The sequence below is a fragment of the Sorex araneus genome, chromosome 3, assembly GCF_027595985.1.
Source record: "Sorex araneus isolate mSorAra2 chromosome 3, mSorAra2.pri, whole genome shotgun sequence".
NCBI classification, from domain to species: domain Eukaryota; kingdom Metazoa; phylum Chordata; class Mammalia; order Eulipotyphla; family Soricidae; genus Sorex; species Sorex araneus.
Window position 1 is genome coordinate 122,048,695 of NC_073304.1, and position 141,324 is coordinate 122,190,018.

Genomic DNA, 141,324 nt, shown 5'->3' on the forward strand with positions numbered 1-141,324 from the left:
AACATGGAGCAGAAGCCCACTAAGCTCATGAGTGAAGACAATAACCCAGAGGGACCAGTTGGCATTCAGTAAGTTCTCAGGCTATAACTTCGGCGGCAGGGAGTCTCTTGCCCACACGCCTGGCTGTCTTCCCCGGGGCCCCTCGGAGGGCATGGGCTCCAGCTTCCCTCCCCACCCCAAGCAGAGCTCCCGGTGGCCAAAGACCACCGGAACCTAGCCACAGCCATGTTCAAGTCCCCTCTCCACACGTTCGGACAAGCCTCATGCATGAAGGTATCGGCAGAGGAACCCAGGTGTGTGTAATCCCATCAACGGCCAACATCCAGAGACTTAAAAGCAAGCTCCCAGAAGTGTGTGGCCACAATATCTTATAACCCTTTGGGAGAAACTAGCAAGCTACTGAGAGTTTCCTGCCCACATGGGACAGCCTTGCAAGCTTCCCATGGTGTATTCATATGCTAAAGCCAGTAACAAGCTGGATCTCATTCCCCTGACCCTGAAAGAGCCTCCAATGCGGCGTCTTTGGGAAGGCCCAGTGGAGAGAGGCTTCTAAAATCTCAGGGATAGGACGAATGGAGAGGTTACAGAGCCCCCTCGAGAAATCAATGATCAACGGGATTTCGTGATTCGTGATGACTTCGGCCACACCATTACAAGATATATGTTGTAATAAGCAATATAAAGTCAATTCATTAGTGCCTAATTTGGGGGTTTGAAACTAGGGACACTGGTGGAGGGAAGGGTAGACTGGTGGGACTAGTGTGGTGGTATCGAATATGTGAGGCAACTGTACCGTGGACAACTTTGTAAATCGGGATGCTAAAGTAAAGTGAAAACATTTTTTAAAGAAACACCTGCCTCCTCCCTGCCATGATCTCCACACAGCATCCAGGGCCTGTAGGGCGACTGCAACCACCTTGAGACGCTTCCTGCTGTGAGCCCCTGTCAGCGTCTCCAAACTCAAGCACTCGGCTGCCATCTTGGCCCCCCTGGAAGACACTTGAGGTGAGGAGCTGCATGCTTTGGTGACAGAGGGAAGTGAGTTTGCCAGGGCCACCCTTCGGCGAAAGGACAAATTCCCTTGTGACACCCCCCCTACACACACACACACACACACACACACACACACACACACACACACACACACACACTGTCCCTTGTCAGAAAACACCAGCGAACACCCAATTGGGCCACAGAGGGACCTGGAGAGCCTCCTCAGAGCCCCCCCCACCAATGTGCAAGGGCCGCCCCTCCCCCCACAGAAGCTGGCTTCAGGGGAAAGCTGTTGCCTGCAAGAGGAAGTGACCTTTAAAGAAGGAAAGAAAAGTGGATGCCAGCGAGGGGAAGTGATCTTTGAGGGAGGAATGAAGGGTCGTGGGAGCCCCGGCTGCATCTGCGGAGGAGCAAAGGGGAAGTGGCAGGTTGTGGGTCAGGCCTCCCAGAGACAGAGAAACGCCGCTTCCCCCCACGTCCCCAGCACCCACCCTGGGCTGGGTAGAGCGAGGGGGCCGGGGGGGAGGACGGGGGCAGAAGCAACAAACCTGGAAGAAAAACCTTGAATTCGCAAAAGAAACGTCCCCGCTCACCGCCACCCCCATAGGGCAACTTCCCATTGTAGCGGGAAGTGTCTGCAGGACTTGTGACTCTCGCCCGGGAAGGCCAGGAGAGACCCTCAGGAGACAGAGGGGGCTTTAGGTGGGGCCGGAGTGGGACCCCCTTACACAGGCTCCTCCTGTGTTCCCGGGCGGCACCGCCCGACCAGAGCTTCGGAGCTGCAGCTCCCTTGTTGCTCCGGGGGAGACGCAATGCCAGGTTTCTCGGACAAACGAGTGTTTCAGCATCTGGAAACCAGCCCCATGGGGAAGGGTCAAGTCCACATTTCACAGCTGAGGGAGCCGAGGCACCTGCAGACTCCTGAGGGCACGTGGTTGGACCAGGGATCGCACTGCCTGCACCTTGTCACACCCTTCCTTCCTTCCTTCCTTCCTTCCTTCCTTCCTTCCTTCCTTCCTTCCTTCCTTCCTTCCTTCCTTCCTTCCTTCCTTCCTTCCTTCCTTCCTTCCTTCTCCTTCCTTCCTTCCTTCCTTCCTTCCTTCCTTCCTTCCTTCCTTCCTTCCTTCCTTCTTTTTTCTTCCCTTCCGTGCTTCTTGTTTTCTCTTTCTCTTTCTTTCTCTTTCTTCCTCTTTCCTTTCTTTCTCATTTCAAACAAAAATATTTTGGTTTTGTGTCACACCCAGTACTGCTCAGGGCTTCCTCCTGGCTCTGGGCTCAGGAATCTCTCCTGGTGGTGCTCAGGGAACCCTCTGTGGTGCCAAGGATGGAACTAATTGACCGTGTAAACTGACCGACGCCTTAACCCCTGGACTATCTCTCTGGCCCTTGGTCACACTTTTTCTTGAGAGAAGTGCAGCAGCAATGAGTCTGGGGGGAAGGGGACTTCCCGGAGAGGGACTGTTTCAAGCTGCTAAGGTCCTATGTGGGCAGCCGTCTCCCACACTGCTCCTCTCATGCTTGCTACAGAAGAAAGAAAGAAAGAAAGAAAGAAAGAAAGAAAGAAAGAAAGAAAGAAAGAAAGAAAGAAAGAAAGAAAGAAAGAAAGAAAGAAAGAGAGAGAGAGAGAGAGAGAGAGAAAGAAAGAAAGAAAGAAAGAAAGAAAGAAAGAAAGAAAGAAAGAAAGAAAGAAAGAAAGAAAGAAAGAAAGAAAGAAAGAAAGAAAGAAAGAAAGAAAGAAAGAAAGAAAGAAAGAAAGACGCATTTTTCCCAACTTCCTTTTCACCTAGGAGTACCATGTGACACAGATCTGACTTGTGAGATGGAGGTAGACAGCTGAAGCTTGTGAAGCATTCGTCCACCATGGCAAAGCCTCTCCTTGGCCCTAATCCCTTCCCCATCCTCCTACATGGAACAGAGATGCAATGCCTGAGGTCTGGCAGCCATCTTGCACCCACAAAGCATAAGGAAGAGGACAGAGAGACACAGACTTAAGATGGCAAAGACTCTGGCAGGTGAGCCCAGGGGCCAGCAGCGTCTGAGAACCTTCTTGGTCCTGCGGGTCAGACTGGCCCCTCTGCCCCACAGAACACTAGGTGAACCCCAGGTGAGGGCTTCTGGTGGAGAGTTTTCCGAAAGGCGGGAAGGAGAGGGGACCCCAGGATGGACTGCGCCCAAGTCCACGCTCCCTCTGCAGAATCACCGTCTTCCTGGTGCTCCCTGTCTGCCTTACTGGCTCTCAACAAACCACAGCACAGCACCAGGGCCAGAGCTTGGGAAGACTCCTACACCAACGCCCCTCCGCCACGTGGTCACCAGCCATCACTCTGGCCCATGAGGGTCAAGGGAAAACTGGAGCTGGCCCTGAGTTCATGTTCCAGGAACATCCCAGGGTCCGAAGTATCGAGTTAAATGGACATCCAGGCTCACCCATGGCACAGCTCACAACTAGTTGCCAGACGCACCCATGTTTATTTTACGATTGAACAAATATTCTCAGGGGGCTGCCGAGTTCCAGGCCCTCAGAGGTGACCCAAACAGCCCACGTCCACGGCCTGGAGAGCTAGGACAGCAGGGAGGGCACTATCTGGCCTTGTGCACGGTTGACTCCGACTTAACCTTGGCGTTCCATATGGTCCTCCAAGTACCCCCCGGGAGTGATTCCTGAATGCAGAGCCAGGCATAAGCCCCGAGCACTGCCAGGGGAGGACCTAACAACAACAAACCAAACATCCCAAACCCCTGCCATGCGGAAGAGGGAGACAATAAGCAAGTGAGTGCGCAGATCCCCCCAGCCACCCCCTCCTGACCTTTACGGAGTGCTTCACTGCTTACGTTACCTTTCTCAGGCACTGTAGAGTTCACAGCACCCAGTCAGGTCACTTGATACTTTGCATGATCTCGGCCAGGCCCCTCAGGGTCACATTACTGTTACCAGGCACTCTGCAGTTTCCATGAACTTTCCAAGACCCTTCACAGTTCACTTCGCCGAACTTCATTTCCTCAAAGCCCCTGCAGAATCGGGATGATTTTTTTGTTTTTATTTTACAGAACAAGCATGGATGCCAATCAGGAGCGGAGAAGAGGGTGGCCCGACATCACGGTCATGCTGGGGCAGCGCTAAGGGCCAGTGTGGCTGTAGGCGCCCAAAGGACCCTTCCGTCCACTGGAGCCATCAAATCAGGTCAGGGGAGCTGTTGCTTGGAGCGTCACGGAAACAGCCGTGAGCTACAACGTCCTCTACCCCCAAACAGAGTCAGGCTGGGACACGGTATTGTCAGCGCCACAGCGGCCCCCTTGTCAAGCTGTTGGCGCCTGATGGTTCTTTAATTATTCATCCCTGCTGAACACGCAGGCTTGGGGCTTCAGCCATGCTTTTTGGAGCTCACCCATGGGGGGGAGCCTGGGTAATGAGTCCAGACCTGTCAAGAAGTTTGGAATCTGCCTACCCACAAAATGTTCCCTGGCCCTCCCACACCAGCCCCGTCAGGCGCTGCAGGATGACAACCAGCCAGGAGGCCTCCGAGGCACCAGGCACGGGCGGGGGCTGCACTTCCAATGGCTAAAACCTCTTGGCCCTGTTTCCACTGGGTCCGGCCCAGGCCTTGCAGACTCTGAGGTCAGCAGAGACTTTGGCAAGTGGTAGGGGTCATCAGGGGTGAGGGTTGGCGGAGTCCTGTCTTCAGGACAATGGTGACTCAGAGAGGACACCCAACGGGGAAAAGATCTCTCTGTTCACGGTGTGCAGGGCCGAAGAGGGCAGGCATTAATCATCGCGCTGTGGTCCCTAGCTGTGCGTCCTTAGAGAAGTCACATGTCCTTTCTGATCACACACCGTGAATACACAATGGAGTTTTACTCATCCCCTACTGGAATTTGGAGCTCCTGATGGGCACCAGGCACTGGGGATTCGGCAGTGAAAATAAGAGACACGTCCCTGATCTCCTTGTGGGGCTTTGGTGACAATTGGGGTTAATAGAGCAAAAGTACTGTGCCCCGCAGACAGTGACTCCACACAAGGCTTCTCAATCCCCCTGGTTACTAGGAGAGAAGCTGGACTCAGGGCTGGAGAGACGGGCGAAGGGCTGGGCATGCTCTGCACACAGGAGACTGAGGTTCGATCCCTGGCCCTGCACGGTGCCCTGAGCAATGCCTGGTGTGGCCCCAGAACGAGATAAGACAAAACAGAAAAAGAGAATTTAGGTCTTATCTCCAACAGTGATTTTCTACCAACCACCCTGGATGATAATTTTCACTACAGCAGAAAAGAAGCTTCCCAGGCCAGACCCCTCCCTGCCACATACATGCGTGCACGCATACACACACCAATACACACACATACTCACCTTCCATGCTCACAAGCACACACAAATACAAACACAAGCACACACACTGATACACATGTTCACACCATATATGCACACATATACACATGCAGGCACATGCACACACTAGTACACATGTGCACACACTACAAGCACACATACAACATAAATATAGACAGACACACCCTACATATTCATATGAGACACACACTCATATTCACACATACATGCACATATAATACACACGCACACATAAATATATGCACATATACAAACATGAATATAGACATATACACACCCTCCATGCACCATGCACACAGAAACACATACATATGCTAATCCATACAAATACCCTACATGCATTCATATGTGCACACACATGTACACAAAGCCATGATACATACATACCTATACCCACTTCCCTCACATGTACACACAAACACATGCACACACACACACACACACACACACTAATTCACACATTTATCCGTGCACACATACAGCGTGCACCAACCATTTTAAGGGAATGCAATTCTTCTCTCAGAGTTGCCTGTGGCGTCTATTTCTCCTGACCGGCATGGCTTTTGTCTCATTCATTCTCTCCGGTCCTACCCTGTCCAACCCATCCTGACCTCATCAGGCATCTGGCAGGGACCCACAGGCGTCTTCTTCACCCGCTCGCTCCCTCCCTCATTCATTTCCCCAGCAAACATTTATTAAGTCTTATATACAGTCTTCGAGCCCCATGGTGACAGAGACAAATAAAGGCCCTACCTCCCTGACTGATCTGCAAGGAAAGACTGACGACGGTCAGGCCAGGAGCACATCCACCTTGGCTGAGGCGCGAGGGGCCTGGCAGAGGGGGCTGTGAGGAGGGACCGGCACCTCCATGACAGGGTGTTGTGGAAGCAGAGACCCCAGCTGGGGTGTGGAAACGAGGCTTGTGAACTCCGGAGGAAGGAGCACTCCAAGCAGAGGGAACAGAGGGTGTGAAGGGAGGGAGGGAGGGAGAAGCCTGGCAAGGAAAAGGGGGTCCTTGGGGCGGCCTGCCCGGGGTCTCTCCCTCCACCAGGGGACCAGGCAGGAGCAGAGAGATGGACTCCGGGGAAGGCAGATAAGTAGCCCCGTAGACCCCCAGAATAGAGCCCTCTGGGGCTACTCCAGGTTCCAAGGCCTCTCCAGGAACAGGAGAACAGGAAGCAGAGAGAAAGGGATATTGCAAGGACACAGGGGCAGGGTGGCGGGGCGGGACCCACGTGTCGGATCTTCTAACTCCAGACAGTGTTGTCTCAGCAAACCTCCTGCCCTGGGTATCAGATTAAGGGAGCCAGGGAGATGGTTAGGGTCACGCAGAGCCCGGCCAGAGAAAGAGAAGTGCAGAGGCTCCCTCCAGCCCCGGCTGCTCTATCCTTGTGCAGAGAACCACAGGCGCCGTGAGCAACGCAGCCCCCATCCCGGCTCTGCATCTGGGAACCATGGTTACGGCGGCTGCTTGATTGGCAGAGGGTCCGCAACGCCTTCCAGCCGCCCCCCTGGTTCCTAGAGGTTGTGTCAGCCACAGAAGCAAAGGCCAGGAGACATACTGAGGGTCCCCGGTCCCCCCAGGGAGGCCCCAACTTCACCTTCCCCTCCCGAGTCATCCATCCGGGCACCTCGCACCACCGCGAAATCCTTTTTTCGAGCTTTGAATTAAAAATAAATTTGCAAGCACATAACCAGATGTTACATGGGGAAAAGATAAATAACTCAGCCTGTCAAGGAACTGCCTCATCTCAGTCAACCCTCTCTCTTTCACAAGGTTTTAATTTTTAATTTCACAGCGGTAACTATAGCAACCTGCAAAAATAATATATTCCAAAGCAAAACAACTTTCTTGGCTCGGGCTTGGCGTCTCCATGTTCCCTCCTTCCCTCCTCTCTACCAACTTCATGCAGGTCCTCACATCCAGGGAAGGGACGTTCTCTGCTCCACACTCCCTCATTCATCAAGGAATTCATTCATTCAAGAATGTCCAAGCTCCTCTGGGGACCCAAGCCCACACCACCCTCATGTTCAGGGTGCAAGTGCCTGGTTGTGGGTCCAGAATGGGGAGATGTGCCCTGTGAGCCTGATGGATTTGGGGCTCACAGCTCCGAGTAAATCTCAGCGGGAGTTTGGCCAGCATGGGGTGGCCAGGTTCACGGGCAGCCTCAGTCATCGCAGGGACAGTGTTTGGGACACGGGGACAGTGTCACGCAGTGGGGTGACCGGTGCAGCTGAGGATCGAGTCTGCCTGGGAGCCCATGGTCTGGAGAGTGGGAGACATTTGCACATGAGCAGAATTACAATAAGGTACGCTACTTGGAGAAAAGGCAGGAATCATGCACCCAGAGTGTCTGGGGCGGAGGGGGGAGGAGGTATTGATACCCAGGGCAGAGGGTCTCCATATCTAAAGAGGGGTCTAGGAAAGCTTGAGACAGAGAGAGAGATTTCTGAGATGGGTTTTGCTGGTCAATGAGAAGTTTTCTAAGCACAGAGGAAGAGAGATGAGAGACAGAATAGGACACAAGTGTGGGGGCGTGGAGGGGGCCAATTGCAAGATGCTGGAGCAGCAGGCAGGTACGAACAGGGTCAGGGACACTGGGCAGAGAGAGGACTTCTGCCTGGAGGAAGGGGACGTGGAGACATAGGAGGGGTGGGGAGCTTTTAAAAAGGCAACTCCAGGCAGAGAGATAGTACAGCAGCTCGAGCACATGCCTTGCACATAGCCAACATGGGCTCAATACCCTGCACCCCATGTGGGCCCCCAAGTCCCACCAGGGGTGATCCCTGAGCACGGAGCCAGGAGTAAGCCCTGAGCACCGCCAGAGGCGGCCCAAAAGCGAGAAGTCACCTCTGGGGACGGTAGTGGGGAGAGTGGAGGTGGCGTCTCTGGCGGTGGATGTGGTTACAGAGCAGGGGGGCCGGAGGGAGGAATCTCCATGGGGCTGACCTTGACCCAGGGGAGCAGCCTCAGGGGGCAGGACTCCTGGAGCTGACGGGGCAGTGGAGACGGGGGAAGGAGGGAAGGAGCCAGCCAAGGTCCTGTAGCCAGTCCCCGGGGACAAGCCCTGCTGCGGAGTTGGGGGGCTCCAGACCATGCTTCCCCGCTGGAGAAGGAGGGCGCCAGAGCACTTCATGTCGACTCTTCTAGCTGCCCCTGGGAGCTGGCAGCTGCCTGGCACTGCCAACCCAGCCGACTTTGAAGCCAGCCAGCAGGTCAGCAGCCAGTTGGCCATGTGTGGGCAGCTGGACATAGGGCCCGTGTGTCCTGAACTTGGGAAGAAAAATCCCAGGGCCTGGGGTGGGGCCGCCCAGTCCTATTCCACCACGTGGTAAACAGGGTTTCTAGAAGACACTGCCGGCTGGAGGGAGGGACGAACAGACACCTTTGGGCTTGAGACAGGGCTCAGGGCCACCAGCCCCAAGAAGGGGTAGACCCAAGGCCATCCCAGGCTGGGCAGTAGGCACTGACCCACTTCTGCAATCAGGGCCTGTCCCTGGGACAAGGTGGTGAGGCTGGGGTAGAGATCTGGCCCACGGAGAGCCCTTTCGGTGGGGGGGTTACCCCAGACACATCAGCGTGGAGCGAGGCCAGGAAAGGTGCCACGTGAGGACCCAGAGGATGTGCCCAGGCAGAGGTGTGACACCCATGGGTGCCCTTGGGCAAGGGGCAGGGACATTGATCCTGGCCTCAGTTTCCCCATCTGCCTCGAGCATAGACATGCCCATTCACATAGGTTTGTTGGAGGACGAGACTGGATGGTGCCCGGGGAGGCCTGGACGTGTCCTGCTGAGCAGGACCTTAGTCGGAGGGGATCCTCGGCAGAGAGGCTCGAGGGAGAAGCAGTTGTCAGACACCCTCCCCCACTGCCTCCAGCCTCGAGGACAGGCGGAAATGCTTTATATAGGCTCCCGGAGCAAGAGGGGTAGGAAATCATGCACAAAGCAGGATGCTAATTTTGTTTAAACACTCACGCTCACACGGGCCCGAGGGATGGAGCGCAACAAGGAACAGGAGTTAGCGGGGAGATGGTGGTGCTGAAGGTGGTTTCCATGTGACAATCCTTTGTTGGGGCTTCCTCCCCCCTTGCATCCCCCCACCCTCGTCCCGTCCCCCCTCTGGCTTTTAAATTTTCACAGCAGATTGTAGTATTTAAATAGTCGTTTTTCCAAAAGAAAGGAAAACAAACATGCTTTTTTTCACAGACTGGGATGGGGGGCCCTTCCAACCCCCACTGCACAGCTCCTCTGTTTCCCAGGGAAGCAGGAGACCCTCCCTTGAGGGGACAGTGCCTGGTCTCCTGCAAACCCCCCACCACCACCACTGCCACCAACTCATGGCCTCTGCAGTGCATGGGGTTGGGGTGGGGTCAGTCTCCACCACAGCCATAGTCTCCGGTGCCCGCCCGGTGCTGAGCAGAGGGCCGGGCCCTAGTCCTGGGTCTGCACCCAGGGAAGCTGTGCTGTGCTCCCCTGGCCCGGCAGGAGGTGCCTGGCTGACTGGGATGTCAGGAAGAGCCACCTCCAGGCCCCAGTCACCGTCAGGTCAGGGCGATAGTACAGGGGGTTTGCTCTGCATGCCACTGACTCCGGTTCAATCCCCAGCACCCCATATGGTGCGCCACCCTCCTGCCTCCTGGGACCCCGCCAGCAGTGAGCCCTGAGCACCCCCGCCATGACCACAAACACTAACAAACCCCCCAAAAGATTGTCTCTAAGCTAACCATTTGCCTTTTCATCCGCCTCCTGGGGCCATCTCTGAGCTTACATGGGTGGAAAGATTATACGGACTATATAAAATCACAATGATCCACACATGACTTCCAGAAATTTCTTTAAAGGGAGACAGGGGAAATCTCCCAAGTGATGCTCAGGAGACCTTGGGTCTCCTCTCGGTGACTCTCTGCCATACTCTGGACAGGTGCGATACAAGGGCCTGGGGGTTTTGTGGTGTTGTTGGAGACCTGCAGGGGTTCTGGACCACCTAGCCGGGCTGGGGCATCATGTGGTAGAGGCATCAAACTGGGCCTGAGCCTTACTCCTGGGTTAGGATGTCTCCATCCCCCAACTTTTCCTTTTCTTTTTGTTTGGGGGCCATATCTAATAGTGCACAGGGTTAAATCCTGGCTCTGTGCTCAGGAATCACTATTGATGGATTTAGGGGACCGTATAGATTGCCCGGGATAGAATCAGGGTAATCTATATGCGAGACAAGCACCCCACATGGTTTACTATCTCTCCAGCCCTAGACATTTATTTGTAATAAAGTCATCAGTCATCGGGCTTGCTCGAATTTCCCATCCCTTTTGGCAACTAGGATTATGTGACAGGCTCGATGTTCTTAGAAAGTTCTAGTAAGATCCTCTGTTGTGGCCCTGATGGCATTATCATCCTGATCCTCTCGAGGAAAGCCCTTGTGCCACGTAGGCGTCTGTCAATAGCGATCACTCAAACCAGGGTGAACATGGGCTCCAGGCAGCATCAAAGTGACTTTCTGAGATTGATTTATGGAGCTGAGCGTGGATCTGTGACATGCAGCAGACACAGGCCCTGGTGGTGTGAGCTGATCCTGGGGCTCTGAGCCTGGGCGTCCCCGGCAGAGGCTCTTCCCTGGCTCCGGCGGCCAAGAGCCTGCCTGGAGGAGGGACCCACACAGACACGTGGCATTGCTGAGTCCGCCACCCAGCCCTTCTTAAGTCTGTCTGCCCAGCCCAGCACCCAGAGCCCCTGTTTCCCTAAGGGACCTGGAGTGGAACCCAAAAAGCATCCTAAGTAGTGAACCCTACATTGGTTGGCCCAAATTGGACTTCCCGATTCACACTTCCTTCCGAAGCAGCGTCATATTTTGGGACATTCTCTCTCTCCCCCATTGAAAAAGCCTAGAGGAATTCTCTTTATTTCTTCTTCTCCTTTTCTTTCTTCCAAATATTTTTTTTTGTAATTTAGGCACCATGATTTACAAATGAGTCCATAATAGGGTTCCAGACACATAATCCGCCACCAGTGTCTGCTTCCCTCCACCCTTGTCCCCAGACTCCTTCCCGCCCCTGCCCCAGCTAACCTCCTCGACAGGCACATTTCTGAGTTTAATTCCTGTGGGTTTGGGTCCCCTTAGAGTATTGAGCGCGCTGTGGGAGGGAAGGGGAAGGAAGAGGTCAGGGGCTCGGGACGGGACCGGGGGCGTCTGGAGGGGGGCTGTCTGCATCTATCGAAAGCATAGCACCTGCAGTTTGAGCTTCAGACCCCACTCCCTCCTTCACTGCTGTGTCAGCTCTGAGATCCCCTCCGAGCTCAAGTGGATTGGGAAGCTGGATTGCATAAACGACCACATGGTCCTCCAAGCCCTCACTCCCTCCTCCTTCCCTGAGGGATGCAGAAGGTCCAGAAAACCAGACTCCAGAGATGACAGAGTCGCGGGGTGGGGAGATCTGGGGTCATTGGAGGAACGTGAGGTGTTGGCCCACAACGGGCTCTGCCAAGGGTGAGGAATAAAATGATTGAATTGAGCCACTGGGAGTGAGGAGGGGGGACAGGCGGCTGTTTGTTACAGTGGTTCTCTGACCTGATTAGTACCATTGGCTGGCAGGGCAGCACTTTGGCCAGCACCCAGGGCTCCGTTATCCGGCGGGAGTCTCAGGATGTCTCATTTAAGCGCGGATCTTTAGAGAGCTCTGTCCTGTGCTTGCAGAGGGCCCCCGCCTTCTCCTCTTTCTCCGGCTCTGCCCGTGATCCCCGGTCATCCCATCCAACCTTCTCTCCCTGCACCCCACGCGCCACGTGTGGCTCTGGCCTCTTCCTGCATGCTGGGCCCCTGTTCCCTAGATTGGTGCCAGACGACACGTACTAAAGTGCTCAATCAATATTGATTGAAGGGCTCGGCCAAGGGGGTACGCCACAAAATGGTCATGGGCGTAAGTGATGCTGCAAAGAGTCTGGTGGGTCTGACGACAAAGAGCTCAGTCAGGAGACAGGAAGGGGAGAGGAGGATGTTAGCCCTGACTTCTCCTACCCTACACTGCTTCCCAAAGCAGGTTCTCTCTGCACCCTGCCTGGCCCCACATCATGCGTGAAGTGAACCTGGCTAAGTGGGGGCATGAGAAGGGCCCCTCGGAGAAGGGCCCCCGCTCCTCGGTGCTTGGGCCACGGTAGGGGTGAAGTGACACAGAGAAAACCACCTCCCAAAGGTTTCTGCTTCTGCCTGCAAGTGTGTGCAGCAGACGCCTCACCCTGGGCTGGGCGTGGGGGCGGGTGTGAGATGCTGCTTTGCTTCTGGGGCAGCATCTCCCCAGGAAGCTGCGATCTCACCAGGAAACGTTAACTCCTTATGCGCCGCCCTGCTGCTGCAGACAGGCTGCCAGGACCGTGGGCCAAGACGCTAGGGAGAATATCTGAGATGTGCCCTGGGCTGGGCTGGTAGGGGTGAGGGACCTGGGAGGGGGGCGGGGAGGAGGGGGCGGGAGGTCAGTGCCTGAGACCTGGAGCCAGCAGGCCGGGGTCACTCTGCCTCTTTAGTCCTTAGGCGACTTTGGACTGTGGAGCTTATCGGAGCTCAGTGTCCTCATCCACCAAACGCGGGGGCTAGAGCAATGTTACATTGGATAGAGTGCCTGCCTGCCGTGTGACTGATCTGGGTTCAATCCCTGACACCTCATAGGGTCCCCCTGAGGACCACCAGCAGTAGTCCCTGAGCCAGGAGTAAGCCCTGAGCACCATCAGGTATGGCTCCAAGACAAAAACAAGAGGAAGGATGCTGAGGAGAGCAGGAGGGCGGCTGGGAGACTGGAGTGAATGAAGACATCCAAATGTGCCACCTCTGGGCTGGGCAGGCCGAGATGTCCGAGATGACCTAGCCTCTGCTGTCCTTGCGACACAGCCCAATAGAAGGCTCACCACCCTGTGGGCGCCTCCCCCATTCTTCACGGTACCCGCAGGGTATCAGGGAGGCCACCTGCCATGAGGAAGGGTGTTTATTTGTTATTTTTGGGGGGCTTCCCAATGTTGTTCAGGCCATCTGGGGACCCCCTGAGAGTCCTGACCAACTGGGCCCACAGTTCAATGCAAGCGCCAGAACTCAGGGTGCTGCTCGAGCCCCATGGAGCTGGGAATCACCCAGGACACCCAGCCATGCTCTGGGGGGACCTTGAGGTGCCGGGAATAGTGCCTGGACCAGACTGTGTTAGACACGCACCCTAACCTCTGCATCCCTCCCGGTCTCAACAAAGAGGGTTCATTGCAGCTGGAGTGATAGTGCAATGGATAGACAGCTGGCCTGGTGCATGGCCAACCCGGGTTCAATCCCCAGCATCTCAGATGGTCCCCGGAGCCCACCTGCGTACAGAGCCTGGAGTCAGCCCTGAGCACTGCCAGGTGTGGCTCCTCCCTCCCAAAATCCAAGCAAAATAACACACTTGTGTCATAGAAGAGTTTTATGAGAGGGACAGGAGCAAAAGTACAGTGGGTGAAGAGCTTCCCTTGCACGGAGCTAACCCGGTTCGATCTCTGGCATCCCATATGATCCCCTGAGCCCATCAGGAACGATTCCTGAACACTGCCAGGTGTGGCCCTCACCACAAAAGGGGTTATTCATAGTCTGTGACCATGGACGTACGGGGGCTCTGCTTCTGAGGAGCCCAGACCTGGGTCTGAGCTGGCCTGTTGGAATCCACAAAGTGGGGAATGAGGGCGGGTCCAGCCGGGCTTCCCAGAAGAAGGGGCATGGACACAAGAAGAAGAGAAAATAAGACACAAGGTGTCAAAACTGAAACGGAGCGGGAGGAGGCGTCAGAGAGGCCAGCTCAGGGGCGGGTAAGGCCAGTGTGAGGCTAGGGGGGGCAGTGAGGGGGACCCGAGGGTTGTGCCCCTCTCGTCTCTGTCCCGGCTGTTCAGAAAACAAAAGTGAGGTCATGCCCTCCTTGCTCCGCTGGCTCCCCGCGGCACACGCAGGAAAACCAAAGCCCCGGCCTGGGGTCCTGGGAAGCCCTTCCCTGCTGCCCCCGTGCCCGCTGCCTGCTGCCCGCTGCCCTGCCAGTTTCCCTGGGCTGCCCGGCTCCAGCTCCCCTCTCCTCCTCGGCCTCCTGCCCACGACGCTGACCTCTGGGTGGGAGAGGAAGGTGGCCGCTGACCTTGCCACACTCCGTTTTCCAGAGGCCGTTTCCGGGCGTGTTTTTTCCAAGCACCCTGCCCTCACGGCCTCCTTCCGGACTCCGCAAAGCGGGTGATGAGGGCAGGGTGCCCAGCCTCTGTACAGCTTCCCGCCATCCCAACCCCTGGGCTGGACTGTTTGGTGTCTGGCCGCCCCTGGCTTCCTGTCACCTCCACCCACACTGGGGTCTTGTCGGGGGCGGGGGCGCGGGTCCACACTGTTCTCCGCAGAGCCTCGTGCTGTGGCAGGTGGGCCGTGGGCCCTCGGAGAGAGGACTCCCGGGAAGCTTTATGCATTGCAGCCCCTCCGCCCCCGCCACATGTCATGGCTCTCGGCCAGTCCCGTTTTCCCCTTTCGCAGATGAGGAAGAAGGCAGGGACTTCCCAAGGTCGCCCAGCAAGAGAAGGAACGTGGTGGGGACCCAGGGCCCGCACTCCCTCGCTGCCCGGCTGCTGGCGTGTGTGGCAGCTGGCATTCATCGTCCAGTCTGAGGCTGGGCACGGAGCAGGACTGGCTGTGTGAGTGAAGCAACCAGAGAGATCCTGGAACTTCCCAGGGCTGAGAGAGTCCCGTGGCTGACGGCTGGGCTTCTGGGTGCTTCCCAACAGCCAACAGGCCACTTCCGCGGCACATGCTGCCCCCTTCCCAGCCGCCCAGTAGGTCACTGACCCCACAGCAACCTCACTCACAGACCCATTGATGCCTCATGTGCAGGGGAGGAAACCGAGGGGCCAGCTCCAGAGGTCTGGCGGGGGAGGGAAAACAGAAGCGTCATCAGCCTGTGCCCAGTCCACCACCACTGGCCCAGACTCCACCCTGGGGCGTCAGGGTCCACCCTGAGTTTGGGGGGGCTGTCCCCTGGAGCGGACGTCTGACTCTGCCCCACTTTTCTGCTCTCTCCGTGATGGCGTTTGGCTCAGAGGCAGCTCTGCCTGGAGCCTAGAGTTCCCTGTGTTTTCCAGTCCTCAGTTTTCTCCTCCAGGAAACGGGGCAATATGTCCTAACTCTCAGGGCAGCTGTGAGGGGCTGCATTTGGGTGGTGGTCCTGGCCATGGTAGCTGTTTCCTTAGCTCCGCAGGCCTCTCCCCAGAGTCTCGGCCGTACTCTGCTCCTCTTCGGGGAGGCCTGTCTGTCTCACTTTGAGAAGCTTCTCTTAGCCTCTTTCCCACTTTCTCTGGGTCCTAAGCCCTCGCCCGGGGTTGACAAGCTGCAGAAACATGATGCAAGTCCCCACGTCTCAAATCAGATGCTCCAGACCTTCAGGCTCTGGAAAATTCTCTCAGGGGCAAGGGGCTCACTAAAGGCAGAACTCCTGACTCTATTCTAATTCTGATAGGATCAAGGCAGGGCCAAGGAATCTCATTTTTATTTATTTGAGGGGATAGAGGTTGGGGCCACACCCCCAGCGGTGCTCAGGGATTACTCTTGGCTCAGTGCTCAGGGACCACTCCTGGCGGGGTTGGGGGACCATATGGGATCCCAGGGATGGAATTCTGGCTGACAGCCTGCAAGGCAAGTGTGCCTCACTCTGTACTATCATCGCTCCGGTTGGGGAATTTTGCATTTTCACCAGCACCCACCACCCAGAGGAGAAAGGCCGGTTCAGGAGAAACTCCTACACCTTCTACACATGCCCTCAGTGTCCCTACCCAGAAAATGGGAGGAAGCAGAATGTCCAGAGTCAGGTCCGAAGGGAAGGATTCTCTGCTGCTCTGCTGGGGCTCTCTGTCTCTTCTCTTTCTCCCCCCCCCCCACCCCCTGCCCTTGCCTCAGCTTTTGCACCATCTCTTTCGTCTCTGTCTTCCTCATCTGCCGCTTCTGGCATTTTCTTGTTTCTCTCTCTTCTCCCCACTGCCCTCAACCTGGAAGTGAACCCCAGAGCCGAGATGGAAGAATTGTAAAAGGGGAACTCTCTGTCAGGGCTGCAGGCCCCAAGATCATCGCCTGGTCTGACCTACACCCGGCTGTCCCCCAAGACACCCCCCTCCCCGCAGCCTCCAGCGCCGCAGAGCAAAGCCCGGAGAAGATGGGGGGATCCATTGTGCGGGAATGGTCCTGCTGCCATGGAAACCGGCGCTGAAGCAACACTCAGGATGATCCATTCCAGGGAGCCGCCTGGCCCTGGGGGAGGGGGAGAGGCCAAACTGGGTGCCTTGGACTCTGCCCTCCCATTACCAGCCCTTGGGATGCTGGGCAAGTCACTTAACCTCTCGGAGCCCTCGCTCCCTCCCGGCCCGGGAGCTGCAGCCCCCATTAGCAGTGGGCAGAGTCGGCCGCCAATGACTGAGCACCGCGCGGAGGCTTTCGAGCCTGAAGACACGCCAAATTGCCATTTGCTTTCATTAAGCAAGCCCGAAATATTCTAGTGCCAGCTTGCTGCGCGACCCCGTGCCACCTGAGGGCAACCAAACCATTTCCATGATAGAATTCCTACTCGGAGAGGCATGGGTCTTTTCTGACTCAGACAGAGAGAGAGAGAGAGAGAGAGAGAGAGAGAGAGAGAGAGAGGAGGAGGAGGACGAAGTGTGTGCAAGTGTGTCCAAGTGTGTGAGTGAATATAAGTGTCTGCATGTGTCCGAATGTGTGTGAATGTATGTGTGAGTGAGGGCTTGTATGTGAGTGATTGTATGTATGTAAGTGTGTGTATAAGTCTGTGTGTGTCTGAGTGTGTGCAGGTGAGTGTATGTATATGTGCGTATGTGTATTTACGTGTATGAGTGTATGTGTTTGCATGTATGTGTGTTTGTGTATGTATGAGTGTGTGCTTTTTGTGTTTACGTAGTACATTTGTGTGTGTGTGTATGTTTGTGTGAGAGTTTGTGGAGGAGTATATTTGAGTGAATGCGTGTTTGCGTGTGTTTCTGTATAAATGAGCGTTGAGAGTGTGAGTGTCTGTGTGAGTGTGTGTGTGCTCACACTGGCTGAGCTAAGCTTCGCAGACCCCTCCTGACCTGACTTGGGAAATACTGGGTCTGTGGTTATTCTGAAAAAAGGGAAGGAGAAGTGGAAAAGTGGCTGAGGTTGGCTGATGACACCAGCTGCAATGCCCAAAGTCAGGTGACTTCTGCCCCCCGACCTCCCCAGAACCCTGAGGCCCGCCCCCCCAGACCTGACTTTCCTCTCCTCTGGCCCCCCCAGGGCCCCCAGGTTTCCAGACTCATCAGCCCAGCCAGAGCTTCAAGGCCCCCAGCACCGTCCTACAAGGTTCTCAAGGACGTGTGCCTTGGCTGCGGGGCTGGCTCACGGCCTGGAGCACAGGCTGTGTACAGACGGGCAAGCCGTGGGGTCCATTCCCAGCACCAGGGGCGACCGCCTCGCACTGTTGGGTGTGGCTACACACGAAAGCAGAGCTGAAGACAGGGCACAGGGGCTTAGGCATTTGCCTTGCCTGTGGCTTACATGGGCTCGATCCCTGCTCCCACCTGTGGCACCCCCAGCATGGCCAGGAATGACCCCTGGGGTGGCCTCCAAACCAGAGCCCCAGCCAACCAAGGTGCCCGCCCTCCTGCTCCGTGTTCCTGCCCCTGACTCTGGGCTCTATGAGGGGGTGGGAGCCGCACGGGGCTGGTGCCTTCCCTTCCCCCTCGCACACAGACACACGCTGCACTCTGACACTCCCAGACACACGTCCCCGTACCCTGGCCACTGCCCGAGAGGGCCCTGCGAGCGGCTCTTTCCTGGCACACGGGCTCTCGCCAACGAGGTCTCTCTTCCTAGCACCTGCTCTCACATGTGCCCCTACACGCCCGGGGGGCCCCGGTGCCCCCTCACAACTCAATCCCCTTGTCCAGTGACGCCACTGGTGCCCGGCCCCATGTACATGCGGTGGTGGTACTGGTGTTCGAACCCAGGCCTCAGGACCCTGAGTCCAGCTGCTCCCGAGCGCCAACGTGCATTCAAGCCGCCAGCCGGGCATCTGCTTGTTTGTTTTCCCCGCAAACATTTATTACACCCCAGGCAGGCCGCTCAGTGCTGGGGACCCAGCCATGAACAAGGCCAGCCGAGAATGAGCGCGCAGCCCAGAGAGGCAGACAGATGCTAAACAAGTAATTACAAGCCTGATGGATGCCACGGAGGAAAAGCAGAGCGAGCCCGGGGAGGGGGCGGAGGGGGGCTGCCTTTCCTCATGTGTATCCTGGAGTTTGCAGCAGCCTCTGCCCAGTGGGGGTCCTCAGGCCACTGCCAAACCTCCCAGGGAAAACCTGTCCAACCCCCTGGGCCGGCTGGCAGCTGAGAATGAACAGAGGACCAGGGTTCGAGGCCTTGCAGGGGATAAGTAGTGTGTGTGTGTGTGTGTGTGTGTGTGTGTGTGTGTGTTGTTGGTCACATCCTCACATCCAGTGGTGCTCAGGGCTGACTCCTTGTTCTACACTCAGGACTCACTCCTGGTGGTGCTCAGGGGACCGAATGGGGTGCAGGGGCTTGACCCCGGGTCAGCCACATTCAAGGCCAATGCCCTACCACTGTATAGTTGCTCCAGCCCATGGGGTAGGTATTTTCTAATTACATACCATGTCCTGAGCGCCTGGCCTCTTCCAGTGAGACAAGTAACCCCAGTCCAATGGACCAGCCAGGAAGCACAGAGCAGGGGTCACAGTCAGGGGAGGGACTCCAGCCACCATCCCCTTGCACCTCCCTCAAGAGATCCCGGAGAAGACCCAGCCTGTGAGTGCCACCTGCAGCCCCGATGACTACGGAGAGCCAAGCAGGGAAGGGGCACCAGAGAGCCCAGGTGGAGGGGCCAGAACTTTTCAGGAGAGTCTTCACGACGGGGTGAGGGAAGGCTCTGGCATCAGAAGTGACTCTGATTGGGGCCAGAGCTATAGTATGGCAGGGAGGGTGTCCTCCCTGCACACGGCCAGCCCCGGTTCCATTCCCAGCACCCCATATGGTCCCCTGAGCACCACCGGGAGTCACTCCTGAGTTCAGAGCCAGGAGTAAGACCTGAGCAATGCCAAGCATGGCCCCCAAACCAAAACACTAAATAAAAATAAACTAAAAATAAAAAGAAGTGGCTTAGAAGCCACATCTCTTCCTTTCCCGCTGTGTGGCCCCGGGGAAGCGTCCTGATCTCTTTGTGCAGGGGTGATGGGCGAACTCCCTTGTCGCCTGCCTGCTCTCGCTGCATCCTCCGTCCAGCCCCACTGACCTTCAAGCCCTTGGCCGGCAGGCGGGCTCCTCCCCACGCAGCCGGCCGCTTGGTCGTGCCCTTTCCTCTGCTCACACGCGCTTCCTCCAACCACGGGTCTCTCTCACTCCCCCTCACAGGACACCCTCCCACTCACCACCCTGGCAGAAATACACTCTCCGCTGGATGCCCCCCCATCACCCAAGCCCGCACACAGCACTGCCCTCGCTTCCCCCTGCACCAGCTCCAGCGTTTGCTGCCCCCTCCCCGTACAGGAGGGAACAGGCTGCAAGAAGGCAGACTTGGTTTGCCCAGGCCGAGGCATGAGACAAGGGCCGCCAGGAGCTCCAAAGCACAGTGACCCTGCAGACCCTGCCAGCCGGGGGAGGAGGGCTACCTCGGGAGGGGCTGTTCCAGGCCTTCCTCCACCCTTAGGCTGGCACAGTGACCCTGCAGACCCTGCCAGCCGGGGGAGGAGGGCTACCTCGGGAGGGGCTGTTCCAGGCCTTCCTCCACCCTTAGGCTGGCAGAGCACCTGCAGACCTGCTCGGGCCTCCCCGCACAGCCTCTGTGCCCGCAGTGAAACCCTCCGAACCCCTCCCTAGGGGCCCTGGAAGCGGTGGGTGGTGAGAAACCAGGCCTGGGCTTGGCAGCGTCTGGGCAGCGGCTCTGTGCCGAGGGGCAAGGCCCTGCCAGCCTCGCTCCCCCAAACAGCCACTGAGGCCCTCAGAGACCTCCCAGAGGAGGGGGGGGGTCGCGTTCACAGGGACAGCCACTCTCCACGGGGGCTGGCGAGTTTGGCTGCTTTCTGCCCCGTTGGGCCAGGGTGGTCCCACCCCCATGGGAGATGCAGCGAACTTCCGGCCCTTCTGCCGGGAACTTGCATCCTGGGCCTCCGGCGGAGGGCAGGCGGGGACAGATCCCGGGGGCTGTCCGTCCTCTTGGCATTTGTATGCAGGTGCAGGCCTCGATCATGAGCTGGAATCCATCACTGGAAAATAAAACACTCAGGCAGAGCAGGCCTCCGAAGACAAATGGCCGAGGGCGAAGGTAACAGCCGTCCTGGCTGGCAAAGTGTTCTCCATGTGTCCCTTCTGGGCCGTCGGGCTCGGAACGGGGGCTTGGCTGCCCCTCAGACGATGGATTCTTCCCTCCTCAGAAGGGACAGGGGGTTGGATGGGGCGCACAGAGGGGAAACTGGCTTACTCCTGGCTGGGTGCTCAGCTGGGGCTCAGGGACACCCTATGGAGTGCCTGGGATCAAGCCAAGATCAGCTGCATACAAGGCAAAAATCTTACTCCTGTCCTGTTTCCCTGGCCTGGGACTGGCCCTTTGGAAGAGCTGCTTGGGGGGACGCGGAGGGAGGCTCAGAAGCTGTTTGGGAGCGTTACTGGGTACTAGGGCCTCTAGTGTGACAAGCCCATTTCACCCCCAAAAGTGCCCCACAGAGGAGGAAACACCAAGGAGACCCCGTATTACAGAGAACAGCACTGAAGGGACAGGAGCTTAAGGTCTTGCACAAGGTTGAACAGCCGGAGTGGGGCAGAGACAAGACCATGAAGCCAGGGCCTTGAGCAAGGGCTTCCAGACCCCATCTTATTGCTAACTTGAAGACAAGACCCTAAACCCCGATTGTCTTACTCATCTGTGGTATACAGGCACTGAAGCACTGTAGCACTGTCGTCCCGTTGTCCATTGATTTGCACCAGTCACGTCTCCATTGTGAGACTTGTTACTGTTTTTGGCATATCCAATATGCCACAGGTAGTTTGCCAGGCTCTGCCCTGTGGGTGAGGTACTCTCGGTAGCTTGTTGGGCTCTCCGAGAGGGGTGGAGGAATCGAACCCAGGTCAGCCACGTGCAAGGTGAACGCCCTACCCACTGTGCTATTGCTCCAGCCCATACAGGCACTCCAAAGGAATAAACAATATTGAACGGTGAAAGACCCTCGGCCTTGGATCCCTAAACTCAGATTACTCGGGCACATGGGTGGTGGTGGGGTGAGTTACTTTGTGAGTGAACACCATACATGTGATAATCTTGTCACCTAACACCACTGCGAAAGAAATTATCAATATTCTTAGAAGACAAAGTCCTGGGACCAGAGACATAGGACAGTGGGGAGGTTCTTACTTTGCATAAGAGTCAACCTGGGTTTGATCTCCAGCACCCATTTTTGGTCCGCTGAGCACCACCAGGAGTGATCCCTAAGTGTAGGAATCCAGAAGTAATCCCTGAGTATGGTCACATGTGGCCCCAAAATAAAAACAAACAAACAAATAAACAAAAGACCAGGTCCTTCCCCCACCTGCCCTCACTTCCTCCCATTTGTCCCAAAGGGGAGGGACCATTAAGCAGGGGTCATGATCTTCTTGGGACAATCACCAAGAGAGGACAAGTATGGCCTAGGGGAGCTCAGATAGCAACTCCTAGGCCAGAAGAGGAAGCTTACTGGAAAAGTCTCCGTGAGGGTCTGGAGTGCTGGGCTTTGATGGATGAGTAGGAGTTGGCAGAGCTGATATAATAAGAATAATGCTCAAGTGACAGTCACATGGGGGACGGGGAGCCTTTGTGACACAGATAGCTCGGGATCCCTGGCCAAGGAGATGTCCTGCACCCTGAGAGCTTCACACCAAGAAGCTGGAAGCAGGCTAGTGGTCCTCTTTCCTGGGCCAGAGGCTCATGGAAGCTGCTGGGGCCCAGGAAGGCCTCAGAGCACGGAGCAGAAGGCCCATGGGCTAGACCCAGAGCTGACATGGGCAGCAAAAGGTATTTGCATCCCACCCTGGATGAAGCCTCCTGTTATTCCGTCGATGTGTGGCTGCCGCAGAGGAGCTGTGGAAACCCACAAAAATTGAGAGGCCTGAGCTGGCTCACCAGCCACCAGTCCGGGGGCTCCTGGGGGTTCCGCCGCCTGCTAGGAGCTTAGCGAGTGGCATGTTGATGGAGAGAAGTGAGTCAAGCTGAGCTTATTGGAGACTCTCACCCTCAAGGTATGATGCCGCACTGGGGACGAAAGCTGACCCCACCACCTCACTAGCCACCTCAGGAAGAGGAAACAGCTGGCCCTGAAGTCCCCCCCACCCCCGCCCCAGTAGACCTGACCCGCAAGTTCAAGACCAGGAAGGAGGCCAGGGAGGCTGAAGCTGAGCAAGCAGGAAAAGAGGATCCTATTCCCAGAGAGAGAGGGGAGAGGGCAGTAGAGGAAGAAGGGGCAGGTCGGAGAGAGCGCATAGAATATGCGCTTCAGTGCCATGGCAACCATGAGATCCAAAGGCAGGGGACGGGGCTAGTTCAAGGGTTGGAGCACATGCTCTGCATGTAGGACGCCTGGGTTCCACTGCGGGCACCACACGGTCCCCAGATACTCCTGGGAGTAGTCGCCGAGCACCTCTGTGTATGTCCAGAACCAGAGAGAGAAAGGATAAGAGAGAGAGGAGGGGGGAGGGAGGGAGGGAGGGAAGGAAGGAGGGATGGAGGAAAAGAGAAAGAAAGAGAGAAAGAGGGAAAAAATAAAAAGGGAGAGAAAGGAAGAGAAAAAGGAAAAGGGGAAAGAAAGAAAGAGAGAGAGAGAAAGAAAGAAAGGAAGAAAGAAAGAAAGAAAGAAAGAAAGAAAGAAAGAAAGAAAGAAAGAAAGAAAGAAAGAAAGAAAGAAAGAAAGAAAGAAAGAAAGAAAGAAAGAAAGAAAGAAAGATTCCATCCCCAGCACCACACGGGGTAAAGGACCCATGACCATTAAGCTGGGGTAGCCCCTATGCACCACTGGGTATGGCCATAAGCCCCCCCAAGACAAATAAAAACTCAAGTGAAAGCAGGGGAGGGCACGATGTAGTTTGAGCCATTCAAAGACTCCTGGTTGCTGTCAGGGTGGATGGTCGGTCCCAGGGTACGGCCGCAGGAGCGATGGGAGGGGCTGGTACAGAGTGGACAGTCCGGCAGGGTAACGGGGCGTGAGGCCGGAGAGGTAGTACAGTGGAGAGTCACTCTCCGTGCACACCGCTGTCCAGTCTGAATCTCTGGCACTCCACAGGGTCCCTGAGCATCACCACGATGGTCACTTCTGAGGACAGAGCTGGGAATGGCCCCTGAGCACTGTTGGCAGGTGCCCTGGCAGGGACTTCCTCGAGGTCAGTGGCACTGCATGACCCAGACACCACATCTCCTGGACTCCGGGGATGTGCAAAGTGCCCCCACCCCAGGGAGAGCCCCAGCAGCCCCTCCTGTGTCGCAGGCCGGGAAACCTGCTCCCAAGGCTCCTTCCCACCCCTGCTCTGGCCGGCCGGCCAGCTTCCCAGCTCGGCACCTGCTTTTCCCTCTTCTAGAACCTTCCCAGGACTGCCCACTGTGGCTGCCACATGTCACTTGGCCCCGCCCCAGCCCGGGCAGCAGCGGCCCCCGCAGAGGTCAGCCAGGGAAGCAGGCGGCCTCCGCCCTGGCCCGAGGCTTTCCCAGGACTGGGCAGCGTCCCTGATGGCCCCAGCGGGCCCGTCATTGCCTTTCCCTCCTCTTCCCCCGAAGTCCTTTGGAGAGGCTCACGGTCCCTCTGCCAGGAGAGGCCGCCAGGGCTGCCAGCAGCCACTCCATGGCGCCACCGCCCCCACGGCCACTGGCCCTCGCTCCTGGGGGGTCAAGTCGCACAGGATAAACCCACCTTTCCTGCTGGGACGCGGCCCGGGCGGGTGGAATCCCCCTTCTTCCTTCTTGCCCGGCTCGGATGTGAGTCAGAGAGGATCCCGTGGACTTGTTCTCCTCTGCCCCCGCCCGCCAGGGTGTGAGCCAGCTGTGCCCTGCTCACAGGAGGGAAGGGGGGAGCCCGCGGGAGCCGGGCGGACCTGCCCTCCAGGGCCCGGCCCAGGGGTCCGGCGGCGCGGAGTCGGGGACGCGGCTGAACCTGAGCGAAGCCTCCCGCTGGTCCTGTGCGCTGGCCCCAGACTCAGATTCGGGACCTTCGACTTAACCCTGCCACGGTCCCTGCTGCTCTCAGGGCCAAGTTCAAACGAGAGGCAATCAGGGCCGTAAGTGTCTGCCAGAGAAGGCCAGCCGCCTGGTTATGAAATATTAAATAGCGAGAACCTGGGAACGTGTACTTGCAAACGAGGCTTTGAAGCAGATGTTGCCAACAGCTTGGGACCGACGGGGGATTTCAAGTCACCACGCTGGGCTGTGACAAGCGCCCCGCGTTGACTGGGCACCTGCTGAGCACCGGGCGCTGAGCTGAACGTGGCAGGTAGCAAGATGAAGCAGAAATGGGCCTAGCTCCTGGGGCTGGATTCTGGCGAAACACAGAGGGTGGGGCGTCTCGGAGAAACACCTGCCCGGGGTTGGGGCGCGAGGGCGTCTGAGAGTGGACGAGCTGAAGGACATGTCCACTCAGGGAGCCCTTCCACAAACAGGTCTGGGGAACCTACTATGTGCTTCACACTGTTATAGACTCCGAAGCTAAAGGATGAAAGAGTCCAGCTCTCCTCGGAGCTCTTAGAACGGGGAGGGAGGGCTGGAGCGACAGTACAGCAGGGAGGGCGTTTGCCTTGCATGCGCCTGAGCCTGGTTCAATCTCCCGTACCTGGTGCTCCCTGAGCACTGCCAGGAGTGATCCCTGAGCACAGCACCAGGAGTGATCCCTGAGCACAGCGCCAAGAGTAAGCCCTGAGCACCGCCAGGAGTGATCCCTGAGCACAGTGCCAAGAGTAAACCCTGAGCACTGCCAGGAGTGATCCCTGAGCACAGCACCAGGAGTGATCTCTGAACACAGCACCAAGAGTAAGCCCTGAGCACCACCAGGAGTGATCCCTGAGCACAGCGCCAAGAGTAAGCCCTGAGCACCACCAGGAGTGATCCCTGAGTGCCACCTGGAGTGATCCCTGAGCACAGTGCCAAGAGTAAGCCCTGAGCACCGCCAGGAGTGACCCCTGAGCACAGCGCCAAGAGTAAGCCCTGAGCACCGCCAGGAGTGATCCCTGAGCACAGTGCCAAGAGTAAACCCTGAGCACTGCCAGGAGTGATCCCTGAGCACAGCACCAGGAGTGATCCCTGAGCACAGCGCCAAGAGTAAGCCCTGAGCACCACCTGGTGTGCCCTCCTCCCTAAAACCCTAAAAAACTAAACAAAATCCCAAAACAAATAGGAGTTCCCCCCCCCCACCCACGCAGAGAGCCCTCACAATGCTCTGGGGGCACGAAGAAGTACGATGCACTGAAGGTGAGTAGAGGTCACTGTGGCTGGAGGCGCGTGGGAGGGAGGGAGGGATGGAACAGCTGCCAGCTGGGGACGTTTCGGAGAGACCCGGAGGAGATTAAGGGCCGTGCGTGTCCTCGTTCCTGAACAGCCCGCGGCTCACGGGAGCCCTGGGACGAGACAGAGTCTGGTCCTGTGTTTTTATTTTTTGCCCGGCTGTTTTTTCTTTTTTTGGGGGGGGAGTGGGGTGGGGTGGGGTGTTGTTTGATTTGGGTCTTATGGCCACACCAGACAGTGCTCAGGGCTGACCCCTGGCTCTGTACTCAGGGATCACTCCTGGCGGTGCTCAGGGACCTTGGGGGGTTCCGGGGATAGAATCCGGGTCAGTCATGTGCAAGGCAAGCGCCCTATCTGCTGTACCATGTGCCCTGTGGTAGCTCCTCTCCTGTTATGGGGCCCCACCCAGAGGTGCTCAGGGGTCGCTTCCAGTGACGCTTGGGACCAGGTGGTGCTGGGAGTGGCCTCCAGAAAGACACCCTGGCACCGGGCCCAGTGAGCTCCGGTGGCCTCAGGGCCCAGTCCTCTAGTACCCATTCTGGAATATGTGATGAGGGAATCCCACAGCCCCACGCCCACAGGGGGCATCCTAAGGGCTAAGGCTCCCGGGTTAGCCCCCTAGCCTAGCCAATTGGGGGGGCTGAGTGTCCCACACATGCAGGAACTCCCAGGAGCCCCAACCCTTGGGTCTGCCACACCTGCAACCTCCTGAACGTGGCTGAAGCTGGCTGGGCACACAGGCCCCTTTCTCTGGGATCCACAAACAGTGGCTGAGGGTGGGAGCCCTCAGGCCCCTCAGGAGAGCCGTCACAGGCCAGGGAAGGCCAGGCTCAAGCCCCCTCAGGAGGGCTGAGTATGGGGCTGGAGCCATAGCACAGCAAATAAGGCGCTTGCCTTGCGCGAGGCTGACCCGGATTTGATCCCCGGCGTCCCAGATGGTCCCCCGAGCACCATCAGGAGTGATCCCCGGGTGCAGAGTCAGGAGTAAGCCCTGAGCATCGCCGGATGTGACCCAAAACAAAACAAAAACAATAGAAGGGCTGAGCAAGGATCCTGGGTCCTTCTCTCTCTCCTGCCCAGTTAGGAAATGAAGCTGCCAGCGTCCAGGTCATTTCCGGCTGTGATTCTAGCCACAGCGAGGTGAGAGGACAGAAGCGGAGAGCCGGCCCAGGGCACCGCCATCCCACGGGGATCAGCCAGCGTCCCGGAATAGGATTCCGAGAGTCTAGAGTTGCACGGGGCGGAGATTCTAGACTCCTACAGATCGACATTTCTAAGATTCTAGAATCCAACCACTTAGGGAGGGAACACCCAGCTGTCAAAGCCTCTTAATAACGCGAGCGCCTCCGGGGGAGCCCCACACCCCAACTCCGAAGCCAGGCAGAATCGTTCCCCCTCCGCGCCCTCCCCCCTCACATGCCGCCTTAAAATTGTCTTCTCACTCCTCGGTGTCTGCTCACCCGCGCAGCCCCTGCCGCCATCCCTCTTTCGAGCCTGGCAGCCACACATTTGCCATCTGCATCGAACCCAGTGATTAGCACAGCCCGAGCCGGAGAGGGGGTGCGGAACCCTCAGCGCCTTCAGTCAACCAGGCTGCAGGGAGTCACCCTGGGCTCCCTGAAGGTGTGAGCTGGGGAGGAAGCACGCACACACGCACACACACACACACACACACACACGCACACGCACACGCGCACACACACACGCACACACACGCACACACACGCACACACATGCACACACACGCACACACACGCACACACACGCACACACATGCGCACACACACGCACACGCGCACACGCGCACACGCACACACGCACACACGCGCGCACACACACATGCACACACACTGACACACACAGGCACAGAGAGAGCCACACACACACACACCACAGGGACTCTCAGACAGAATCCTGCACCCTGAGCCACAGTCATAGTCACACACAAACCAGACGGGGCCAGACACCCCAGCACCAGGAAGAGCGACGCTCCTAACACAGAGAGGGAAGAGACACGGAGGAAGGCGGGCACAGCACGCAGGAGCCATCACAGGGCCACACGCATGGACCTAGAGACTTGCCCCCGCCAATAATAACAACAACACACACATGCACACATACACACACACACACACATACACACACACACCTGTGAGCCAGAGCACCAAAGTCCCAGAGAAGCAGACACAGGTGGAAGGGACCAACCTGCCCCAGGGACGCAGCACTGAGTGATGCCCTCACCAGGAAACGGGTGAGAAGTCTTCTGCACGCCGTCCCCCTGCCCCAGCTCGCTGCACCTCTCCCCTGCATCCTCTCCCCCACCTTGGGACATGACAGCAGGCTCACTCTGCACTCAGCCAGGGCAGGACCCACAGGGGTGGGTATGGTGGAGTCGGGGAGGGGAGTGATTAGGCTGTGGGAACTCAGAAGCCACTGGCACATGGGAAGTGATGCTCTGGGAAACTGATCCAGAGTGTCCCAGCGCCACACAAAACCCAAGGCCCAGCAGGTAGTGAGCTCCCCGTTGCTAGAGGCACTCTAGAGATGTTTGTGTGTGAGATGAAGGCAAGAACACAGGGAAAACAGAAGGCTTGAAAGAAGACGTTTCAGCAAGAGTGTCCTACTGGTTCCACTGGGCTTCAGGAGGCTTTTTTTCTTTATCGTATTCCTTATCATCGGGCAGGAGCAATGGCACAGCAGGTAGGACGTTTGCCTTGCATGTGGCTGACCCAAGTTCAATTCCTCCGCTCTTCTCTGAGAGCCCGGCAAGCTACTGAGAGTATCCTGCCTGCACGGCAGAGCCTGGCAAGCTCCCGGTGGCGTATTCGTTATGCCAAAAACAGTAACAACAAGTCTCACAGTGGAGATGTTACTGGTGCCCGCTTGAGCAAATCCATGAACAAACTGGATGACAGAGCAGTGCAGTGCTATTCCCTACATATTTTGGAAATAAGAAAGAGCCCAGGGGTTAAGGCAGAGGTTTTGTATGTAGGAACTAGGTTCAGTCCCCGATGTGGCTCTGACCACTGCCCCCCACAGCCCTGAGTCTCTGATCCTGAGTGCACCCAGGGGCCCAAGCAGCACCTGGAGCCCCAGCCTTGAACCCAGCTGGGAGGCCTGAAACTGCCCCAGGCCCTAGCCCAGGGGGCCTCCTGGGCAGTGCTTGGGAGTCCCCCTAAAGCAACATGGCAGGGCCAGCGATGTGACTCTCTGGAACAGCTGCTTGGCTTGCATGAAGCTCTGGGTCCAGTCCCTAGGACCACAAATCAACAATCAAAACCAACACAAAAACGCAGAAAGGATATTCCCAAGGAGTCCGTTTATCTGTTGATTTCTCTGTGTATACTTTGGGGATGAGTGCGTAGCACACTTCAGATAACACAGCGGGGAAAGTTTGGAATACGGAGATACAGACACAGCGGAGAAAGTTTGGAATATGGAGAATCACATACACGGGAGACTCCTGAAAGGACAGAAGGGAGGGGAGACGGGGGACGGGGGACAGGATGTGACCGTCTTCGAGAGCTTCTGCGTGCCAGGCCTGTAAGCGTGAATCAGTGCCTCAGATCTTCCAGATAGTTCTGTAACTGCGCAGCCATGTGGCTCTTCCATCTCACAGCTAAACAACCGAAACACAGGGGGATGGAGTCTCCCACCCAAAGATGTGGCACCTGGAGCCGCCAGGCTGGAATCTGGACCCAAGCAGGCTGCCTCCGAGGCCCAGGTCTGGCACCCCCATGACACAGGGAAAAAGTGAGGCTGGCGTGGGGTAGAGAAAGACTCATGGGCACTGTGGCCAAGCAAGGAAGGGAGGAGGGGCATTCTGTGTTCAGACAGACAGGTGGGAATTTTTTTTGGAGGGGGAGGGGGGCTAGGTCATACCTGGTGATGCTCAGGGGTTACACCTGAATCTTCACTCAGGAATTACTCCTGGTGGTACTCGGGGGACCTTTGGGATGCCGGGGATAGAATCTGGTCCACCCTGTGCAAGGCAATCCCCTACCCACTGTACTATTGTTCTAGTCCCAGGTGGTAATTTTTGTTTGTTTGGGGCCACACCTGGTAGTGCTCACGGATCACTCCTAGGGGGTTTTGGAGACCATATGGGGTGCCAGGGATTAAACTCAGGTCAGCCAGGTGCTAGTCAAGCACCCTGCTTGCTGTACTATCACTCTGGCTTCAACAGGTGATAATATTAAGGGCATTGCCCCAAAGATCTTGGACATTTTGGTGGCATAGAGTTGAGGTAACTGTGTACATCGAAACCATAAGAGTTGGGCCTGAGAGATACAGGTAGGGCATTTGCCTTGCATGCGGCTAACCTGGGATCCATCCCCAGCATCCCATATGGTCCCCTGGTCCCCACAAGAAGTGACCCCTGAGTGTAGAGCCAGGAACAAGCCTTGAGCAAAGATGGGTTTGACCCAAATACTAAAAACAAAAAAAAAACCTCTTAAAAATCTACACAAGTATAGACATGGGACCCAAACTGTGATGAGTAAAATTAAAAAAGCAAAGAGTTTGCTAAGGACGGGGGAGGGAGGGAACCCTGAAAGGTCATTGGTGGAGGAACGTTGGCACTGGTGTTGGGTTTGGAACTGGAACATTGTATGCCTGGAACACTGTTATTAAATTACATTCATTATAAATCACAGTACTTATTTAAAATTAAAAGACGACAATAACAAAGAACAACAAAGTAATTTTTTAAGGTAAATTTAAAAGGATTCTTTAAAGTGTGCCTGTGTCTTTAACTGCTACTAGAGATTGTAATTCTTGTTAAATATGAGGATTTTTCAATCTTGCATTCCTGTGCCATCCTACCCCCTGCCCAACTCCCCAATTGTACAAAAATACCTGACCCACAATACATTTCTTTCCCTTCCTGGAAGAGGACCTGATGTTCCAGCATGTTCTCAAAGGAGTAAAGTGTAAAAAAAAAAATGAAAAGTTACATTCAGAAAAATAAATAAAAACCTCATGGCCAGATTGGGAGGGAAGAGTCGCAAACTTTATCAGAGCATCCAGTGAACCCTGAAGAATCAAGCCAAGGGGACTCAGTGTGAGAAGACCACCTCGACATCACGCACCTTCACCTCCCGGGCAGGCAGTACACTGCCTGAAGCCTCAGTTGGCTCATCTGTACAAATGGGTTGATGTGGGTAGAATAGCTGCATACTGGCGAGATGGGCCTCCCTAAAGACAGCAGAGCCACGAGGTTCCCAGGCCACAGAGCTCTGGAATACAGCTCTGGGGCGGGGGGGGGGGGGGCTTAGCCCCCCCCTCACCGAGTTCCTTGTGGCAGCAAAGCCGGGTGTGTGTGTGGTTGCTGGCAGAGACAGGTGTGGCCGCCCGCAGCCCCCGGCCCCCACGGCCTTGCTGTGAGCTGGAAGCAGGGAAAGTGGTCTGCGAAGCTTCCCTTTCCCTGAAGCCAGTTCCTGCCCGGGCGCAGACGCTTCCTCTGGGAGCAGGAATGAGGCCCCGGCGGAGGCTCCTGCCTCCCTGCCAGGGAAGGAAATGTGAGTTCAACGGCCGAGGACGTGCGTCTGCTCCTCGAGGAAGCCCAGGCGGGGGCCAGGGGCTGGGATGGTGCTCGCACCCTGGGTCAGCCGCCTTTGCTGCTCTCTGCCCAGCTCCTGCGCTTGGCCTGCGAGGGGCCGCCCTCCTCCAAGCCCCTGCTCTGGCGCTGGACAGGAGGCAGAGCTCAAGGAGCACTGGGGAGGCAGGCAGAGCCGCGGAGAAACAGACCTAGAATGACTGCACTCGTTCGTGGGAAAGAAAGAAAGGAAGGAAGGAAGGAAGGAAGGAAGGAAGGAAGGAAGGAAGGAAGGAAGGAAGGAAGGAAGGAAGGAAGGAAGGAAGGAAGGAAAAAAGAAAAGTACGAGACTAACACCCAAGGCCGGTAGAAACAAGGGTCAGGAGAAGGGTCAGGAGGATCAGCTCAGTTGGAAGCCTGCCTCCAGGGCAGGGGAGAGGGCAGCTGGGCTAGAGAAGGGGCCATGGTAACAATGAGGGTGACAGGGACAGCTCTGGGTGGGAGATGTGTGCTGGAAGTGGGTGAAGGACCAGACATGATGGCCTCACGGTGTCAGTATTGCAAACCATAATGCCCAAAAGGGGTGGGGGGGAGAGGGAGAGAGAGAGGGAGAGAGAGAGAGAAGGTGGGAAGGAGGAGGGAGGGAGGGAAGGAGTAAAGAGAGAGACAGAGAGAGAGACAGAGAGAGACAGAGAGAGAGAAGAAAAGCGTCTGCCCGGGGCAGGCTTGGGGTGGGGTTGGGGGATGGCAGGAGGGATGGGGGGATAGTGGTGGAGGGATGGGTGTTGGAACACCGTATGACTGAAACCTGAGCACAAAGCTTTGTGGCTGTATCTGACAGTGATTCAATAAAAATAAAGAAATAAACGCACAACAACCAAATTGAAAGGAAGAAGAAGCTGCTGCTGGAATCGAGTGTAGGGGCAGAGCACAGTCCTTCCCTGTTCGAGGCCCTGGGTTCAATCCCCACCGAGACCCTACTGTCATCAACACAGGGGGTGGGTCAGGTGCCCCCCAGCACCACCGGGGGTCGGCCCCCAGCCCCCATCTCCCATTAATAAATGCAGAGAGGATGAGAAGTGACCAAGCCCCCTTGGACCGAGCGGTTGGTGCAGCAGACTGGGGACTCACTCTGCCCCCTTGGCATGGTTCGACTCGGGCCTCCCCATTTGTACAGATGAGCCAACTGAGGCTCCAGGCGTCGCCCGGCCTGCCTGAGAAATATGACCAGTGAGCAGCAAGGTGAGACCTGCAAATAATCATACTGTTTCAGCCTAAAGCGAGAGAGCCATAGGTAGAGAGCAGGGAGCCAGGCACCTATGTGGAAAGGGAGCACCAGTCATGGGTGGCAGTAAGTGCAAAGGTCCTGAGGTGGACATTAGGGTGCACAAGCACAAGGAATCTGAGGATGAGTGTCCATGGAGGGAGTGAGCCTGGAGGGGAGATGGGAGGTCGGGTTAGTGTTGGGGGCAGCGGGCGGGGTCTGGTAGGCCTCAGGACCTCACTCGGAGCAGACAGAAGGATGGAGACAAGTCAAGTGAAGAAATAGGAAAAGTTTATTGGGGTGCGTTCCTGAGCAGACCCCAGAGACCCCCGGTGAGCCCTGGGAGAGACTAGGGCAAGGTACAGACCAGCGCGGGTGGCAGGCTGGGTGAGCAGGGAGCGTAGTCCGGGGTACCAGGCTGGGGACGGGCCCTTGGGCAATCAGCCCTGGCTTCCGTGCCGGAGAGGGAGGGTGATCTTTGATTCCGGGAATGTCATTATTTCATCAGCCAGCCGCCAACTGGTTCCAAGTAAACCTTACAGGATCATGATTTATGGGCCACATTGAAAAGTTGGGGTTTCACCAAGGTACAGGGAGGAGAAGGAAAGAGAGTGAAGGGAGAGGAAGAGGGGGTAGATAGATGAGGAGCAATGTGGACAGGGGCTGAGGAAATTCAGGGACCTCAGTGGTGTTAAAGAATGATGGAGCTGGGGCTGGAGCAATAGCACAGCAGGTAGGGCGTTTGCCTTGCACCCGGATTCAATTCCCAGCATCCCATATGGTCCCCTGATCACCGCCAGGGGTAATTCCTGAGTGCAGAGCCAGGTGTGACCCAAAAAGAAAAAAAAAAGCATGATGGAGATAAATATCCAAACCACAGAGTCACCAAGATTGAAATCATGAGACCCAAACTTTAATAATCAAGTTTAAAAGGTGGCTGTCAAACTGGTTGAACTCTACAAGAAGAAAACATCCAACCCCATCAAAAAATGGGGCGAAGAAATGAACAGAAACTTTACCAAGGAAGAAATACGAATGGCCAAAAGGCACATGAAAAAGTGCTCTGCATCACTAATCATCAGAGAGATGCAGATCAAAACAACTTTGAGATACCACCTCACACCACAGAGACTAGCACACATCCAAAAGAACAAAAGCAACCGCTGTTGGAGAGGATGTGGGGAGAAAGGGACCCTTCTTCACTGCTGGTGGGAATGCCGACTGGTTCAGCCCTTCTGGAAAACAATTTGGACGACTCTCAAAAAATTAGATATTGAATTCCCATTTGACCCAGCAATACCACTGCTGGGAATATATCCCAGAGAGGCAAAAAAGTACAATCGAAACAACATCTGCACATGTATGTTCATCGCAGCACTGTTTACAATAGCCAGAATCTGGAAAAAACCCGAATGCCCCAGAACGGATGACTGGTTGAGGAAACTTTGGTACATCTATACAATGGAATACTATGCAGCTGTTAGAAAAAAGGAGGTCAAGAATTTTGTAGTCAAGTGGATGGGCATGAAAAGTTTCATGCTGAGTGAAATGAGTCAGAAAGAGAGAGACAGACATAGAAAGATTGCACTCATCTATGGTATATAGAATAACAGAGTGGGAGACTAACACTCAAGAACTGTAGAAATAAGTACCAGGAGGTTGACTCCATGGCTTCGAGGCTGGCCTCACGTTCCGGGGAAAGGTCAACTCAGAGAAGCGATCACCAACTACATTGTAGTCGAAGGCCATGTGGGGGAAGGGAGTTGCGGGCTGAATGAGGGCTAGAGACTGAGCACAGCGGCCACTCAACACCTTTATTGCAAACCACAACAGCTAATTAGAGAGAGAAAACAGAAGGGAATGCCTTGCCACAGTGGCAGGGTGGGGTGGGGGGGAGATGGGATTGGGGAGGGTGGGAGGGACACTGGGTTTACGGGTGGTGGAGAATGGGCACTGGTGAAGGGATGGGTTCCAAACTTTGTATGAGGGAAGTATAAGCACAAAAGTGTATAAATCTGTAACTGTACCCTCACGGTGATTCTCTAATTAAAAATAAATAAATTTTAAAAAGAAAAAAAAATAAAAGGTGGCTGTCAAGAGGGCAGGTGGGGGCTGGGGTGGGAGTCAGGGGTGGGGGTAGGAGAGGGGTCCTGGGACACGGGTGTGGGGAAGTTGACACGGCTGGTGGTACAGGTGATGGAACACTCGATCTATGAACCATGAATAACTTTGTAATTCATGATGCTTCAATAAAACAAAATTGGGGATTAAGAAAAAGACAAGTTGGGGTTTCATTCCATGAGTTGAAAGGGAAAGTCGTCCATGGAGGCCTTGACGAGAGAGGGACATGAGTGACGAAGTGGTGGCCCAGTGAGGAGGCGTGGAGGAGAGAGGGCAGGGTAGGAGCCCAGGCTACGAGGTGGTCAAGAGTGGGCTGAATCTCGGGGCTGGAGCGATAGCACAGTGGGTAGGGCATTTGCCTTGCCTGCGGCCAACCCGGGTTCAATTCCCAGCATCCCATAGGGTCCCCTGAGCACCGCCAGGGGTAATTCCTGAGTGCAGAGCCAGGAGGAACCCCTGTGCATCGCCGGGTGTGACCCAAAAAGGAAAATAAAAGTGTAGTTTTGGGGGGCTGGAGCGATAGCACAGAGGGTAGGGCGTTTGCCTTGCACGCGGCCGATCCAGGTTTGATTCCCAGCATCCCATATGGTCCCCTGAGCACCGTCAGGAGTAATTCCTGAGTGCAGAGCCAGGAGTGACCCCTGTGCAATGCCGGGTGTGACCCAAAAAGCAAAAAAAAAAAAGAGTGGGCTGAATCTTTAGTGTAAGGTTTGCTCAGGACCAAATGGTGACCAGCTGATGAGACAGTGACATTCCCAGCATCAAAGATCCCCCTGCCCCCTCTGGCACCAGCGCTGAAGATAGGAGCCTGGCAGCGCCCAGGCCACATCCCCGGGCCTACCACCAGGAGGACCATTCCCACTGGGCTGCGTTACCTTCCCCCCAAGGCAACTTAAAATCCCGACTAGCCTTTCCCAGTGCGTGACTCTACCCTAGCCTCACCAGGGTCAGTAGCTTCTGCCGGGAGCGCGCCCCAATGAACTTCCTGTTTCTTCCCTTTCCCTGCCTCTGTCCCTCTGTCTGCACCAGTGAGGTCTCAGGCCTGTCACCTAGAAGGCCCCGTGCAGGGGACAGACTAACAGGGCGTGAGAGGGGAAGGAAAGACAGGAGGGAGGGGCGAGACCTGGCATCAGCTAGAGCCCAGGAAGGCAGACAGGACAGAGGCAGGAGCCCACAGTGGTTCTCAGCCACACCAGGCCCATCCTGCCTCTCCTGCTCGCTCTCCCTTCCCCTCCCAGCGACTGACATTTTTATTCCATCAATCCTGCCCTCGGGGGCCAGAGCCTTAATACAAATGGGTAGGGCACTTTGCCTTGAGCCCCTGACCTGGTTTGATCCCATATGGTACCCCCTCCCCACCCCCACCCCTCCAGGAGTGATTCCCGCGTGCAAAGAAGCCCTGAGCACCACCAGGTGTGGCCCCAAACAAACAAACCAAAAATCCTGCCCTCAACTTATTTTAAGACGAAGAAACTGAGTCTGAGACGCTCCCACATCTCCCACCCTCTCCCCAGACGACCTGTGAGGGGTCCCAACTGCAGCTGAACAGGCCTTCCTCTCAGTCCCGTGCTGCCCGCCCCCCCCGCCCCCGCCAAGGCAAAAGGAATCTTCTGCTCACTGTGCATTTCATCCCTCTGACCTGCGCAGACCCCCAGGGTCCCCCAGGCTGTGAAATCATCCCGCCAGACTCTGAGAGGAGAGACACACAGGGGGCATTGGCGGGGGGGGGGGGCTGACTCATAAGAGAAGTCTGAAGGTGTAGAACTGGGCACGGCGGCCAGGGAAGCAATGAGTATACAAGCCGGGCAGTCTGGTAGGAGCCCCTGAGGGTCTCATGCCTGCGTTTCCTCCTCTAGGGGTGGTGGGGGATAAGAACTTCATTCACGGGTGCGAGAATCCTGCCCATTGGGCGCTGCGGAGGATTGGCCTGGGCAGAGTCAGCACTTGGCTTCCGGGTCGCCCGGTGCAGGCTGAGGCAATGGGTGCTCTCACCCAGTCTTGACAGCAGCCCTTGCATCACCAGCCCGCTGGGCCCCCGCCCAGAGGTGGGGGTGGGGGAGGCGGGGAGGGGAGGCTCCACACAGCTGGGCTCCGTGCAGCCAGATCCCGGGAGCCTGAGAACAGTGTTTAGGGCCTGACAGCCGCGGTCCCACCCCTGACGCACTCGGCAAGCCGCCTGCCTGCCTGCTTGCGAGTCACTTAGTCACTGACTTCCCCAGGAAAGCACTAATTACAGCACAGCTCCCTCAGGCCCTGGCTCTGGGCTCTGTCACAGTCCCTCAGCTTGGGGCACTGGCTGGAGTCTCTGACCGACCCCCAGCCCCCGCCTCCGCTGGGGGGAGGAGGACAGAAGACGGAAAACAAGAGACATAAACAGACCGACCAACAGGAGAGCCGGGCTGGGCCCACAGACACTCTGGCCCATCTCTTCGGAGCTTTTCAAAGTGTGGTCACCAGGCCAGCAGCACCAGCAACACCCAGCTGGGGCTTGGTCAAAAATGCACTTGCCCAGGCGGGAGAGCTAGAACAGGAGGTAAGGTGCTTGCCTTGCGCGTGGCGGTCATGAGCCCCACTTCGGGACCCGGCTCCCCTGCACTGGGTATGGTCCCCTCGGCTCCCGGCCAGGAATGATGCCCGAGCATGGAGCCAGGAGTAAGCCTGAAACATCACCCCCGAGCCCTGTGGCCCCCAAACAAACAAAACGCCCATTCTTGGGCAGGGGAGACTAGCTTGAAGGGCTGGACCTTTGGCATCTTGTGTGGGAACCCTGGGGTTCGATCCCCTGGTCCCCGCGCTTTGGGATATTGTCCCAAACAACCCCCTGCTGAAAAAAAAAAAAAAGTCTCACTTATCCACTGACCCAGCCACGCAGGGGTGCGGCTGGCCCTGTGTGATTTACTCCCCCAGTGAAGGGATGCTGACCCCCAGATAGAGACCCAGGACTGGGGTTCCCGTGCAGAGCGTGGAAGAAGAGAGGGGTCGTGAGGGGGCACGAGCTCAGAGGGGGAGACGCCTTCAAACCCAGGCTCTGCAGATCTCTGCCCCCGGGGCCGCAGGCTGGGCCCCAGCTCTGCACACTCATCTCTTCACATGCGCTGCTGACCGGAGAGGGCCTGGGAGAAAGCAATGGACAGAGCTACATCTTGGCTTCCATGAAGCCCGACCAGGAGCCTCTCGGGGACAGTGCTCCCTGCCCGGATCTAGGCACAAAGGGGCCAGTAACCTGCCCCATGCGAGGCCGGGGCCTGCGTCCCAGGATGTGACTCCAGAGCCAGGCCCTGGGCCATCAGGTGGGCGGGCGGCCGGGGAGGGCAAAGGAGGACAAAAGCGGCATCAAAAGGGACCACATGGAGGGCGTGCCACAGGCCACGGGGACGGAGCGAGTGTGCGGGGGCTGAGCGCTGGAGGCCGGGGCCTGAGAGCAGAGGCTGTGGGAGCTTTTCTCGGTAGGAGGAAGGATCTAGGCCCCTCCACCTCCCAGAAACCCTGCAAACGGCAAGAACGAGCCTCCAACGTGCAGTAAACGAACGGCAGTGGCCATCGTGTGCTGGAGGACAGAGTTCAGATCCTGCCCAGTGCCCGGCAGGTCCTCCAGGCCTCTGAGTGTCTGATTCTGCCTGTTACATGCTGGCGGAGGGCACGACCCTACGGAGAGGAGTGCCACAGAGCAGGACCCGGGAGGACAGGCCCTCCTCGGCCCCCAGCCACTCCCCCTCCAGCCAGGGTTGGGGGGGACGGGCCTTTTCCCAGGTCCCGGCTGCCTGGGAGTCCTCGCTGGTTTTATTTTTGTTGTTCTGGCTCCACAGCTGAGGCCTCTAACTCCAAAGGGCTCCTCTTGCCCAGAAAAATAGGTCGTTGGCAGCTCCAGCCTCCTGACTGCCCCACACAAAGGCCGCCTGGCGGGCCTGCCTGCCTGCCGCCCGCCAGCCTGGGGTTACCGGGAAGAGCGGAGCCTGTACAGGGCGGCTGCCAGCTGAGCTGGGCCCCCACAGGGTCCCACAGACCCCCCGTAGATCCTCTCTGCCTCTCAGGCAGCTCCTGGCCGCTGGGAATAGCGGAGATGCAGAGTCTTGGGTGAGAGGACCCGGCTGCAGAGCCTGGTCCACACAGGGGCGCCATCCCCCCTCACAGGGGTCCATCCCCCCCACAGGGGCCCAACCCCCTCCACAGGGGCGCCATCCCCCCACACAGGGGTCCATCCCCCACACAGAGGCCCATCCCCACACAGGGGCCCAACCCCCCCTCCCACACACAGGGGCACCATCCCCCACACAGACACAGGAGCACCATCCCCCCAGCCCTGGTGGCCAGGTAGGCGGGCTCCCTCATGGGTGGGTCCCCGAGGCAGGCCCCCCTCAGGGGGCAAACCCAGTTTTTCCTATTTTACAGATGCAGAGGCAGAGGCTTAGACAAACGTCCCCTCCCTGGTCACATCAGTCAAATTGGCAGAATCTTGACTCCCTCCTGGGGCTCATTCAAGATTGCTCTCCCTCCCTGCAGGTCCCTAGGACAATAGGGAGGAATGTGGTGACTTCTGCAAATAGATCCCTCGGGCTGCAGCGCTGACTGGGCCAGCTCTGAGCGCCAGGAGCAGGGCACAAGGATGGAAAGAGGACGTGGGAGGAGGCAAAAGGTGACGGAGGCTCAGCAGAAAAGGGGTCGGGCTCTGGATGAGAGGAGGGGTCCGCAGGGTGTGTTGACGGCCCAAGTACAGAAGTGTCCAGGCACAAAGCAGAGATGGGGGGACCCAGGACTGCCCCCCTATAACCTGATCCCAGCAGACAAAATATTTTCTCTCCCTCTGTTGGTATAGCCCCCCAAAAGTTCTGCTCCTTCTGAAGCTTTTTTCTTTTTTCTTTTTGGTTTCCCACCCGCCTGCCTGCTTTCCTCCCGCCTTCCCCACGACGCCAGGCCCCGGCTGTCCATGCTGCAGGAATACTGTGGGGTCCATGAGCGAGTGCTTGCTACACGAAGGCAATTTGGTTTTAATCCAGGGCAGTCTAGGACGGAGGCTGATTCACCTCAATTATCTGCTCTAATCTGTTGGTGTGACCTCAGGCAAATTGTTTCCCAACCTTGGGGTGTTCGGTTCTCATTGGTCTTTGCTGTCACCCAGCTCTGAGGGACAGCCAAGGGGGATTTCTACAGGAGCCGGGTCAGAGTCCGCAGGGGACCGAGAAAGCATCCCCGGGATTGGAGGTTTATAGGCGCCTTTGCAAATGGGGCTGTATATAAATAGCAGGTGCTTCAATTATTATCCTGCCCTAATCCACAGGTTCCTAATCCCAGGCTGGTTGTTTCTCTCTGTGTGTGTGTGTGTGTGTGTGTGTGTGTGTGTGTGTGTGTTCTGGGGAATAGTGTACAGCAGCACAGGTCAGGGGACTGCCTCTCTCGACCTTCACTGAAGGCCCCTGACACAACAGCAACCCAGGAGGACAGGGGTTCGGTGTGGGGCAGGGCTGGATTCCCCCAGAAGCCTCAGCAGGCATCCTTGGTGGTCTTAGCCAGTAGCGGGTCAAGAATTGAAAACTCCTTATGCTCCATCGCAGGTCCAGACCCCCGAGACTCTGGTCCCACGCCTGCTCCCTCCGGCCCGGTCTCCACTTGCAGCCACACTGATCTTTTAACATGTGGGTTCCACAAATCCGACCACAGGGCTCCCTGCTAAAACCACACCAGCGATGGGGCTGGATCGATAATACAGCGGGCAGGGCGCTTGCCTTGCACAGGCAGGATGTGGATTTGATCCCCAACACCCCCTGTGGTCTCCAACCCCATATGGTCCCCCTCCCAGAAGTGACCTCGGAGCACAGAGCCAGGAGTAAGGCCTGAGCACCGCCAGTTGTGGCACCAAAACAAAATAAGACCATAATACGCCAGCTGGTTTCGGCTGAAGAGGAAAGGGAGTTTCTTCCCGGGACCCCCAGGCCGGGCAGCTGAGCCCCCATCTTCCTTTCTCCTGTCTCTCCTGCTTCCTGCTCGCCAGAGCCTCACCTACTCCCTGCAGGGGGCCCTCACCCTAATCTAAATGTGCTCACCCTGCTTGCTCTCCTTGTGCAATCTCCTGTTGTTCATTAATTATTCCTGCCCAACGACTTATCTGCCTCCCCACCAGAATGTCAATTGCGCACGGACAGGAGCCTGATGAGGGTCTCACCCAAAGGGAACAGAAGCCCCAGTCCCTTCGCACCCCATCTGGAACCCTGCGCCTCCTAGGACAGTGCTCAGGGGCTTCTCCCAGCATCTCCCCCTGGCTTGGACAGCACGCAGTACCTGCCGGGTAGCTTTCCGAGTGTTGTACAAATATTAATTCATCTAATCCCCACACCAGCACTTTCAGAACGACACTTGCATGCTCCTCATTTCAGGCATGAAGCCGAGGAGCGGAGGCTAAGATATTTTCTCCCAGTCTACACAGCTGGCAGAAGGTGACTGGCAGGGTCCGAGCCCCCAGGGAATGTGGTTTGGTCAACCCTGCCAGCAGGATCAGGCATTTGAGAGAAAGGCTGGAGGGGAGCGGGAGGGGGAGGTGGGGGTGCTGGGAGTGGAGGGAGTACTTTGCTGAGGCCTCTGGCCTGGGAATCCGGAGGATCAGTCTCCTTTCTGGGAGTTTACTCCCAGAAACTGCTGTGTGTTCCTGAAGCAAGCCCGCTCCCTCTCTGGTCTCAGCTCCCTGTGCAGTTCCAGGGCTGGCCCTTCTCCCACGGCCCGCAGAGGGTCTGGGTTTTTGTCTTCCGTTGACAGCGCTGAGAAGCAAAAGCATTGCTTATTGCTTATTTCCAAAGGCAAACTCCAGCCCTTCCTATCAGCTGGGGGTCTTGGACGGCATTCCCAGAATGAATGGGGGTGGGGGGCAGAGAGGCAGAGGAGAGGAGGGGGGTGGAGAGAGAGAGGAGATAGAGAAGAGAGGAGAGACACCAAGAGGAGAGAGAGAAGAGAGAGGAGAGGAGAGAGACAGAAAGGGGAGAGGGAGGGAAGGGGAGGGAGGGAGGGGGAGAGAGAGAGAGAAAGAGAGAAGAGAGAGAGAGAGGAGAGGAGGAGAGAGAGAGGAAAGAGGAGAGAGGAGAGAGAGAGGAGGGAGAGAGAGAGGAGAGAGAGAGAGGAGGGAGAGAGGAGAGAGAGAGAGGAGAGTTGTTGTTTTCTTCAGCAGGAGGCTCCGTCCGCTCTCGCCCTCTCTGGCCCCAGCTCTCGCCTTCCCCGGCCCCCCGGTGCCCCCCACACCCCGCTAAGCCCCGCTAAGCCCCGCCTCAGCCCCTTGCGCCGCCCCTGAGCCCGTGGGGCACCTGGCCGCGCGCGCCCACCTCCCCGGGGAGGCCCGGCCAGCGCCCCCTTGCTCGCTCGCTCGCTCGCTCTCCTCCCTGCGCCTCTTTTCCAGGCGGCCCCGAAGTCCTTCCTACACACACGCTATTTTTGTACCATCGTTCTCCCCTTCCTCTCCCCCTTCCCCTACATTTCACTTACTTCCTGCTTTTTCCTTCACCTCGGCCCGGCGCAGAAAACCTCGGTGCCCACCCCCCCCTCCCTGCCCCCCCCAGCCGGAGGCCTCGGGGTCGGGGGCCCGGGAGCGGGGACCCCGGGGGGAGCGGGGCTGGAGGCCGACCCCGCGCCGCCGGGCCCCGGGCGCGCGCACTCGCGGCTCCCCGGCCTCGGGCCTCGGGCGGGCGCAGCCGGGGCGCCGCCACTTCCCCGGGCCCCGGGCGGCGGGGACCCCAGAAAAACAAGTTTGCGCAAAGTGGAGCGCGGGGCCCGGGCCCCGGCAGCCCCCGGCGGCGGCACAGCCCGCGCAGGTCCGAGCCCGGGCGGGCGGGCGGGGGCGCGCGGAGGGGCCGCCGCGGGGTGCGGGGCGGCGGGGCGGGGGCCGGACCCCCGCGCGCGGGCGGCGGGCGGCGGGCGCGCGGGGGGCGGTCCCCGGCGGCCCCCGGCCCCGCGGCGGGGGCGGCCGGCCGCGCTGCCCCGCGCCCCTGCCCTCCCGCGCGCCTCTCCCGCGCCGTCTGCTCCGCGCGCCGCCTCGCGCACTTCCCCGCGCGCTCGCCGCCCGCCCGCTCCCCCGCGCGCCTCTCGGCGGCTCTCGCCCCGGTGCTCCGCCCGGCTCCCGCGGCCCGATCCGCTCTCCCCGCCGGCCCCGGCCGGCTCGCGAGCGCTCGGCGGGCGCGCACGGGGGCGCGGGGCGCGGGTTCCGGGGGGCGGGGGGGGGAAGCCCGGCCGCGGGGGGGCGGGGGGAGCGGTGGGGGGAGCCTTAGTCATTTCCCCGCTCCAGCCTGCGCCCGCCCGAGCGCGCACTCACGGCCGCTCTCCCTCCTCGCTCCGCAGCCGCGGCCCATGGAGCCCGCCGGCCCGGCCCCCGGCCGCCTCGGGCCGCTGCTCTGCCTGCTGCTCGCCGCGTCCTGCGCCTGGACAGGTAAGCGCCCCCGGCCCGCGGGCTGCGGCCGCCGGCAGCCTCCAGGAGGACGTCGGGCAGTCCCGGGTGTGTGTGTGTGTTGGGGGGATGCGGGGGAGAGGTGCTTCAATTCGGGTTCCAGATGCGGAAGGCGCGGCCCAGAGAGGGCCAGCCACTTGCCCAAGGTCACACAGCCAAGGATGGACCCCTGGCTCCCTGGTCCCTGCGTGCGCAGCCCTGTGCCCGGGCGCCGGGACTTAGGGGAGACGATGAGTCGCGTTCCGCCAGCCCCTGCCCACCAGTGCGCTGGCCGAGCGAGCCCGGGCAGCCTGGCAGAGGCTTTGGGAGCAAGGTGCCCGCGTGTCTGCAGAAGCGTTCACCCCCCCAACTCCCCCCCCCCATGTTTTCCACATATTTGACTCCAGAGTCCGAGAGAGCGGGCTGCGTGCCGGGGGACGCAGGAGGGGGGCTCGCGCGGGTCCTCCAGGTCGTGCCTGGGATGGACTGAAACGGGCTGTTGCGATGGGCCGGAGCGAGCTCGGCCCGCGGCCTCTGCGCGGAGTCAACAGTGCCCGTGTGTGTGAGAGGGAGCCTGGCCCGGGAGGCCGCCGGCGCCGGGGCTGGGGGGTGGGCTGCTGGGATCAACAGATCCTGCTGTGAAAACACGGCCTTCCTCGTGGTGGCCGCAGCCTCCGGGCTGGACACTGGGGGGTGCCCCTCCAGCCCTGCGGCTCAGGTGTCTCAGAGGGGCTGTTACCTGTGGCTGCCTGCCTGTCTCTCTTTTTCACCTGGCCCTCTCGGGCAGGTGGGCTCCGGAGGCCCCCCCCAGTGTTTCTGCGGAGGGGTGAGGTCACCGCTCTGGAGGGCTGCTTCTTAAAGGGGACCACGAGTCTCTTGGGAGGGCCTGGGAAGAGGGGGGGAATGTTGGGGGGGGCGCGGAGAAAGGGCATGAGCAGAGTTGGGGTGGGGGAGAAGAAGCAGCATCTTATGTTTGCAGCTCCTTGAAACTGTTCTCAGCAGAGGGGTCCGGCACTTCCCTCCCCAGAGGAGGGAGGTAAAGATGAGCTCAGGATCCACCCCCCCCCCGCCCCTCCCGTGCATTTGCTGCGAGAGAGACTGGTAACCATCTGATAGCTGGGAGAAAAGGAGAACTAGCAAAGAGTGGGTGGAGGGAAGAGTGGGGGTGGGCAGCAGCTTCGCTCGCCCACAGTTTCCCCTGGGCCCCTGGAATTCACGTAGGCAAGCCCCGACCCCACCCCTGGGCCTTTTGGAATCAGTCAGGGCCGCGCTGGGCGTCAGGGGGCAATGATGCAGTGCATGTCTCTGTGAGGCTTTCTCGAGCTGCTTCCTCCGGGCCAGCCCAGTACAGGCAAAAGTCTGAGAGCCTGCGGGCTCAAGCCCTCTTGGCCTGGGCAGGAGGAAGGATGGTCCTCCCTCCCCCACTCCTCCTGCTCCTCCTCTTCCTCCTCTCTCTCTCTCTCTCTCTCTCTCTCTCTCTCTCTCTCTCTCTCTCTCTCTCTCTCTCTCTCTTCGCTCTTGCTTTCTCTCTGTCTGTCTGTCCGTCTCCTGTGATTCGTTTTATTTTCCTACATTCTACTTCGTTTCATTTTCCTACATCAAGGAAAGCATCCCAAGTTCGCTCCTAAATGGGGTCTTGTGGACCCCTCTAGGCCGGGACGCTGCTCTCCTTGTGTGGGGCAGGGGAGCAGTGTTGCTGGTTTCCCAGGACACAGGTGGGTAATCTGCCTTTCCTGGGGCGCTGGCTGGGAAAACCAACACCCATCTTGGGAGCCAGTCGTCCCCCTTCTGCCTATAAAAACAATCTATAAAATGGTAAAGATTAGGCCATAAAACTTCCGTTCCAATCCATTCAACATCAATAGCCTGAAAAAGTGGGAGCAACAGAGGGGCCAAGATTAACTTTGAGATAAATAAATCTCAGGTGGTAAGAATGCGTTTCTTGGTTGAGGGTGATGGGGAAGGGATGGGGTGTCCCTCCCAAGATCCTTCACTCTGTCCTGAGGTCCTGACTGTGCGCTGGGTTCTGGTATGCCATTCAGCTGGTTGGGCCAAACGAGGGGGCTTCGGGTCCTCCCTCCAGGGGTGCCCGGCTTGGAATTTATGATAAAGCAGACCAGAGGCAAGACAGAGGGTCGGGAGGTAGCAGGAGGCAGTTGTCCAATTTTCTAAGAAAATGGATTTGTTCGAGTGGGAAACTCAAATGTCAGGCTTAGGAGGGTGGCTGTGGATTGAATGGATACTAGTGTCCCCGAGAAAACTGTCAGCCGGTGTTGTCACGTGATCGAGAGGCTCCTGGGCCTGCTCTCTGAAGGGGGCTGGCCGTGCAGATCACCTTGGGGGTGGGGGTCGTGGAGGCAGGGGCTGGAGTTACTTAAGATTGTGTCCCGTCTGCGATGCTGCCGAAGGGAAACTCTAAAGAAGATGCCGTGAAGTCACTACTCTGTGTTTGGTGGGGATGGTGGGTTTGGGGGGGACTAAGGTTGGGGGCAGCGGGCAGCTGAGGCCTGCTCCCTGTGAGCACCTTCTCACCTTCTAAGGGGTGGTCCTGAGGCTCAGACGGGCACAGGGACACCTAGGCAGCAGGTCTGAGTGACGTCAGCAGAGCCTGAGGCTGAAGCTAGAGCCTGCTTGGGAGTTTGGGGGGTGGCCCTGGTGCTGGGACCTCTGGGCACTGGGGAGTAGGGGCAGGAGATGCCGCCTTCGCTTCCATTTCCTCCTAACTCAGGACCAGAGTTGTTCCGGCTCTGGGGGACAGCCGGGCCCTCTGCTGACCTCTGACCCCGGCTGGAGAGGGCCAGGCTGGTGGTTGCTGTATCTTTCCGTGAGTGACCAGGGTCCTCTCCCACTGCCTTCCACGGGGGCCAGAAGGACTTGGCCACTATGGACTCAAGCTGTTGGCAGATCCCTTAAAGCTGGGACGTTCTCTGGGGACTTTCTGCCCTCAATGATCCCTTTACCCACCCTGTGGAGACTCCTGGCATGATTCATCCCTTTCCTTGTAGTGATTCAGCACGCACGAAGTCCTGATGTGAACCATGTGTTGAGCGAGGGGGACAGAACCGAATGGTTGTTGGATGCGAGCGAGGTGGCATCTCTAAGCAGCCCCTCCCTCAACAGGGCCAACTCAGACTTGGCTGCTGTTCCCATTTTACAGATGAGGAAAATAGAGCCCCAAAGCAGGGAAGTCGCTAGTAAGAGGCATAGCTGGGGATGGTGGTGGTGGTGGTGGTGGTGGCTGCGGCAGGTGGCCTCGGAGGGCAGGAGCTCAGTGGTTCTGTCCAAGCCCAGGAGATCTTGGGGAGGCCCGGCTGGGCACTTTGTAGCAGGAAGGTGCTCCCTCTACCTCGACAGCTTTCTCTGAGTCACAGCCGTGCTCTGAGACAGTGGCAGCCCCGTGGCCTCCCCGGTGATGACCTCATGGAGAACTGTGGGCTCACGAAGAGGTCTGCTCCCAATCTGGGCTGCCGCGCTCTGGGCCCCCCGAGCTGTAATATTCCTCCCCGCATCTTCCCGGTGCCCTTTGAGACAGATGGCGAGGGGGTGTGTGAGAGGAAGAGTCTAAAACTGTCGTGTGCGGAGCCCGCACGCACTCACTGGTGGCTCCCAGGGCTCCGTGCGACAGGTTATTTTCCTATGTGGAGCCGCGGACTGACGGAGGCCCCCCCCACCCCTTAACTATGCCCAGATTTCGGGCCTGTCAACACAGCTTCAATCCTGTCACTCCCCTGTTGCAAACTGTTGAGTGGGTCCAAGTTTTTCTCTTGACAAAATGATTATTTTTCTCTTTTTAAATGAAAAGCTGCCTCTGGGGCTGGATTTCCTGCCCCTGGGCCTGCTCTGTCCGTCACACTGTTGACCTGTTGAGCCATGCAGCCTAGCCAGGCTCCCTCCCTCCCTCCCCCATGATGCCTTGCTGTTTCTAAAGTGCTCGGGAGCACCAAAGCTGTAGAATCCCAAGTTGGACACTGTTTATACTCCAGAGTTGCCCCGACCTATGAGCGGGGGCGGGGGACGGGGGGGGGGGCGGGATTTGGTCTGTGGAATGCGCCTTGGCATGCAGCTGTCCCCTTGGGCACCAACCCCCTGCCTAGGCTCCTTGCTCTGTGCCTTTGCTTATGCCGTTCCTGCCATCAGACATGCCCTTCCGTGTCCCCTTCACCTTCAGGTGTCCATGTCCCCTGCTGCCCATTTGTGCTGCCCATCTCTTCTGAGAGAATCTCTCCTGAGGCCCCCCACCCACCCCGCCCCAGGGTTCTCTCTACACCCCCCCCCCCCCGGCAGAGACTGTTGCCTGCTTTCTCTCTGTTCTTCTCCTGTCCTGCGTGTTTGACACCTGCGTCACATGGTGGATTTGCCACCAGGCGACGAGGATCATTCAGCTTCTCCACGCAGGGACACGGCGAAGCGGGCTGCAAAGTCTGTAGGCTGGGAGCCAGCCAGCGTCTCCCCCCCCCCCCACCCCTCCCTCCACGCAGGGACATGGCGCAGCCGGCTGCAAGTCTGTAACCTGGGAGCCAGCCGGTCCCCCACCCCCACCCCCAGGCGGTGTCTCGGGGTCCCGCCACCTCCCTGGACCGTGCGCGGAACTTCTCTGGGTCTCGATTTTCTCGTGTGCGCGTTAGAGATGACATCAACCCTCCTGGCTCAAGGATTAAGTCAATGAATGCACGCAGGCAGCTCGGAGCTGGGCGTAGCGTGTCTGCTCCGCGCAGGGCACACGGGAGCCAGCCGTGTAAAGCGTCATGGCTCCTGCCTGTCAGATTGGGACTGACTTTTTAATAAAGCACTTAGCCCGTACAGCCCTCTGCATGCACGGGGCCCTCACAGAAAACAGCACGGGGCCCGGAGCCGGCCATTCAGCTGGAGGCGGTGTGTGTGTGTGTGTGTGTGTGTGTGTGTGTGTGTGTGTGTGTGTGTGTGCGCGCGCTTCCTCTCCACCACCACCACCCCTGCTGCTTTGATGCTGCTAGGGGATGGACCCCTTGAGCAGAACGCCTGCCCGCCCGGCCAGTGTGATTGAATCGTCAGCGGCCGGGAAGGCGCTGTGGGCCCAGCCGGCCTCTAGGTGTCTCTGTCCCCGATCCACAGGTCTGGAACTGTGGCTTCTTGGACTGGAAACGCTGCAGGGGACCTGCAAGGGGGCTGGCCCCGCCAGCCTCTCCTGGTGCTGCTGAGAAACAGGCGGCCCGAGACGGCCTGCCCAGCCTCCGGCCCATGCTAAGCCTGGGTGAGACGCCAAGCCTGGTCCTCCAGGCCAAGGCTTTGAAAAACTGGGCCGCACAGGAAGTTTCCATCATCCAAGCTAGAAATCTGACAGGATCCTGAATTCCGTGGGAAAATGCTAAAGGAATAATAAAGGGAACCATTGTTTCCGGCCACTTCCTGTGCTCAGCACTTGGCACGTATGATTCCAGGGGACTCACAGTTTCCCCGCTGGGGGCGGGGGTGGGGGGCGGGAGGGGGGGCGGTGGCTACTGTCATCAGCCCCACTGGGCCAATGAGGAAACTGGGCTCAGGGAGGAGGAACAGTTTGTCCAGGCCACACAGCAGGAGACGGGTCAGGCAGGGTGGGGTGGCCGGGCCGGCCGGGTGCCCACGGAGCCGCATGGGCAGGTAGGGACGTCGAGGCTCGTCACACTGGCCCTGCAGGCTCAGCGGGCCCCTCGTGCCTCTCCCCACTCTGGGCAGCGGAGGTCACCCCTCTGCCGGGTCCCGGAGAAGGAAGCAGCTATTTGTGCAGCTGAAAAGCTTTCCTGTGTGCTCCGGGGCTGGCAGGACGGGTCTCTGCGAGGGCCAGGCAGCCCTGCCCCGCGCCCGCCCGCCAGCCTGCCTTCCTTCCAGGGCAGCGCGCAGCAGCTGAGGTGGAAGTGAGAAAGGACGCAGAATCGGTTCTTTGTGTCTGTAAGATTTCCGGCATACCCATGGGGGGGGGCTCGGGGTGTCTGTGGGCTGCAGATTAGTTTGAGGATTGGGGGGGGGGGGCGAAGTTGGCACCAGACATGCATGAGGTTGCGGCCGGGAGAGAGGGACCCACATGGCTGGTGCCCATGCCAGGGCCACTGCGGGGCCTCGTGTCCACTCGGTGTGATGACACCGCAAAACCTTCATGGATTCGATCCACATTCTGGCGCCCTTACCTTCTCTTTTGGAAGGTTTCCGTCGGGCATGCGCACCAAGAGAGGGGTGGCGGGTGGGCACACCCCCGGGCCAGCACCCATCTGCCGCCAGGGCTGAGAGAGGGAACTGTGGGGAACCCTGATGGGGAGCCCTGGAGGCATCTCCTGTGGAGTTCTTATGCCCATTTCACAGATGAGGAAACCGAGGCTCCTCCCCTGAGCCCTCGCCAGCAGGAGTTTTAGCAAGCCCCAGTCTCTACGCTCCTAACTTCTTTGCTATCGCCATTGCTGTTGTTGAATTCACCACGCCCAGCCATGCCCAGGGGACTGTGTCTACCCCGGAACCAACCCCGGGCTGCCACATGCAAAGCAGCCGCCCTTTGAGCCGCCTCCTGGCCTTGTTTTGTTTCTTTTAACTGTAATTACTCATTCAGTGGATGCTCTTCGCTGTTTTGATTTTGGATTCTTATTTATTTATTTTTTTGAATAAAGCAAATGCTGCTGCATTTCCTCAGTGCTGGGGTGGCTCTAGGTTCTGGGATTAAAGCCGGGACCGGACAGAAGCGGATGCTCTGCAAAGATGCAAAAAACAGACCAACGCCACAATACAGAGAGAGGAGACTCGTGAAGGAACTAGTGGAACCAGGGCCAGGTGGTGGCCGAGGGGGTCAGACGGGCCTTGCTGAGGAGCAGAGGCCCAAGTGAAAGAGAGAAGTAGCCACGGTAGGGAGTGTGTGGGGATGAGCATATCTCATAGGAGGAACTGTAGGTGCAAAGGCCCTGAGGCTGGAAGGAGCTTGCTTAGTTCCTGGAATAGCAGAGAAGCTCCCCATAGTATCTCTCACCCCCATCCCACTGCACTCTAGTCTCATGGACAGCTATGGGGAAGGCCATGGGGTGGGCCCTGGACAGGGCTAGGGTGAGGACAACAGAGAGCAGGGCAGTGAGGAGACATTAGGGCTGGGCCGTGGGGGCTCTGGTTCATGACTGTCAGGCATGCCAGGCTCATGACTGGGCTGTGATATCACTGAATTCTCACTGTCCTGAATTGGAATTGTTAGTATCTTCCTTGGTCTGAAGAGGAAACTGAGGCTCAGAGAGGTTCAGTGACTTGCCCAAGGTCACACAGCCTGTGCTTTCCTTACAGAGCTAAGATTTGTGTCTGGGGCCCCTGGGCTGTAGCCTCCTCCTTTCTGCTCCTCCACCTCCCCGCAGGCCCCTCTGCAGTCATGCCCAGCGGCTGGTGCAGGTATGAGATCCTCTTGGACTCCGGTCCAGATCGCGCGGCCATCTCAGTCCCTGAGAATCCCACAGTCAGCAGCACGCACTCCTGTCCCCGGCTCTGCCTCTGTGCGTTTCGCTCTGGGCTCCCCTTCCTCGCATGTCAGCTGCACCTCCCCGCCTCGTGGGCCCTTCCCGGCCGTCAGAAAGGCTCGCCCTCACGGCTGCCCGCCCCGGGGCCTGACCTGAGAGTCGCCCTACGTGCCCCGTCACCTCTGTGGTGGCTTCCCGGGTTCCGCCCCTTTGCCGAGACCAGGATCTAAGCTCCCCGAGCACAGGGCCCGAGCTCCTGTTTGTGCGAGGCCTCCTGGTTCCTCCGCCCGTGGCCTGCCACCAGTTGGCATGAGGGGTCACCAGTGTGGCTCAGCGGTGGGACCTGGCCGGCGAGAGGCCCCAGGGTCAGCCCCTGGCACTCGGGAAACCAAAGCCGCTCGCGGTGGGTTAATACTAGTTGCTTGAATGAGGGGGTGGGCGGGCGCAGAGACCCTCACTTAGAGCCCTGAGGTCTCACGGGCAAGTAACGCCGGCCCCAGAGCAGAGCCCCGCACCCCTTCTCTGTGCCTGCCACCCCACCGCCCTGATGGTGCTGTCGGAGGGAGCCCCCAAAGGTCGGGGGACACACGAGCCCAGGGCTAGCCGGGGTGGAGGGAGGCAGCCAAGAAACCTCAGGAGTCGTACTGCAAATGCTGGCAACTCTGAGTGGCCGGAGCCGGTGTGAGACGTGATGAACGAGCCGGCAGAGGCTGGCACGTGAGACAGTCAGAGCCACGCGGGCGGGGGCACTCGGCGTCCGAGCCCCCCAGAGGCTCTCGGAGCAGAGGCTGATCCCCGTGTGCGGGGGGCGGGGCCGGGGGAACTGCATGTCAGCACAGTCCCTGGGCAGGTTTCTGAGCCCGCTGAGTCTCAGCCTTGTCCTCGGTGCCGCCTGCCCTGCCGGGCCCCCGCCCAGCTCTGGTGACTCTCCTCTCACTCCCCGTGAACCTCGGGGCTCAGGGCTCGTCAGCCGTCTTCACTCCCGATTAACTGCGTGATCACCGTTTTCTGGGTTGGAGCTTGAAGGAGCAGCTGGAGGGCTGGAGAGATGCCACAGTGGCACTTGCCTTCCAACGCTGGTTCAATCCCCGGCATCCCATGGGGTCCCCCCCCTACTCTGAGCCCCGCTTGGAGTGACCTTTGAGCACAGAGCCAGGAGTCAGCCTTGAGCACCTCCACCACCAGAAGTGGCCCAAAACCCAAAGAAGGGAGGGAGGGAGGGAGGATGAGCCAGTTGCGCCCACCCTCCTCTGTTCACCAGGCGAGAAGCCCGAGGCCCACACTCCCAGGCCCAGTGGGCCTCAGTTTCCCCACGGGGAGGTGGGGACTTGGCTGGGCTACTTTCTGCAGGCCCCTCCCAGGCCTGAGGCTCCCGCCCAGATGCCTGACTTGCCTTTGCCCTGGCGACACCCCCACCCCTCAGTCTCGATGCCAGGAGGAGCGGTGGTAGGGGGGACCCCAGCCGCGGGCCATGTTCCTTCGTCCCAGCCGGGCCGGGCCGGCTGCTTCCTGCCTGTGGGTGCTGGAGCAAGTGTCTTCCCCCCCCCCGAGACTCAGTTTCCCCTTCTGCAGACGGACGCACGTGTTCCCAGCTTTGGCTCCCTCGTGGGGACTGCAGAGGGTTAAGGGAATTAAGAGCCATGGAAAGTGCTTTTTTGAGCTGCAAAAAGAAAAAAAAAAGTGCTATAAAAGGCATCAGTGAATAGTGTCAGCTCGGGGGGACGCGTCCGGGGCTGTGCTGTCAGCCTGCCGCATAGCTGACGCCTCGCAAACGGCGCCTCGTAAGCGCGTCGCTTCTCGGGGGCCTTGCTCTCCGCCGGAGGGAGGTGTGCGCCGCCTTGGCTGCCTGGGAACCGGGCACCTGTGAGCACCAGGCGGGAGGGCATTTCTGCATTTGAGCCTCTGCCCTGCCGCCGGTCATAGCTCCTTGCAGGCTGTCCTGGCAGTGACCTCGGGCTTTCTGTCTCGGGGCCTGTGAGGTCTGCAGGTTGGAGCTCCTCGGTCTCCTCTGGGTCTCAGTTTGTCCCTCTGAGAAACGGGGAGATGGGATGAAAGTCTTGAGGTGCAGAGGCAGGAAGTTCAGTGGGTGACAAGGGTCAGTGTCCCCTCCCCAGCCTCACGCTCCTCCCTCCCACTGGGCACAGTGACGGCAAAGGCTGGTCACAGCTGCACTCTGATAGCGCTGTCTCTACTGCTTTGCTGACGCGGCCCCTGGCCACTCCTCCACATCTAGTCTAAACCCTGCCCAGGCTCCCCTCAGTTCTCCGTCCTCCTGGCCCGCTTTGCAGACGTGGGTGTCCCTGCGAGTGGTCTGTGCCCACGTCAGCACAGAGAGCCCGTAGCTGCTCAGGCTGATGGCTGTGACTGCCTGGGCGCCCGCACCCCACCGCCGAAGCCCCGCCCAGTGCTTAGGGCCGCCCTGCACGGTGCCTCTGTGGTTTTCCTAGGCCAGCCCTCGTGTTCCCGTCACTGTCATGCCCTTCCCTTCTGCGCAGGGCGGTGCAGCTGGGGCCTGGGCTCTCCTCTCGGAAGGGGCAGTCAGAGTCCAGACTAGAACAGACGGGCAGGAGAGATGGGACGTGGGGCACTAGTCTCGCATGTGGACGGTCCAGTTTCCGTCCCCGGTTATCCCATCTGCTGTTCCCCCCAGCCCCACCAGGAATGATTCCTGAGCACAGAGCCAGGAGTCAGCTCTCAGCACTGCTCGGTGTGGCCCAAACCAAACCAGACCAATAATAGAACACACAGTTGGCCGACGCCGGGCTCTTCAGGATGAGCTGTAGGGTGGCACCGGGGACACGGCCCCATCCCTCATCTCGGCGGGCCCCTAGCTGTGTGCTGACAGGTGGGCTTGGGGTCCAGAGACGGCCACCAAGGAAATAAACACACAGCAGCCGGGGTGTGAGAGGAGCAAAAGAAAGTGGAGTGGGGCCAGTGAGGCAGGAGGTGACACCGGGGCCGTGGGGTGACCCCTTGGGGGGGAATGGGGGAGAGTGCCCGGCAGAGGCCAGGCAGGTGTGGCAGGCTGGAGTTGAGTGGAGAATCTCGCGTGACTGAGTGCCAGGCTCCGGGCCCCCGTGCCCCCCTGGGCGACTCCGGCTCTCGCTCTGTGTTAAGGCAGCCGAGCGGGGATGTTACCTGGCTTTGATTTCAGAGCCACCCCTGGCGACAGTGCGAGCGTGAGGGACGCGGCTGAGCAATGGAGACCTGTCTGAAAGCCCAGGTCGGGGTCCAGGCCAGGGTCCGAGGGGCAGGAGACCGGGGCGAGCGAGGTCAGAGTGAGCGGGCAGGAATCAGCTCCACAATGGGTGCGGGACCCGGGGGACAGGGGGGCCATGTGCCCTCCTCCGTCCAGCTCCTTCCCTGCTGACCGCCTGACCTCGGGGACTGAGAGGGCGGCACCCCCAGTTGACGGCTGACCCCGTGGAGGCTTGCAGGAAAGTGACTGTCCCAGGTCACCCCACTCTCGAGAGACCGGTGGGTTTTTCCGTCCCCGAAGCCCGGTTCTGGCAGTTGAGGACGTTGTAAAAGCTGAGGACCTTGCGGTGACAGGGAGGGACAGCCCTGAAGGTGGCCTGGTGCTCCAGTTTTCAGCCGTCCTTGGGCCGTTGGTGCTGAAGGGAGTGGCCGTGACCCCACCGCCCCATTGTGTGTCCCTCGATGCCGGCTTCCACACAGAAGCTTCTTCCTACCTAAGCACGCTGCCGCCCAGCAGGCATGCCCCTGTCCCCCCAGCCTGACCATTCAGGTGGGTACTGAAATCTGACTGCAGGGTGCCGGGCGAGGCCAGGACCAGGCTCACCTCATCCCAGCTTGTTTACAGTTACAAGCACTTCCCCTGGCCCCATTCGGTACCCTCCTCCCCCCTCTGCACTTTGCACACTTGTGAGATGCATCCTTCCTGGAAAGCTTTCCCTTCCTCCTGACCTCTGCCAGCCTTCAAGACCCTGCTCAGGGGCCACCACCTCCAGGAAGTCTTCCCAGATCCCACTTCTCTGCTGAGAGCCCCCCCTTCCACCCTCCAGCCTCTTCTGGCTCCCTGATTGCCCCCCACAGGTGCTCATGGCCCGTGCCCGTGACGTCCTGCCCACAAGGGCTGAGAGCAGCAAACCTAACTGTGGTGTGTGGGATGTTGACACAGGGACAGAGGCAGGAGAGGGCAGGAATGAATCATTCCAGCTGCCGAGGAAAGTTTGTGCCTGACTGTGCCCACAGTGCCCCCGTGGAGCTCGAGCACCCACATTGGGTGCACACAGCGCCCCCAGCCACGCAGACCCTCCCTGAGTCGCACCCCAGAGTCCATCCCCAGTGTGCCGGGGTGTGAGATCCAGCAGGGCGGTCTGGGCTGGCCTCTCCCATCCGAGTATCTAGCACACGGTGCTCACCTTAGCGAGAGGTTCCCTCAAGACCTGGGGCTGGAGGGGGTAAGGTGCTCGCCCTGCCCGGCTAACAATGGCTCAGTCCTTGGTGCCCCTAAGCACGGCCAGGAGTGAGCCCATCGGTGTGGCCCAATCACCAAAACCAAAAAAAGGACAAAGACCAGGAGCCAGAGATGCCCAGAGGCTTCAGGCACCTGCTGGGAAAGCGCCAGGCCCTGAGCCCAACCCCCGAGATGCAGACCCGGGATGGGGGGGCGCACAGGATGGGCTTCGCATGCTTCAGCTGCAGTCCCCAGCACTGCATGGTCCCCCAAGCACTGCCAGGAGCGACCCCTGAGCACTGAACCAGGAGTCAGCCCGAGCACTCTGTGATGTGGCTCCCAAACAAGCAGTAGACACCTCAGCGAGGCCATCCCAATGGCTCTGCCCTTAGACTCTCGAGCACGAGAGGGTGACTCAGGGGCTTGGGAAGTGCCCAGGGTGGGGCTGCAGCCCTGAGCTGTGTGAGCCCAGGTGCCATGCCGGAGAAGGGAGGGCAGGGGAAGGGAGAGGAGAGGCGAGGCAAGGGGGAGGGGAGGGAGACAGGATCAAGGGCCAGAGCCATGGTACAGCAGGCAGGGCACATGCACATTCTCAAACTCTCTTTCTCTCTCTCTCTCTCTCTCTCTCTCTCTCTCTCTCACACACACACACACACACACACATGCACGCACGCACACACACACACACTCACTCCTCTACGCAGCCTTTCCTCCCCTCTCTGCACCCACACACCCCTCCCAGGGGCCTGCCTTGCCCCGACACTTGCACCCACAGCCAGCACCCCCATTCCTATACTCACCCCTGCTGCCTGGTCCTCCCGAGCTGCACTGTCTGCCCATATATAATGCACATACATGCATGCATGCACAGGCACATACACGCATGTACACACGCTCACATACATGCACACTCATCGTTTGGTGAGCACACACATGTGCATCACCAGGCACACATAACTCGGGACACATTTGCATGCACACGCACACTCTCCTACAGCACACATGTACACACACATGCTTGTATGCACACAGGTGTGAATGCTGGTGCATACACACTAACTCTTCCACAGCTGCCTTTGCACGCCGGTGTACCAAACCCCACATGTCACACTCTGGCCCTCACTTTAGGTGGCATATGATGAGGTGCAGTGGCAGGGTGGTGGTGACAACAGCCACAGAAGGTGGACAGTGATGCTCAATGGTCCGGGAAGGGGATACTGAGTCACACTAGGGCCCGCTCATTCCCGCCATCCCAAGATGCTGTCCTCGGGGCACTGCAGATGCTCCCACAGACTCCGGGTCCTGGGCGCTGAGAACCTGGCAGCGAGCACCCACGTGGACAAGGCAGCTCGAGGAGCGGGATGGGGAGGTCAGGACTGCGCAGGCTTCTGGAGGGACCCAGGCAGGTGCCGCCTGGCGCTGTGTCCCTTCCGGCCAGATCTGATTCAGTGCTGATTTGTTTTTTCCATTAGAAAAGCATCCATGCTTATTTTTTCACTTCTGATGGAAATTGTTTTCATCTTTTCTTAATCTCTAAAGCTACACATGAATGCCGTACCCCCCCAAAAAAATCCAATGTATTTCTCCAGACCCCATGGTCATTCCTCAGCCCCCCGTCTGCAGCCTCACACCCTCCTTGGCCGAGTCGAGGACGACAGACGAGTCAGAAATGGGGGCCAGAGCAGCAGGGCGTGGGGCAGTGTGGAGAGGAGGCCAGAGATGGCCGTGCGTGTCACCTTCTGAGGGCTCTTCCGGAAGTGACACAGCTCTTGCCTCGTATGTGTGAGACCCTGGATTCAACCCGGCACTGCAAAAAAAAAAAGTAATTATCCATGTTGTTGCCTTAAAGTCTGACTCCTGCTCAGGGGCAAGCGTCATGAGGCCGGGGAGCCAGCTGGCCTCTGCCCTGTGCTCAAGGTCGTGCATGCAAGAGATTCCACTGGTTTCCCAGGACCTCTCTGGCCTCCCGTGGACCCCCAGCTCCTTCTCCACCTGGTCACAGTGCCAGTGGCCACACACTGTTGACTCCTCCCACTCAGAACTCATTCATGGCTTTCAGTTCATTCATTCTCACCTCAAAGCAGCAAGTGTTCCCTGAAAAAGTGAAACTAAAATGAAAGCTTTGGGAGAGGGGTATGGTGGTTAGAGATGGTTCAGTGGCAGGATGGTTCAGTGGTCAGCAATGGTTCTGTGGCAGGGATGGTTCTGTGGCAGGATGGTTCAGTGGTCAGGGATGGTTCCGTGGCAGGGATGGTTCCGTGGTCAGGGATGGTTCCATGGCAGGGATGGTTCTGTGGCAGGGATGGTTCCGTGATCAGGGATGGTTCCGTGGTCAGGGATGGTTCCGTGGCAGGGATGGTTCTGTGATCAGGGATGGTTCCATGGCAGGTATGGTTCGGTGGTCAGGGATGGTTCCGTGGTCAGGGATGATTCCGTGATCAGGGATGGTTCCGTGGCAGGGATGGTTCCATGGCAGGGATAGTTCCGTGGTCAAAGATGCATACAGGGACCCAAGTTGTATCCCCAGTACCCCATCACCCACCCCCAGCACGGCAGCAGTTCTCCTGGATGTCTCTGGGCCCACAGTACCACAGGGCCTATAATCACTACACCTTCAGGTTCTAGCACTGAACTTACTGGTCAGGTTGACAGAGTATCACCAGGGGTGGCCCCCAGGTCCCCTGAGCAGCACTTGGGGGCCCCCAAAGTAAAACCTTCAATGTATTGTTTACTCTAAAGCAAAGAAAATCTGTGTCTGTCTCTGCCCCCGCCAACCAGGGACCCATTTCCCACACATGCTGCCTCTCAGTGTAGACCTTTTCTCTGGATCTTGGATCTATCGGTCAATTAGCAAATACTTATTGAGCATCTATTATTGTCCAACCACTGTATCTAAGATGGGGAAAATAGGGAGTGAACAAAACAGACAAAATTCCCAGGGTTGGGGGGGGGCAGTAAACATAGTAAACATGGGTGAAACATACATATTATATGTACAGATGTTTCGTAAAATTTAGAATACAGAAACTGTGTTCTTTAACATCCACCCCATTTATAAAACCTGAAAAGTACCCAAAATAGAATAAAAAAAAAAGAAAGATGCATCACTTTTGAATTCACGAGCTAAAAAAGAGTTGTGGTTTTATAGCTCTGTATAGTACCTTGAAGTTGTTTATTTGTATATGGTTTTATTTTATTTTATAAAGTCATGATCATCCCCAAAGCAGTTTTTCCTTCTTCTTTATGGCACAAATAACGCAAAGAGAAAACATAAAAGCAAAACCCTAATAAATCTGTGACTTACAATTAATCACTGGGAATATTTAACAGCACGTGTGCATTGTTTTCCAAACTACAAGTTTGGGGCCACCCCGAATCTGTCACTGAATAACCGACTCTCATCTCAAATGTATTCCTGCATCAGGAATTGTCATTCTGCACCATCAGCTCTGTCGATGTGGATGTCCTCAGGGTCGGCCTTCGTGCCACCAAACAGACCTCTTTCCACGGACGCTGGAAACTCTCCCGTTTCTCCGTTTTGATGAGACGTGTGCGTAGATCCCTCGTGATCTGAGCGTGGCTTTACATTCTTCCTTCAGTGGCTCATGAACGGTTTTTGACGGTCACCGATTAAATGGATGAAATGATGATTGTGTTTTGGCTTTCTCGTTTGCTCTTGGTGCTGCGAGGAACGGGTGATTATTTGCATCGTCACGGTCTCCTCTGAAACGATGCCATGCAGAAGTGGCCAGATTTCTGCCATTTTATTTATTTATTTTTATTTTTTATTTTTATTGAATCACTGTGACATAGTTACAAGCTTTCATGTTTGGGTCACAATCACACAATGATCAAACACCCATCCCTCCACCAGTGCATATTTCCCACCACCGATATCCCGGGTATTCCCCCCTTTCCCACCCTCCCCCTGCCTCTGTGGCAGACAATATTCCCTATATTCTCTCTCTGCTTTGGGGCATTATGGCGTGCAGCACAGACACTGAGAGGTCATCATGTATTTTCAGGGTCCTGCTTTTCTGTGGCTGCCTCTCGTTCCATGGACGGGATAGACCACAATTCACCTAACCGAGGAATCTCCCGAATGCTGGGGAGATTCCTCCGAGTATTCCAGATCCTTCCGTAGGAACCTTATTCCATCTTGGGGTTTCTGCCCCTGCGCAGGCGCCCACCCAGGGCTGCTCGGTCACTTTCACACCTTTGGTCCATCCTGCCCACCTGCTTTTCTGGAAGGAGGTTCCAATTTCACACTCCCACCAGCAGCGCGGGGGAAGGTCTGCCCAGCCGACCTCCTGTCCCAGTGCCCGCTCAGGCCCCTGGACAGCCCCTGTCTCCGCCAGGAGGACAGGAGAGAGCCAGGGATGGCTTTGTCAGCCAGGCCAGCATGCTGTCCCCAGGCCCAGAGCTGCAGGAGTGAGTTTTAACAAGCCCGATTCCCAGAACAGAACCTGCAGAGAAAAAGAAAAGCAAGTTGGGGGGTGGGAGAAAAACTCTCTGCTGGAAAAATAAAAAGAAACACACACACACATACACACACACACGGATTAAAATAATATTTGGCACTTACGTGGCACTTTTAAAATTCTTCAAACGCTTTATAAACACTAGCTAATTAATTAAGCTGCCTAAATCTGGCTGCTGTTGGTGGAGAGAGCTCAAGAAAAAGTTAAAAAAAAAAAAAAAGGAAAGGGAAGGAGGGGTGTAGCCGTACCCAGCTCGAGACTTTTACTGTCGCCTGCCCGGGGTGTGATTGCAGGCTTTTCCCCAAGAATAGTCCTGCTTCCACACGCCGCGCCCGGCTCCGCTGCCTCCTCGCCCGCTCACACGCTCCCCGACTACTGCTGACTCACTGCCCGGTGTGCCGGGATAGAGAAGGATAAGAATAACTCCCGGCTAGGCCCTGCCCAGGGCCCCAGCGCCAGGTCGGGCCCCGGCTTCGCCCGGCTCTATCTCTCGTGGCTTCTCCCTTCCCGTGGCCGCAAGAAAATAAATGCACGCTGGCGCCTGTAGGCAGGCCACACGGGACCAGGTGCTGGGCTAGGCAGGGATTGCTGACCAGGCCCCGCAGAGCCGGCATCCTGGTGGTGGAAGCCGCCGCCCCAGAAGAACCGTGTCTTATCAGCACTGGGTCCCTGTCTTATCAGCATTGGGTCCGTGGCCATGAAGGGAGGAGGAAGTCGAGGCTAACTGCTGCTTTGGGCCTCGTAGGGGTGGGGCGGGTGCCCTGTCTTATGGAGGGTGCAGTGGGGCAGGCGCTGAGCCAGCTCACGGGGAACCCCGATCCTGCCCGGGCTGGCCGCTCCCTCCCCACCGCCCCCACAGGCGGCAGCATTTCCAGTTTGTCCAGCCCGCCTGGCCGCTGGGGTGCAGACCCACGGCGGGCAGCAGGGAACGTGTGTGGCCCACTGACTGGCACTGGGCTTCATCCAGGCTGCCTCGGAGGTCCCTGGGCCCGTGCTACCTGGGGGGTGCCCTCCGGAGGAAATAGGGGGGTCTGCCCAGCGGCCAGTGCCCGCCCTGGAAGCACAGGGCCACCCACGTGCCACAGGCCTGGGGCTGTGGACGGGTAGGGGCTAGCAGACTGCTCCAGGGATGGCTTGCCCACAGGCGGGTCATCAGAGAACTGGCCTTTCCCTGGGGTGTCTGTCCCGGCCCGGGGTGGTGCCAGGCTGGGGGCGGAGAGGAGGTGCAATTTGAGGGTCTCCTTCCCTGCTAGAGGCTGAGTAGACCAGCCCTGGTGACTGAGTGTACACAAGGCAGAGGAGGGCGAGGTGGGGGGCAGGATGGGGTCCACCAAGGGTCAGTGGCGGACCAGGACGGGGACCGGACAGCCATGACCCCCCTATACGATGCAGCCACCACTGTTCCTGTTATTCTTGTTTGCTCTGTCTCTGTGTGGGTCTGTGTGTGTGTGTCTGTGTGTCCTGTATGGCCCCTACACTCCCCTGCTTCTACCTCTACACAGTCCCTGACTCAGCCACCCCTCCCCGCCACCACTGTCCAGCTCGGGACTCGGGCCGCTTCCTCCCTGACTTCTGCTACCCCTTTCCCTGCCCCACTCAGGAACCATTGAGGCCAGGACCCATGTCCGGCCCCCGTGTGTCTCCCGCACCCCTGCACCAAGCCTGTTCGAGTAGCAGGCCCTGCCTTGTGCCCAGCGCGGTGCTGAGTGACCAGGGTGCCCATCCCATCTCCTGAGTCAGGATCCCGAGTCCCCTGAAACCAGCGGGTGGCCCCTGGCACAGAGCCGCGTCTCAGACCATGGTGGGAGGTTTGCAGAAATGCGGATACTCTTGGACTAGGGAGTCGGCTCAGCTGGTTTTGCCACGCTGGGTGCCATGAGTCTTGCCAGAGAACCGTCCGGGGGTGCAGCCAAGGCTGGGGAGGTGGGGGTGGGGGGCAGTTAAGGGGCAGCCATTGCCCTTCACCCACAAGGAGACCCTGTGCGCCAGTCGCCTGAGAGCTGGCCCAGGTCATACAGGAGTGAGGCCCCGAGCCAGGACTCCAATCCAAGTGCTCTTGCTTTCCCATCGGCAGCCTGGGCAGGCCCCAGATGCTGAGCTGGGCTTCTCTGTTTGGGGCCTGCTTCCTGGGCCAGGCCCAAGACGGATCTGGTTGTCCCAGGCCCTCCCCCCACCCCAACAACTCGCCCCCTGATAGGCTGGCCCTGTCTCTGAACCTTTGCCTAGGCTATTCCCTCAGTCAGAAACACTGTTCCTGATGGGTCAGATTAGGATTCGGAGCCCGGCACAGACACCTCGAGGGATGCCCGGGCACTGCCTTGCGCCTTGCCGCTCTGGGCAGCTGTTTCCTTGCTGGGATGGGCCTCCCCGAGGAGCCCGGGTGAGAGTTCTGTGCCGTGACTCCCACGAGGAGCTGAGCTCCAAGCCACCGACATGGCTGCTGACAGATGTTTGGGGAAATCTCTCGGACCCCACTCGAAGAGCTGCTTGTGTTTTTCCCCCAGGAGTGGCCGGGCAGGATGCTGAGCTGCAGGTGATCCAGCCTGACAAGCTCGTGTCGGTGGCTGCGGGAGAGACGGCCACTCTGCGCTGCTCTGTGACCTCCCTGCTTCCCGTGGGCCCTGTCAAGTGGTCCCGGGAGAGATTGGGTAGCCGGGAGGAGATCTACAACTTCGGAGGCAAAGGCCACTACCCCCGAGTGACCAATGCTTCGGATGCCACCAAGAGAGACAACATGGACTTTTCCATCCGCATCCGTGACATCAGCCCAGCTGACACGGGCACCTACTACTGTGTGAAGTTCCGGAAGGGGAGCACGGAAGATGTGGCGTTCAAGTCTGGGTCAGGCACCCAGGTCACCGTGAGTGGTGAGTGCACTGGGGGGCCCTTCGTCCTGTTGTGTGACCACAGTCAGGCTGGCCTCTCCTCTGAAAGCAGTGACTCAGGGCAGGGCAGGGGGGCACTGGTGCTTGTCCCCACGGGGGCTTCACGGCCACACTACCCCCCCACAGCAGGTCAGGGAAGGAGGCTGCAGAGATCAAGGTGGATCCACGGGGCAAAATCTGGGACCCGCCACCTCGATCCTAGCCCTGGCCTGTCCCATCCCATCAACCCTTTGGCTGTAGGGATGAGGAAGCTGAGGTCTGAGTGACATGCCCAGTCACCCGCCGGGCCTTACCCCTGCACCCCGAAAGGGCCCCCCTTAGTGTGGGGCATCTCTCCTTGGCACCTACCAAGCACCCAGGCGTGCCCGGCTCTGCACTCGGCATGGTGGAAGCAGTGGCCTCCGCAGCGCACAAATGCTCTTCTCAGCTGATTTTCCATTCTCGGCCCTACAGGGAGGCGGCAAGGGAATAGGGTGCTTTCACTGTCATGTGTCTCACGTGGAGAACGAGTGTCTGAGAGGCACGGGCTGTGGGATGCAGCAGGGACGGGTGGAGGCATGCGCAGAGCTCAGGGGGGCGTTGTCATTCCTGGCACTGGGTCCCACAGCCCGGGAGGGCTCGAGCAGTTCGGGGGCTGCGTCTTGTAGCAGTGGGTGCCTGTGTATTGTAGCCACAGTGTGGACCTGGGAAGTCACATCCCGCTCAGCCCCCGGCACGTGTGTGTGTGTGTGTGTGTGTGTGTGTGTGTGTGTGTGTGTGTGTGTGTGCTGGGGAGTCCCCAAGGTTGGTTGGGGTGATGAGGACCTGACCCCCCTTCCCATGGCCCAGCTGGGGGAAGGGATTGTTCCAGAATCCAGCCTGATCCCAGGCTCTTCCCTGCCCTGCGGAAGCTTTGGGTGCAGAGCAGCCATGAGTGAAGCAAGTCACAGGTGTCTCCCTGTGTCAGTTTAGCCAGGTTCAGCCCTGCACCGCCAGCCCCAGTGCGGTCCCTGGAGCCTAAGGTGAAGCCTAAGCCTTTGCTAGCATTTGGCACGTGAATTCCATAAGTGCCAGGAGCCACATGGCACTGCCCAGCGTGGACACAGCACTGTTGCTGTCACCGTTCTCTGTGGCTGGGTAGAGATCGTCACCAGCCTCGGGCTGGTGGGATAGTGTGGCCGGGTAACGGGTGCACGCGCCTGTCTTCTCTGCGGGGACACTCCTTGCGTAGCTCTGCGGGGCTTCCTCTGTGTGGGCACGGCCCCAGTTCCCCCAGCTGTAGCAGAGCAGAGCCTGGCCACCCGGACACAGGCGGGGAAGGCGGCTGCCCTGATGTTGGGGGTCTCTGAGGTTACAGAGGTGCTCCCCTCACAGTCTTCTCTGCTGGTCCTAGAGGGCAGCCCCTTCCCTTCCTTCTCCCTCTACCTTCCCAGGTGCTGCCCAGGTGAGTGCCTGGATCCAGGAGGATGGGGGAAGCCTGGAGCAGGGGAGGATGGGGGAGGCAAGAGCCGGAGCTCGGCAGAGACAGAGCATTTCTTGGTGCAGTCAGAGAGGGTCTGTCCCATCTCCAGATAAGGACACTGAGGTACGGAGGGGTCTGAGCAGGTATACGAGCCAGAATCCAAACCCCAAACAACCTGATGAGCACCCCTACCTGCTCTGCCACCCCCACGGTGCTCTCTGGTCGGGAGGAAAGTCTAAAAGTCTTGCCTGGTTCTGTTCTTCAGAGAGGAACATTTCAGGAACACTTGGCTGGCGAGGAAGGGCGCTTTCAGATCAGAGGCTGCCACGCTGAGCCTGCTCCTAACACACAGGGCTCAGATCTGAGATCACTGAAGTGCTTCCCGTGTGTGTGACTGTGCATGTGTATGCATGTGTGTGCACATGTGTGAGTCTGTGTGTGCATATGTATGATTATGCACTGTACATGTTTCTCTGTGTACATGTGCATTGTGTGTGCACTTGTGTGTGGATGTGTCTGTTGTGAATGTGTGCTTGTGCACATGTGAGCGCATGTGTGTGCACATGTGAATGTGTGCATATGCATATGTATATGTTTGAGTGTGTATGCATGTGTGCACGTGTGTGAGTTGTGTCTATTGTGCATGTGCACATGTGAGTGTACATACATGTGTATGTATATGAAGATGTGTGCATGTGTGTGAATGTGTACGCATGTACATGTGTGCATGTGTGTGTTATGTGTGCACTTATACATAGATGTGTGTGCATGTGTGTATGCCCGCATATGCACATGTGTGTATATATGTGAGCGTGTGTGTATGTGAGCATGTGTGTGAGAGTGGGGTTGGTTGCTCTTTCGCCTCAGAGCTATTCTGGGAAGCGTGGGTGGAGTAGGAGAGCAGAATGTCCTGCAGGCCCAGGGCCCATGTACCTCCCCTGCTCTAGCTGGAGGGGAGGAGGGAAGAGCTCTCGAGGTGCAGGGCCTCTCGGAGCCGGAGTCCATGTCCCACTGTAGAGGGAGGGGAGAGGGTAGCCAGTCCATGGGAGCCCGTGTCTCTGCCTTCCTTGCCGCAGGCTCGAGTGGCGACTCCGCCCTATCCTTGCCTGAAGTTGGGCTCTCAGAGAGTGGTAGCCAGCTGGTCAGTGTCTGTCTCGTGAGGGTGGGGCCCTGGCTCTGCTGGTTCTCCCTGGACATGTGGGGGATCGAAGAGACGGTTCCTTCTTTTCTGTCCAATTCCCTCTTCTCAGGAATCAAACAGGGGTCACGAAGGATTGTGAGCTCTGTAGGAAGTCGTGAGACGCACCGAGCGGGTATCGGAGCAGATACTCCTGATCTGAGATGGTGCTGTCTTCTCAGAGCTCTGTGTGTCTGGATGTCTCAGTCCCCGGGTCCTCAGTTTCCCCATCAGTGAAGTGGTGGCTTTGATTCAGGCCTATGAGGTGCAAAGCGGGGTAGAAAATCCCACAGAAGCATCACTAGAGCCACCTGCGCTCACCTCCCCGCTCTGCCACTTCCTGTCTCTGTGACCTCTGACCCATCACTCCGCACTGGGCCCGGGTCCTCCTCTGTCTGCAGTGCTTCCTCGTCACTCCATACCTGCACTCAGAGGGGAGTGACCGCTGGGGAGCGCGTGAGCTGTGTGAGTTCAGGGCCTTCCTGCCTGTCAGCCAGGATGTGCTGAAACCCGAGGACCTCGGGCAGTCACTGTCCTCCTCAGGCCTCAGGCAGGGGTGAGGTGAGGCCAGGAGGAGCTGTCAGCTCTGGCCGCTCATTAGAACATTATGGGGGACCTTGATAAGCCTCCCCAGGTTCAGCTCCACCGAAGTTTCTGACCGAACTAGTCAGGTGTGGCCAGGCAGCTGAAATGTCTGATCACCAGAGGCTGCTCATCACAGCCAGGCTTGAGAAAGATGATTCTGAGGTCACTGAGGGAAAAAATGTATTATTGTTCCTTACCAGAGCGACTCCTTGTGCTGTGGGCTCTGAGAGAAGGGTGGTGGGTGCTTTAGAATAGCATGTGCGGGGCCCAAGCCATAGGACAGCAGCAAGGACACTTGCCTTGCATGGGGCTGATCCAGGCTCAATCCCATGTGGTCCCCCGAACACCACCAGAAATAATTCCTGCGTGCAGAGGCAAGAGTAAGCCCTCAGCATCGCCAGGTGTGACCCAAACACGAACACAAGAATTGCATGTGTTTCTGACAGCAAGCCGGGATCCCAAGTTATTAAGAAGCCACAGCAGTGGCTAGGAACCCCCTACACACACACACACACACACACACACACACACACACACACACACATCACCACACCCGGAGCATGACTGGGGCTCCGAGTGGGTTCCCTTCCCGAGGTCAGGCAGCCCAGACACCCCCACTGAGACCCTTCCCACCAGCAGGTATGTGTGCGTTTCAGCGGGAGCTGGGCTTGCAGTTACATCCAGGACACTGCAGCCCTCCCTGCTGATGTGCCTCCCTGCCTCCCACACGCCTCCGGCTTCTGTCCAGCATGGCCTGGAACTGGTGTGTATATTGGAGTGGATCCATCACACTTGTTTCCGGAGAGGATTATGGGGGCTGGGGAGGGGGTGGCCGGGGGGAAAGCAAGGCTGAGGACTGTGTTGGAGTTTCAGCGCCTTTCTTCACTGGGTTTTCCGTGGTTGCTGCTGCAAGAGGAGCTCTGAGACCCTGTGGTGTTTCTGCTCTGGTTCTGTCTCCTGGTTCTTCTTGCCCTTGGTGATCGTTAGGCTTTCACAACAAATAAGTTTCATCCCTAGAGATGACCGGATGCTTTGGTAACGGTCACCAGCATCCACTCCCAGGCTCTTTGTCCAGGGATTCTGCTTCTCCCCAGGGTGAGGGTTCTGTCCACAGAAACAGCTGCTGAGGCTCCCCGGCGCAGATCAGAGACCCTGGGTCAGTCCCCCCATGTGGGGTCACTGCCTGTGACCAGACCCTAACCACCTGAGCCATGTCCATACATGACACCCTCGAGGCCATCTCCCAGGCTGGTTAAGGTGTGAGAGCCCCGGAGACATCCATCTAGCACCGGGATTCCCAGGACACCCCTAGGTAAATGGTTCCTGCCCACCACCCCCACCCCATCTTTTCTCTTTTGAGAGGTTCAGGCTCAATCAGTGACACCCCCTCCCCCGACTCAGTCATCAAAATGTTGGCCGTGTGTTAGGAGGCAATAATTTACAGAGGCAAATATTTGTCCTATTTGCCGCCTGGTGACCATGACAGGAGGTGTTATGCAATAACAGACAGTTTGGAGGCGCCTGAGTGGAGCCCCCACAGGGAGGCCGGCCATCACCTTCCAGTCACCGAGACGTTTCAGGTCGCGCAAAGCCCATCAGCCCATGTCAGAGGCCTGCGTGTCTGCTGATTTCACAGTGATTAAGACAGGGAACGGCCTGAGGCTCTCTCAGCCAGCTTCGGTTTCAGCCCCAGGTGGACCCAAGAACTGGACCCAGCCTCAGAAACAGACGTTTTGTTCCCTAACATTCCGATCCTGGATGGGTGCAGGTCAGGTCTTCAGGAGCCGTCGGAGAAGCCCCCTTCATCCCCTGTCCACCCCCCACCCCACCCCGTAGGTTGTTTGTAGTCCCTGATCCCTGCAGGGAAAGCTCTGGCCAGCCACAGACTGGAGCTGCGTGAGTTTGATGCAGTACCTCCAGCTTGACTGTGAGCAAAAACACCGTCACTGCTTCCTCTCACCTTCCATGCCCTCCTGGGTGCGCCCGCTGGGTCAGCTCCTGGGTCCCACGGTGCTGCTGTCTCCCTTATGCTCACTTCCGTACATGGCTCCTCTGTCCTCGGGGGCAGCTGCTAGGAAGAGAAAATACTCAGTCAGGGCTGGAGCGATAGCACAGCGGGTAGAGCCTTTGCCTTGCACACGGCTGACCTGAGTTCAATCCCCAGCATCCCATATGGTCCCCTGAGCACCGCCAGGAAATATTGAAATATTACAAAGCCGGGGGTAACCCCTGTGCATCGCCGGGTGTGACCCTCCCCCAAAAAAAAGCAAAAAAAAAAAAAAAAAGCTCAGTTGCCCCCTATTCCTGGGCCAGGTCTAAGGACACCCACAGAAAGTGAAGAAGGCCCACTCTGAGCTCAGCCTGGCTTCCAAGCATCCCCTTGACTCGGTGCAGAAGTGGGCTAAGGGTCTCCCCTGCAGTGAGTGAGGACACGGACCCCCTCCAGCCCCAGAGGAGGGACCAGCAGAACCCGGGTGGCGGTGCTTGTCGGTGGTGCCACCCACCTCCTGTGCTTACTGTGTCCACACGCTCCTCTTGTAGCCAAACCTTCTCGTCCCGAGGTCTTGGGTCCCAAGACGAGGGCCCTGCCCGGGCAGACAGTGACCTTCACCTGCAAGTCCCACGGCTTCTCCCCCAGAGACATCACCCTGCGGTGGTTCAAAAACGGGAACGCGCTCTCGGCCACCCGGACCAACGTGGACCCCCAGGGGGACAGCACCTCCTACAGCGTCTCCAGCACAGCCAGGGTGCCGCTGACCTCGGGGGACGTGCGCTCCCAGGTCATCTGTGAGGTCACCCACATCACCCTGCCCAGGGGCACTTCTCTCCGTGGGATGGCCAGCTTGGCTGAGACTATTCGAGGTAGACACCCTCGCCCCAGCCCCTGTGTCTCCTTGCCCGATCCTGACCCCCTGTGTTCTGTTCTAACGTCTGGACTCTAATTCCCATCAGCCCTTCCCGATTGCCAGCATGCTGGATGTGCCCGTCATTCATGCCTGTTGCCATGGCAGCTGCTACGTGCCCAGCACTGTGCTGGATTCCCCCACTTATTTTGCAAAACAGCAGCCTTGCTTCCTAAGCACCCAGTCACCTACTATCACCAGAGCCTGCATGGACGGTTCATTTATGGGGTCCTCATGGATGTGAGGGGCTGTGCTTACTGATTTTGCTGGCTTTTGCCCCCTAAGGAGCTACCTGTCTCCTGAGCACCTTCTGTGTCCTGGGCACAGAGCTAGCGGTTCCATTCCTGCATGACTCCCCGCGGGGGGTGGGAACTAAGTGCTGGAGCCCCTCCCCTGTGACCTGTCTGTCCCCTGAGATCAGAGCTTCTGCCCTGTGCTGTTTCAGTTCCTCCCACGCTGGAGGTGTCCCAGTTCCCGGCGGTGGGCAACCAGGTGAACCTCACCTGCCAGGTGAAGAAGTTCTACCCCCAGAACCTGCAGCTGACCTGGCTGGAGAATGGAAATGTGTCCCGGACAGAAACGACCTCCCTCCTCCTACAGAACAAGGACGGGACCTTTAACCGGACCAGCTGGCTCCTGGTGAACTCCTCTGCCCACCGGGAGAACGTGCCGTTCACCTGCCAGGTGGAGCACGATGGGCAGCCGGCGCTCACCAAATCGCACACCCTGGAGGTGTCTGCGCCCCAGAAGGACCAGGGCTCAAGTGACTCCTCTGGTGAGCCCTCCGTGCCAGCGGACCTGGTTCTTTTTCTTCTCCTTTTTAATGTTGAAAATAATTCAGGGGCCAGGGAGATTGCCCAGTGGTCAGGGGCATTGGAATCCAAGTGTAAACCTTGGTGTTCTATGACTCCACCAAGCTGCACTGGGTATAGCCCTGGGGGCCCCCAAGCACTGCCTGGGTGGCCCATATAATCCCCGGCACTGCAGGGCCCAACCAGTTAAATATACTTGGACCATTGAATCATTGGCCTGATTGGTCAACAATGGCTGGGAGTGGTCCCCAGGACCCCAAGCACTGCTTAGGATAACCCCACCCCTTAACAAGTAGTGGGGGGGGGGGGCTGGAGCAATAGCACAGCGGGTAGGGTGTTTGCCTTGCATGCGGCTGACCCGGGTTCGATTCCCAGTATCCCATATGGTCCCCTGAGCATCTCCAGGAGTAATTCCTGAGTGCAGAGCCAGGAGTAACCCCTGTATATCGCCAGGTGTGACCCAAAAAGCAAGCAAGAAAGAAAGAAAGAAAGAAAGAAAGAAAGAAAGAAAGAAAGAAAGAAAGAAAGAAAGAAAGAAAGAAAGAAAGAAAGAAAGAAAGAAAGAAAGAAAGAAAGAAAAAGTAGTGTGGGATAATTTAGAAGTTTACAAATAAAAAGTCAAATTTTCAAATGACTTCCACTACCATAAGCTCCCTCCTCCCAGGGTGACAGCTGGTAAGCATTGAGTGCATGTCGTTATAGGTTTTTATGTAAATAGTAAAGAAAGAAGGGGATGGGCCCAAGAGATGGTACAGTGGGTAGGGCACTTGCTGGCCTCGCCTGCAGCCAATCCCGGTTTAATCCCCAGCTCCGCCTATGGTCCCCCAAGCACTGCCAGGAGTGATCCCGGGGTGCAGAGCCAGGAGTAAGCTCTGACCACTGCCGGGTTGGCCCCCAAAGAAAAGAAGGGGGAGGAGTGGGGAGAGTCCCCTGTGCTTCACATCCAGCCTCCTTCTTCCATCCAGCCTGTGATTTCATTTCCCATTCATGCCAAGCCACCTTCCTCCTCCTAGTCCCTCTACCCCAGGTGTCCTGCTCAGCTGCCACCGCCAGCCTGTCCCCGCCAGGCCTGGGGGTGGAACCTTGGTTGGTCTGTGTTGCTGTTTCTCCACGGTGTAGCCAGGAAGCTGCTGTTTCATGAGCAGCTATTTCAGTGAGACCATTTCCTGAGGAGCGAGGGGTAGCTCGGGGGGCCCAGGGAAGACAGTGGGGATCCGCCGGCATCCTCGAGGACAATCAGAGGGTCTCAGTCCCCGCCAGCCTGTCACCTATGTTCTCCCTCTTCTTTCTGTCAAAGCGCCATTCTCTTGCTGCATTTCTGTCCCCGCTGCAGAATGTCTCAGGACGGTCCACAGGTGTGGCCGTGTGGGCAGCAGAGCACATGCTTTGGCTGCCTGACACCAAGGCTGTTTCCCTCCCGCTGGGGCAACAGGGACGCCCTGGAGAAACCTACCCCTGCGGGGCTGGCCCCGGGGTGTCACCTGTACTCTCCCAGCTGGCCCTGAGTTGTGTGAAGGTAGATGACCGCCAACACTTCTTAGCTTCGAGTCTCGGCTGCCAGGCCCTCCGCTGCCCGGACCCGCTTCGGGACCTGGCACTGAGTGTGCCCGGGGAGATAGTTTCAGAAAGGAGGGGAGAGTGGGTGGGGGGGTTGACCAGTCAGCCGGCCACTCGTCCTCGGGACTGCCCGCGCCGGGGAAACTGCTGTCGCTTCCATCACACAGGAGGAAGCCAGTGTGTGGAGGGGCATTAAGTGACTAAAGCTCCAAGTCGCCCACATTTCAGTGGCCCAGAGCCCTGCTCCTGATTATGGGGTTCCAAGCCACGGCGCCCCCCTGTGCCACGGGGCAGCCACGTTCTCCCTGTGACCCCATTGCAATGCAGAGTCTGGGGTGGCTTTGGGTGAGCAAACATTGATCTTTGGTCCCCGGGAGCGAGGCTTCTGCCTCCTCCCTCCAGTTGGTCTTAACCCAGCATTGCCCAGACATACTTCTCTGCCAGCACCCTGGTAGGTCACCCATAAGGGAGAGTGGATCCGCAGACCCCGTACGGATGTGGCCACGTGGCTGGAAGCATCTCAAAGCCCCCGCCAGATGTTCTGTGCATGGGGCCTGCTAACTGTGAGAAGGGGCGGTGGGTGGGAGTTTTCCTCACTGCGTTCAGCCTGCATCCACAATGTGTCGTTTCCTGTGGCCCCCCAGACCCGACTCCCAGCTGGTACGGCATCTCCATTGCGGTGGGCGTGGTGTGTGCCCTGCTGGTGGCCCTGCTCATCGCTGCCCTCTACCTCCTCCGAGTCCGACAGAAGAAAGGTGAGTGGACCCCTCCTTCCCCCGCAAGAGTGCGCCCCCCCGCCCCAGGCTGTCCGTCCCAGAGAGGGGTCACAAGACTGCCTACCGCTGCGGGCTCCTGATGCTCTAAGGATGTCCAGCTACTTCCGGTCATGCCGTATTCATAAGCTTCTCCTGGTGGTGCCACCGGCACTGACCCTGCTCATGTCCTGCTCAGGGGGGCTAGGGAGCTGCCCGGCCGGGGGAGGCGGGGGATGGGGGGGCAAGAGCAATGCACAGGCTTTTCTCACCCGAGCCAGCCAGAAGCCTTGTCCCAGAGCTCCGTGGCCTATGTCTGATTTCCTCCCACACCTCCGGGTCCCATGACCAGCTATAGGCAGGAGGCTGGAGGGAGGCTGGGGGGAGCCAGCACTCGAGGCCCGGCTTAGCACCAAGGCTCTGGGAGCGTTCGGCCAGTGGTGATGGGATGCAGGAGGGGCCTGGACCTAGTAATGTTCGCACCAACTGTCGGGGTTGTAAGTGGGCCCAGGCCCATGAACCCCTCCCTGGGAAATGCTCTGCAGCGTGCCAAGGCGGGTACAAGCTCAAACCCGGGGTGTGGTCCCCTTGCTTATATGCTGCTGGCGCTGAGTTAACTTATGCTTGAGTGTGTGCGGCTGTCTCTGCAGCAAGGCATCTGCCTTTGGCATCTGACAGATCGAGTCACAGACCCTGGTCATACTCTAGAGTTCAGTTTGGCTGCCACCGGCCTCTGTGTCCTCACCTGTGTAGAACAATAAGGACCTACCAGGAAGGACAGTTCCTAACCACTGAAGTAGCTACATTTTAACACTGTAACATATGTTACAGTGGTGTAACAGTGACAATTTCAAGGGGCTTGGGGGAAGGGGGAGGTTCTGAGCCTGAAGGCTTTTGTCAGTGATAGAAATGTATCGAGTGTGTGTGTGTGGGGGGGGGGGGGGTCCTTGGGCCTTTGTGGGCCTGTTCTGTGGCCTTCACCCAGAAATGCTTCCTGTGACCCACTGGCCAGGCTGACCGGCCTCTTTGCGCCTCTGGCTGTGCTCAGGTTGCACACAATTCCCGAAGCTCTTACTCGGCCCTTCCTCCGGGCCCCCAAGTTTCCTGAGTGGGTTTGGAGCCAGGCCCCTTCCTTCTAGAATCTGGAAGCCATTCTTCCATCAGATTTACCTGGAGGGTCCCCCAAAGTTGCTAGCATCCCCATCCCCCCCCCCCACACACACTCCTTCTGAGTCTCAAAAAGGGCCCATGGGCCAGGGCGTTCCTGGCCCCCGGCAGTGCAGCCCCAGTGCCTCCCAGAGACTGGGCTCTGGATGCCGGTTTGGGTTTTGGAGGGTGTTGAGACAGACTGTGCCCAGCTCAGTCAGTGCTCGATGTCACTCCCAGGTCTGATGACCGTGTGGTACCAGGGATCTGACCCAGGCCTCCCAGGTGCGAAGTGCGCACTGCAGCCCTTCAAGCTGTCTGGCCCGGCAGGCTCATCTCTGGGACTGTGCCCGTCTCCTGGCACCCGGGGCTCGTGGCTGTGGCTTGGGCACAGGCAGCCCAAGAGCGGGGTGTCCCAGAGCAAGGTGGAGGATTAGGAGGGCTGTGGGCCCTGGTGAAGGCTGCGGGAGCGCCCAGCTCCCAAACAGGCTCCAAACTGGCAAAGCAGCAGCCAGCGTCATGCAACTCCTCAGCTGCCCTGGGCACCACCTGCAGTGGCACGACGAACCCCATTTTACACATGAGGAAACTGAGGCATATATAAGTTACAAAATTTGTTCAGGGATTCCCCACTGATAAATTGGGGGCCTGGGGGGCAGGACTCAAATTCCCACATTTGGGTCTCCGGAGACCACCTCTGGGCCCACCCTGCCTGTTTCCTCCACCCTGATGTGATGTTCTGGCTGTTTCATGCGTCTGCTCTCTCAATACTCACTGTCCTGATTCCAGCTCTGAGCCCCTCAGAGACAGGCCTTTAAGGGTGTGACAGTACAATGGGTCGGGCGCTTGCATGTGGCTGACCCAGGCTCAATCTCTGGTATCCCAAATGACCTCCTGAGCCTGCCAGGAGTGATCCCTGAGCACAGAGCCAGGAGTAAGCCCTGAGCACAGCCAGGTGTGGGCTAAAAACTAACAAAACTTTTAATTAAAAAAAAAAATTAAAACCAGAGCCTGTAGTGGCCCACCCTGGGTGTCCCTGGGCTGCCCTGTGTCCCAGCCCTTGGCAGCCCCCCCCCATCTCCACTCAGACATTCCATGCGGTGTTGCAGCCTTGTGAACTATTACCCGCTCGCCCCCAGACCCTGTACCTGCCCAGGACCCGGCAGCACACATTTCCGCACTGTGCCAGGCAGCCTGGCGCCTGCTAAAGTGCTGTGCGAGCACATCTGAGCATGCATGTTGCTTTTTAATTACAATTTTACAACAAAATAGGAGTCAAATGGTGAGTGAACCCTGGCAGTCTCTCTGGGGGGGAGGGGGCGGAGGGGACAGAGCCCAGGTTTAAAATCTCTAAACCAGATGGACCCTTTCTTTCCTCCCGAGATCCTTTGGTGGAAAGTGGTGACTGGGGAATAAACGGGCATCCCGCCCCACCCTCTTGAGTCAGCAGGAGTCCTGGGTCCTGGGACTGAGGTCCCACGGGGAGGGGTGGGTCACAGCAGTGGACCTACCCCTGCTCCCCCAACAACACTCCAGCCTGAAGAGCCTGGTCTGGGTCTGGGTTACTGGGGCATGGGGGTGTCACAGGTCAGGTGTCGAGAAGAGTGAGGAGGCCAGTGGGTTGTGCCCAGCCTCTCAAGGCTTGTTGTGGCTCCTGGGAAGCTGCCTGGGATACACACAGCTCCCATAGCTGTGTGTATGTGTGAGTGTGTGTGTGTGTATGTGTGTGTGTGCATGCATGCATGTGTGTGTGTGTGCGCGCGAGCGTGCATGTGTGTGTCTGTGCATTTGTGTGTGCGTGTGTGCATGCATGCATGTGTGTGCACGTGTGTGTGTGTGTGTGTGTGTTTGTGTTGGGGAAGAAGGCCTGTGTCCACAGAATACACCGGATGCATTCACAACAATTCTTCTGGCTATCCCGGGATCGGGGGAGGGGTAAAGCGGGAGTTACTCCTAATCCCGACCTAAAGCAAGTGTGCTTCTAGATTAACTAAGTGATTTTTGGTTCTTTTTCTCCCTTCCAGCCAAAGGCTCCACTTCTTCTACCCGGTAAGTCCGGCCGTGTGCCGTGGTGCTTTCGTCGTCATTGGTGTCTGGTCGACCCCCAGCCTCCCCCAGCCCCCCCGGCTGCTGTGCAGAACCCACACCGCTGACCTCACCCTGGCGCCTATCAGCGTTTCTGGTTCTTCCCTTTGCGGGCACGGGGCACCAGGTCTGTTTTTAATTAAGGTCTCCAGCAAGGGGATTCTGGGCGCCTCCCCCCACACACACATAGCCAGTGCCTACACACTCAGGCTGGGCCTCCGAGCTCTGTCCTCCGCTCTTACTGTTTATTCAGGAACTATTTATTGCTGACTTTGGCACAGGTGAGCCCGGGGTGGGATGGGGAGAAGGCAGCTTCCCCTCCCCCTCCCCAGAAGTCTAAGGTCAGGCTCGAGACGAAGGTGACACTGTTGGACACTGAGGAATGTCTGTTAGGATGAAACGTTCCTTGGTGGATTTGCATCTTTGGGGGGCGGGGGGAGAGGGGTGTTTCTTACTGAGTCCCTGGGTAAGGGACTGTTACAAGTTGCCCAAGTTCCTTACACTTGGGCCTGGGTGCTGACGACACAGTAGCATGCAGAAAGCCCCAGCCGGGCCTTCCAGAACTCCCACACCAGAGAGAGAAGCAGATAATAAGTGTCAGAATGGAATGAGAGGTGGTAGGGGGGCAGGCGGTGACAAACGCGGGGTGTGTGAGTAGGGACATGAGCCGGGGGTGGGGAGTGTGCTGTCTGAGTGCTGGGGGGGCCTGCAGCCGAAGCCCCTGCAAGCAAACGGTGTTAGCCCCCTAGTTGTCTCCGCTTTCAGGAAGTCACCTGGTAAGTCCCAGCAGAGGACGGCAGCCCCCGAGTCTCCTTGGGACCGTATCTTCTGAGCAAGGGCGGGCAACAGGGGCTCTCGGTCACTTTGCTTGGCTGCGGGATGTGTTCCCGATGGGTTTGGCACAGCTTTGGGGCGTGTGTTTGTGTTTATGGGTCTGGGGTGGAGCCCCTGGGGGACCCCGGCCTGCGGCTGTTCACAGGACTCCAGGTTTGATTCCAGAGGGACCAAGGCCCTCCCTCGGGTGAGGACATGGCTTTGGCACGAGGGTCCTGATGAGCACGCAAGTCAGGCCAGGCCGGGGCAGAGGCTGCTATTGGGGTCTGAGCAGATGGCGGCCCACCTTGGGTGGGTCAGATATATTTCAGGGACAGAATCAAGAGGATGGTGGCATCAGGGGTGTGGCCGGGACTCAGTGTCCCGCACTGGGGCCCCAGGGCGAGCTGTGATGGGAAGGGCTATCGCTGGCCAGAGCAGGCTCTCCCCTGCGGGCACCTGCACCCCCTCCAGCCACCTCGTCCCCTGTCCCTGGGGAGAAAACCTGGTCCCTGCTCTGCCCTCCGAAGGTGGCTATCCCCTGTGAACCCTGCTGCCTGTCCAGCCTCCAGCCAGCAGTGAAACCGAGCTCTTCCCTGCCCCGGGAGTATCTTTCCCTTCGAATCCCCACGCCTTCTAGAGGGCAAGACTCAACTTCCATCCTTTGGGGGGGATGGGGGTTGTTTGTTTGGTTGGTTGGTTTTTTGGCCCACACCTGGTGGTGCTTGGGCCTTACTCCTGGCTCTACACTCAGGGGTCACTCCTGGTGGGGCTTGGGGGGCACCCTATGGGATGCCGAAGATCCAACCTGGGTCATATGTGTGCAAGGAAAGTGCCCTCCCTGCTGTCCTGTGGCTCCGGCCCCTCCATCCTTTGTCTGGAACCTTCTGTGGACTCCCCAGCTGCCCCTGCTTCGATGCCCTCAAGCCCTTCCTGGCCCGACCCTGCTGATATGCACAGTGGCACCCAACCCTGGAGCCTGTGGCTTGGCTCACCTCTTCTTCCTCCTCCTCCTCCTCCTCCTGTCTGTGCCCCTCACCCGGACCCCCATCACACACCACCCCAAGTCCCCATGGGGCGGCACTCCCAGTGGCTCTGAATGGCGCCCCTAGAGTGGTGTGACCTGGTTGCGAGAGCAGGTACCCCTCTTTTCATTTTTAGTGGAGACACCCTAGGGATTCCAAGTCAGCAGGCAGCTGGTTGAATTCCTGGCACGGCTCGGACTAAGAGGCCAAAGGCCACCAGAGCCCCACCTGGAGGTGCCCGGGGCGTGCAGTATTGGGCCTGAACGGCACCTGCCCCTCCGTCCACCCCTTGTTTCTTTCTCCTCCTTCTGGGCTTAGCAAGGGCAGCGCCTCTACCAGACACAGGGTCAGTCCCGAGAGTGTTCCTGGGGCTCTCCACTGACCTGCCTCTGCCATCAAGGTGTCTCCGAGCCCGTCCCCATCCCAGCCCACTCCTCCTGACGGTAGGGCCCCTTCTCCCCTTGTCACTGCTAAAAGCTGCAAACCTTGGCCCTGGAATAGATTTTTCCAGAATGGCTGTTAAATGCCCAAATGCCGTCTCAAACCACAGAAGCGATTCCTCATCGCCTCTTGCCCACCCCAGACTTCCTGAAACTCGCCGTGGATCTCTCCTTTATTTAATTTTTTCCCCACTGCTGTCATTACTTCTCCACTTGCCTTATCTCCCCCGTTAGACCGCACGTTTCTGGAAGGAAAGGGCAGTGTCAATAATGACCATGACCACGGCGTCAGCAGCTCGCGTTCCCGGAGCCGGTCTGTGCTCGTCCCTATATTAGCCCACTGGTGATTTTAATTAGGGCAAAAGCCCTGAGATTTCACAACCATCCCAGTTTAATTGAATAGCGGCTCCAGCTTGAGCATGGAGCAGAGAGGCTCACTGCAAGGATGGTTAAAATCCAGATGACTGGACACCACCCCTCCCCCTCCCTGTGGCCCCACACCTCCAGCCTTTATTTCTGAGGCAGATTTTTCTAACCCGTTCTCCAGGGGCACCATGGCTGCGGCTGTGTTTTTGAGCCAGACTTTGAGAACCCTCATTTTAGAGAATGATGATTGTCTCTTCATGTGGCTGCAGAAACTGAGGCTCCAAGAAGCGCTGGGATGTCCCCGAGGTCCCACAGGTAGCATGGAGGGAGCTCTCAGGCTCTGTCTGGACCCCGCTCAGATGCCGCTAATACCCCTCCGCCTCTTCCAGTGCCTCTTGCTACCCGGTTTTTCTTCCCCAAGAGAAGCCAAGCGATTTCTGCCTGTTTTTTTTTTTTAATTTTTTTTTTCCAGCATGAGCCTACCCAGGGAGCCGCGAGATCACTTGCTCCCTTTCTTCTCTCTAAACCAAAGCGATGGTGAATGAGCGGTAATGGTGGCTTCCCTTGCAGGCGCCGGCTTCAGGCGGCCGACTGGGATCTGACGCTTTCCGGAGGACGTTGGTGTGGGCAGCCACAGAGCCCCTTGGGGAGGTGCTGTGGGGAGAGGGGGGGATGCCGCCGCTCTGAGCTCAAAGGCCCTCCAGGTTGCCAGGCGGGTGGAGGCACGGGCTATTGCTAACTCCCCGCGTTGGAAACATAACATGCAGAACATTGTAATCTTCCCCAGCTCAGATGAGAGAAAAATGTGTCTCTGCTCTCTTAATTGGGCACTGGGGTGCGGGCATCTGGCCGTTTGTTCACTTGTCAGACACTTGCTTCCGTTTATTCTCAGAATATTTAGGGTTTCCCTGACTTTTTCATTTAGTCACTGGAATGAGCCCTGGTCCGTGCATCGGAGGGAGAGGGGGACAGGGTGGGGTGCAGAGGGAAGCCAGAACAGATCTGAGCCGGTCTTGTGTGCCTCTGCTCAGAGGGCAGAGACGATCCTTCATTGCGTTTTCTCGGCTACTGGTGGCTTCCCGACAGCTGGCTGCCCGGGTATGTCTGGGCTTTGGGGACAGCCCCGTGAGCCTGAGGGGGTGGTCCCTGCCTCCACGGGGCTTGTTGTCCCCGGGAAGTAGCCAACCAAATCAGCCACCAAACAAGCTGGGAGGCTAGTAAATAAGGGGGGTGGGGGGATGACAATTAAGCCAGGCCGAGCAGAGGGGGAGGGGCCGTGGCTTCGCAAGGGCCATTGAGAAGGTAGCTCAGGGCGGCAAGGCTCCAGCCGTGGGACTCTGGCCAGAGCTGCCGCTAGCAGAGGGAAGGGGCAGGCCCAGGAGCCTAGGGCGGCAGCAGCTGGACCTGTTTGAGAAATACAGGCAAGGCCAGGGCAGGACTGAGGGAAAGGGGGTGATGGGAGCCCCAGGGGCCAGGGGAAGCATAGCAGCCATGCCAGTTAAGGGTCACAGGTGGCTGTCACTCGGTGATGGTTTTGCACATAAAAATGAGGTAGTCACACTGTGGGTCCCCCATTTGACCTGCAGGGGAAGGGTGCAGAAGAGGAGGGGGTCCCAACAGGAGGCTGCTCCGGAGCAGGGCGGGGGACCCAGGGCGGGCCTGGTTTGTTAGACTGTTCTGTTTGTTTGGGGTGAGGGAGAGGCCACACCCAGCAGTGCTCAGGGCAGACTCCTGACTCCGTGCTCAGGGATCCCTCCCGGTGGTTGCTCAGGGAACTCATTTACGGTTTCAGGGTTTGAACTGGGGTCTGCTGTGCAAGTAAGCGCCTGATCCCCTGTACTCTCTCTCCAGCCTCTGGTTGGAGGACGATTTGGAGGCAGCATCCCTGGCCTTGTGGGGTGGACAGGGCCGGGGAGGCACGATGGAGAGGGCAGAATTGACGGAACTGGTGTGTGAGTGCAGCGGGGGGTGGGGGGCGGGGGCGCGGGTAGGGGCTGCCCGGGGAGAGGCGGCAGTTAGAGCACAGCCCCTGCTCCCAGGCCCTGCACTGGGGCCCTGAGAAGGGAGTTTGGGGCGCAGATGGTTTCCTGAGAGAGGACCATTTAAAACAAGGACTGGGGTAGGGAAGCAAAGGAAGAGGGTGGGAGCAAAGGCCCACTGGCCCGGCGGGCTGGCCAGCCTTCCTCCCAGCCACAGCGGAGCATCTCCCCAGCGGGGAGGAAGCCTGACAGGCAGAGACAAACAGACGCATGAGCCAGATGGAAAACACACCAGGCTCAGCCCAGCACGGCCAGCGAAGCCGGCCTGGAGCTACGGGGCCACAAAGGTCGACCAAGAGCAAGTGTCCTCAGGAGGGTCAGCAAGACTGTCACTGACCCATAACTTCCGGAGCATCAGGAACCTTCTGGAAGTAGTGGGGGATAACATAAGGATGGGGGGGAATGGAACGGCTGGACGTCATGAGTAGCAGCCGGACCAGCTGGGGCTGGAAGGAGGTGTGAAGCTGCATTGAACCAGAGCCCCGGCCCCCAGCTCCATGTCTTCCTTACCAGCCTGTGTCCCTGCCCCCCGGGGGGCGGTTCCTGTGGCCACGTGGGGCCCGTGATGTCCCAGAACTCTTGCCTGCGCCAGGCACCCATGCCAGGTCCATTAACAACCCCGCTGCCAAACCCCAGGGCTCATTTCTGACATTATCCAGGCGCGCATCCCCTGAGTCGCCGGCTGGAGAACTCACAGGTAGCTCCCTGCAGAACGGGTGTCTCTGGCATGACCCCCAGCTTGACCGTGACCCGGCGTGAGCCGGGCTCAAGGGCACAAACGCCCCTTGGATGAGCCAGGATGCCCGGTTGGGCTCCCTGTTTCCAGTGGTGACACCGAGATGTGTGTAATAGAGAACATTTGGAGAGCCCGGGAGACTAGAAAGAAGAGAGAAATATCACCCAAAGACCATTGCTTCTAGCATTTGACGGTCGCCTCCCATGGTTACCCACACGTTTTTCATAATTGAGAGAGTTCCGCAGAGACTCTAGCCTTTTCCTTTACCATGTTAATGTAATCAGTCGTAATAAAAACAGAATAGCATAAACCTTTTACATCTTTATCTAGAAGTCTATTCTGATTGCCTTAACCAGTCCCAACTGGCAGTGCTATAAAACGTAGACCCCCCACCACCACCACTACCTCCTCTCCGCCCCCGCCACCACCAACCACCCTATGACAAATGCCTTGGTACATAAAGCATTTTCTATATTTTGAATTTTTTTAAAGATGCGCAATTATGAGTCAAAAAGACGAGGACACCTTCCAAGCTCTTGATTTTGCCAACTTGAATGTACCGCTTTGCCGTTCCTTCCGACAATGCACAAAATTGCCAGTTTCCCCATGCCTGTTCCAGCACCGGGTGTTAGCGTTTTTTAAAGACCTTCGCTTTCAGAGTGGATGAATCCAGTGATTGCATGAGGAAGAAAGCTTCAAAAGCCCTCTCTCATGGGACAGAGGTCCACGGTCCGAACATCTGATAAACAGTTGCCTTTCCCCGGGGAAGGGCCCAGCCTGGGCCTCCACCCAGAGGAAGCGGATCCTAAATGTTACTCTTAGTGATTTGCATGAGCTCGGGAGATAGTGAGGGGGATATTTTTATCCCTGTGTCTCTTTCCTTTTTAGGTTGCATGAGCCTGAGAAGAATGCCAGAGAAATAACCCAGGTACAGTCCTTGGTGAGATGCCCTTCCTGGGGAACTGGATGGTGTGATTTCCTCGCATCGGCAGAGTTGCAGATCCAGTTCTAAATTAAGACTCCTTCCCGGGAGGGGGGGGGTGGCAGTGTGGGGGAGGGAAAAGTCTGACATTCCTTCCTTTCCCGTCCTCTGCACATTCCCATCTCGGCTTCAGCCTGGAGTGGGGCCCAGCCGCGGGGACGTACACCTCAGGGCAGAACGCAGGGATGTTGGCAGGGGAAATGCCGCCCCCTGCCCAAGGCCAGCCTGCAGCCTCCCCTCCTGGCGCCCGGGCGGTTGGCCCAAGCCCGCCCCTCTCCTCGGGGCGCCCTCCCCAAACGCCCGCCTCCTGCACAGAGCAGCACCGCCCAGCCCGTGGAAAAACCCCGTGTCACAGATTCCCTCACACGCAGGCACACTGCCCCGCTCCAGCTGGCCGCGGCCCCTGCGCATTGTTGAGAGCTCTCAGGCGACCACGTGCTTGGCCCTGGGCCGAGAATCCCAGCCCCGTCCTCCTGGCGCTGTCAGACCTGGGGCAGCAGATGGCTGCTTTCCCATCTCGCGCGGAGCCGGCCCCAGTGCTCACCCCCACGCACGACTGTGCTGCTGGCCCTGGCCTTCCCCTGCCGGTCAGCATGGTGGCTGTCCTCTGCGGAGGGGCCCGGTGCTGCCAGGAGGGCTGTGGCAGCGCTCCTGACTGGGTCCTTCAGGACACCAACCTGGTAGTCATTAGGGGGAAAAAAGGCAATTTCTAGTCACGGGAGAGGGCAGGCCTCCTCCCCTGGCCTGCCACCTCTGGACTTCCTTCTAGAACTTTCCAGGAAATGATGGGGGTGAGCAGGGCTGGTTGCTGAAACCTGTACAAGACTCGCCATCAGCCCAGACTCACCACCCACTGTGTGCCCAGCCCTCGGGCGTGGGCATTGCAGCCACCACCCAGCTCCGTGTCTGGGCTCCCTAGGGCCCGGCATCAGCTGTTACAAGGTGGCAGGGGGTGGGGCAGGGAGGGGCTTCTTGAGTTCAGTGCAGGCTTCTGGACAGAGGGGCCCTGTGGTCAAACCACTGCTTGGGTCCTTTCCCAGCCGGGCAACTCTGACCAAGTTATTTCACCTCCCTGGGTCTCGATTTCTTCCCCTGTAAAATGGAGTCGAGAAATCTTAGCAAGGAAGGCTGTGATGGGGGAAGGGGTGGGGGGGCTAAGCCTGGATAACCAAGATGGTGGCAATGGCGTGTCCACAAAGAGTGGTACCCACTTTCCTGGGGTCTTCTGCATGGTTGCCAGGTAAATGATGCCAAAGGAGCATCATTTGTCATTCTGGTTGGGAAGGAGTTTGCCCTTTCTGTTGTTGGAGGTGAGGGAGAGGACCATATCCGGAGGGGCTTGGTGGTCCGTGTGGTGACTAGGATTGGCCCCAGGATTCCCGCATGCCTCCGTCCTTTGAGCCACTGGCCTGCTCTGGTTGGGGAAGTTGAATGCAGCAGGCCAAGGGATAGGACCGGCTCACAGGTTTTAAGAGTGCCCATGCACGGTGCCCAGCTTCGTTGTTAAGAGCTTGACCAGACAGTCTGAGACTCCACAGCAAATCCCATGATTGGCCACGCTGGATGGAGGAACTCAGACTTCGTGCCTCTCCCAAAGTCCCTCGGTAGAGTGAGGGAGATACCCCAGCCTCCTCCTAACCGGAGCACTTCCCCCCACCTCCAGCCCCTGATAACTGGGGGAGCCTGGGTGAGACTGAAGTCATTCCCGTTACCTTCCGCACCAGCCTTTCATTGATGCATCCATGCCTAGTGGATGATTGTTGAATCAAGGAACAAATGAATGAAACCCCCCCCCTCATTACCCTGAGAGATCAGTCTCTTCTCAAGCCACCACACAGGCAAAATCCTGGCTAGTGTGAGCTATCATGGGGGACACCGGCCAGGGAGCACAGAGCAGTACCCTGGGCCCAGCCGAGGACAGTCTTAAAACAATGAACCCTGGGCCAGTACAGCGGGTAGGCGTTTGCCGTGCATGCACATGGATTCTGCCCCCAGCATCCCATACTCTGAGTCCACCAGAAGAAATTCCTGAGCACAGAGCCAGGAGTCAGCCCTAAGCACAGCTAGGCGTGGCCCAAAAGGAAAATAAGAATGAATGAATCCAGCCGTATGTGAGAGTCTCGGGGCCCTTCAGGTGTCTGAGACGGGCTGGGCAGTGAGGGGTGCCCACGGCGGGTTGGGCAAAGCCTTCGGAGGAGATGAAGCCTCCAGACTCAGTGCCGGTGGGTGGGGCGGGCAGCCGGGGGTGGGGGGAACCTCCAAATAAATGACCAAGTCTCGGGGGCCCCCTTTAGATCCAGGAAACCAACGACGCCAACAACGACATCACCTACGCCGACCTGAACCTGCCCAAGGGGAAGAAGCCGGCCCCGCGGGCTGCCGAGCCCAACAACCACACAGAGTATGCCAGCATTCAGACGGGCCCCGCGTCCGGCCCCGAGGACACGCTCACCTACGCCGACCTGGACATGGTCCACCTCAACCGGGGCACCAAGCAGCCCGCTCCCAAGCCTGAGCCGTCCTGCTCGGAGTACGCTAGCGTCCAGGTGCAGAGGAAGTGAAGGGTGGGGCGGTCCGCTCCCCGCAGGCGCTCTGTCCAGCGCGGGCAGCCGTGATAAGGACTGCCCCCCGAGGGTCAGGGGGGCGCAGGCCCTGGGACCCAAAGGGTGAGGGTGGCTCTTGCCTGTCACCCACCCGGCATTTCCAGGGCAGCCTCACCCCCCAGCATTGCCAGACCAGCCGGAGGCCTGAGCTGGGAGGCAGCCGGAGCCCCGGGGAGGGGGGACCAAGTAGCCTCGCGCTGCTTCTCCCTCCACCTTGGATCTTGGTCACGGTCTGAGGAATCGGCCTCCCTGTGCGCCACAGTCTCATCTACCAAGACCTGGAGGGCAGAATTCCCATCTGCTCCCCCGACCACCCCCACACAAATGCACCTCTGGGGGGAGCATTTTCCCTTTACGCCGAACTGCCCCGTCCGGGGAAAGCTGGATACGAAGCCTAAGGGATTTGCACCCCAAGAACTTGGTGACAGAAATCGCTGCCAATGTCCCCGGGCTGAGGAGCCACACGTCCCTGGGGGAGGAGCGAACCTCCAAGGCTCCTCCCCTCCTGCCCCGCCCCTCATCCTCTCAGAGGCCCCCCTCAGACTCCTGGAGGACCCGTCATCCCAACTGTGATTCCGAGTGGCCCCAGCTCCTCTCTCGCCCCGAGCTTGCTTTCTCCAGCTCGCACTAACTCAGCAACCATCCCGCTGTGGACGCCACCTGTAAATTATTGACAACCGTGACACGTGCAATCTTGAAACTGAGTTGTTAGAAAATTTGATCTGTGATGTTTCGTTTTCGTTTGTTTTTTGTTTCATTTTTTCTTTCTTTCTTTTTCTTAAAACAACAGCAACGTTCTCTTGGCTCTTTGTCATGTGTTGAAGTACCTGGTCGGGTCTTGTGCAGTCTAAGGTTTAACTGTTGGTTGCCGTGGAAGGATTTTTTTCTTCCAGCAGAAACTGGACTCTTCCGGATCCCCGAGGAGGGAGAGGAAGGTGCCAGGGGGTCCTTAGTGCTGAGCCCAGGACCGTCGGCCAAATCCCCGCTAAGCCTCGTGGCTGCCCCCACTGCCTCCTGTGACCCCCAGTGCGGCTCTTCCCCGCGCCTGGCCCCTGTGCGCTCCCCGGGCTGCTGTTCCCGCACGTCTGCCGGCCTTCTCGTCCAGAGAAAGGGGGCCCCAGTGTCTTCCCATCACCTCTCAGCACTGTGGGGCCAAACGGGGTTTGAAAGTGCTGCTCGTCTCTTCCCCACTTGGGACCCTTCGCCCCACTCCCGTCTTCAGTGACCTTCCCCCCGACTCCGAGCTCCCAGCTGGCCCCCTGCAGGAGACATCTCCCGCTGCTCCTCTCAAACCCTTTTAGGATCAAACTGGAATCCGTCCTACAGAGTCAGAAGCACTGGGCAGCCGGGCAGCCCCTGCCGGTGCTCCTTCTGTCCCTCTGCCTCAGGAGGTTGGGCATTGGCCGGACCCTCAGACCCCGCCACGCTTCCAGTTCCTAGTTGAGGGCTGTTCAGCCCCCCCAGGGCAAGCCCACATGGCCTCGTTTATTCAGTCTTCACGTGTCATCGTCAGCTCGTAGGTTGAGGCACTAATCTCTGACCCCTGAGTCTGGCATAGGCGTCCAGGGCACCCCCAGCTTAGAACCAGAAACCCTCACAATCTTCCCGACCAGCTCTGCAGGTGAACTTGGGAAGCTCAGCACGCGCACGCGCGCGCGCACACACACACACACACACACATACACATACACACAGGCACGCACAGACACATACAACATACACACACACACATACACATACAGGCATACACACACAAAACACACACAGACACACATATACACTCACGCACGCACACACATACATACACATATACACAGGCACACACAGACACATACAACATACACACAGACACACACACATACACATACACACAGGCATACGCAGATACAAAACAGACACACCGACACATATACACTCGTGCACGCACACACACATATACACAGGCACACACAGACACACATACAACATATACACAGACATACACACATACACACAGGCACACACAGATACAACATACAACATACAGACACACATACACATACAGGCATACACAGACAGAAAGCAGACACACAGACACACATACACACTCGTGCATGCACACACATACACAGGCACACACAGACACACATACAACATATACACAGACACACACACATACACATACACACAGGCACACACAGACACACATACAACATATACACACACATACACATACACACAGACACAACATACACAGACAGACACATAAACACGCGCACACACACACACAGCACGTGGGAGGGCTGTGATTTGGCGTTTGATGTGATGGCATCCAGGAGTGAGTCATGCCAACAGGCCATATGGGGAGCTCTGGCTCTCTGAGTCAGGCTTTCTCCGTGGCATCTGGGAGCACAGGGGCCCGGACACCTGGCCTGGGCAATGTCCAAATTCCAGACGTGCACTGGCTTATGGGCCTGTGTCTCCCCCTACCCAGGGGTGCGCTCAGCACCGCTTTCTCCTCCCGCACTTGCAGACCCGCTCCCGGGGGTGTTCTCTGGGCACCGCCTGGATTTCCTTTGGTTTGGGAAGGGGAGTCAGCGGCCGGGGTCAAGGAAGTGGTGCCGCTTCCCTCCAGCCTGGCAGCCTGGCAGTGCCCATTCCTTGTCTATGGAACCCCAGGCAAAGGAAGAGGTCACGTCAGTAGTGCAGAAGAAGCGTGGTTTCGGGAGTTTATTTTAAGACTGCTGGCAAGGAAACAGGCCCCCTTTTTTGTATATAGTTGCAACTTAAACTTTTTGGCTTGCAAAATATTTTTGTAATAAAGATTTCTGGGTAACAACGACCCCTGTGGGTGCTGAGTGTCTTTCTCTCTGTGAGTGAGTCACCCTGAGTCTGGGCGAGAGCTGCTTGCGGCCCCCCAGACTCAGAGATGGAGCCCCGTCCGCCCCCCGCCCTTTCTTGGGTTTTATAGAAGCAGACTTTGTTTCCCCTGGCTCTGATGAGTCTGGGCACGGCCGTGCCTCAGCACCTGTGTAAACAGAATGTGAGCAGACACCGGCATCCGAATCCAGCTCGGCCACATCCAGCCCACCTCCCTGGGGCTCAGCCTGGCTTGGGAGGGACAGGAAGGCCTCTCTGCAGGGCTTGCAGGGCTGCGGTGGGTCTGAGGGGGACGGACCTCCCACCCCCCGCCCAGGCCTGGCATGTGGCTGATCTTGGCTCGGTCCCTGGGTCTTTCGATCCCCACCCTTGGGGGTCTCCAATACGCAGGACACTCCCTCGGTCAGCTCACTTTCCCTTGCCAAGCCTGGGAGGTTGACGCTTGCCCTGGAATTGCATTGAGTGGTTCGTGTCCAATGCCAGTGTACTGGTTTCCTTGCCTCCCCTCCATGATGATACAAATAAAGTTAATGCCATCATAAAATGACGGCCACATGCTAGTGACAATACCTAGTGCTTGGTGTACGTTAGTGCCCGACATCTGTCAACTCCTTTAAGCCTACCTCACGAGGTAGATAATATTCCTGACTGTCCTGGGGCGAGGCACAGGGAGGGGGTGTAAGTTGTACAGAGTCACACAGCTACTGAGTGCTGTTGCTGCTGCTCCCAACTCCAGTGCTCCTGGGCCAGAGCGATAGTCCAGGGGTTAAGCCACGTGCCTTGCACATGGCCCAATCCAGCTGGACCCCTAGCAACACACATGGTTCCCTGAACACTATCAGGAGTGACCCCTGAGCATCACTGAGTGTGGCTCAAAAATAAATTTAAAAAACGGGCTGGAGCTATAGTACAGTGGGCAGGCTGCTTGCCTTGAATGCTGCAACCCAGATTTGGTCCCTGGCACCCCATGCAGTTCCCAGAGCCCCACCAGGAGTAATCCCCAAGCACTGCCAGGTGTGGCACAAAAACAAATCCTCAGAATTCGGGGGCCTGAGTGATAGTACAGGATGTAAGGCAGTCAACCTTGCATGCAGTCAACCTGGACTGGGTCCCCGGCACCTCACTGTCCCCTGAGCCCCACCAGGAATGCTTCTCTGAGCACAGAGCCAGGAGTAAGCCTCAGTGCAGCCGGGTGTGGCCAAAGAACAGACAAGCCCCTTCCAGCTGTGTGGCTTCAGCACCCCACCACTGAGTCAACAGTTGGCACGTCGTGCCCTGGCACTCTCTATGTTAAAGGACTTGCATAGCCTGGCACTAAGCAATGCCGCCTCAAATGGCAGGTGGCATGCAAGTGCTTTCAGGTATTCACTCACTTAAGCCCCCTGCCACCATGAGGTGGGAACTCTAGTTATCTCTGGCAAGCTCCCCGTGGCGTATTCGATATGCCAAAACCAGTAACAACAAGTCTCACAATGGAGAGGTTACTGGTGCCCACTCGAGCAAATTGATGGGCATCAGGATGACAGTGACAGTGACAGTAGGTCCCACTACCAGAGTAGGGCTTGACCCAAGGAGTGTAACTGTCCAGCCACACTGCACTGACTCAGTTTGAGCTTATCCTAGGGGCAAGGGAGGTTGGAGCCCGTGGCAGAGCCCAGGCTCCTCACAGTGGTCCCCAGCACCACACGCCCCACCCCCACACCCAGCACTGCCAGGGTTGGCCCTAGGGGCCCCCAAGCCGTGGGTGGCCCCGGCACCCAGACGATGACAGTGCGGTTCTCATGGAAGCAGGGCTGGACAGGAGGCATAGTATGAGGATAGGGGACTAGCTTTGTACACGGCCAACTGGGGTTGGATCCCCAGCATTCCGTAGGGTCCCCTGAACACCACCAGGAGTGCTCCCTGAGCACAGAGCCAGGAGTAAGCTCTGAGCACTCTGAGTGTGACCCCAAGACCAATCAAAAAAATCTATAAAGAGTCGATTTCATAACTAGCAGGCAGTTTTGTCCATTTTTTTGAGAAGGAAAGGTGGAGTTTCAGCCAAAACTGGGAGCTGGCCGGCCTCTCAGGGTCTCCCGTAGAGCAGCACTTGCCTTGGATCCTAAAGGTCCCCCAAAGTCTGCCCCAAGTGATTTGCCTGGACCTTTTGATCTGAGGCCACCTGAGGTTCAGGGCTCTGATGAAAGACTCAGGTCTCAGGCCCCTCAGGGTCAGCCCTGAGCTGTACGGGTGCTGGGACCAAGCAAAGCTGGCAGGCACCATGGCGGGCTGAGGGGGCCGGGAAAGGCCTTCTCTCTGGAGGGATGATGGGAGGCAACGGAGCGTGGCATACCTGCAGACACTTGGGGTCATATTTCATGCCATGCCAACCTCGACTCTTCATGGGCCAAATGCCCAGAGTGGCAGACGAGCTGGTGGAGTGGACGTCGGGGAAGCCGAGTGACCCTCTTTTTCCCTGGCAGAAAACCAGCCGCGCATTTGCAGACCCCTCTCTGGGTCGCGTGGCATACAGAGGAGAAGGGCAAAGTCTCGGCCCACGCCCCAGCTCACGGTGCTGCTGCTGCAGAGTTGCCCACTGTGTGCACGGGCGTGGCGCCGCCCCACGGGATGGATGTGTCCTCAGCAGCCGAGAGCGGATCAGGGCTTGTTTATCTTCTTTAACTTTCTCAGAGGCACTTACTACATGCCAGACAGCCTCCCGAACTCTGGGCAAACATTAACTCGCTTCAAATCTCTCAGGCACGTTTCTGATTCGCTTCATTTCATAGGGAAATGGGGGCCTCAGGAGCCATGGCTCTTCTTGGTAAAGGGCCAACCTCTGGGGAGTGGTCTGGGGGGCATTGCTGAGAGGGCCCTGGATGGATATGGGGAGGTTTGGGTTTGCTGGGGAAATGGGGTGGGGGAACACTGGGGCTTGCTGGGAGCCAGGAAATACCATCTGGTCTCGCCCCCACAAGACCACCAAGTGTCAGGGTGTCCTGCTGACCAGGACTGGGGACTTGGGCCTCCCTGGGGCATGGCTGACCGCCACACAGGAACCCCACGCTCCCCCACATCGACCCTCAGCACTGTGCTTGCCTGGAGTCCGCTCTCCTCTCCTAACTGGGCATGAGGGCATCGAAGATGCTTTCCAACAGGGTGGCATGGTCCTCACCAGGGGTCAGAGGACGGGGCCATCCCAGGAGGGGACTGGAGCCTGCGAAGCCCCGGGGGGCACTGAGTCCAGCCCCGCTGAGTCTGGCTCACAGGGGCTTGGCCAACAGGAAGATCTGTCAGGACTTTGGGTCAGGTGCTTACTTCCCACTCCCCAAGACCTGCTCTGGAAAGATGGGCCCTTGGCCTCCGGAAATCCAATGTTTCTTTTTCAGTTTGGGGGCCCCACCAGTGGTGCTCAGGGCTTTCTCCTGGCTCTGCACTGAGGGGTCACTCCCGACAGGCTCATGGATATGGGATGCCAGAGATCGAACCCGGCTCAACTGCATGCAACTACCCGCTGCACTATCGCTCCGGCCCCATCAATCAGGTTCTTAAAGATGGTGCCGGGTCCTGAGCCCCCGAGAGGGCACAGGGAACATTCCTGCATCCACTTGGAGACGCCTCCCGGGCACTGACCCAGCACAGGAAATGGTGAAAGCAGGAGGTCGGAACCGGGCATGAGGGGCGAAGCGGGTTCAAGGATAAACCACTTCTCTGTCATCACATCATCTACCAGGGCTAGAACCACAGCCCTTCCCAACCCCTGCCACCCTCGCCCTGCAGCCCTGGCCTCACACACACACTCACACCCCCCACACCCCCACACACACATCCTACATGCTCCCACACACACACCCCTCCACACTCACCCCACACACATCCTACATGCTCTCATACACACTCACACCCTTCCACACATATCCACACACACACTCTGGCTACAGGCCAGCACTCCACTGGCAACCTTGGAATAGTCATCTGTGAAATGGAACAGGTCTCTCACTCACCTCGGCAGGGCCTGTGAGACTTAGAGAGAAGAACTGGTGGCCCACACATCCTACACACTCTCACACACACATCCTACATACTCTCACACACTCACACTCACCCATACACACATCCTACACACTCCCACATACTCACACTCACCCCCACATACATCCTACACACTCCCACACACTCACACTCATCCCCACACACATCCTACACACTCCCACACACCACATTCACCCCACACACACATCCTACGCACTCCCACACACCCTCACATCCAGCCACACTCACCACACACATCCCCATATTCCCCCACACTCACACTCACCCCACACACGTCATACACACTGCCTCCACACTCATACCCATCCACACTCACCCCACACGCATACATTCCCACACACACTCACACCTATTCATACTCAATCCCCACTCCCCCTCACTCTCACGTTATCAAGCACACACATGCCAATACAGCCTACACATATTCCCACACACTCATAAGTCACATACTACACATGCTCTTGTTCACATTGATGCACTTGCACACAGATTCTTATTTATATTCACACACTTGCACACGTTCATCCCATACACATAGTGACACTTGTGTATTCACACACACCTTCACACACTCACATATTTCACACACATACATGTTGGCCAAAAAATACAAGTTTACACCCACACACCCACACCTCTTCATCCACTCACATGCAGATGCACTCACACACACACCCCGCTGGTCTCTCCAAGGCGCTGAGGACTGAGGTCCTTCCCATCACCGAAGTCACTGTATCGGGCCCCTCTACCTCATGAATCCAGCTGGTTACCTCTTACCCCCCCCCCCCCCCCCGCACACACATCCTACACTGGAGAGTCCAGCCCCCGCCTGGCTTCAGGGCCTTATTCCTCACACCCATCAATCTCTTGAAGGCTGTTTCCTCTTCCTCCCTCCCCCAGACTGGACTCTGGCCAAACTGTTCTTTCTGTCCTGCCAAATAAATACCAGGTGACCTGCCTTTGACAGCACTGACCCCACAGTAAGCCTTGCCCAGCCCCTCCAGGCACTGACTCCTCATCAGCCAGACCCTTGAGGGGTGTATGTGAGGGGGAGAGAATGTATAGGATATAGATGTGTGTGAATGGATGTGAGTGTGTGTGAGAATGTGTTGGGGGGGCGTTGCATGTAGATGGGTGTGAGTGTGTAGGGTGTGAACCATCACTCAGATGCCCAGATCATAGCTGGAAACACGGAGGCACAAACAAGTGAGGAAACCACCCCGCAGTGACTCATTTGGCAACAAGTATTCTCCAGCTCCTTTGCGAGACTTGCGTGGTATGAAACTCTGAGAAAGCATGTTGGCTCAAACACAAACCCCACTCTTGTGAGCTCACAGGGTCCAAAGGAGCAACTGACAGTCCCAGCAAGTGGACAAGTGAAAGAACAAAGAGGTATCAGCCAGCACTGCCCAGGGGGGTCTTGAACATGAACCGCACAAGAACGAAGCCCCCCCATGCGTGGGCGTGCAACAGGAGGGAAAGGCTGGGTCCAGGAGCCAAAGGGTATTGGTAGGCTTTCCAAAGAAGAACAGGTAGGAAGTTGCCACCAGGAGCGGGGGAGGGCATATAGGACAGAGAAGGGGCCACTCTGACAGTGAGAGTTGGAAATGATCACTCTAGACAAGAACTAGGAGCTGGGGACTGAAGTGATAGCCCTTGCACACGGCCGACCCAGGTTCGATTCCCAGCATCCCATATGGTCCCCCGAGCACCGCCAGGAGTAATTCCTGAGTGCATGAGCCAGGAGTAACCCCTGAGCATTGCTGGGTGTGACCCAAAAAGCAAAAAGTGAAAAACAACTGAGAGCTGAACAGAGAGATAGGGATATGCTTGATATCCTTTCAGTAACAGTATTGCAAAGCACATGCCTAAAAGGAGGGGGGGAGGAGGGGAGGGGGCAACGGAGAGAGAGAGAGGGAGGGAGAGAAGTGTCTGCCATAGAGGCAGTCTGGGGGGTGGGGGACAGGAGGGAAATGGGACATTGGACATTGGTGTGGGAAATGTTTACTGCTGAAGTGTTGGGTTCTGGAACATCGTATGACTGAAACATGAACAACTTTATAGTGGTGTTTCTTCGGTGATCCAATTTAAAAAATTTCTAAAGAGGGACAGGAGAACTCTGTGAGAATTAGCTTCATAGAAAGCGGGTTCACACACGTTATTGGAACCACACCTTTAGAGGTGTCTCTCCTACCCGGCAGATGTCATTTACATTTCCGTGAGGTGAAAATTGACACGTTAGTTAGGAACTTTACAAATCTTGGCGCTAATCAAGCAACAAAGTCAAACTCAGAGGCTCCACAAAATTTACTAATCTTTAATGGCCCTTGTGTGTGTGTGTGTGTGTGTGTGTGTGTGTGTGTGTGCATGAGCGTGTGAGCCACAACCGGTGATGCTCAGGGGTTACTCCTGACTCTGCACTCAGGGAGTGCCTAGCAGTGCTCAGAGGACCAAATAGGATGCAAGGGACCAAGCCTGGGTCGGCCACATGCAAAACCAGAGCCTTGCCTGTAACTCTGGGTCCTAATGGACCTTCTTAAACAATGCCTAAAACTATCCATTTCTTTGACTCATTTCCATATTTTGGGTTCTTTTTTATTTGAGCAGGACGGTCTCTCCAACAATGCTCACGGGGCCCCCGGGGCCACTCCCAGGAGGACTCCCAGCCACTCCCAGCCATGATCTAGGGGCCTCCATGGGCTACACCCAGTGATGTTCAGGGAGTCAGGTGGTGCCAGGGCTGGAACTCGGGGCCTGCCACTTTTAAGGCCAGAGCTCAACAACCTCCCAGGTCCCTGGGTACTCTTTTTACTTGGACTTTGGGGCCACACCTGGCAGTGTTCAGGGACCAGCTTGGTGCTGGCTCCCATCCCTCCCCATTGGGATATGCGGTGCCAGAGATGGAATCTGGGCTTCCTGCATCCCCTCTAGGCTCCCTCCCAGTCCCTGGATACTTTTCCTTCCAAAGGGAAAGTACATGAGCCCCCTCAGCCTTCGTGGGGCAGAAGAGGCTTTCTGCAGTAGAACCCTTGACTGGAGGGGCCGTGGGGGCTGTGCCAGCAGAGGCCAGCCTCCCCTGTTCCCTGTGTGAACTGGTCCCTGCCAGCTTTGCAGCCCTGCAGCCCTTTCTCATACTTCCTCCCATCACTCTCTGACACCAGCCCTCTGACAGTTCTAGAGTGAGCCACAGGACCTTGGCACTTGCTGCTTCCTTAATTGGCAACTGTTTGCTGAGTCTTTCCTGCTTGACCTCCAAGCCAGAAACAAGGCCAAGGGTCTTTGTGCAAGACATCTTGTTACAATGTAGTGGGCTACATTTGTTGATAATCTCCTCCACAGCCCAAGGGTGACCTGGGATCCAGGGGGTTTGGGCCAGGCTACTGTATAACTCCTGTGTACAACCCACAGCACTCCGGAAATAGAGTGGCTGACTGCATGGGAGGAGGGTTGGAGGGGAGGTAGGAGGGGTGGAAGATGGATGAAAGAGAAGGGAGAGAGGGTGAATGGATTGGGTAGGAGCAAGTGAAGGAGGCACTCTGGGTGGATGGAGGGAGGAAGAAGGGAGAAAGGAAAGAGGAAAGGAGGGGAGGGAGGGAAGAGGGAAGGAAGAACATATTTTACAAGGACAATGGGTCAAATGCATTCCTTACACACACCTGACCTGAGCTCTATGCCTGGCACGTCATCTGATCTCCTGAACTCCACCATGGGTGATGGCTGAGCACAGAGGCAGGCGTAAGCCCTGAGCACTGCCGGTTATGCACTGTCACTGTCCTCCTGTTGCTCATCCATTTGTTTGAGTGGGCACCACTAACATCTCCATTGTGAGACTTGTTGTTATTGTTTTTGGCGTATCCAATATGCCACGGGGAGCTTGCCAGGCTCTGCCGTGCGGGCGCGATACTCTCGGTAGCTTGCCAGGCTCTCCGAGAGGGGCGGAGGAATCGAACACGGATCGGCTGAGTGAAAGGCGAACGCCCAACCTGCTGTGCTAACAGGAAAGACTACCAGTGTGCTACCAGCCTGCCGGGTATGCACACGCTCCCCAAAAATGTCTACTAGTGGAGGAGCACGTGGCACCCCAGAGGATCTGAAGATGCCCAGCGGTCCAGTTTAGGCCTAGGATTCAAGCCGACGCCCCCTCACCCGAGCCATCGAGCCACCGCTCTTTGAAAAATTGATGCAGACCCTCCGCCAGCTGAGGACCCGTGACCCCGGTCGGAGTCTTTGATGCCACCGCTGGGGAGGTCGGGTCGCTGCGTAGAAAGCAGGACGCGCACTTGCGAACTCCCGCTCCAGACGGACGCTGCTCTGTGCGTGCCCCTGGCACGGCTGGTGGATGGCACAGGCCGGCAGGCGCGTCCTTCTGGCCCGACATCAAGGACAGCAGGCCAGGCCCTCGTGGCGGAGGGTGCCCTTCCCAGCCACCCTCTGCCCCCACAGCCCGCCCCGGGCAGGGTCAGCTGGTGCGGCAGCCGGTGACATGGCAGCAGCCCTGTCCCCAGATGGAGGCCGGGTGAGAGTTTAATGGCGAGAGGCTCCCTCGTGCCGGCGAGCACCCTGAGCACGGGCAGATTAGCACATTAGAGGAGGCGCAGGCGTGGGGCGGCTGGGCTGGGAGCTGCCATTACAGCGGGACCTTTCGCTGGAAAACTCTTCTCGGGCCAATTAAATCTTCAGCTGTCTCCTTGCGGGAGTGCCAGCTTGCATTTTAATTATCACAGAAAGAGGGAAGTAGGGGAAAGGACAGGAGGCGAAGGATTAAAAAATAACAATCTGCCGGATAAACACAGCCTCTGGCCCTCCTCTCTGCACTGGGCAGCCACCCAGGAGCGGCCTCCCCTCCCCCCACCGCCCCTGCACCCTGCTCTTGACCCCGGGGGCTCCCGGATGGATGCAGTGAGCACAGGAGACACCAAGGTCTCTGCAGAAACTGGGGAGGCTGCCGCTGACTGGAGGCCCCATTTGTTCTTCGCAGTCTATGAGGTGGAACCTGTTCTTACGGATGAGGAAACGGAGATGGAGACAGTCATGGGAAAGCACAGGAGTCGCGGCAGTTGAAAAGGAACAAACGGCTGACCCGAGCAGCCACACGGAAGGTTCTGGAAGCCCAAGCAAGACTCAGTGCCTCTGTTTTTGCCAAGTGTGAGAAGCAATGAGTCAAATCTGCTGGCACAGGATACAGAGGTGGGTGTGCGGGAGGGAGCTTTGGGAGAGATGAGAATGTCCTTTATGCTGATGGTTCACTTTGGTTTTTATTTAGGGACCACACCTGGCGATGCTCAGGGGTTACTTCTGGCTCTGTGCTCAGGAATTACTCCTGGCAGTGCTCAGGGGACTATATTGGGTGCCATGATTGAACCCAGGTTGGCCATATGCAAGGCAAATGCCCTACCCTCTGTTCTATCGCTCTGACCCTCTATGTCAGTTTCAAGTTACCCCATGTTCTTGCTTGTATGTTATATCTCCCGAAGGCTGACAAGATCATCACCACTGAGTTCGTAGTTATGCAGACCCACCCCGGGCCAGATTCTGACTCACAGCCCTTTCCACGGCCCACACCAGCTTTCCTCAATCCCGGGACGTAAGGTCCCTCATGGGATAGTCCAAAAGAGTCATGGGTGAACATCACATAGACGGGTGCCACACATGGCATGAGACTAAGGGTCCCACAGGGGGTAGCACAGGAAGGAAATGAGGTGGGGAGAGGGCAGAAAGAGGCAGAGAGGGGCTAGAGCCATAGTGCAGTGGGTAAGGTTTGCCTTGCACATGGCTGGCCTGGGTTTGATCTCGAGCATTCCATATGGTCCCCTGAGTACCACCAGGAGTGATTCCTAAGGCAGAGCCAGGAGTAATCCCTGAGCATCTCTGGTTGTGGCCAAAAAACAAAAACAGGAAAGAAAGACAGAAAGAAAGAAAGACAGAAAGAAAGAAAGAAAGAAAGAAAGAAAGAAAGAAAGAAAGAAAGAAAGAAAGAAAGAAAGAAAGAAAGAAAGAAAGAAAGAAAGAAGGAAAGAAAGAAAGAAAGGAAGGAAGGAAGAAAGAGGAAAAAGAAAGCAAGAAGGAAAGAAAGAAAGAAAAAAGAAAGGAAGGAAGGAAGAGAAAGAAGGAAAAAGAAAGAATGAAAGAAGAAAAAAGAGAAAGAAGGAAGGAGAGAATGAAAGAAGGAAAGAGAGAGAAAGAAAGAAGGAAAGAAAGAAAAAAGAAAGGAAGGAAGAGAGAGAAAGAAGGAAAAAGAGAAAGAATGAAAGAAGAAAAAAGAGAAAAAAGGAAGGAGAGAATGAAAGAAGAAAAGAGAGAGAAGGAGAGAAAGAAAGAAAGAACAAAAGAGAGAGAAAGAAGGAAAGAAAGGAAGAGAAAGAAAAAAGAAAGGAAGGAATAAAGAAAGAAGGAAGGAGAGGATGAAAGAAGAAAAGAGAGGAGAGAATGAAAGAAGAAAGAAAGAAAGAAAGAAAGAAAGAAAGAAAGAAAGAAAGAAAGAAAGAAAGAAAGAAAGAAAGAAAGAAAGAAAGAAAGAAAGAAAGAAAGAAAGAAAGAAAGAAAGGCAGAGGAGAAGTCAGGGCTGTGCGTCTCTTCCTCCTCCTCGCCAGTCTGCAGCATCAGCACCTCAAGGGCCTGTTTCCCACGGGAGGAAATTGAGGCACAGGAAAGTTCAGAAGCTTCCTTGACTTGATGATGCAGCTTAGAAAGAGCATCAGAGGCAGCTTTCATCCAGACAGGGCTCTGAGAGCCTTAAAAGCCGAGTTCAAAGTCACCCAACATCTGGGCCTTTCCCAGGTGGCCACGCTGGCAGAGGCGGAGGTGCAGAAGAAGAGTTTCTCGGACCCTGGTCATTCTGGGGACACCCAGGGAGCCACGGTCCCAGGTCCGTGGGAAGGGGTGGAGGGGACATGGCCAGATGGGTGCCAAGATGAATGTGAAGCTATGCATGGTGATGAGCTTACATGGCACAGGCAGGAGCTGCCCCCGCCCGCCCCACATGCTCCAAATTCCTGAACCACCCATCTCGTTCTCCTCCAGAGCCCAGGGCCTGTTTACCAGCTCCTCTTTCAAGAGATGCGGCCAAAGTCCTTTGAAGTCACCGGCCCTGCTCTGGCCTTGGCCCTGAGCACAGTTATCTGGAGAATGTGCAGCCCTGGGCGTTCCCCTGGCTGGGCTGCCCGGAAGCCACATTCCAGCATCCGTGGTGACAGCTGGGCACGCCTGGGAACCTCCCTGTGCCCAGCACCAGGTCCAGGGAGACTCCATGCTTCTTGACCCCTGAAATGAAACGTCCGTCCCCAGGGGTCAGTGTTAAGGACTTTGGTCAATTACCTGGTTTATTCCTCCCCTTAGCCTGGCACCAAGCACGCTTTTCCAGCCGACACACAAGGACGGCAGTGTCCTGCTTGAGATCACACAGTGCTCTCTGACAGAAGGAACAGCTGGCACCCCTCCCCTCACATCTAAGTCCCCTGGACTCTCACCCCCACCCCTCTCAAGCCTGCCTCACCGTCCAGTGACTGTAACTCTGGAAGTCATATACAATGGGTTCATTTGTTACTTGCCCTGCCTTCCTGCTGTGTGATCCGGGGCAAACACCAGAGCCTCTCTGTGTCCGTGGCCCCCTCTGCAGATCTGTGCCTGGAACTGCATGGACCCTCACCCCGTGGGGGTTGCTTCAAAGAACCCATAAGACAAGATAGTGAGTGGTGAGTGAGCAGGGGGCCCAGAAAATGGGGTGCGCTCCCAAACTAGGGGCTTTCTGTTGTGTTCACTCTTAAGATTCCTCTCACACACCTGGCCTCCTTCATGGGTTGGCAGCACTTTTCTGAAGAAGACCTGGAAATGGATCTCACTCTTCTCACCCAATTCGTAGAATCCTCCCATCCACCCACCCATTCACCCATTCATTCATTCATTCATTCATTCACCAAGTGTGTCCAATGGCAGCTCCTGTACATTTGGGGAAGAGCAGGATGTGTCAGGCCCTTGTTCTTGGGCCTGGAGAGGCAGGAGAAGCATCTGTGAGCTCACAGCCCTGCTCTCCCCTGGGACTGAGCACTGCAAAGGCCTGGGGAGGGGGAGGGAGGGTGTGGGGGAGGGGGAGCAGCTCAGGCCCTTCATCCGTAGTCCTCACCCCCTTCCAATTTGTCTTGGTCCTGCCACCAGCACGAAAGAGAGGCCCAGGGAAGGCAGGGACCCGAGCTAGGAAGTGCTAGGCACGGCCGTGGCTGGGCGGGTGTGGCAGTTTTTTTTGTTGTTGTTTGTTTGTTTGTTTTTTTATTGAATCACCAAGTGGAGGGTTACAAAGTTCTCAGGATTATGTCAGTTATACAATATTCAAACACCCTTCCCTTCACCAGTGCCCATCTTCCATCACCAACCCCCCCAGTATATCTGCCGCCCCCTCCCACCTCCCTAGTCCCTACCCTTGTACGTGATAAGTTTCACTTCATTTACGTTTATCTCGATTACATTCCATGTTTCAACACACAACTCACTACCGTTGCTGGGGTTTCCCCCCAAAAAGAAAAAGACAGTCCTATTGCCAATGAGGCATTTGATAGTTCTCCATTGCTAAGAATATAGAGATATTAAGTCCTGCTGTTTGTTACATAACTTTTCTTTTTCCCCCTTGCCCCGCGCCACCGAGTTCACACCTGTTTAGTAATCGCCACGCTGTCTGACAAAGGGAAAAAAACCGAAGAGGATGATTATTTCCCGTCATCAGCCGGCGTGGGGCTCTGGCTTAGTTGATAGTCTAGTAGAGTGTCTGCAAGCAGTTTCTGGAACCAAAGGTCTTGCGCTGATATCGGCTCCGGCTCAAGATACCACCAGCGTCCCGCTGGTCCATGTACCTAATTTTTCCCCTTATTTCCCATTCCCACGCCACCAGGTCTGTTTGCTTAATGGACATCACACTATGTTTGACACCACACCACATTTCTTCCCGAGAAAGAAGGATATTTCTTCTCAGCCGGCGTGGGGATATAGCTTAGTTCAGTCTAGAGAGATGGCTACCATTTTGATTGCCTTCAATATTTCAACAAAATACTTACTATTCTTGTTAGGATCACCCACAAAAGTCCGACCCATTAAGAAGGAACCATTACATATTGCTGATACTAAGATGACATTAGGTCGCGCGGCCGCGCGGTTTTGGGTTTCTGTCTAAAGTCCAGGGAAAAAGTTGAAGGAGAGAGAGAGAGATTTCCGCACGGGGGACCTGGCGGAAACTCTCAAGTCACATACTGCAGGTTGCTGGTGGGCTGCTGGTGTCCCAAGCAGCTCCTTCCTCTTCGTCAGTCATTCTGGGGGTGCGGGCGCGGAGAAATGGGAAAGCCCACGTGGCTGCACTCTCTTTAAGTGTCCGATGTGGGCGGAGACCGGTACTTCCCCGCCCTCGATCCCCCGCCAGCCGCACCGCGCGTTTGGGTGCGTCTCTCCATTTTGTGCTCAGAAGTGGGGTAGATGTGCAGGTTGCTGGTGGGCTGCTGGGGGTGTGGCAGTTTTTGCATCGATGGTGGGCACCTGTGAGCGGTGGGTCACACAGGGGTTCTGCTTTGATCCTGAGAGAAAGTGGAAGCCAGAAGGGGTGGGGACAGGCGGGTACCCGCGCTCACGTGCATTTTTCCAAACCCCTGTGAGGGTCCCCTAGAAGGCTTGGGGGAGACCCGGGGAGGCTGGGCCTTGACACATGGAGGGAACATGCCAGAGGGCATGGGTGCAGGGATGCAGGCAGCCCCGTAGAACCAGCGGCTGGAGGAAGAGGGGGTTGCCAAGAAGGAGACACAGGCCGGGACGCCGTCCTGAGCAGTTAATGAGCGAACCCCCCACAGACGTCGGCCCAGGCAGTTTCCATTGCTCCTTCGCTGCACACAGTTGTTCAATCAGCATCGCTGTGCAGAAATTCCTAGAAGGGGGCTGGTTGGAGCATGCAAACCTTTTCTTTTTTTTTTAAATCACGTCCATATGGCCTTCCATTTCATTCCCACCATGCTGACGGGAGTTCCTGCTTTCCACGCTGAACTTTCTCCACCTGCCTTGCTCCTGGAAACACTCTCCCCCACGCCCCCCACAGAGCCCCCTCCACCACCCCTGACTTCTGGTACCCATGGAATAACACAGGGTCGCAAAGGTGTGAGTTCTTGTTGCAATCCAGAATTACATGTTGTAAGGAAGAAAAATCTCAAACTCAAGCTAAATAGCTCCAACGACTGCCCAGAAATGGTCTTTCCCCACGGGAGCCCCAGAGAGACTTCTGCCCACCCTCCAGCCACCTGCCCCCAAAGAGGCCAATTGAGCCATATTCTTCTAGCTACCGAAAATTGGCTTTTCTCTTGCTGTGGCACCTCGAAAATAAGGCACGGCACTGAGATGGCAGGAAAAGCAGGCCCTGCTCGTACCGGGGGTGGCGAGCCAGTCAGGAGACCCTTGGCCCTCTCCTGCCTGAGAACCAGCAATGGATAGCCGCTTGCCCTGCAGGACCTGGTGCCCCCCAATCCTGGGAGCCCCCCATACCCTGACAGCGCCCCTGGTGGTGGCCACCTCCTCCAAGCTGCTGGCTGCCCAGCCTCCCACCCCTACCCTCTCTGCAGCCACGTTCCCCTTTTTCCCTAAGTGGCCTTTTTCAAGAAAGCGTTTTCTTTTCATCAGCAGCCACAGCATCTGCAGCAGCGTGGCAGCATAATCTTTCTATTTTCTCATCGCTCAGGGTTTATTTGCGTTGTTTATTTTGGGGAAGGGGAAGGGCGGCTAAGATTTCAGCGATTCATAATGCGTGTGGAGGCGGGGCCCAAGTCTCGCCTGGGCACCAGGAAAGCTTTATCAGAGGGTTTGTGTTATCTTCCCAAGACTGACCCGGTGAGTCGCTTAATTGAGAGAGGATTTTGCGACACACTGCTTCTTAATATTTTATCTTTTTTAAGACAAGTGACTTCTTTCTCTCCATCGCAAGAGAGACGGCTAACAAAGTCTCTCTGCACAGAGTAATTATTATTCATTAACTGCTGATGAGATGCCAGCTGCCAGATTGAGTGCACGTCTCATTTTCTCAGGGGCTCTATCAGGGAGGCCTGGGGGGTGCTTACAATTTACAGGTGAGGAAACCGAGGCACTCAGGAGTTCATGGGGCCAAGGTCCCAGGGCTAGTCGAGGGCAGAACTGCGGAGCAAACCCCACCTCACAGGGTTCTTCCTTGGTAACAGGGGTTTGACCAGCACAAACTGTGTCCACCTAGAGCTTCACATCCCAGAATTCCTTTCCCTGTGGGTTCTGGGTCTACATGGGCCTTGGGCGGGATTTCACTCAAGATCTCCAAGGCAGTAGCGGCCAGAGAGGCAGTACAGGGGATGGGGCATTTGCCTTGCACACAGCCAACCTAGGTTCAATCGCCAGCACCCCATATGGTCCCCTGAGCACAATTGGAGCGATTCTTGAGTGCAGAGCCAGGAGAAACCCTTGAGGATCACTGGGTGTGACCCAAAAAACAAACAAACAAAAAAAGGACGGGAGGAGTAGTACAGGCATTAAGGCGGACCAGGTTCAATCCCTGGCACCATGTATGGTCCCTTGAACCCTTCCAGGAGTAAATCTTGAGCCTGGAGCCAGGAGCCAGCCCCTGAGAACAGGATGTGGCCCACTTCCTTCTCCCCAAGAGATCTCCCAGGCAGGAGTGAATGGACCACCACCATCCTCTGTCTGAGGGTCTGGGTGGAGGGTTGCGCTATTTGCCTATAGGGGGCACTGCACAGACCCACAGACCCTCCACCTCCCACCAGCTCTCCATCAGCCCCCCACAGGCAGCTCCTGGCTCCCCTGCAACCCTCTCTGAGGGGGGAAGGCTGGAGAAGGTTCCAGTCTTCGCTCTGTCCACAGCTGCTCTCCTCTCTGACTGCTGACCTACGCGCTGAACACTGGACACTGGGGCTCGCCCTGAGGTGCCAGCCAACCTGCCCTCACACTTTGGCTGGGCAAGAGGCCACAGCCCACAGCCAAATCCTTCCTTCTAGATCATTCCCCCGGACCCTGACAGATGTGGGGGGGGGGGTGCAGGCAGGAGGGGGGTGCAGTGAATTTTATTTGGAAAGTGGCCTGTTTCCCTCCACCTCGCTTTGACAGACTTAGCACATAAAAATACCAGACGCCCAATTAAACTTGAATTTCACACAAATAATGAACACTATTTTAGTTCGTCTTATGCAATATTTGGGGCACGCTGATAATAAAAATTATGTGTTGTTTCTCTGAAATTCCAATTAAACTGGGCATGAGCATGCTGTGTCTTATCCGGAAACCCCGTCTCAGGTGCCCTGAGAGGAGACACATGTCACTGAGCCTGTTCCTTCGGCCCGGCAGGACACGCCCAGTCCTGGCGTGGGCTGAGCTCTACCCATCACGCCGCCCGTGCCCGCCACAGGTGGGAGCCTTGGAGGACGGGCCGGCTCTGGCAGCACCGCCAGCGCCCCCTCCCCTTGCAACCTTTGGAGCTCCCCAGCTGTGCTCCAGAGCTACCTCCAGCTCAGTGCTCCTGCGTCACTCCCTGTGGTGATCCGGGGAGACGGAGTGGGTGCCAGGGCGGGAACCATGCCTGCAGCCTCGAGAGCCGTCTCCCCACTTGGGCTACATTACCAAGACGAGGCACTTCCACGGAAGGCTGTGTGCACACGGCCGTAGCTGCCTTCGGAGTAAGTGGGGCATTCAGCAGTCCCCCACCACCTGACCTCGGCCGGCCCAGCTCATGCGGCACCAAGAAGAATTTGGTGCTCTCCCTGTGCCCTCACACACACACACACACACACACACACACACACACACACACACACACACACACACACACACACACACACACACACACACACACAGTCTCTTCGCACAGGACTTTGCCTCCCGTCTTCTCCTTGCCAGAATGTCCCTCTCTCCACCGCGTGTCCTTTATACCGTAAAGGTCACGTCTCCTCCTGGACGCCTTCCGTGACCGGCAGACGGGCCCATGTCTTCGCTTCCCCGCCTCCGAGCACCTCGTTCACGCTTTGTTTGTAACAGGAGCACATCTTCTGGGGCTTAGCAGAAGAGAAGGAAGGAAAGGAGAGCTGGGAAGGGGGCTCGGTGGCACGGGGGAGGCCCTGGGTTCAGCTTCTAGCACTGAGACAGAGGCAAAGGGAATCAGAAGCCAGGATTCATGGGCACCGGCTGGCCCTGAGGGGGACAGAGATACAGGGGTGCTGCCCCCCCACAACCGCCTGCACTGCAGCTGAGATGGTGAAACCGAGTTAGTCGGGGGTCGAGGTTGGGGATTGGCAGGACGAAAGCCCCTAAATTCAGCCTCCAATTCCGCCCCTTGGACCTTGGGTGTGCTGGTCTGTACAATGGGTACAGAAAGAAGCTGGGTTCCCGAGGTGGAGGAGAAGATAAAGGGTAGCAGGGCCTCGTAACAGGCGCAGCCCGTCCTCTGCAGGGTCCCTGGGCTGCGGGGAAGGAGCCCAGCCCAGCCCAGGCCCAGCTGCCTGGCCGGCCAGGAGCAGCTCCGCCTGCAGACTGCTGTCTTCTCAACTGTGTCAAGTGTTGTTTGTTTTTTTTTTTTAGGTTTTATTTTTGCTTTCTAAGCTGACTCCTCTGAATTCCATCCTCAGAGCAAGAGATCCAGCAGCCAGTCCCCATTCTGCCAGTTCTAGCGGTGGGACCTTGTGCCGGTCATGTCCGCCTGGCCCGGTCGAGAGCCCATCCTGGGAGAGCCGAGAGGGCGAGGGCTCCTGTGCAAGGCCCCGCTGCCCATGGTGGTCACCACGGCCCCCTCAACTGCTGGGAGCACTGTGAGCCACATTGCCTGCTAGGTGTGGGTCTGCCCTGAGGGCTGGGAACCCTGGAAGCAGTGATTAGCTGCGAGTCAGCCCGGGCAGCTTCCCCAAGTGAGGGCCGCTCGCAACCAAGGAGGCATCTGAACGCGAGGGAGAGAGGGAGGGGAGGGGTAGGAGGGGAAAAGGGAAGGGAGGGAAAGAAAGAGAAGGGAAGGGGAAGAGAAGGGGGAAGGGAGGGAAATGGAGGGGAGAGGAAGAAAGGAGGGAAGGAGGGAGAGGAGGAAGGAAGAGAGGGAAGGAGGGGGAGGAAGAAGGGAGGGGAGGAAGGAAGGGGAGGAAGGAGGGAGGAGACGAAGGAAGGGAGGGAAGGTAGGAGGGAGTGAGGGGGACGGGAGGGCCTCTCTCTCCTTCGGCTCCTGCCATGTCTGTCCGGGTTCTAATCAGAAGAATGGATCAACAGCTCCTGTTCGTTTTCCTATCTCTTTCTGGAATCACAACTTAGGTTTGTAGCTGTCTAATTTATTATTACATGGTGCAGTGCAGGGTAATTATACACTGTGGTATAATTTGTTATAACTTGGGCTGAGGCCTATAACTGTATAATTTATTATTATACAGTGCAGGGCTGAATAATACCAGGAGTATATAATTTATTTCAGGCTTCCAGGCCTAACCTGTAATCCAAGTGCAGCGAGCAGCCTCTGTGGATGAGTTAATGTTCCTACCAACCTCGGCGTGGGGACTGCGTTTCCAACTCCTTTCCTCGGGCGGCCCGGAAGTGCTTCCTGCCCCACCGGTTGCCGGCGTTCTGGACCGCTCAGGCTGCGCAGAGCACGCACGCGGGGGCCCGGTGGGGAAGGGCCCGGGCTCGCCTCCTGCCTGGCCAGCGAGCATCAGGCAGCCCCAGCGCAGAGGAGACGCGGCCACGGCAGGTGCAGAGCCAGGCGCCACCCTGCTCTCCCCAGCAGCAGCCCCGGCTGCCGCACGTGCAGACGTTCGCTCAGTATGGACTTTGCGCTCAGTGCTGGGGACACAGTGCTGGGGACACAGCAGCGGGCAGGAAAGGGTCCCACTCAAGGTGCTTACATCATCTGGGAGTCGCAAACTCTAAGAACTCACCTCTCTCTCTCTCCCTCTCTCCCTCTCTCCCTCTCTCCCTCTCTCTCTCTCTCTCCCTCCCTCTCTCTCTCCCTCCCTCTCTCTCTCCCTCCCTCTCTCTCTCCCTCTCTCTCTCCCTCCCTCTCTCTCTCCCTCTCTCTCTCTCCCTCCCTTTCTCTCTTCCTCTCTCCCTCTCTCTCTCCCTCCCTCTCTCTCTCCCTCTCTTCCTCTCTCCCTCTCTCTCTCCCTCCCTCTCTCTCTCCCTCTCTTCCTCTCTCTCTCTCCCTCCCTCTCTCTCTCCCTCTCTCTCTCTCCCTCCCTTTCTCTCTTCCTCTCTCCCTCTCTCTCTCCCTCCCTCTCTCTCTCTCCCTCTCTCCCTCTCTCTCTCCCTCCCTCTCTCCCTCTCTCTCTCTCCCTCCCTCTCTCTCTCCCTCTCTCCCTCTCTCTCTCTCCCTCTCTTCCCCCCCCCCTCTCTCCCTCCCTCCCCATGGTCCCTTAGTTTTCAAAGTGTGGGCCCCAGAGTGGCACCATCTGGGAAACGCAGCCTTGCCGCCGCCTTTCCTGGCCGCCTCTGGCATCTGCACGGGGACGGGAGCGGCTGGTGATGGAGACACACCTGATCACCCAATGTCTCAGGGAAATCACCCCCTCCTGTAGACCTGCTACCTGAGAATACCTACCTGCTGGGCTTGAAAGCAGTTTCTTCTTCGTAGAAACTTTTGTTCTTTTCTCTCTTTAAGAGCAACTTTCTTTCTGCTCTCAGATATCCACTGTAAAACTTTATAAAATCCCCCCCCAAAAAATATATATGTATCTATCTCATTGGGATTTCAGGTCAGAGGGCCTAAGAAAGAGCGTTTCTGGGGCCAGAGAGATAGCACAGTGGGTCGGGTACTTCCTTGCATTATATATATAATAAGGAAGAAAATCAAGGCAAGACAAAAACCTACTATTGATAAATATACTCTTAATATCTAACAACTAATTCATTGCAACTAATTCATTGGACTGCTTTTTAAATATATATCTGGGGTCACACCCAGTGATTGTCTGGGGCTACTACTGGCTCAGACCTTCGGGGACCAGGGGACCACGAGGTGACAGGAACTAAACCCAGACTTCCTGCTTTCTGGCCTCAGAGCTATCTTTCTCTGGCCCTCATCAGACATTTTTTTTTAATAGATACTAGACTTCCTTTTCTTAAACTAGACTTCCGGAAGGGGTGGGGGGCGGAGGGTGGTTCTGCAAACTCAGCACGATCACTTCCGGGACTGTCTTCAACAGGATCTGCCAGGCCACGTCCTCCAGGCTTCAGGTCAGAAGGCCTAAGAAAGCACATCTCTGAGGCCTGAAAAACAGCACCGTGGGTAGGGCACTTGCCTTGCATGATGCCGATCGGATCCAATCCCCTGAGCCCCATCAAGAGGGACCCCCGAGCAGAGAGTCAGACTGTGTGCTGAGCACCTCATAAGAATGAGCATTTCTGGGGCTGGAGCGATAGCACAGTGAGCAGGGCGTTTGCCTTGCACGCGGCCGACCCGGGATCGATTCCCAGCATCCCATAGGGTCCCCTGAGCACCGCAGGAGTAATTCCTGAGTGCAGAGCCAGGAGTGTCCCCTGTGCATCGCTGGGTGTGACCCAAAAAGGAAAAAAAAGAAAAAAGAATGAGCGTTTCTAACAGATTCCAGGAGGAGTGGCTGCTGATTCGGGGATTATACCCTGGGAACCGCTGGTGTAGACTATGAGGTCTACACTGGGGCTTAGTGTCAGGGGTCAGAATCAGGCCTATCCCCCAAGCCACCTGGCCCCCAGACATCTGCCTCTCCATCCTCCTGCTTCCAGATCCATGAGGGAGTGACCAGCGGTTTGGGGTGTTTTTGCTGTTGTTTGGGGAAGACCCTCTTGGCGGGGCGCCAGGGCCACTGGGCCTTTGCCTGCTGGTGCTTCGGGGCCTTGCAGGCCCAGGGACTGATTTCAGGGCCTTCTGCTTCTATGGCCTCTTCTCTAGCACTGAGTTCCATCCCCAGCCCCTCGCACACTTGTCCTAAGGATGAGATGAATTCATTAAAGAAAGTCCACAGGAAGTATTCATGATGATTAATATGCAAATAATTTTATAACTGAGCTCTCTTATCTCAATCATTGTTCATAAACATTGCTCTGTCACACTCTGCATATTTGTTTTTCAAAGCTGTGGGGGTTGCCGTTGGAATTGATGCATGTATCAAGTCCCGGTTCTCAACTAATATAAATAGAGCCGCAACCAGCAGTCTCATGGATAAATCATGGTGCACCTGTCCGATTATCTCCTTAGGATAGAATGTTCTAGGTGTGAAATTGCTGAGTCAAGTGGTAAGAGCATATTTAAGGCTTTTGATAAGCTTTGCTAAATGGCCTTCCCAAGAAATAATTCTGATTTATGACGCCATCTCTACCATAGGAGGGTACCTTCTCCTTATATTTCCTCAATGCCTCTGTCTTTGTAATTATGCTAATATTTTGTTTGCTAATTTGAATTTTTTCTGCTGACGACTGAAGTCGACTCTCCCCTCTTCTAACATCTTAGAACTTGAAATTTTTTTTTTCCAAAAAAGCAAATTCTCCCAGGGAGTGTTTGTGTGATGCCAGCCAGCCCCTTTCCCCTCTAGTGAACCGACTCAGTCTTGGCATCACTCCACGCTGCTCAGCCAGGAGGGGCAGAGGCGCCATCTCCCAGGTAACAGCTGCCTGTTTAAATCCCACCTGTGTGGCGGTGACACACCTCCCGCTTAATAGGCAGGTGTGGACTAGAGAGGGCACACAGCCAGGAGAGGGCAATCCGAGGGAAGGCAGTCATTAGTGCGACCAAAATTCCTCGTCGTCTGGCCAGTGTGGAGAGAGGGTGACACAGGCAGGAAGTTACCAAGTCTAGGGGAGGGAAGGAAGAAGCCAGCCTGGTTACACCATCATGCGATGGTGCAGACAGGGACCAGGCAGCAGAAGCTTCGTGGAAGGCTTTTGACGACACTAGTTTTGATGTCAGAGAGAACCTGGCTTCAGATCCTGTCTCTCAGAACTCCTAACTTGGGGTAGCACCCACGGGAAGGGAAAAGGATCTGTTCTGCAGTTTAAACTATTTCTTTTGGTGCTTTAGGTTTTAGGAACATCCCTGGCAGTCCTCGGGCTTACTCCGGACTGTTCAGGGGTCACTCCTGGTTGGGGCTCAGGGTTCATATGCCAGGGATTAAACTGTGCAAGGACAACCCACTATCTCTCTGAACCCTGAAAGAAAGTTTTGTTGGGTGCATAGAGCAGTTTTGTGTGGCACGGGTATGCACCTTTGTCCTGGGGCCTCTCCTGATGTTACTTAGCCCAACTGTGTGGTTAGGTGGTTCAGTGGCTACACCTGGGGACCCCCACAGCCCACTCCACAGTGCTGGTGGTGGAGATGCATACCAGAATCAAACTTGGGACTTCTGCAAACAAATACGTGCTCCATCCATTTGAGCTACCTCCCTGGTCCTGATGGATCCAATGTTTGGGGGTAAAAACATTGTTTTTTTTTCTTTTTGGGTCACACCTGGTGATGCACAGGGATTACTCCTGGCTCTACACTCAGGAATTACCCCTGGCGGTGCTCAGAGGACCATATGGGATGCTGGGAATCGAACTCGGGTCGGCCATGTGCAAGGCAAACGCCCTACCCGCTGTGCTATTGCTCCAGCCCCCATGGGGGTAAAAACTTTTAAAGGAAGTTAGATTGGCTAGACTAGGCCCCCATCCTCACTCCCTCATAGAAACACCCAGAGATGTGCTGGTTCCCTAAAAGAAGTCAGGCAGAAGGAGAGGGACAGATACAGAACGATCCCTCTCATGTGCTGGTATAAAGACGCACAGTAAGGTAACAAAGTTGGCCAGAGGCAACAGAACCTGGGAGACGGTCTACAGAACTAAGCGTACTATGGCAGGGAGACGGTGGCCGTGGGGCAGCGTGGGAGAGGGCAGAGACAATGGGGAGACAAAGGGCACTGGTAAGGGTGGGGGGTTGGGGCTGTGTGGCCAAAATGCTGCCGTTGACAGTACTGTAAATCAGGGGGACTAAAGTAAAATCTGGTCTCACATTCTCTTCCCTTCTGGTCAAGAAGGAGTAGCCAGACGCAAGTTCATCCTTTCATCTGAAGCCAATATGGAGGGAGGGCAGCAAATGGAAAAACAACCCTCCCCTCCCACAAAGTGAAGTCTTAGATACAGAAGCAGGTTGGTGGTTACTGGGTAGGAAGTGGGTGCGAGGGTGGGAGGTGGAAGAGCCACTGTTTAGAGAGCAGTGGAAACTTGACTTTGGGTGGTCATGATAATGTGCAGATGACAAATTACAGATGCTGTAGCCTAAACTCAATGAATAAAATATATGTACAGGGGTTGGAATATAGTACAGCGGGTCGGGTGCTTGCCTTGCACATGACCAATCTCTAACACTTTACTTCATTCCCACTACTATGGTCCCTTGATCACTGCCAGGAGTAATTTCTGAGTGTAGAGCAAGGAGTAAGCCCTAAGCAGTATTGGGTGTGCACCCCCCCAAAAAATGAACAAATCAAAGTGTGTGTGTATATATATATATATATATGTCAAGATCACGAAATCCTGTTGATCGTAGATTTCTCGAGCAGGCTCAGTAACCTCTCCATTCGTCCTATCCCTGAGATTTTAGAAGCCTCTCTCTACTCAGCCTTCCCAACGATGCCACATTGGAGGCTCTTTCAGGGTCAGGGGAATGAGATCCAACTTGTTACTGGCTTTAGCATATGAATACACCATGGGAAGCTTGTGAGGCTGTCCCATGTGAGCAGGAAACTCTCAGTTGTTGCTAGTTTCTCCCAGAGGGTGAAGTAGGTTATAAGAAATCTTCTGGGAGCTTGCTTTTAAGTCTCTGGATGTTAGCCATTGATGGGATTACACACACCTGGGTTCCTCTGCCGGTACTTTCATGCATGAGGCTTGTCCGAACGTGTGGAGAGGGGCCTTGAGCATGGCTGTGACTAGGTTTGGGTGGTCTTCAGCCACCAGGATCTGTGCTCAGGGTGGGGAGGGAAGCTGGAGCCCACCCCCTCTGAGGGGCCCCGGGGAAGACAGCCAGGCATGCGGGCAAGAGACTCTCACATACATATGTGCAACTTTCATCCAAAAAGAGTTTAGGACAATTCTGTAATGAAGCCATGCTACTAAGAATAAAGGAACATGTGAAACAGTATCTTAAAAGACTCTGAACACCAGACAAAAAGGCAGCGACCCTGAGATAGGAAACAAGAGGGTCCCCCTTCCTGAGCATCCCTCTGAACATTGCCTCCAAGCTCGCCATAGGGAGAGGGTTTTCAGGCCATGGTGTAGAGTGGGGGTGGGGTGGGGAACCTCAAGGGATCCCCATGGTCTCCCCAAGTGAGGAGATGAAGCTGTCCACAGGTGAGCCGGTCACTGAGAGCAGAGCTGTAGGGAAGGAGAGCGAGCGAGAAGGCTCTGGGGAGGACCCCTCGAGTGCTCAGAATACTAATGAGAGCATCTGCAGGAGCCAGGCACTCCTGAGAAGCAGAGCTGAAGGATATATGCATACCTGGGAGGAGCGGGGATTTCTGTGCATTCTGAGAAGTCCCACCATCTGCTCTCTGCAAGCCGGAAACCAGAAGGACCGATTGTGTAATTCAGTTTAAGGCAAGTGGCTGACAACCGATGGTGTAAATCCAACCCGTGTCTGAACACCTGAGAGCTCAGAGCACCTATGGCTGATGGCAAGAGACGAGATGTCTCAGCTCGAGCAAAGAGCCTGTGGCCTCCCTCCACCCTTGCTCTGTGCAGGTTCGGATGAAACCACTCGCAGTGCTGGAGTGGAGCGTCTTCCCTCCATCTCATGCAAATGCCAGTCTCTCCAGAAGCACCCTGCCCGCGCTTCCAGAAACACCGTCTCGCCAGCTGCCCAGCTTGCCCTTCTGGTGTCAAGATGATATAAACCATCACATGTTCACATGCGTATGTGTCAGTCTGGATCACAAATATATCTCCTTCAACCCACATAGCCTCCAAATAAAGACCCTTGAAAGATCATCATTTCATCTCACCTGGCAAAATCACTCTGTGGACTAAATGTGCACAAATTCCTTCCCCCAAAGAGGAGACAATGTCTCAAGTGGTTTGCTCTTCTCCTGGTGTCTGGTAGGTACCTTATGGAGCATGGTGTAAAACTAACAGTATTTAAAACAGATACACAACCAACACATCTCATGTTAGAGAAGGTTTGAGAAAAGAAAGAAGGCAAAGGTGTTTACTGAATGCACGCCTATATACACATACAATCGCTGTAACATCCGGAGAAAATGCTCAGGGCAATGACATCCTCTCTGCAGGGGTGTGGCGGTGAGGTGAGAGTCTGAGGCCAGGACAGAACATCCCATCAGCCTCACTGAGACCCTCGATCAAGGGCACCTGAGACCCACTTGTTCAACACGGCATGGAAGCTGCGCCCTGCCCCCCACATGTTCTCAGGTTGAGAGGAAATTATGGCCTTTTCTGGAATAGGATAAGTCAGTGCACCCCTTGGTGATGACTGCCTGGGTTCCAGGATCTAATCTTTTGTTGCAGAAAAGATTTTCAAAAGACGGAAGAGCGGAAGAGTTTTACTAAGGGAGAACACCAATTCTTAGTAGTACGCAGGCTTCTCCAGAGAGAGGAGAGAGGCCCTAACACAAAAGAACTTATGCATCCTAAATAAAGGGGTGATGGGATAGAGGGATGGTAGCAGGGCTAAGGGGCTTGCCTTGCACATGGCCACCCCCGTTTTGACCCCCAGCACCTCATAGGCCTCCTAGGGTTTATCAAGCACCGCCAGATACAACCCCTGAGTCCAGAGCTTGGAGTAAGCCTTATGAGCACTGCCAGCTGCAGCTCCCAGACCAAACCAAAATAGAACAAAACAAAACACAGAAAAGGGTGGGAGTGGGGTGCAGTGGAGGGAGAGGAGGGGCAACTCCAGAGTAGAATCCCATGAAGTTAGAAGAAAAGAGATCATGGATCTAGGGAAAGGGCACAGCTTCTATCACTGGAGTAGCCCGAACCGCTTAAGGACGCTGACCACAGAGGGGTCTTTCCCAGTGGCCTCAGCCTAAGCTAAGGGGCATTGCCAAGGAGCGGCCAAGCAGGACGGTTGACTCTGGTGGCCTCTTCATTGTCAGTATTATCAGGGCGCCATTCCTGTCTGCGAGTGACCCCTGCTCGGGGCCTGGTGTCCTCCCTGGCACCGTGAGTCCCATCATGAGAGTTCTAGTCTCCCCAAACATCTCTTGGAGCCGTGGCTCCCTAACATTTTCTGCCAAGGGGTCTCTAACATGCCTCGCTGCCTCAGCAGCCTCTGCTGGTCCTGTGCCATTGGAAAAAGCAGCCTGGAAGCCCCCAGAACCTCTCCTTACCCCAGACCCCACTCAGAACCACCAGCTTGTCAAGTCTCTCCTCCCCTGGGTGAAGCAATATACCCCAAGGACACATTGTTGACCCCCCCCAAACCAAAAAGGCCCCCTCAGGCACTGGGCCCTTTTCTGGGTTTTCGGAGGGGCCTTATGCACCCGGCTCCTTCCCCTGAGACAGGGGACATCTTGCAGGTCTTTCTCCCCACCGCACGCCTAGAGATGTCCCTCGGGTTGAAAATCCTGACACCTGTGTTAGATTTCCTCCCACCCTCTGACACCAAGCGTCCCAATGGCAGTGTGGTGGCCCTTTCTGTTCACTGAGTCTCCAGTCTCCGAGGGAAGCGGCCACACAACAGGCCCCGCATGATGTGGGGAGAAGAAAGAAGGCGGTCAAGGCCCCCGATTGCTAAGTGATGACACGGGCCTGGAGTGAGGGTCTACGTGAGGCAGGAGAGGGGGCACGTGGGGGGTCATTAGCATGTGGAGGACTAGGACGTGTCTTTGTGAGCTCCAGACAGGAAGCCCTGCAGGTTCTGGAGCAGCTGCGAGTAGAGTCAGAGCCTGATGGGACTTTGGATGATCCACTGTTACCCTCTGAGACCCGGAAGTGACGGGAATCACTCTCGAATCTCTCCAGTCTCCTTGGTGGCAAATGACTCTGCCTGGGCCCCCTGCTCTCAATGTTCCCCAGTGGAGATTGTTCCAGTTGACTTTTTTCCCACATGATAACCAGAGAACACAGCTCTTGCTGGCTCCTAAGTATGTCTGTCCCAATGGCACCCTGTAGAATGGGTGTAACTCCAGGTGATGACTCTAGGGACCCCCCGTGACAAGGGTCTGAGCTGGCTCTTCATTAATCAGCCTCGATTCTCCTGCCCCCAAATAGGTCGGCTCTGTTGGAATGAATGGCAGCTCCCAGGTGTCTCCAGCTGGTCTGATTATTTCCCCTCTTCCTTTTCTTTACTTTTTTTTTTAACTAACCCATTTATTATAGGCGAGCAATATTTCATTCAGCAGATATACTGTCTTTCAGTTCCTTCAGTCTTCAGACAGTAGATTTGACTGTGACAGCAGAAGTGGCATTGTAGGTCCAGGCGATCCCCGTGATGGTATCACGCAGGAACCGCGGTGCCAGATGCCCACGGCCCGCCTCTTCATCTTGGTCTTGCCGCAGAAGGAGGACGTGTGCTTGGCGTGCTGCCTGATTTCAATTTTCTTCACCATCTTCCATAACGTGTCCCACATTTATCCACAATCCCCGCCTTCTCGGTGCACCCAGCCGTCTCACCGCCAACCAGCTCAGGGCGCAGAGAGGCTTTTATTTTTTTTAATTATATTTTCCGTTTTCTAATGTACATTTTTTCTGGGGAGATTGTAGATGGCCTTTAGAGAAATCGGGGAGAAAGATGGACGTGTAGATTTCCCACTGGGTGGGAGCACTTTCTTAAGGGGACCTTGGCCCCTTTGTTCCAGGAGTTCAAAGCCTGGGAATCAATGCAGGGGCTATGACTGTTTTTATGATTTAAAAAGAGATCTCAGCTCACTTGATTTAGATTTCGTCTGTTTTCGAAGAGGAAGAATTTCCAGCAGACCTCTGATCTCGTTTGCGTCCAGTGACACCCTGATGAACCAGTCATGCCAGAGGTCAGCATAAGGTCCGTTCCGGCTGCTGCTCCAGCTCTGCTGTCCATTGTGACAGCTCCACCTCACCTAGGGTGGCTGACTGCACCCGCCTGGCCTTGTGCCACCCTAGGATTCAATTATTTTTCTTGTATTTGGGTTTTACAGCTGAGTGGGTTCGGTTCCCACGGTGTGGTTCAACCTAGAGAGAGGAGCCATCTAAGCTCTTTTAGGATGCTGAGACAACCTCCCCACACACACACACGCCAACACACACACATGCACACACACACACACACACACACACACACACACACACGCTGATTTCTCCAAGCATTGGTGAAAGCTCAGGCTTGTAGATCCTGTGTGGAGGAGTCACTCCTAAACTCGAACCCTGCTCTTCTGATCGCCAGTGGGTCCCCCTCCATGCAAGGCAGGTGCAGTGATTCCAAAACACTCGCAGTGGTTCGCTCACCCAAACAAAGCCTTTTCTTTATCTCTGTTTGTTTGCTTGTTTGGGAGCCTCATCCAGCGGTGCTCAGGGCTTACTCCTGGCTCTGCATGCAGGGCTCACTCCCGGTGGGCTTGAGGGCCATATGGGATGCCGGGGATGGAACCCGGTAGGCCAGGTGCAAGGCAAGCTCCCCACCGTCTGTGCTGTCGCTCCAGCCCATAAAGCCCTTCTTTTTCTCTTTCTTTTTTTGGGGAAGGAGAAGGGTGGCCCCCACCGTGTCCTGGAGGTGGGCCTCACTCCCAGCATACTTCCCTGGCAGCGCCGCCCCTGTGCCTCAGGTGCTCCTGCTCAGAGTGCTGGGAGCCACCAGGGTCACCCCAGAGGTGTTGGAGGGGTCACGTGGGACTGGGGTTGACAAGGCCTGGGGCAGGCCAGACTCGTGGCCCGCACTCTGTGCTACCTCCCCAGCCCCTTCTTGACTCCTTCAGCGACAGTGCTCAGCACACACTCGCCCTTCATAAGCCCATGTGGGCAGCCCTGGCCAGACCCCACTTGGTCCTCCTTCCCCTTGGAACCCAGGCCCACTCCGGGTCCCAGGATGTCTGCCTGTAGAAACTAGAAAACCCATGTTGTTCTTTTGGAGTCTAGCTCAGCTGCCTTCCAGAATGATGCAGGGGTTGACCCACCTCCCTTCCCGAGAGGAAACCGGGAAGGAAACAGCAAGGCAAATGTCTCAAATTCTTCTCTTCTTGTATCATGTTTAAAGTTTTATTTTTTTGAAGCTTATTGATTTATTTACTTTGAGTTTGTTTTGCAGGGGCCACACCTAGGGGTGCTCAGGGATTACTCCTGGCTCTGCACTCAGGGAACCATATGAGATGCAGGGCATGGAACCCGGGTCAGCTGCGTGCCAGGTAAACTCCCTACCCACAATCCTATTGCTCCAGTCCCCAAATTGGCTCTTTGCTGGGGCTGGCGAGATAGTGCAGCTGGTAAGAGGCTCACCTTGCATGCTCCTGACCTGAGTTCGATCCTTGGCACCCCATCTGGTTCCCTGAGCAACACCAAGGAGTCATTCCTACATGCAGAGCCAGGAGTCACCCCTGAGCATTTCTGGGTGTGGCCCAACCTCCCCCTAATAAAAACAAACCCAAACTGGCTCTTTTTTTGGTGAAGATTCTGCTCCTGAGTTCACTGCCCTGAACTAGCAGCCTCGGGGGTCAAGGATTCCACCAAGCCCCCCGGCTGGCTACACGCGTCCCTCTCACTCAGGGGCCTGCTGGGATCTGAATCGAGTGGTGGGTATAGAAACCAAGAGCGGTGCCAGGGATGGGTCTGGGACAGAACCAGCGTGGTTTGGCATGGCGGCTGCCCGGGGCACTGCATTTTCTCAGGCAGGGCAGGGTGAGTGCCGCAAAGGGAAGTGGAGAGGCCGGGTCTGCCAAGGCGGGGGCAGAACAAGCCACTTCGCCTGGCAAGGCAGCTTCGTCGGAACTCAGGGTTCTATGGACCCATCTTCACCTAGGCATTCTCTCAGACCAGGCGCTCCCTCCGAGCCTCGTCCAAACTTGGGGGCCCCTGCCCTGCCCATGTGTTCGTGCCAAGGCCCTGCCAGCTGCAGGAGGCCAGCCCAGGCAGGAAGTGGTTCTGCATGGGCCGTTCTGCCACGTGAGCTCAGGGCTGCAGGAGAGGATTCGCCCCCCCCCCCCCCCCGCTGCCCCTGCCGCCCACCCCCCCATTTCCTTCGGGGCCCAGAGATGCACAGAGACCCGGAGCTGGGAACTGGGACCCCGGTGCTCAACCTTTTCCTTCACCGTTTGGTCAGGCGATGTTGTTGCTGGAGTACTGGGAAGAGCCCCTGACCTGTTGGTTATGGTCAGCTCAGCAGCAGGATCTCGGTCCAGCCCCTGCCTGCCCCTTATCTCCAACAGACCCTGTCCGAAGGGAGGAGCTGAGCTGTGCATGCCCCGAGCGGTGCGTCTTGGAGGAACCCAGGGCAGAAGAGAGGAAGTCCAACAGAAACAGAACTAACTAGCTTGTGCGGAGACAGACCCCGGTGCTGGCTGCCTGACACGTGTCCCTCGTTTTGTTTGTTTACTTATGTATTTATCGTATTCGATATGCCAGCAACAGTAACAACAAGTCTCACAATGGAGACGCTACTGGTGCCCGCTCGGGCAAATCGATGAACAACGGAGGGCAGTGCTCGAGTGCTGCTTATTTATTTGTGGAGTGGTTCTCAGGCCACACATGCAGAGCTCGGGGGCTGCTCCTGGCTCTGTGCTCCGGAGAGATCCCTGGCAGTGCTGGGGGAACTCTAGCCCTAACTGAGGCCGGAGACTTGAACCAGGATCAGCCGCAGGCAAGGAAGGGACCTGAGCTCCTGCACTGTCTCTCCAGCCCCAACTTGTTGCCTCCGTTTAATACTAAAATCCATTCCCAAGAGGCGGGGAGATTGGGGGGCACTTGCTTTGCCTGCTGCCTGTTGGGTTCAATCCCCTGCACAGTGCAGGGTCCCCCAAACACCTCCAGGAGTGATCCCTGAGCACAGCCAGGTGTGGCCCCAGAACAAACAAACAAACAAAAATTACACCCAGGGCCAGAGAAATTGGACGAGGGATAAGGTACTTGCAAGTAGCCAGCACTGCTTCCAGTCCTGCACCTCCCGAGAGACCACCAACAGTGACCCCTGGGCACAGAGCCCTGAGTAAGCCCTGAGCACGGCCAGGTGTGGCCCCAAATGAAAAAGAAAAGAACAAAGAAAATCACGCTCAGTGGCCAGAGTCTGCTCAGGCACCGGGGTCGTGCATGTGTAGGACCCCAGACCGCATCCGCATCACCCCTCCACCCCCCCTCCCGTTCCCAATATCAGCAGTTACAGCTCTGGAAGTCCCTGAACGTGCTCTCAGTGACCCTGCCCCACCTCACCCCCCAGCACCACCAGGTCTTAGGTGGTGCCACATCACCCAGCCCCAGAACTGGACCTTCTGTCCTGGGTGGGTAAGTATCCCCAGGAGTGGCCCCCAAACTCTGAGCACTGCTTGGGAACCTTCCCCACCAAAATCATTAATTAAAAACCATGGGGCTGGAGCAGACAACACAAGGGTAAGGCACTTGCCTTGCATGTGACTGACTGGGGTCCAATATTTGGCACCCCCAAAAGTCCCCTGAACCCACCAGGAGTGATCCCGGAGCACAGAGCCAGCAGTAAGCCCTGACTACAGCCCCCACACAAAACAAAATCACACACACGGGTGGAGATTTAACACGCTGATGAGGCAACACACTCGTGTTAGGACATGATTCCAGGCTAAGCACATGCCAGTGGAAGACAGCGTCCCTGCACATGAGGCCCGGTGGGGTGGCCAAGCTGCTCACAGCGCTTATGAGAGATATCTCTGTGTCTGAGCTTGTGGGAGAGATCTCTGTGTCTGAGCTTGTGAGAGAGGTCTCTGCGTCTGAACTTCTGAGAGAGATTTCTGTGTCTGAGCTTGTGAGAGAGATCTCTGTGTCTGAGCTTGTGAGAGAGATCTCTATGTCTGAGCTTGTGGGAGAGATCTCTGTGTCTGAGCTTGTGGGAGAGATCTCTGTGTGTCTGAGCTTGTGAGAGAGGTCTCTGTGCCAGAACTTCTGAGAGAAATCTCTGTGTCTAAGCTTGTGGGAGAGAATTCTGTGTCTGAGCTTGTGGAGAGATCTCTGTGTCTCTTCTGCCTCTCTCCCGCTGTGCCCAGACAGGCCCACCTGCACTGGCAAGGGCAGTCTTCACTCCTCAGTCTGCTGACTCCCAAGCTAATCTCTCCCAGACACCCCCAGGAAGGACATTTTAGCCGTATCTGTGCACCCTTGAACACAGTCAAGCTGAAACATAAAATTAGCTGTTGCGACACAGGTATGTGGAGACCGCCCTGAGTCAGCCAAGAACCACATGAAAAGACCAGAGGGACAATCCCTGGAGCCCTCCCAGGGATGGGACAGGTGCCTAATCCCAGGCCAGGATGCTCGTAACTCACATGACCACCAACAAAGTCCACCTGAGCTTCATACCTCAGTGCTGGGGCAGAATTCGAGCCAAGTTCAACATGTCTTGGGTCAATCCTATGAAGCTTAAGAGCAAAGAAGAAATCGATTCCAAGTAATGTAAGTGCATCCAGGGTAAAGTTCCAAAAATCGGGGGCTGTCCTTTTGGAAAACAATATGGACGATTCTCAAAAAACTAGAGGTTGAGCTCCCATCTGACCCAGCAATACCACTGCTGGGAATATATCCCAGAGGAGCAAAAAAGTATAGTCAAAATGACATCTGCACTTATATGTTCATCGCAGCACTGTTTACAATAGCCAGAATCTGGAAAAAACCCGAGTGCCCTAGAACAGATGACTGGTTGAAGAAACTTTGGTACATCTATACAATGGAATACTATGCAGCTGTTAGAAAAAAGGAGGTCATGAAGTTTGCTTATAAGTGGATCAGCATGGAAAGTATCATGCTAACTGAAATGAGTCAGAAAGAGAGAGACAGACATAGAAAGATTGCACTCATCTGTGGAATATAGAATAATAGACTAGGAGTCTAACACCCAAGAACAGTAGAAATAAGTACCAGGAGGTTGACTCCATGGCTTGGAGGCTGGTCTCTCATTCTGGGCAACTCAGAGAAGGAAACACCAAGTAAAATGTGGTCGGAGGTCATGTGGGGGAAGGGTGATGCGGGCCGAATGTAGACTAGAGACTGAACACAATGGCCGCTCAACACCTTTATTGCAAACCACAGCACCTAATCAGAGAGAGAGAACAAAAGGGAAGACCCTGCCACAGTGGCAGTGTGGGGTGGGGGGAGATGGGACGGGGGATGGGGGGAGGGATGCTGGGTTTATTGGTGGTGGAGAATGGGCACTAGTGAAGGGATGGGTTCTCGAACTTTGTATGGGGGAAACATGAGCACAAAGATGTATAAATCTGTAACTGTACCCTCATGGTGATTCACTAATTAAAAATTAAAAACAACAACAACAACAAAAAAAAATCGGGGGCTGGAGCAGTAGCACAGCAGGGAGGGCACTTGCCTTGTATGCCGCTGACCCAGGTTTGATTCCCGAAACCCACAGATCCCCTAAATACCACCAGGAGTGAATCCTGAGTGTGGAGCCAGGAGCATGCCCTGAGCATTGCCGGATATGGCCCCCCAACAAAACACAACAAACAAAAAAGCTCCAAAATGTTTATAAAAATGTTGAGTGCCCACACATTCACACATGTAACATCCAACAAGGTCAAATCCATAGAGTCTGGTGTGTAATAAAAACACTCACCAGAGATAAATCCGGAGCCGCTGAGCGCGAATCGGACCCTCTGCGCCTAAAGACTTTGATTCCAGAGATGTAACACATCCGGGCATCCAGCGCAGCATCCGATAGCGATGCACTGGGACACCAAACTGGGCTAGAACTCTGTGCTGCCGGGGGTGGATTTTTTTTCCTCCCCACCCTGTCTTCCTGCACGGAAAGCGGCGGGCTGGCGGCACCCATGTGGCAGGCGCCATCTTCTGTGACTCCAAACCCACAGGTATTCGGATTTTACTTTGGGGGCTCCCAGGAACTCAGGGGAAGGGGGCATAACCGGCACGCCCTCGGCCCAGATAAATCCGGAGCCGCTGAGTGCGAATCGGACCCTCTGCGCCTAAAGACTTTGAATTCAGAGACTTCTTACAGCAATGCACTGGGACTGTGAGCTGGGCTATGTAATTTCTGGCAGAATTTTCCCTGGACTTTATACAGAAATCCAAATTGTCAGCAATGTGAAACGGTTCCATTTGAACAGGTCTGACTTGGTTGGGAAACTCCAAATAATAACAGTAAGTTTTTGTTGAAATATTGAAGGTTTTTAATGTAGCAGCCACCTCTGGACTGTGAACTAAGCAAAAGCCCCAAGCTGGCCGACGCGGCATGGAGTACACCATACTATGAGGCGCAGGAAGGGGGATGAGGGGGAAAAAGAAAAAAAAAGGGAAAAGGAAAAAGAAAAAAAGAGAGAGAGAGAGTTATGTCAACTATAGTGAGTTTTGTGTTGAATTATGGAATGTAATCAAGGTAAAGAAAAAATGAAGTGAAATTCATTAGTTATACAGTAGGGGGTAGGGGGTGGGGGCGGGGGGTATACTGGGGTTTCTGGTGGTGGAATATGGGCACTGGTGAAGGGATGGGTGTTTGAATATTGTATAACTGACATATAAACCTGAGAACTTTGTAACTTTCCACATGGTGATTTAATAAAAATTTAAAATAAAATAAAAAAAAACAATCACCAACTGCCAGGGGTGTAGCTCAGCAACAGTGAAGACTTTATTTTTCATTTTGTTTTGCTTTTGGGGTGACACTTGGTGGTGATCTGTCCTTACTCCGGGCTCTGCGCTCAGAGATCATTCCTGGCAGGCTCAGGAAACCATAGGTGGTGCTGGGAACCTAACTTGGTCAGGCTGCCTGCAAGGCAACCGTCCTACATGCTGTACTATTTCTCTAGCTTGCAGTTTGTTTGGTTTTTGCTTTTTGACAGTGGAGGCTTTAAATGAGTTTAAAGAGTTTCAGGGTTTGGTCCCCGATACTGCAAAAAAAAATATTGAATTATTTTCCAGACACGCAGAAGAGTGGGGGAAATTCAGCCCACTAATGAGGAGAAAATTCAGTCATCTGAAACTGACCCAGAAAAGACAGAGAGGGTCGAATTTATGGGCAGAGACATTAAAACTGTGATTATAGATGATTTCATATATTCATGAAGTTGGAGAAATATTGAACATGTTAAATGATGACAAGAAAGATATTAAAAGGACACAAATCATAAGGATTAATAAACTTAAAGAAATAGAAACCATCCAAATGAAATAGGGGAGGGCTGGAAAGTAAAAGAGTAGATTATCCAGGCGCCGAGGGACTAGCTCAGCCTCGCAAATGAGATCAATAGACAGAGATGGACGCGGACCCGGCCGCATAGATCATCTGGAGCTCTGGAAGAGGGGTTTGTGTTTGACATTTTTTTCCCCAAATATGATGAAAACGACAGATCACACAGAACCCAAGAAGCTCGAAGCACTGAACGAAGCAGCGCCTTCATGATCGTCCTGTGGAATTTGTGATGCAACCCCCTCACAGGTGTCAGCGGGGTCCCATGCTTGCAGTAGGATGCCGGGGTCACAGGTCCCGGTTCACCTTGGAAGCCGCTGCCAGCACCTTTGAATGAATCTCCACCTTCCCTCTCCGCCCCACCCTCCATCCCCATCATGCTGCCCCCACCCCTGAAGGCCCCTCAGCTGATCCTAGAGTTCCAACGAGGGACTTTCAGCGCCTGGATAATGTGGGCGACCCACTCTCAGGACATCAAGATGCCAGACGGCGCCATAGACAAGGTCTCTCTGAGAAGACAATTGCCAGTACCAAAGCCAGATTGCCCTGGCATGCTCAGGAGATGTGACTCGGAGCTCTGACAAAGGCCTACAGAGCGCGAAGCCAAGACAGATGGCCCGGCCAGACATGAGTCCCAGAGAACCCAGAAGAGTGACAGGGTCTAAGGCGGAGCCCGGAGTTCTCCCACTCATTCCTTCCTCCCTGAAGGACTGACTTGAGGCCCTGGCATATTCAAGGCACTGCTCTGGGTCCAGGAGGTGCAGGAGCCTGGAAAGAGGGCTCCCCATGTGACAGAGGGAGGAGATGGGAGGTGGACAGCAATAAGGGGGTGACCAGTGACAGGGCACATGAGCATCGGTCTTCCAGGGCCCCAGAGCGGAAACTGGCAGAGCAAAGGGTCAGCAGTATAAGAGCAGGGCGTGCTGGGGTGTGTAGAAGCCGGTCACGCTGGGGTGCATAAGAGCGGGGCATGTGTGGTGTGTAGAAGCAGGGTGTGCTGGGGTGTGTAGGGGCGGGGTGTGCTAGGGGTGTGTAGGAGTGGGGCATGCTCTGCGAGGCACAGGGGTACCTGCCAAATGGGCATTAAAGGTCTTGCCAGGAGGACTGGAACGAGTGTCCCTGAGGAGTTTTGCAGAGGTGCAGGGGGTGGAGGTGCACAGATGTCTCCAAGGGCCGGCCCTGACCCCGTGGGGGCGGAGGGACACCACACGAGGCGCAGAGTTGAGAGAGAGGCTGGGGGAGATTCGGGCAGAGACAACAGGGTCTGAGTCAGGTAATTGTGGGTCTGCTGTGGGGAGTGGGGAGGCCTTTGGGGACTCGGAGGGAGAAGATATTTCTTAGCCTCGAGCACCATCACAGACAAGATAAAAGGCAGGAGACGCCGCTCTGACAGCCTCAGGAGAGCTGTCACCGGGCTGCCTGTCCAGCAGAGTGACCGGAGGGGCATCAAAGCAGGCAGAGGGGTCGGCAACAGAGAGACGAGTGTGGCTCCAGGCAGAAGCCCCCAGGCGCCGCCCTGCCCTCCCCTTCCCTCTGTTTCTAAGTTTCCAGCCACGCCTGCTCCCGCTCAGTCATTCCGTAGCAACTCAGCCCCTGAGCACGAATGATGCTATTCCTTGGCCCTGGGTTCCTCAGGGTCCTTCTGACTCATTCTTCCCTGAGAACCTGGCTTCCCCTCATGCTCACCCTGCCCGCCCACGCAGCAAAATTCAGGATCCCGCTCTGTTCCACGGGTCCGGGTCCCTTGAACCAGTGGACTGGTGGCCTCTCTCCCTACTCAGCACCCCCCAAGTGTCTCAGAGGTCAGAGTTGGGCTTTATCTACTTCTTAACGTTCAGGGTCCACTCGGGGCCTGAAAGGATGGTGCAGGGGGTTATCTATGCAGGCTGGCTGCCTGGAGACACGGTCAGGGCGGGGATCAAGGATGGGGGGTGCGTGGGATGGGTGAATGAATACTTAGGGAAGAGAGAAGTAAATGTATGAGAATAATCAGTGGGGGGAGGGAAGGAACAAGTTATCAGAGACAGATAAATAAATGCATGAGTAACTGATTATAAAGGTGAAGGTCCAGGGGCATGAGATATAAAAGGCTTCTGTTCTGTCCTCCCCTTTTTTTTTTGCTTTTTGGGTTACACCTGACGATGCTCAAGGGTTACTCCTGGCTCTCCACTCAGGACTCACCCCTGACAGTGCTCAGAGGAACATATGGAATGCTGGGAATCCAACCCAGGTAGGCTGCATGCAAGGCAAATGTCCTACCCACTGTGCTATTGCTCCAGCCCCTCCTGTGTCCCCCATTTTTGAATTTACACATATATGCAGCTGAGCTGAACCCTGCTCATTTGCCTGGATTCTGGTCCATGCCCAGGAAACAGGCTTGTCCACTTAGGTATTTTAATCCTGTTGAGAACTCTTAGCATTGATAGTGTTATTGTTGCTTTTATCATCATCATCATCATCATTACTAGTCAAAAATTCCCCCCAAAGATTCAGGCAGGTCTAAGTGGACAAAAGTTAAGTTCAGCCTGTTTTTAATCTTCATTTTAAATTTCCAGGGGGAGAAAGGATGCCATGAGTGGAAGAAGAAAAAGTGCTTTGTTCTCCAGTGAGACTTAAATTTCCGAAAGCCATTGCCCCAGCTCACTCTCCATCAATACAGACAGAGTGGGCAAACCTTATTTCCTTTTCTTTGCAATGAGGAAATTGCTTAATCATTTGCCTACAAAAAGAAAAGACAGCACTGAACACCAGCCTATTTTAATAGGAAGCACAAAGACTTCTCATCTTAAAGCTAACGACCTCACATTTATATTAAATAGGCCCCCGAGCTCCCTCCTTAAATCCTCATTTTCTTTTTGTCTCCTGGAGTTTTAACCACAAGACCAGTGATGGTGGTGGTGGGGGTAGGGAGAGGAGGTGGTGTGTTAGGAGTGGGGGATGGGGGGCGGGGAAATCTGCCATCTGCCTCAAGATGTATTTCTCAATATGTCCACGAGGGGGCGCTCCCAGATCAGACACCGGGGGCTGCTGGCCACCTGCCTCGAGGCTGCCACCTCCTGTAGATGCAGCATCTTGGCCGACCAGAGCAGGACTGGACCAGGGAGCAGGAGCTTAAGGCCTCCTTGAAGACCAGTTGCGGCTCTGAAGGCGGAGCCAGGGCTCTACGGAGGGAGAGGGTGACCCTTGAAACCTCCCTGCAGTTCGGCTGGAGAAGCTGTTTTTCTGGGAGGTTGGGCATAACCTCAGAGCCGGCTATGTTCCTGGAGGCCTTCTGTGAAGACCAGAGGACACCAGGGGCCCTGGGGAGTGGCCATCCAGGGCGGGGAAGAGGTAGAGGGCCAAAGAGGACGCATCTCTCTTGGTAGGGTTGGTGGTTGGCCAGTGTCCACCCATGATACCAAGCAAGGAAGCGGTTTCCAGGTGTGCAGTCTTCGTCCTTGCTCTCTGGGGCTCAGTTGCACTGGCCAGAAGGAAGGGGGCGCTCTTATGCACTCCGTCTGGAGAGGGGGAGGGTAGCGGCAGGAACAGGACCATTTTCTGCAGGAGTCTGATTACCAGGTACAGCCCCTGGGATGGGGGACCCAGGTGCCAACTGCACAAGCGTGCTGTGCCTGTTTGGGGGTGCTTGGAGAGTGAGGGGATGCTCTTAGAGACCCCTCCCTTCCAGGGCCCCTCTGAGGGCCCCTACCCGATGTTCCCCGAGACCCCTGACCTCTCTCCAGAAGATTTTACAGGGAAGATCACTGTGAAACCTGGGGTAGCTGAGCCGGCCACAGGACACTGGAATTGGGAGCAAATAGAGGGGGGTCCTGGGAGTGAGTTTTCTACAAAATAATAAATTGCCCCTTGCTGAAGTGGCCCAGGGGCATGAGATCATGCCCCTTTAAGATCAAATGCTGAGCTCCTTAGAAATGGAGAGAGGGGGGCTAGAGCAGTAGCACAGTGGGTAGGGCTTTTGCCTTGCACGCAGCCGACCCGGGTTCAATTCCCAGCATCCCATATGGTCCCCCGAGCACCGCCAGGAGTAGTTCCTGAGTGCAGAGCCAGGAGTGACCCCTGTGCATTGCCGGGTGTGACCAAAAAAAAAAAAAAAAAGCAAAAATAAAAGAAATAAAAAATAAATGGAGAGAGGGAGGCACTGCCAGAAGAATGGGTGCTCTCGGAAGAGAAGCGCCAGAGGAATCTAAAGGCCGTGAGAACAGGAGGGAACCACCCAGAGTCCAAGTTAATGGCCAGGGTAGCTGGAGGAAGGCCTGCCACAAGCCAACTCTGTGAGGACCCGTGAGGCTCCTTCTCCACCTGGACTCTCCGCTTTTCCCTCCAGAGAAGCCTGTGTTCTCTCTTGAACACGTGTGTGTGTGTTTTGTGGTTTTGGGGGCCACACCTGACAGTGCTCAAGGCTTACCCCTGGATCAGAACTCAGAAATCACTCTTTGTAGTGAGGGGCGGGGGTTAAGGGAGTTGGGGGACCCTATCAGGTGCCTGGAACCAAACCCTGGCTGGTCACATGCCAGGCAAACACTCTGGCCCCTGAATGAATGTCTTTAAATAAAGCTTCTTTCACTTTGTGATTTCATCTCCTGAAATTCCGTTCTGCAGGGAATGTTTCTGGGAAACCTCTGCTATGGCTGAGACGTAGTTTCCTCCTACCGCAAGGAGCAAGTTCTTACTCCGAGCCCAACTCCCGGCAAACTCGGTGGTAGGGCCCGTACCCGCGCCGTGCAGGTCAAGTGGGCAGCCAGTGTGGTGTGGCGGCTGGTGGGGGTGCTTGGAGCCGGCTCTGCCCGTCCTGACCCTTGCCCTGCCCAGAGGCAGAGGTGGCCTGGAGCAGGCTGGGAGTTAGGGGAACCCCAGAGGTGGAATTTGAAGAAGTCACTCTGTCACCAGCCTGAAGGCTGCCAGGACCCACCTTGTGGACACAGGAATTAAGCCTGATAAGACCCTCACCTGGCGCCAGCACAGACCAGAGGAGGCTGGACCCCCCTCTGAGAGAGGCTCCAGCAGGAACAAAAGGCCGGGAAAGGAGTGTGGAACAGGACCGGCACCTGCTCCCCCCTCTGCCCTGTCAACAGGACTCTTACCTAGGTCAAAAGTCCATGGGGAGAAACCCAGTCAGTAAACCAGCCTGAACAAAGGGAGCACGCGGGTGCTGTGTGAGCCCGGGGCCCGCATCTCCCCTCTCAGATGAGTACCTTAGTACTCAGCGCTGAGTACGGGGGCTCTCTCCACTCTGCAGAAGCCCGCCTTCCCTCTCGAGCACCTTACTCTCTCTCTCCTCTCTCTCCCTCCTCTTCCTCAAAACTTCCAGATAGGGGCTGGAGCGATAGCACAGCGGGTAGGGCATTTGCCTTGCATGCGGCCGACCTGGGTTCGATCCCCGGCATCCCATATGGTCCCCCAAGCACCGCCAGGAGTAATTCCTGAGTGCAAAGCCAGGAGTAACCCCCTGAGCATCGCTGGGTATGACCCAAAAAGCAAAAAAAAAAAAAAAACAAAAAAAAAACCTTTCAGATAAAACCTGTCTTTACTTCACTGCTTGTCTCCTGCTGAATTTTTTTTTTCTTTTTGGGCCACACCCGGCGATGCACAGGGCTCACTCCTGGCTCTGCCCTCAGGAATTGATGTCGGTGGGCCCCACGGGTGACTTTTGTGAAGCGGGGAGGAGAAAGACGGTCACTTTCTCTCCAACCGCCTCAAACACCGGGACCCAGGGTTACTGGGTTCTTGTCTCGCTCGCGGAAAAGAATTTCAGGAGTAGACAAGCAGTGAAGTAAATAGATTTTATTCAGAGGTTTCTGAGGGAGGGAGGAAGGGATAAGTGGAAAAGAAAGACCAGTAGGAGTAACGCGCTCAAGGGAGAACGCGGGCTTCTCCAAGGGTGGAGGAAGCTCTACACACATCCTAGCACTAGACACAAAAGCATGAAAGTACACATCTCAAGGGGGGAGATGCGGGCGACACATGTGCTCGGCCACATGGCACAAGCAGCACATGGGCTCAGGCAGCATATGCGCGCAGTTCCTTTGTTCAAGGTGGCCTTTATAGGGTTTCTCCAACCTGCCCCCACGTGGGGGCTTCTTCCCAGGTAAAAGTCCGTTGCTAAGGAGGTTACCAGGGAGGTTGGGAGTGGTGATGGCCTTCTTTGGGGAACCCCCTGGGGAGGGGTCTATTGTCCTCAGGGTCTGCTGATGGTTTCTTCCGGGTCTTTTGTTTTCTTGAATCTGCACATCTTAAGAGTCCCCTTCCCAGAGACTCTGTTAAATCTCAATTTTCATTGCCAAGGGCCTTTCCCTATCTACCTGCCTACATCAGAATTAGCCCTGGCGGTACTCAGGGAACCACATGGGATACTGGGTATCGAACCCGGCTGGGCCGCATGCAAGGCTGTGCTATTGCTCCAGCCCCCTCCTGCTGAAAATTCTTTTTCTGTAAGGGAAGGACCATGGGCCGGAGAGACCCCGGGGAAAGTTAGGGCCTGCGCAAGTGAGCAAGGTGACCAAGGCACAGGTCCTGCTTAGCAGTCCTAGATGCCCCCAGGCCTTCCTGGAGGGCAGAGGTGGGGGGAGAGGAAGCTACAGATCCCCTTCTCGGCCACCTCTCCCCTCCCTACTTCACAGAAGCCACCCAGAGACCCCCACGGCAGCAGATACACTCTTCTCCCAAGACTCCCTCCTTCGCTCCCCGCTTCACCCCCCAAAGTTCTTGGGGAGACAGCCAGGGGTCAGGAGGCCTGGAGCTGGATTTGTGAGCTGGCTCTGGGGGGAGGCAGCTCTCCCTCCTGCAGCAGCGTCTGGGGGGGGGGGGGGGGGCGGTGGCACACAGCAGGGTTGGGGCGGTGGCACACAGCACACTCTTCACCCGCCTTAGGCAGTTGCTCCTCCCTGCCTCCCCCTACCCACCCCCTCACCCACTGAGGCCAGGGCACCACCTTCACACGCACAGGTCAGCTCTGCACCAGCAGAACTTTGGGGGTCTTTCCAAAACTCAAATTTAGCTCTGGAAAAAGCTCAGACATGTCAGCATGGGGAAGGTTCCTTGGACACCAAAAAAGTTCCTTGTAAGTGCTTATAAATTAATACTTGATGCCTTACAGTACCTTTAAAACTCTTCTTAAGTGCAATTTACAAACTGTTATTCTGTTTCTAGGCCGTCACTTTCAAGGGGTTTTTGATTAATGGTCAGTCTCCTTGGACTCAGTTAAATGATCCGTCCCACTTGCCAACTTGGTTAATTAAATTATCTCCCACATTTTACACAGCACTTCCTAATTTAACACATTCCATTTCCTTTTTCAAACACTTCCCGTTGCCTGACCCGACAAGGCAAAACTTTCTAAAGGATTTGAAGCCGCTTTGGGAAATCTAATTTACAAAACCTAGACATACAGCGAAATCTCAATATCTCTTCTACCTGTTGGTGGCATTTATAAATTTGGTCTGAGGAGATATGCGTGTGTGCTTCTTGACAGAAGAAACACAAGTCTAAAATCAATTACACATTTTAAATTGGAGTCGCAAGGCTAATTGGTTCATATCCTAATATGCCTAAAAAGGGACCAGTTCTTTAATGCTGTGAAAACCTGAAACACCAAAGACTGAGGGAGAGAGTCTGACTTCTAAACCTTTGCTGGGTGACAGACAGGGACCATCTCCAGCCTAGTGGCTGAAGCATCTTCCTTCAATGTAACATGCCACCCCTGGGCCAAGAGCCTTCTACGATGGTCCCCAGATCCATATGACCTTCCTCCTTCAGAACAGAACCTCAGAGGGACCAGAGCGATAGCACACCTGCCTTGCATGCGGATGACCCAGTTTGATCCCCAGTACTCCAAATAGTGTCCCCAAGCCTGCCAGGAGTGATCCCTGAGCACAGAACCAGGAGTAAGCCCTGAGTATCACTGGGTGCAACCAAAACAAACAAACAAACAGACAGAACCTCAACTTCTGGGTGGGCCTTTGGCACCTCGCATAAATACAGTATCTCCCTTGCATCCCAGCGTGTCCACGTGATTGGAGAGAGGGAGAGAAGCAGAAACAACACTGTGTGGTGTCACTCCCAGGAGCTGAAGAGGGAGGACGAACTGCTTCTCCCTCTATTTTTGTGGATTCCTCCATCTTGCTGCCTTGGCCATGCAGCCGGAGAGAGGGATGCCCTGCCTCGTCTAGTTCCTCTCGTACCTGGGGAGCGAGCCCTGCTTGGACCATCTGATGGCCTGGGAGACGTCTGGGGAAACAGACCCCCTGGCTCAGTCCCCGGCGGCCGGGACCGCACCGGGTGAATCCTGCTGTGGCTTGAGGGGCTGCAGAGTTTGCACAAGTGCCCACTGAGGAGGATGCCAGCCTGGAACACCCCAGCGGGGTGAGTGATGGAACCTTCTGACCTGGTCCAGGCCCCAGATGGACAGCACCCCGAGTAAGGCAGCCCAGAGCAACAGCACAGAGAGGAGAAACTAGGTTCTTGGCGGGGCGGGGAAGGCAAGGGCCGTGTGTTTCTGCAGCAAAGGTTCAATCAAGTTCGGCCCTGGGCTGCCCACTCTGACCAGCTCATCAAACAGACACTGATCTCGTTTAAACTCCTACGCGTGTGAGGCTAGTGGGAGCCTGTGGGCCAGAGAGGCCTGCTGAGATGGGCCATGTCAGCGCCCCGGGTGATTGTCTCTGGCTCTTGACAGACAGGCAGGGTCCCTTTTTAATTGGTTGCCATGACAATGAGGGACTCCATTTCCTCTATAAAGAGATTGGTATCCTAGGCAATTAGATTCTGGCCATAGCTGTTACTTAATTTTTCTGTCTTCTGAAATTATACTCTCCAGTGCGTACATGTGTGCGTGCAAGCACACACACACACACACACACACACACACACACACACACACACACACACACACACTCCCCATCTTCCCACCCTCTGCCCAGGAGGTCACAGCCCACTTCTTTTCTTCCTTGGCTAATCTCCTCATGACCTAATTGAATTCTGGGGCTGTTTTGTGCCCGCGCTGTCTCCCCAGACTGTCCTCTGATGCTGAGACGTCCTGTAGGAGCCACCGTCTCACTCCGTCTCACTCTGTCGTTGGTGTGTCCTGAGGCAGAGTTAGCTGCAGTGATTCTCCCTCTCTGCACCCTGGACTTCCGATCTGCAAAGGGAGAAGGTGTCACACCCTGGGTGGTGGCAGTGGAGGAGACCTAGCATTTTCTGTGCAGTTCTCAGCCCCTTAGTGCCCTGCTCCCGGGCTGTCCAGGTGCTCCGGACCCTGGAGTCTGTTCGACTCCTCCATCCCAACCGGCCTCAGGCAGCTGCTCCACCATCAACTTGGCCCCAAGTTCTTCCCTGTAGCTCTTTGGGGATGGCTTTTCCCCCATCTTCACATCTTATTTTAAAAAGTTCAGCCCTGTCAGGAGTGCTCCTGAACACAGAACCGGGGGTGGGTCCTGAAACACAGCTGGATGGGGCCCCCAATCAACACAAAAGGCAGATCATGTAGGGGCTGAGGCTCTTGCCTAGCTCATGGCCAACTCTGCTCTGGCTGAATCTCAGGCAAGACATGTGGTCCCCTGAGCACCTCCAGGGGTGACCCCATGGCACAGAGCTAGGATTAGCCCCTGAGCACTGCCAGACGTGACTCAAACCCCTCTCCCCTCCCTTTCCGCCAAACCCCATAAAAGTCATCTCTCCTAATGCAGAAAGATAAAACTTGATCACTGTTTAACACCCTACACAAAAAATTCACTCCAAATGAATGAACACAACACTCCAATATCAGATCTGAAAACATAAAACACACAGGAGAGAACATAGCTGATGCATTCCAGGATCTCAACATCAGAACCATGTTCAGTGCAAATGCCAAGGGAAGCCAAGGCAAAAGCAAACCCACAGTGCTATATCAAAGGAAAAGACGTTTCACAGCAAAGGGACCAGCCAAGGTCAAAGGCAGTCGAGTGATTGGGCAAGGATATTTGCACGTCACAAATCTGACGGGGCATCAATGCCCAAAACATATCAGGAAGTTACAGAACTCAAAAAAGCAATCAGCCCAAAATGGGCCAAAGACAGAAGTAGACACTCCTCCAAAGAAGACCTACAAAGGGTCCCCAGACACTTGAAGATGCCGAATACCTCTTCCTAATGCGGGAAGGCTAATGAGCCAATGAGAGAGCACCTCACACCTGTCAGGAGGATCTGGGTCAAAAAGATGGGAAAAAACAAGTGTTGGAGAGAACGTGGAGAGAAGGGAGCCCTGACACAGGATGGGTGGATGGTTATTACATATTAGGGCAAAGGATAAAATTACATATTCATTACATGCATCACATATTGGTGGGAATGGAAATAGGTGCGCCCTTGACGGAAAATGGCATGGAAATTCCTTTTTTAAATAAAAATGGAAATTTCTTATTATTCAGCAAATAGTACAGCAGGTACGGTGTTTGCCTTGCATGCAGCTGACCCGGGTTTGATTCCTCCGTCCCTCTCGGAGAGCCCGGCAAGCTACCGAGAGTATCCTGCCCTCACGGCAGAGCCTGGCAAGCTCCCCGTGGCATATTCAATATGCCAGAAACAGTAATAACAAGTCTCACAATGGAGACAGTACTGGTGCCCGCTCAAGCAAATCGATGAACAATGGAACGACAGTGCTACAGTGCTACAGTGCAGCAATAGTCCTCCTAGACATTTACCCAAAGTATATAAAAGCACTCACTCAAAAGGATATATGTACCCCTAAATCCTCAGCATCATTATTCACAAGCTTCACATCAATCTGAATGTTGAAAGACAGCTGGTTCCATATGAAACGGGGTACATGTGCCCAGTGCGACTATGTTCTGCCATCTTTACAGGTGAAAACGTGTGTTTTGCAACCACATGGGTGGAACATGAGATGAGATGACTAAAAGGAATAAGGAAGGATGGGAAAGACAATGGCCAGAAGGGATCACTCCTATGTAAAATACAAGTAACGGTAGCAAATAAAGTGACAAACAACCAAATTAGCCTGAGACTCGGTGAGCTCCAGTGATTACTGGAAAGAAAGGGGAAGTGCATGCTGGGAAAAAGGCAGAGGGGTCTTTTTGGTGGTGAGATGGTCCGGAATCTCATTTGGCAATGGAGGGGTAGTTAGTGGTGGTTCCACACTAGAAGAGAAAAAATGACAATAAGGATTCCAAAAATTACATTGCTTGAGAGATTCTCCCTGACTATTTTTGTTGTTTGTTTGTTTGTTTGTTTGGGAGCCAGCCACACGCTGACATGCTCAGGGGTCACTCCTGGCTCTGCACTCAGGAATCATTCCTGGCAAGGCTCAGGGACTACTGTGGGTTCCCGCCTGGGTCGGCGGCATGCAAGGCGAGGACCCTACCTGCTGTACTCTCTCTCCCTGACTATTCTTGAGAGTCAGAGCAGCCTTCCTACCCCTCCCACCAAAGGTTGTAAAGGGAACTTTAATAGCGAAAAGATAACTTTGAGGGAAAAACAAAGCCCTGCTGAAAAGTCCCATCCTTACCCAAGCCTGCATGGTGTCTTGATAACAATTTTATTCATTATTGCTCAAAGTTGGAAGCAACCAAGACCTGTTTCAGTAGGTGAGCTGAGGGCCAGATAACGGGCTATCATTAAAAATATTGAGAAGAAAAAGTGAGTCAGGCTCTGAGAAGACATGGTTATCGCTAAGGAGAGGAACTCCTGCTCCAAAGGCTGCTCTGTTTGGTCCAACAATCTGACATTCTGGGAAAAGCCGAACTATGGGGACAGTAAAAAGACCATGGAGAAGGGGGCCCCGATGGGTTTACTGGGAGAGCACTTGCCTGGAGTCTGTGAGGTCCGGGGGTACCCACAGCTCAAGAAAAGAGAGAAAGAAAGAAAGAAAGAAAGAAAGAAAGAAAGAAAGAAAGAAAGAAAGAAAGAAAGAAAGAAAGAAAGAAAGAAAGAAAGAAAGAAAGAGAAAGAAAGAAAGAGAGAGAAAGAAAGAAATAATGAGAAAGAAAGAGAGAGAGAAAGAAAGGAAAAGAAGGAAGGAAGGAAGGAGAGAAAGAAGGAGGGAAAGAAAGAAGAAAGAGAGGGGCTGGAGCAATAGCACAGTGGGTAGGGTGTTTGCCTTGCACGTGGCCCACCCGGGTTCGATTCCCAGCATCCCATAGGGTCCCCTGAGCACCACCAGGGGTAATTTCTGAGTGCAGAACCAGGAGTGACCCCTGTGCATCATCTGGGTGACCCAATAAGCAAAGAAAAAAAAAAGAAAGAAGAAAGAGAGGAAAGAAGAAAGGAGAGAAAGAATAAAGGAAAGATGGATGGAAGGAAGGAAGGAAGGGAGGAAGGAAGGAAGGAAGGAAGGAAGGAAGGAAGGAAGGAAGGAAGGGAGGGAGGGAGGGAGGGAGGGAGGGAGGAAGGAAGGAAGGAAGGAAGGAAGGAAGGAAGGAAGGAAGGAAGGAAGGAAGGAAGGAAGTGAAGGAAGAAGAGAGAGAGAAAGGACATGGGTTGCGGAAAGAAAAAGGGATGAAAAAATGCTGATTCTAAATAAAAAAGAAAAAACAGAATTTTAAGAAGTGAAATGATTATTCCATATGGTACTGTATGAAATAAGAGTATATGAGTATTGATTCATCAATTGTAACAAATGTAAATATAAACGAAGATGTTAATAGCAGGGGAAGGTGATCCAAGAGACGGTACAGAGGGGAAGGCCTTGCCCAGCGACCGGCTCTGGCCTGACCCTGGCTCCAACCCTAGCACCCCAGGTGACTCACTCGCAGCCCCTGAGCACCCCTGGGTGTGACCCCAAAACAAGATAAAATAAAAAGAAAAGGGGTGGTGGTTATGTATTGCGAAGGTTAAGGGCTATAAAGTCTTTTCTTTTTTTTAAGATGAAACCACTTAGAACACTTAATTCATGTTAAAGTTCAATCGGGGCTCTATTTGTTTATTGCCGCCTCCTTTGAAACATCGGGTTCAACCTTTGTGCATCTGCGAACTGGTAAAAATAGGAGAAATATTTCATGGACTGCTAAGGCAGAAATAGAAACCATTATTTGTAATAAGAATATTTATATATCTCTATATATATACTGATATTTATAACAGAGCTGCTCCATGATCTGGACAGACCACGTGTTAATCAGCTGGAACTTTTCACGGAAATCTCGGGACCAGATCAGCCCGCTGAGCCGTCTTTGAAGCCCACTGCTCAGGGCGGAAGGTCTGGAAGCCGAGGGGTCCCTGACACCAGTGGGCGAAGGACGTAGCAAGCCGATAGATGGGCTTGGCAGGGAGCAGCAGCAGGTCTATGAAGGTCTATGGGGCCCGGCCCCACCCTGCTCAATTGCAAAACCCTCAGAATGAATTCCAAGGTCATTGACACAGGCAATGAGCCCCGAGCTAAAGTGGGCACAGTCCTCCAGGAATTCAGTTCCTCAGAGATTTTTGAACCACCGCCGCCACCAGCAACCCCAGAGAGAGGAAGGATTGTGGGAGAGGTTGGGGGCCACACCTGGAGGGGCTGGGGATTGCTCCAGGGACAATGCAGTGCTGGGGATTGAACCCGGGGCTCCTGCATGCAAAGCGTGTACTGCAGCCTTTTGGGCCATCACCCCAGCCCCAGGAGAACGCTCTTAGGGGCCTCTGATTCAAACCTAACTTTCTGATTTTGTTCTAGAGCTGAGTGTCTGTGTTAATACTCTCTGTGGCCGCAAGGGTTTCCCTCTCTGTCTGTCGGCCTGCCTGTCTCTGTCTCTCTCTCTCTCTCTGTATCTCTGTTTCTTTCTCTCTATCTCTATCTCTCTGTGTCTGTCTGTCTCTGTCATTTTCTCTGTGTTTCTCTGTTTCTCTCTCTGTTTCTTTCTCTCTGTCTCTCTCTATCCCTGTCTCTCTCCATCTCTGTCTCTGTCTCTCTCAGAAACTCAGAACAGGTTCCTCACAATAGTGTTCTCATGGGGCTGGAGCAATACTACAGCAAGGAGGGTGTTTGCCTTGCACGCAGCCCAACCCGGGTTCAATCCCCAGCATCCCATATGGTCCTCTGAGCACCACTAGGTGCAATTCTGGAGTGCAGAGCCAGTATTATCCCCTGAGCATCACCGGATGTTACCCTCCCTCCCCCAAAAAAGAAAATAGTGTTCTCAAATTCACTGTGATGCCACATTCTATTAACAGAACAGAATCCTAATCTTCACTCTCAAGCTAGTAACAGTTTTCTCCTTGAATCAGCTCACTCACCGGAGCTTTTGCAAAGGAAGTTGAATTAAAATAAAACATTAAGGGCTGGGGACATGGTTCAGCAGCCAAGTTCATGTCTTGTCTGCATGAGACCTGAGTTTGATTTCCAGCACTGAAAGGGGAGAAAAGAAAATAGAGGGACTGGAGCGAGAGTCCAGCAGGGAGGGCGCTTGCTCTGCATGCAGATGACCTAGGTTCGATTCCTGGTGTCCCATACGGTGCCCAGAACACTGCCAGGAGTGATTCCTGAACACAGAGCCAGGAGAGTGGGCATCACTCTGTGCGGCCCCCAAACAAAAGCAAACAAGACAGAAAGTGCAGCCTAAATGGCATATTGTGATTATCTGAGGCTTTGGAAACACAGAGAGAGTTCTATGGTCCTTCCAGCAAGAACTGGTTGTGGCCATATGGTTTGTCTAAGTCGATTGGCTGAGATACATGGATTGTGGAATTACAGCAGTGATAACAAGAGTATTAATAATAAAGCAAGCAACTCAAATGTTCACCCCATAAGGAGGATGTGATCTTCCACCCAGAACACTTTTAAAAGAGAAAGAGTGGGGTCTGGAGAAATAACACAGCAGTGCAGGTGCTAAACCTTGCATGCCGCCAACCAGGATTTGATCCCTGGCACCTTATAGGCTCCCCCAAGTCCTTCCAGGAGCTGTCACTGAGTCCAGAGCCAGGGTAAGCCCTAAGCACTGCTGGGGGTGATCCCAATCCCCAACCTCCAATATGAGAGGACACCTGGGAGATAGTGCCAAGGGCTGGAGCACCTGTGTCATACAGGAACTCTGCATTCTATCCCCTTATGGCACGATCACCCGAGCACCAAATAAAGGAGCACCAAATAAATAAAGGGCCCAAAATAAACAGATATGTAAACAAACACAGAGGAAAAGGTGCTGTTGATAATGAAACCCCAAAAAAGAGAAGGCATAATCTTGGCAAAGTCCCAGGTCAACAAGGATGTGGTCTTTCTCCTTAGTACACCTTAGGAATCCTGAAGGAAATGATGGCCGATGCCAGATGTGAGATACTATGACTGTGTAGATGTGTAAACAACTCTCTTGAGGGACGCACAAGAAACGTTTAAACGCTAATGATAAGGACAGCAGTAAAGTGTCGCTTCCGGGCTTCAGAGATGAGCCGAGAACCACTGCGGGAGAAGATGGACCCAAATACTCATGGCAGCTGTGCCGCCGAGAGGCAGTATCAAAGGTAGTATTTCTTATTTCTTTGCTGTAATTGTGTGTTTAAATATTTATGCCTCCCGTGGTTCTCTGATGTAGCACCTCTACAGGGATAGCCCTGTCACTCCTCTGCTCGAAATCCTCTACTTGCTTCCCCTGCTCACTCATCACGGGATGGCCTGCAGGTCTGGTGTGATCAAGCTCCCTCTCTAGGTTCCTGGTTTTCCTCCACCCTGAGACATGCAGTGCTTCCTCCCTGCCTGGACCTCTGCCCCTGTGCTTATTGGAAAGTTCTTTTGAAAGCTACCCTGAGTTTACCACACCCATGCTGGATTAACTTTCTTCCTCTTTCTCCTCTCAGCTTCATTATCACATCCTGGGCTCCTGTCTTCACCAAGCCACACCCGCTCTCTTCCCCTCTCACTCCCTTTGTTCCACACTTTCTTCTCTAAGAGTACTGCCTTTTATATTTCATAGTTACTAGAGAATGAGGTCTCTCCACTAAACTTTATCTCCTGAGGGCAAAAATCAATGCATGGCTGGATCCCCATTGGGCCTTGGCCCGAGGGCAGGAGCTCAGCCCCCTTTGATATATTCCTTCAGAGCATTTGCTGCTCTTCGGAGTTACTCAAATGGTCCCGAATAGGCAAGAGACACTGCCGCAATGTGTAAAATCAATAAGGAAATTGAATAGCGATGTCCCTAGTGCATTAAAGTACAATTCGATGTGCAAAATGTTGATTATACTCATTCTAATGGTGCATCTTTTATGTAAAGCAAGTTCCAGTTCAGGAGCCTTTCCTCTCCCAGAGCTCCAGACTCAGCCACCAAAGCTCCATTAGTCAGTGCGGACACTAGACCCAGGGCTGGTGGGGGTGGGGGGAGCGCCCCAGGGCTGCCACAGGCTGCTGGCTGGGGTGGGGGGTAGGGGTAGGGAGGGTGCTGAGGTCTTTATTTCTGTGGCTGATGTGTTTTCTCTTGCACTCTTGGTTGCAGTGCTTGCCAGGAGTGCTCGCCCCGATTCTGACTGCAGGGAGGACGAGGGGTCACTGTGGTCCTGACACCAAGATCTCGGGGGTCACACTCAGTACCGCTGTGCCCCTGCTGAGATGCACCCCGCCAAAATGTAAGAGCTGAATTCCATATTAGAAATCAGAAAACTCATCTGGTTTCTTCCCCTTTTCTCCTGCCGCACCGCCCCCCCCATTCAAGGAAAAGATAGCCCTGCTTAACTTGCCCTCCTCCCCCAAGCTAAAGCCCTTCCTTTGTTTTCGTTTGCAGGTAAGACCTATTTGTGTCTCAGGAGAGCAGCCAAGGAGGGAAGTTGGTCAGTCTGCACCCCGTCCTCCTAAACACTTGCTGGCCTGTTCTCTTTCTCTAAAACACCCCTTCTTGGGACCATGCAGACAAGACAGTCGCCCTGAGGACGGGTCCTCCCATCTCCCACCCTTCCAGCCCGTTGTCCATCAAGCTCCTTCTCCATCCGTCACGCGGTTCTGGTTTGGCCCTCAAGCTGCTGAGCCGCTGCACCTAATAGGTTACAAACCACTTCCGGTCGCAGCACCGCCTTGGCTCGCGTGCTCCAGACCCTGCGCTGGGGAGCACGTGTTGGGTTGCGGCGCAGGAGAGGGCTCAGAGAGCGGAGCGTCTGGGCGCAGGAGGGCAACACGAGGCTCAAACGCATGGCCTTGCATTCCCAAGCCCAGTGCTCTCAGCCACCGAGCTGTTCCCATAGGCCCTTGCAGGCTGATTCTCTCTCTCTCTCTCTCCCTCTTCTTTCTTTCTTTCTTTCTTTCTTTCTTTCTTTCTTTCTTTCTTTCTTTCTTTCTTTCTTTCTTTCTTTCTTTCTTTCTTTCTTTCTTTCTTTCTTTCTTTCTTTCTTTCTTTCTCTCTCTCTTTCTTTCTCTCTCTTTCTTTCTCTCTCTTTCTTTCTCTCTTTCTCTCTCTCTTTCTCTCTCTCTTTCTTTCTTTCTTTCTTTCTCTCTTTCTTTCTTTCTTTCTTTCTTTCTTTCTTTCTTTCTTTCTTTCTTTCTTTCTTTCTTTCTTTCTTTCTTTCTCTCTCTTTCTTTCTCTCTCTTTCTTTCTCTCTCTTTCTTTCTCTCTTTCTCTCTCTCTTTCTCTCTCTTTCTTTCTTTCTTTCTTTCTTTCTTTCTTTCTTTCTTTCTTTCTTTCTTTCTTTCTTTCTTTCTTTCTTTCTTTCTTTCTTTCTTTCTTTCTTTCTTTCTTTCTTTCTTCTTCATCACACCCAGTGGTCTCAGGAGTTACTCCTGGCTCTGCACTAAGGAATTACTCCCGCAGGTGTTTGGGGGACCATATGGGATGCCAGGGATTGAACCCAGGTCAGCCACGTGCAAGGCAAACGCCCTACCCACTGTACTATTACTCCAATCCCAATCCTCCCTCTTTCTCTCTCTCTCACGCACTCTCTCTTTTTGTGAGGGGTCACACCCAGCAGTGCTCAGGACTTACTCCTAGCTCTGTGCTCAGGGAGCACTCCTGGGAGCACTCAGAGAGACCATATGGGATGCCAGGTCGGGCACATTTAAGGCAAACATCCTAACTGCTGTGCTATGGCTCCAGTTCCCTTTTATTTATTTATTTTTGAGAAATAAAAAAGCTGTATTTAATAGCTAACCTCTGTACAATTTCTGGAAAGCTATACGGAAAATGGCCACACTTTTGATTTCCTAGGTGCCATCCACCCTCTCCACGGGCAGCATCCTGAGAGCCCAGCCCTGTCCACAGGCCCCATGCCACCCACCACCCAGGAAAGTAGCGCTCCAGGCCCCCTGCAGCTCCTGTGGTGACTTGGGTAGCAGGGTGTGGACTCTCCCCTCATGGTCACCGCCACCGGCTTTCCAAGCATTAGCCGCCCGGACCTCTTTCCGTGCCGTCAGTGTGACTCCTACCCCCATGCTCTTTAACACTATGGGGATGTTAGGACAGTATCTAGTCACCTAGAGCGGATGGGCAGCTCCTAACCAGGACAGATCCGAGCTCCAGGAGGCTGCCCCAGCTGGCCCGCTGCTTCCCCAGTCTGCCTCCTGCCCAGTGCCCTGACTCTGGCTCTTCTGATTTGGGGCCTGCAGTGCTCAGGGACTGTTCCGTGCCCTGGGGCTGCTCCTGGTGGGTCCTCCAGGGACCGTGTGGTTCTGGGGATGGAGCCTGGGCCTCCTGCACGTGAGGCCTCTGCCCTGCCCACTGAGCCCCGCCTGGGACCGTCTCTTACTCTTCTCTCTTTCTTTTAAGACTCATAGCTTATTTTATGTTTTTAATTTAATTTTATATTTATAAAGTTGTTCACAATGGACTAGAGCAATAGCACAGCGGGTAGGGCATTTGCCTTGCACACAGCCAGCCTGGGTTCTATTCTTCCGTCCCTCTGGGAGAGCCCGGCAAGCTACCGAGAGTATCTCACCCGCACGACAGAGCCTAGCAAGCTACCCATGGTTATTCGATATGCCAAAAACAGTAACAACAAGTCTCACAATGGAGTCGTGACTCGTGCCTGCTCGAGCAAATCTATGAACAACAGGACAACAGTGCTACAGTGCTAGTGTTCACAATAATTTATTACATTCAACATTCCAACACCAATCCCACCATCATTTCACCTTCCTACCACCAGTATTTCGAGTTTTCCCAGCCACCACCCAAGCCTGCCCCAATAATAGGTCCTAAAGGATTTATTTTGTATTGGCTGTTATGAATAATCCGTTAAAAATGATCACAAAAAATTTCCTTAGAAGACAGTGTGTGAAGATTATTATATCTCACCTTGGATCCATTAAGCCCTTGTATAAGAGATTTGCTAACATGTTGTTACAGGTTGAACCTTGTGTGCTTATATATATATTTATATATAAACATGGGCTGGAGCCATAGCACAGCGGGTAGGGCATTTGCTTTGCACACCACCGACCTG

The 141,324-nt window shown here is 55.9% G+C and overlaps 1 protein-coding gene and 1 pseudogene across 4 annotated transcripts; one reads left to right on the forward strand and one right to left on the reverse strand.

Moving 5' to 3' along the window:
- The first annotated feature begins 39,346 nt into the window (after positions 1-39,346).
- On the forward strand, positions 39,347-86,655 carry SIRPA (signal regulatory protein alpha). Of its 4 annotated transcripts, none has more exons than XM_055133281.1 (9): positions 39,347-39,391; positions 43,069-43,156; positions 61,992-62,354; positions 68,117-68,437; positions 68,924-69,253; positions 71,492-71,602; positions 74,770-74,794; positions 81,138-81,189; positions 83,526-86,655. In XM_055133281.1, exons 1-9 carry the CDS (start codon positions 39,362-39,364, stop codon positions 83,790-83,792), a joined length of 1,587 nt encoding a protein of 528 aa, XP_054989256.1. In that variant the 5' UTR covers positions 39,347-39,361; the 3' UTR covers positions 83,793-86,655. The 4 variants fall into 4 exon arrangements, with proteins under 4 accessions (XP_054989256.1, XP_054989258.1, XP_054989259.1 ...); XM_055133283.1 differs by having other exon boundaries at positions 81,138-81,177; XM_055133284.1 differs by lacking the exon at positions 39,347-39,391 and adding an exon at positions 42,384-42,545.
- Positions 86,656-114,038: 27,383 nt separating this feature from the next.
- LOC129403489 (60S ribosomal protein L37a-like) lies at positions 114,039-131,360 on the reverse strand (annotated as a pseudogene).
- Positions 131,361-141,324: the final 9,964 nt, after the last annotated feature.

Bases quoted from the DNA above. Each gene is read 5' to 3' on its own strand.
- SIRPA (XM_055133281.1), top strand. From the start codon at position 39,362: ATGGAAAGAGGACGTGGGAGGAGGCAAAAG. The intron at 74,795-81,137 runs GTAAGTCCGGCC...TTTCCTTTTTAG, and splicing joins GGCTCCACTTCTTCTACCCG to GTTGCATGAGCCTGAGAAGA. The intron at 81,190-83,525 runs GTGAGATGCCCT...GGCCCCCTTTAG, and splicing joins TAACCCAGGTACAGTCCTTG to ATCCAGGAAACCAACGACGC.